A 144,179-nucleotide genomic window follows, 5' to 3' on the forward strand; every position below is an offset into this window, starting at 1 on the left:
TGCCTGAGATTCTTCAAAACATGAGATGTTGTTGTCCTTAGTTGTTCTGTTGTTATTACCAGGGCATGTGCTCATTGATCTGTCCACTGCATTTTTCCAGGAGCTTTGTTTCTTTGTTGAGAACAGTTCAATGGAGGAGAGGCACTGGAGTCTATTCTTGTTCGTTTTTGAGCTCTCATAAACCAAGGGGCGCCTTGCCCCACACCTGGGTAATATGCATGAACAGCTTCCGTAGCCCCATTACAAGGCTCCATGTTTAGGTCTTTAGAAGTCAAGTCTCGACTTTTATTACTTATCTCAATATTAATTTGAGTTAGATCTCAAAGTAATTTGTCTGCTACCGCCAGACAATTCTTCAGTTGTTTGGGGCTTACCCCTGCTCTAGTCTAAGCTCCTGAAATATAATCTAGAAATGAGTGGGCCTGTAGGCAGCTCTGAGGGTCTCCAAAGACCTCATTCAGCACTCCCTGTTGAAAAGATTCTGACTGTAAAGAAGCTTTCATTAATTCAGGCACCAGAATCTCATGGCTGTCAAATTTTAATAATGGAGTCACTAGAATTTCAGGTAAATCTACAAGTACTGCATGAATGTCATTATTCACTAATTGAGCAGTGTGAGTCAAGTTCGCCAAGGCGATAGACAGTATGCCATGCGAAGCAGCAGAAGCCAACACGGCCTCCAGCTCATACGTCTTACTTAGACCTTTGGGGGCCATTGACTCCCCGAGCGTACACCTTTCAAAACACTCTCCCAGAGCTCCCTGCTCATGACATACACTAGATGTGGTCTGCTTGCAAACCCGCAGACACCCGCCAGGCTAAGATGCTCAACTGCAGGACAAAGCAGATGCGTTGATTGTGTAAAGAATGTGTAGAGGGATCTCCACCTCCCCCACAGCCAGCGGCATAGGGCCTAGGCACTGCACATATAAATGAGTACGAGTATGAGCCTGTTGCGCCCAAGATGTCCTGGTGCTCTTCTGTTTGAAACAAAGGAGTACACATAGTTTTTTTACCAAGCCCAATGTTAGTCATTGAATTAACTGGTGTCGCGTCCCCAGACGCCTGGCTGCTTTCTGAGGGGAGAGGAAGGAAACAAGGAGAAGGGGTGAATTTGCTTACTTGAACATCCTCTCTTCGGCTATGGAGGTTCATCCTGGCCCGCACTGTAACATCAAGGTGCCTTGCCGTAACTGCTGTCTTTTTAGAGGCGGCTGTGACAGCGAGGACGTCAATAGCGAGCGTCTGAGATCCGGTTTAACACTGCAATTTTCAGGGGGGTTTCAGTTGACCGGGGGCCACCATGCGTCTCTGGCACCCACAAGTTCACCCAAGGAACAAAATCAACACTCCCCACACTCCGCGACGCTCTGCGTAGGGGAGAGGAATTTTAAGCTCTTAACTCTGCCTTCTCAATAAACTGCAAGGAGAAACTCGCTGTAGGCAACATTCTTTCACTGCGACAGCAAGTAAATCTGGCAGCAACACAACACAAGCAACACTCCCCGCACTCTGCGACACTCTGTGTAGGGGAGGGGGATTTTCTGTTCCCCACATACAGTGGTCCTGTGAGTGTTCATACATAATTGCATTGCCCTTCTTTCCTATACTGTCGATACTCCCTGTTTGCATAAATGTATTCATTGTGTTTTGAATCACGAGTATAGACATTCACCCCTCCGCAGGGAAATAGTTAGATGTTACTACCTTATTTGATTACTCCTGTAAATTGTATCTGGCCAAATATAGTAATTTATCCAGATGTACCAGTAGCTACTCAAGGCCTGTACTTATCTGCGGTTGATATTAACTATGTGGAAAAGTGTTGACCTGGCGATTATCTGATATGACCAGTACCAGAGTTGGACGTTTATCTCCATTCCACTGTATAAGTGTAACGCTCACCTGATTCCCGCAGAGGCGCCGGTCTTGACTGGGTGAATGCCGTATCTTCAAAGGTGATGTGTAACACACGGTTGGCTCTTTGGGCTGGACCTCTGTGCACTGTATGTCTGACTTGAAGAGTAAGATGTCTGCAGATAGAAAATATGGGATTAATGAACTGGGGTTATTGGGTGCCTCTCTCCTCTTCCCTTTCTCTTCTCCTGTAGAACCCCAAAGGTTAACACCCTCACCTTAGGTAAGTGAACGCCGAGCTCTCCATCTGCCTCGGGGCAGGGTGCCGTAACCAGTTTCTTCACTGGATAAGGGTGCAGGCCTCTTGACCTCAGAGGACTGCTGTCCGTCGTTAACTGCACGAACGGTAAGTTCTGGGCACTTCAAATGTCTTAAAAGTCTTTTGTAATGATATCTCTTGTTTTGCAGGGTTCTGGCGATGGCGGATGGCGGGCTGATGAGAGTTGAGGATCGAACCCGCATGAGGAATAGAAGCGCCTGGAAGCACGTAAGTAAGCGCTTGTAGCCTGCTTCACGATGCGCACTAACTGTCCCTTTTATCTTGCAGGTACAAGTTCGGAGCTTTAGAGAAGCTGAAGGGTGCTGGAATACCCACTGGATTCGGCGTGGGAAGGAGTAATGGCACGTGAGTAATAAAGCTGCCCAATGTCTTTAAACGCACCTTCTTTTGTCTTTCAGATGCGGGATGCAGCGCCGAAGGCCTCCGGAGCGTGCGAAGAGTAGGTAAGCCTTTGTCTTTCAGATGCCCGAATGCAGCGCGAGGCGTTGGTGACAGCCGATGGACCAGGTAAGAGATGCGCTGCCACTGAAGACCGTGGTGCTATCCTGTTCTATCTTTGTCTTTACAGGTGCTGCTGAAGACTGGATTCCAGGATGGTAAGCCTTTGTTCCCTTAGGCCCAGGATCAGAAGCAGAAGACACGATGAGCGTTCTGCTGCAGAGAATGCAGAATAACGCAAAGCAAGATTCATCCATCGGGTGTGGTTTAAATAGCCTCCTGTAGTGCTTAGGTGTCTCCTTCCACAGCCACGCCTAAGAAAAGAGTTCCTGCTTTCCAGAAGAGTTCCAGTGTTCTGAACCTAGGGAGTGGCTCCTGCCCCACCCAACAGGAAAAGTAGTCCCAAACAGAAGAGGATCAGGGGTTCAACTGGCAGGTAAGTAAGCAGCATGGTCTGCTGCAGGTAAGTCCACCCAAGCATTATGAGCCCGGCGCTTCCAGCGCTGGGACTGGGCATCTTTATGAGCCTGGTGCCACTGGCGCCAGGACAGGGTCCAAAAGGTCCCAATTGGGACTGGCTGGCACTCGGAACCGGGGTTATGGGTCTGCTTCCAAGGGAGTCGGGCAAGTCCTGATCTTTTGGAAGCAGCGATCATGACAGCACCCCCCCTCAAGGCCCCTCCCAAACCGGGCTTCTCCGGGGGTTTGGGCTTGTTAGGAAATGTTCGATGAAATCTTTTGATTAGACGAGGCGCGTGGACATATTCTGCAGGTTCCCAGGATCTTTCTTGGGGACCGTAGCCTTTCCAGTCAATCAGGTAAAATAGTTTAGATTTGGAGATCTTGGAATCCAGGATGCTTTTGACTTCAAACTCGAGTTCTCCATCAACTAGAATAGGTTTTGGAGATGTAGTTAGTCGGGTTTGAGGTTGCACGGGTTTTAATAGAGAGACGTGGAAGACCGGATGTATCTTCATGTGAGGGGGCAAGTCCAACTTGACCGCTACTGGATTTACTATGGTAGTGATGGAATAGGGACCAAGGTATCTTAGGTTGAAAGTGCGTGGTCCTTTTAGAGGTAGATATTTGGTGGATAACCAGACTTGATCTCCTACTTGATATTGGGGGGCTTCCTTCTGATGTTGGTGTGCTCCTTTCTTGTATTGTTCTTTAGCCCTTTGAAGGTGAGAAACGGCTTCCTTAAAGGCTTGGGTGATTGTAGAATGCAGGTGGTCTACTGCTGGTATTCCAAGATCTTGGAGTGGATCCAACTCCGAGGTTCGAGGGTGACTACCGTATAAAAGAAAAAACGGGGTCTTCCCAGTTCCCGAGTGGACAGAGTTATTGTAGGCATATTCGGCTATCCAAAGGATATCTTTCCAAGTTTTTTCAGTTTGTTGTAGTATGCAGCGCAAATACTGTTCCAGAGTTTGATTGGTCCTCTCAGTTTGTCCGTCGGTTTGAGGGTGGTGGCTGGTCGAAAGTCTCACATCAATTTGAGCCGACCGACAGCAACTTCGCCAAAAATGAGAAATAAATTGACTACCTCGATCCGAAATTAGAACTGAAGGAAAACCGTGAGGTCGGACGATGTTTTCGAGAAATTCTCGGGCCAGAGTTGCTGCTGTTGGTAAGCCTTTGAGTGGAATGAAATGCGCCATCTTGGAGAATAGGTCCACGATTACTAGGATCGTATTGTATCCGGAGCATGGAGGTAGATCGGTGATGAAGTCCATAGAAAGCGTATGCCAAGGGCGAGGCGGGATGTCAATAGGGCGTAAGAGGCCGGCTGGTTTTTCCTTTTGACTCTTGTTTTGGGCGCATACTCCACAGGACATTATAAAGTCTCTGATATCTTTTTTCCAAGACGGCCACCAGAAGTAGCGCTTGATCTTTTCCGAGGTCTTGGTCATACCGGGATGTCCTTCCATTAAAGAATCGTGATAACAAGAGATTACCTTTTTCTGTAAATCTGTGCTGGGCAGGTATAACCGTTCTTGGAAATATAATAGGTTGTCCTTCACCGTAAAGTCCTTTCCCTGCAGATGCCAATTCTGTATGTCTGCTGGAGTTACCAGTAGCCTGGCTTTATCCTTAACTTCCTCTATGGATTGTGTGGCGATTACACCTAGAATTCTTTGTTCGGGAATGATAGGTACAGGTTTAGGATTGATCAAATGTTCTTCCACTCCCATCCGAGAAAGGGCATCAGCTTTACCGCTTTTTGTACCAGGTCGATAGGTAATTATGAAGTCAAACTCGGCAAAGAATAGTGCCCAATGGAGTTGCCTAGAGGATTGAGCTTTTGCGGTTTTCAAATATTGCAGGTTTCGGTGATCTGTAATCACAGTAACGGTGTGTCGGGCCCCCAGAAGATAATGCCGCCAAGCCTTAAAGGCGGACTTGATAGCTAGAAGTTCCTTATCAGTAATAGTGTAATTGATTTCAGGAGGCGAGAATTTGCGGGACCAAAATGCCACGGATGCAACTGATTGGTTACTGGGTCCTTTTGTGATAGAACTGCCCCCATGGCAAGGCTCGAAGCATCAGTTTCAACGATGTAGGGGAGTTCTGGGCGAGGATGTTTTAAGATCGGTGCAGAGATAAATCTAGTCTTCAAATTCTGGAAAGCTTGTTCCGCCTCGGTAGACCATTCAAAACGTTTGTTTTTCTTTAACAAGGCGGTGATGGGCTGGACTATTCGAGAGAATTCGGGGATAAACCTGCGGTAAAAGTTAGCGAAGCCTAACATGCTTTGAACAACTTTTACGGAGGATGGCGATGGCCATTTGAGAATTGCATCGACCTTCTTTGAATCCATACGCACTCCGCTAGGTGATAATATGAATCCCAAGAATTCAACTTCAGTCACGTTGAAAACACATTTTTCCAACTTAGCGAAAAGTTTGTGTTGACGCAATCTCTCGAGGACCATTTTCACGTGTTTCCGATGTTCAGTTTCCGATGAAGAATAAACGAGGATGTCGTCAATGTAAACAACAACACACACATCTATGAGTTCTCTGAGGACATCGTTCATAAAATATTGAAAGGCGGCCGGGGCATTGCAAAGTCCGAAGGGCATGACCTGATATTCAAATAGCCCATACTTGGTGCGGAAGGCCGTCTTCCATTCATCGCCCTCTTTTACTCGTACCAAGTGGTAGGCTCCTCTAAGATCCAGCTTTGTATATATGCATGCTTTTCTGACTTGGTCCAGGAGTTCAGGGATCAAAGGTAACGGATATCTATTCTTAACGGTGATCTGGTTCAGGGCGCGATAATCTATACAAGTTCTAAGGTCCCCTTCTTTTTTTGGAACGAAGAACAAAGCTGAGGAAGCAGGGGACTTGGAAGGACGAATAAACCCATTCGCTAGGTATTGATCCAGGTATTGTCGGAGGTGAAGATTCTCAGGCTCGGTGAGGGCATACATTCTACTACAAGGAGGAGTAGATCCAGGTATCAGGTCTATCTGGCAGTCATAAGACCTATGAGGAGGTAGAGAGTTAGCCTGATCCTTCCGGAAAACATCTTGGAATTCTAGGTATTCAGGAGGTAACTGAGGAGCCTCCGAGGAAATTGCTGCCAGTGCAACACCAGGTCGAGGGTGACAAGTGGAGACACATTCTGGAAACTGAACCGTTCTTGCTCGCCAATCGATCTGAAGATTGTGCTTCTCTAACCAAGGAATTCCTAGAATAATCTGGAACTGGGGGGCCTTGATCACATCGAACACGATCTTCTCATGGTGTCCATCTTGACTTACTAGCGTCACTTCTTGGGTGGTATGCGTTACTGGTCCGGAGGCTATCTCCGTACCATCCACCGTAGTAATGACGTCCTTTACAGCCTTTGGACAAAGAGTCAGATTCATCCTCAAAACCATTTCATGATCCACATAATTGCCGATGGCACCGCTGTCGACGTAAGCTTCAATCGCATGTAATCGATCCGGATGTTCAGGGCTAATGAGGACCATAGGTATCACGAAATGCGAGGTCACGGAACTGGTTTTAACGCTCGGCAAGAGGACCTCTATTCTTGTCGGGCGAGGTCGTTTCCCTGCTCAGAGTTTGTGACCCTGGTAACTGCAGCTCCTACTGCCTTCTTGGCTGGTTTCACCGGACAGTCTCGAAGAAAGTGCCCCGAGTTTCCGCAATAGAGGCATAATTGCAGCTGTTTTCTCCTTTCCCGCTCCTTTTGTGTTAGTGGTCCTTTCAGGCCCCCTATTTGCATGGGTTCCCCGGAGTCTACTCCTTTGGTAGGAGTTGGTGGTTTGGAAAATACTCGAGCATCAAATTTGGCACGATCGGCCTTCCTGTTCTGCAGTCTGTGGTCAATTTGAACGACTAAGTCAATATAGTCCGAACAGTCTTGCGGGGGATTCACTACTTGGGCTAACACATCTTTGAGCTCTCCACGTAGACCTCTATAAAACAGCGTAATCCTTTTGTCCTCAGGCCATCGAGTTTCCACTATCAGTCTGTTGAAAGACGCAATATAAGCCAAAAGGTCTTGATTACCCTGTCGCAATGAAAGGAGCTCATTGTCCAAGGCCTGCCCCTGTGAATGTCTTGCAAACAGTTTTTCCATACTGAGCTGAAAAGCTCGAAAATCATGGAGAACCGGATCATCTTGATTAACTAGAGGGATCGACCAGTCTGCCGCATTGCCACTAAGGTACGAAAGCACGAAAGCTACCTTAGCTTGATCAGTTGGAAAGGCTGCTGGCCGGCATAAGAAGTGCAACCGGCACTGATTAATAAATACTGCAAACCTCTTTGGGTCACCAGAAAATCGTTTGGGCGGAGCCAGAGGTACATTCCCAGGTAGGTTGATCTGCACTGGGTTCGTAGAGGATGTTAAAGGAAGATTTGCCCCTGATGCGGGTAACGGAGTTTGTCCGGCTTGTGACTGTAGCAATTGTCTAGCGAGATCGTCTGTTCGCTCCTTGGAAATAATCAGTTCCCTTCTTAGAGCATTCGTTTCCTGACGGGCTGCATGCACTTCTGCTCTTAGTTCCCCAAGTAACTGGGCTAGCTGGTCGGTATCCGAGGTTTCCATAGCGCCTGGGTGGGAGTTTTGCGATAGGCTTTGCGTTCTGTAACGCTCACCTGATTCCGTCAGAGGCGCCGGTCTTGACTGGGTGAATGCCGTATCTTCAAAGGTGATGTGTAACACACGGTTGGCTCTTTGGGCTGGACCTCTGTGCACTGTATGTCTGACTCGAAGAGTAAGATGTCTGCAGATAGAAAATATGGGATTAATGAACTGGGGTTATTGGGTGCCTCTCTCCTCTTCCCTTTCTCTTCTCCTGTAGAACCCCAAAGGTTAACACCCTCACCTTAGGTAAGTGAACGCCGAGCTCTCCATCTGCCTCGCGGCAGGGTGCCGTAACCAGTTTCTTCACTGGATAAGGGTGCAGGCCTCTTGACCTCAGAGGACTGCTGTCCGTCGTTAACTGCACGAACGGTAAGTTCTGGGCACTTCAAATGTCTTAAAAGTCTTTTGTAATGATATCTCTTGTTTTGCAGGGTTCCGGCGATGGCGGATGGCGGGCTGATGAGAGTTGAGGATCGAACCCGCGTGAGGAATAGAAGCGCCTGGAAGCACGTAAGTAAGCGCTTGTAGCCTGCTTCACGATGCGCACTAACTGTCCCTTTTATCTTGCAGGTACAAGTTCGGAGCTTTAGAGAAGCTGAAGGGTGCTGGAATACCCACTGGATTCGGCGTGGGAAGGAGTAATGGCACGTGAGTAATAAAGTTGCCCAATGTCTTTAAAAGCACCTTCTTTTGTCTTTCAGATGCGGGATGCAGCGCCGAAGGCCTCCGGAGCGTGCAAAGAGCTGGTAAGCTTTTGTCTTTCAGATGCCGGAATGCAGTGCGAAGACCTCCGGAGCATGCGAAGAGTAGGTAAGCCTTTGTCTTTCAGATGCCGGAATGCAGCGCGAGGCGTTGGTGACAGCCGATGGACCAGGTAAGAGATGCGCTGCCACTGAAGACTGTAGTGCTAACCTGTTCTTTCTTTGTCTTTACAGGTGCTGCTGAAGACTGGATTCCAGGATGGTAAGCCTTTGTTCCCTTAGGCCCAGGATCAGAAGCAGAAGACACGATGAGCGTTCTGCTGCAGAGAATGCAGAATAACGCAAAGCAAGATTCATCCATCGGGTGTGGTTTAAATAGCCTCCTGTAGTGCTTAGGTGTCTCCTTCCACAGCCACGCCTAAGAAAAGAGTTCCTGCTTTCCAGAAGAGTTCCAGTGTTCTGAACCTAGGGAGTGGCTCCTGCCCCACCCAACAGGAAAAGTAGTCCCAAACAGAAGAGGATCAGGGGTTCAACTGGCAGGTAAGTAAGCAGCATGGTCTGCTGCAGGTAAGTCCACCCAAGCATTATGAGCCCGGCGCTTCCAGCACTGGGACTGGGCATCTTTATGAGCCTGGTGCCACTGGCGCCAGGACAGGGTCCAAAAGGTCCCAATTGGGACTGGCTGGCACTCGGAACCGGGGTTATCGGTCTGCTTCCAAGGGAGTCGGGCAAGTCCTGATCTTTTGGAAGCAGAGATCATGACAATAAGTATACTTGAACATTGTGTTTAGCCCTGTAACCATTTGCCTTAACTTCCTGATTTACTGCTAAGTACATTGGGAGGCCTTACTCCTTTGTTTGCCTGAGCTCATCCTTCCGCATAGTAACAACGCTGCTTGACACACTTTGCTTGCCTCACCACCAGAGCCAGCTTACCCATCCATTCATACTATGTATGCTCTCATGTGTCTCCCTGCAATAATGTTGCTTTTTCTAGTGGTTGTTAGCTACTCCAGTACAGTTGGAAACTCCACACACTCTGAGTCTCAGTTCACTACCATGTCCACTCCTACCCCACTACCACTTTGGATTAAGCCAACTAAATTCCTACCTCACCTTAAGTATTTCCTCCAGCCAACATCTATTATACCTACCACCTTCCTACCTAAGCTCAAACTAGTAAGTAAGCATCATCACATTGTTGCTGCCACCTCTACCTGCTCAGAAGGTACCTTATCTGCCAACCAAGGGCCTAAAAGTCTGGCCACCAGACCAGAACCTAGCATACCATCAGTAGAGTAACTTTGCTGAAAATGTTGGGGGGGACATGACATCTGAAGAAAAGGTGCCTCAGCCAAATTAATGGGGACAAAATGGTGTGCCATGAAAGTTGGGGGGGGCAAAAACACCTGTCCCCCCCTAAAAGTACGCCCATGCATACCATGTTCTATTGGAGGTAGAAATGTCAGGCTGAGCTCAAGATTTACTAAATCCTACTGTCGTCAGACCTGTCTCCTTACTAAATCTAGACCCATGCTTAATAATTCCTCCACTGTGACCAACAATACAAAAAAAACAGAACTAGTCAGAGAAACCACGTTACCATCCTTCCGAATACCGATAGCACATTTATTAAAGGTGCCCTAATTAACGCAAGATCTTTGGTAGAGGATTCCATAGACGTAGCTGACCTGATCACTTTGGATAAATTAGACTTCTTAGCCATTACAAAGACTTGGCTTCACGCAGCAGCTGGCCCTTCTCTATCACTTGCCATACCTGAGAACTATAATATCTTAAGAGTAGATAGAGAAGTTTCTAGAGGTGGGGCATTGCTTTTATTGCTAAATCGAATCTTGGGCTGAGAGTATGTATCCTCGTCATCCCATGTCCAGTCTTATGAACTGCTCTCTGTGAAACTCCCCATCTCTGAGTCACGTACTGTAACAGCGCACTTAATTTATAGACCTCCGGGTCCCATCGGCTCCTTCGAGGAAAACATTGCTACCATAATATCCACCAACACCAAACCTACCTCACAAATACTACTAGGAGGCTTCAACCTTGGTCTTAATGACCCTAATGACCAACACGCATTGGCGCTCTTGCACTCCCTTACTGAATTTGGCCTCACACAAAGAGTCAAGCAGCCTACCCATGATAAAGGCAGAACCTTAGACTGGGTGGCTTATCTCAATTGCAAGACAGTGATTACCTCCATTGAACCCCAGACGTGGACTGACCATTACCTAGTGTCCTTCACCATACAAGCACGTACACCACCCATCAAGACAAAGCTAATAGCTCCTCCACTCCTCACTAGGAACAAATAGAACATCACAGTAGACAGGTTAATGCCACATTTGCTACCGATCTTAAACCCGCTGCCGGCTACTACGAACCCAGCTACCTTAGTGGATTTATATAACTCCACTATCACACAAGCCTTAGATATTATTGCCCCACTCAAATTGCATAAGAGTAAACCTAGAGCCCACTTGAACCCATGGTTTACACCTCAACTAAAAGCCTTGAGGGTACAAAAAAGGAAAATGGAAGCCCAGTTGAATAACCTCCCTACTAAGGAGAACAAATGTAACTTGATGAAAATCTCTGCAAAATATAAAGCTGAAATGCTACTAACTAAACGAGAGAATTACAATGACAGAATCAATAAAGCTAGTTCAAATACCAAGGAACCCTTTTTGATCCTCAGAGAATTTGAAGCCCTTATTCCTCCTGTGGACACCTGCACTAAGGATCAAGTATGGTGCACCAACATCCAGAATTCACTCTCCAACAAAATGTCCCTTCTCCAAAGAAAAATATTTTAGATCAAATTCTGGAACCCTTTCAGCGCGCCAAATGTGCACAAGTCACTACCCAAGAAGTGGTAAATATCATTGCCTTGCTTAAACCATTAAGGTGTCAGGGCGATATTTGCCCAGCCCAGATTATCAAATAAGCGGCCAGAGACCTGGCTCCCTTCATTACCAAACGAACAAATACCTCTTTTCTATCATGTAACATCCCCAGCAACTTGAAGGACGCATGGGTCCGGCCACTCATTAAAAAAACCCCTTGGACCCGTCTATCCCAACAAACTACAGACCGATCACTACAGTCCAGACAAGGCAGCCTATTTCCAGATACAAGCTTATTTGGAGACTAAAAATCTCATAGGGCTTTGGCAATCTGGTTTTAGACCACAATATGGCACAGAAACGGCTCTGATAGATTAGAAGACCCAAATTGATTTAATCAAAGACAACAGGAAACTTGCACTCCTACTTTTATTAGACTTATCTGCCGCCTTTGATTTGGTGGACCACAAAGTGCTTTGCAAACACCTGTCTACAGCAGCCCATTTCTCCCAGGAAGCCACAGCATGGATCCAGTCATTTCTTAACAATAGGTCAATGAGAGTGTTCTCACCTTCAGCCTCAGCAGATCTCACACCTATAACATGTGGGGTACCTCAAGGCTCTTGCGTATCACCCAGTATGTATAATGTCTTCACCAAACCTCTGCTTGAATGATGATAAGATGGAGCTCTTAATCTTAGGAGCATTGGCCAACATCAACAAACTCAGTAGCAAATCCTCAGCCTTCAACATCGACAGCATTGACATTAAAGTGGCAAAGGAGGTAGAAACCTTAAGTTTTTACCTAGACTCAACTCTCAGCCTAGGCAAACAAGTTATGGCTTGTAAGCTGATACAGGCCTGTAAACCATTCCTCGCCACAGAAAGTTGCATCACGCTAGCGAGAGCCTAAATTCTATCAAAACTTGATTATTGTAATGTCCTCTACTTAGGGGCAAGTAAATACATTGTCGACAAACTTCAAATTCTTCAAAACAATGCCCTTAGAACTGCTCTCAGTATACCTAGGAGACAACATACCTCGGAGGCTAGACGGAATATTAACTGGCTCTCTATCAATGAAAGAATCCAGTTCAAAACTGTCTCACTCTCCTACAAATGCCTAAATAGCTCAGCCCGCTCTACCTAATGGAAAACATCATCAAAAAAGCATCTACATGCCCAACTAGGTTAGCAATTCTTTCTGCCTTATAGTCCCAAGAGACAGTCTAAAAAATGCAGGAGGTAGTAGCTTTCCTGTTATGGCCGCCCAATTGTGGAACTCTCGCCCTACCTCTTTGAGAACAGACCAGTCACTGTACAGTTTCAGGAAAAACACCAAAAGTTGGCTCCTCACTAAAGACTTATGAAGTAGTGTTAGGACACTCTAGGTTGCCTTATCACGGCTCAACTCTGCCTCTTGCTATGTAAATTATTGTTGTAAAGCAAACTATGTATGTACTATTAGGATTTATGTATATAATGTCTGTAATATTTTGTATATAATGTATGTAATACTTCCATGTGCAACTTGAAAACTTATGCCTGTATATAATGACTGTAACTGCCTATGCAACAGAAATATGGAAACTTACTTGTGATGCGGCCAGATACCTAAGGGATTGATGCGCTTTATAAATTAATAAACAAACAAAAAAACTCTGCCTTCTCAATAACCAGCAAAGAGAAACTCACTGTAGGCAACGTACTTTCACTGCGACTGCAAGTAAATCCGGCAGCACCACAACACAGGCAACACTCCCCACCCTCTCCGAAGCTCTGCATAGGAGAGGGGATTTTAAGCTTTTGACTCCGCCTTCTCAATAAACAGCAAGGAGAAACTCGCTGTAGGCAATGTTCTTTCACTGCAACAGCAAGTAAATCCGGCAGCACCACAACACAAGCAACCCTCCCCGCACTCCATTGCTATTGTTCAACAGACTTGGTGGACTATGACTGGGATTTCAGGTCCCAGATGGGTCAGGTGCCCGAAATGACCTGGGATAAAAAGGACATGGAACGATGGGTAGCTTATATGGGGTAGATAGAGGGCCAGCCAACGGAGCGGGGTAAGACTCCCCAGCGGGCTTGGCAGGGTAAGTTTGATGAGGGGAGAAGAGAAAGTTGGCAGCCCTTTCGACAGGGCAAGCAGGGCACAAGGGGCAATGAGTGGCCAAGCAGGAATGGCTCACAGGGTGCCGGCAAGGGGAACACGGGATGGGGGTGGGTGGAAGGAATGACTCCTGCAGGCTCTTTAATGGTGGTGACTGTCACTGGGGTGCAATTTGCAGGTTTGTACATGAATGTGCAAAATGTAGGGGAGCACACCCATCCTCAGCATGTCACAGGGCTCAGGGGTCACAGAGAGGAGGACGAGGTCATAACAGAGGCGTGCAACAGGGGGGGAGGCTGGTAAACGGTCCTTCACAGGTGAACAGGACTGAATTACATGGATTGTTAAACGGTTAGCCCAGGGAAAAAGAGAGGGACTTATTGAATAAGGGATTTAGGGATGGGATTCCATACAAGGGGCCTCTAGCGGTAAGATTGGCGCGGAACCTGCCATCTGCTGACAGACTACCTGACATTGTTACTGAAAAGATAAAGGAGAGAGACCTGGATAGAATTATGGACCCTTTTGCCACGCCCCTCACCCCTCCCTAACTTCATAGTGCCCCCACTAGGAGTGGTTTCCAAAACCAAACTAGGGAAGAACAGGCTGATCCACCATTTGTCTTACCCATAGGGGGAGTCAGGGAATGATTGGTTAGACCCTGACTACTGCTCAGTGACTTATGCCTCCTTTGACCAGGCAATGGCTTTTGTGATGGTGGTGGGTAAGGGAGCACTGTTAGCAAAGGTGGGCATTGAGTCAGCTTTTATACTGCTGCTGGTTCATCCAGAGCACTTTCATCTATTGGGGTTTCAATGGCAGGGTAATTTCTATTTTGACAGGCGCATGCCCATGGGTTACGCAGTCTCAAGCGCATTCTTTGAGCAATGCATCTAGTTCCTGGAGTGGGCCGTGAGCAGGAAGGAGCACAAGAGGGCCATTATGCACTACTTGCAAGAATTGATGGGAGAGTTGAGCATACCACTGGCCCGTGAAAAAAACTCAGCCCCCAGTACAGGTGATCACATTTCTGGGCATAGAGATAAACACAGTGAGGAGCACTTTCAGGTTACTGTGAGAAACCTGAGGCATTTTTCCCAGACTATTCCCGGGTACCCTTTGTTCAGGTGGCCAGGGGAGGGCCATCGCTCTTGGATCCCAACCCTGGGGGCAGACGAGTGAGGGAGGATAGCCTGGGCAGGAGGTCCTAGGGGACTCTGGGATACACGCCCTCGGGCAAGACATGGTATTCCTCCCGTACTGATACACCCATACTCGACATCCCTTCAGTTGTCATGGGATATTGTCAGCAGAGTCCCAGGATACGTCAGTACCTTTCTTTAAGAAAAAGAAGAAAACAGCCAGGGATATTAAAACCCAATAGAAAATCCATTTACCCATCACAATACATTTACCCCCTTCATCCTGACAAAAACCTACATGGTGTTTCCATGATCTCCAGGAAAACATACAACTCCCACAATCCCAACTTCCATTCTAGAAGTCCAACTACTGGGACGAAGAAGAGGAAGATGGGAGTCATGTGGATTACCCATAGGTATCCATGGGCAATTGATTCCTATGGGCATTCTCCATGTTGTCCCGATAATGAGGCCAGGCAGAGTCAGGCAGGAAGGGACAACTATAACTGTGTGTTGCTACACAGTGAGCCCAAATGCACTCTTAAGGGAACCTAAGTCCCAATGTTGATTAGTTGCCAGACATATACACTTTGGCCCTAAGGGCATGTATTCGTACGAGGGAGTTGCTTAACACTTTTCTGAATTTAAGTGGGTATTTCACACAGCTTTCAGCAGAATATTCAATGAGCATTGTATATTACAATGGACCAAATATGCAAGTCAATATTCAACTTATTTAGAGAATCACTATATATCACCACATAGGTGGGGCATGTAAGTTTTACACAAAGCACATTAAATCAAACTCAGTCTTCATGCCTCGAGGGCTCAATGAGTCCAGAAGTTCAATCCATAGGATTTCCCGTTTTGACAATTTGCGTTGCATGCCCCACCTATGGGGTGATATATAGTGATTTCACCTGTAGGTAGGGTAAATAGTGCCAGGTTTGTACGCTGTATCTCTTTTACTCTGTATTTTGCAAATTGTTTTTACGTTGCTTTATGGTTTCCTCCATTATGGTTTTCTAGATTTTTTGCTCGACTTAAGTTTCTCTCCTTAGCTGGATTAATCCTGATGCCTTGTGGCACAAAGATCGTGGAAGGTGAATATTGAGTTTGTTGGATTAACAATGCTGTACTACTGCTGCTAAACACCGAATCTTCGTATTGTTGGATTAATAATGCTATATGGAGGCATATAGGTCTTGCATTTAGAACACTGCCTGAACCTTACAGACACTGTATTACCATTGGCATTTTGGTGAATAATGCTGTATTGCTGCGGTAAAACATCGAATTTGGGTCTTGTATGATGAATAATGATGCATTTCTGCGTAAAGGTCATGTGTTTATAACATTTCCCGTACCTTACATACACTATATTATCACTGGCATCTTTTGGCCTCGAGGGGCTGATGTATAATGCTTGTCATCGCAGTGGCGGCTATTGCACGGATGACCCGCCAAAACACTATATTTACCTCTGTCTAATAATGGTGCGGGATGGGGGCACCCCGCGGATTCGTTTGAACCACGGTAGTGCCCCCATGCGCATCCTCAACTACTCCCATTAATATTCAATACACTTACACTAGACCCACTGAGCTCCTATTGCCCTAAAATCATGCAGCCCTGACGGCGCTGATAAAGATAAACTCTATATACACATCACAAGCGGTATGCTTGTTTCCACTGGGGAGCCGTTTTGGTCTCCAGGACAACAACGCTTCGGCATAGCGCCCACACATAGATGGCTACCGTCCTGGCGCCCCATGCGCATGCGCGGGGTTGCCAGGACAACTTTGAATGCTTTCCTCAGTCGTGCCGCGCTCTTTGCAGGGTTCGGTGCGAACACACAAGCTAGGTTACCAGGTTAGTGTCCTGATTCTGGCTAGCAGCGATTTGAACAGCGAGATTTGTGTAGTTACTGAATGTGAGCCTCAGTTTATGGGTAGCCACACTAGCTGAAGCGGGCTTTTACCGCACCATTAATTACTCGCTGATGACTGCCTTTTTGGTCATATGCATATACCTGAGAGCAGACCACTGCCTCGCGGTTAGTTAATATCACACAACGTGGGAATGGTTAAATTGACCCGATCTAGAGCTACTGAAGTTATCTTCTTGGGTGATTGCTGCAAACAAACTACTTAGTGCATTTATCTCTTTTAGGGTTTTGCCGACCGTGCATTGCCACTGCCCAGTCTCCAGAGATAGCTACCAGAAGACTGGGTGAGTGAATTGGTGTTACTTGAATATCGCTACTCTATACAGAGTTGCCTCTGCATAGATTAGCAGGTACTGACCGTATCTACTTTTTCCCATACTATTGTTAGGCCAATTCTTGGACCTCACCAACGTCCTGGGAGAGGTTAGTGGCTTTCCCCTTTTTCCCCCGCTATCCAGCTTTCCTTTACTAAAAGCTATGACTAAAATAAATGTTTATTTGAATTTCCCACAGGATCAGAATTAAGGAAATTACCCACAATAATATCTTACCGTGTATAGGAACATTGAAGCCCCTACCCTGAAGATGGATCCATGATCCAAAATGCGTTGGTCATTTGTAAAACACCCAAAGGGCTTCCTTGGAGGAAGTTGACCAGTTCATGAGACAGATGTCTTTAAAAGGTCATGTAAACACTAAAACAGTTTTGTACTCGATTATATGCTCACTTTGTATTGCTTATATTTTGTAAATCGGTATGAGATATTATACCTGAAGAATATATCAGTCACTTTGGAAATTATATGTGGTTTAATGTTTGAGAATTAAAGACTGATTCTCTAAATAAGTTGAATATTGACTTGCATATTTGGTCCATTGTAATATACAATGTTCATTGAATATTCTGCTGAAAGCTGTGTGAAATACCCACTTAAATTCAGAAAAGTGTTTAGCAACTCCCTCGTACGAATACATGCCCTTAGGGCCAAAGTGTATATGTCTGGCAACTAATCAACATTGGGACTAAGGTTCCATTAGGAGTGCATTTGGGCTCACTGTGTAGCAACACACAGTTCTGGTTCTGTTCAATTTTGTGTCCCAAGTGGCCTTGTGACGTCAGCCCGCCTGCACCTGAAATATTAATTACGCACACATTGAATCTAATAAGATAGATGTCCTTAAGTTAAATAACTCCGAAAGAGTGTAAACTACCTCATAAAAAAAGAGCTGTGCACCCCTACTCCCCAAATTAGGAAGGGACAACTACTCACACCTGACTCCAATCAATTCTTTCGAAGTGTATAAAAGGTCAGCCACTCCTGGCACACTCTGAGTGAGTTGGGGATGCTGAAAGAACCATGAATACCAGAAGGAGAAGTCAGCAGCTGGGAGAATCTTGGGAAGTCAGAGGGGGGGATGGACTGCCAAGACACTGAAGCCTGTGAGTACAAAGGGTAGTACGTGTGGCAGGGGAGCCGTGCCCTAAGGAACCAAAACTCCAGCTACATTTTTCTGAAAGTGTTTAAATCAGTGCTTGCTCCCTGGGTGAGTTCCAGAAATCCAGGTAGTTGAGGGCAGGTGCTGGGACGCTGACTTCAAGAGAATCCCCATTGAGGACACGCTAACGCCTCATCACTGAGGGTTAAAGATGGAGACCCTGTGACTCGAGGGAAGCTAAAGCGGGATAACCTGTTGTGTCAAGAACTTTGTGTAAATCCCAAAAGTGCCTGTAACTGGCGAACTGGGAACACAACCTTGAATGCATATTCTGGGACCTGTAGTCCTAAAGAGCAAAGATGTGAGACAGAGTGGTCCGCACCACCTGTGTGCCCAATCAAATTTCTCTGTAAGGTATCCAGCTGAGTAATGGCAGCAGTGAAAGTTAAAGAGTTGTAAAGAATTGTAAAATGAAGTGGTCCTGCGACGGGTCAAGCAAAACCCTGCCACGGTTGAAAGTCTTCGATCATAGTGTCAAAAGTTATCTGAGCCCTGAATAAGGGGATCCATGGTCCGAGCCCGGAAGAGGAGACCAAATTGTGAACATTGTGTGAAAAGGTATCTGAGCCCGGACAAGGGGGATCCATGGTCCGATTCCGGATGAGGGAGACCAAGTTGTGAATTGTGAACATTGTAGAAAAGGGGTCTGGGCCCGAATGAGGGGGACCCCTGGACTGAGCCCAAAGGAGGGAGACCTTATGTGAATGTGAGAATCTTATCAAAGGAAAGGAACTTTTGTGTTTTGTTTGTTACATCAGACTCTTTGCAGTAAGAGACTTTAAATGACAAAGATACTTTGGCACAGAAGGTCCTGATACTGAGACATTGAACTGTACGAGTAACAAAAGGAACTACAAGTACCAGCAGTCACTGGGAAAGAAGGTACTACTGTGTGTTTTGACAAGTAAAGTGACCTTCTGTTTCAAGTCGGAGGAAGCCTGTATCCTGACAAAGGAAGTCTGTGTTTGACAAGCAAAGTGAACTTTGTTTCAAGGTGAAGGAATCCTGTGTTTTGACAAGAGATGTTTCTTTTGAGACTAATTTTTTTGTTTCTTAAAGACTTTGACAGAGTGGCGTGAGACTAGCTGAACCATTCAACTGTGTCCTCGTGCCGTGGAAGCCAGAGTGGGCACGAGGCTTGAGCGTGTTGCCTTGTCCCGAGCTGAAAGTGTGGGCAAGGGAGGCCAACTGCTCAGCTGTCCTGACATATTGTTTCTTGAACACTTTTTTGCATACACTACTGTCCCACACAATTTTGTATTTAGAAGTAAGAATTGGCAATAGGTTTATTAGCATAGGCCCTTTTATTTTGACAGACTTGATTAGGACTGCGTTATTATTATTTGATGGTTGTAGCTTGCTCCCATCCTTAGATTTAGGTTTTGATAGGCGTTTAACCAACCCTTTAAAATTCAATAAACACCATTGAACTGTGGCTCATTTGTGTCGGTCTTCATTGATGATACCAAGCTTTTCTTTACATTACCCAAAGAGAAGGTGGAGGGCCTGATTGCTGACATTGACAACAACTTAGCTAAGGACAGGACAACCCTTGAGAAAGTTCAGCAACTGCTTGGCAAGCTTAACTTCACACCCAAAGCAGTTCCAGCAAGAAGGGTGTTTGCTTGGAGGTTGCAAAAGCAACAGTGGGTGTCACCTTGAAGGACAACCAGCGCATGTGGCAGTTTCCTTCAGGGGTTCAATGGTATTAGGTTGTGGCAGTTGTACTCTGATACATCAGGAAAGGAGGTTTTGGGGGTAATCTTGTGCTCAGAATGGTGCGTACAGAAGCAGCCTACACAGTGGCGTAAAAAGGGGAGATTGGATAACATCATGGCACTCAAACTCTTCCCAATTGCTGCGACCAGGTGAGTTCTGCAAGAGGGGTGTCTGCTTTTGGTCTGACAACAAGGCAGTGGTACAGGCCATTTATTTTGCCCAGTGGTCCTGGGATTGTAAAGAAAGATGGTCATGGTTTGTCTGTATCAGAATATCCAGTTTAGGGCACGCCATGTGCAAGGCATTTCTAATATCGCAGCTGACGCTCTCTCTCATTTTCAGTGGGACTAGTTCCGGAAGGTCGATTCACAGGCACCATGACAGGGGATGGAGTTCAGAGTGGAATGGTGGCAGCTGGTCTCGTGGTTTTGTGGACCCGACACTCTGGGACCTTGGGGAGCGTTCGCTCACACCAGGAGTGAGGTCAAGATACAAGCAGGGCTATGGTAAGTTCTTGAGTGTGTCTCGTGACCTGGGTTACAGATCAATGGGGTTGGAAGAACATCTAGAGAAATTTCTTGTGGGGCACACAAGGAAGGGAGAACAAGGAGCTGGGCGGCAGGGCACTTGCCAGCAATAGTCTTTTATACCAAATTGAACGGGCCGGGGACCCCACAAAGGACTTCACGGTGTGTGCCGCCCTTAAAGGTTGGGGATAGTTGGAAGGACCTAGGAAGGACTGTCGCAAGCCAATTGATTTTGAGGTACTAGTAAGACTACTGGGTGTACTGCAAAGGGTATGTTCCAATGGATTTGTAGCAGCACTTTTCAGGTCCATGTTTGCAGTTGCTTTCTTTGGGGCACTGTAAGTGAGCAAACTGGTCGCAACAGGTAAGAGGGATACGTTTGGGAGGGCCTTTAGACTTGGGAATGTAACTTTCACAAAGATGGACGTGAGAATATGATTAAGAAGGTCCAATGATGGGAAAGGAAGTTGGATAGACTTGTACCGGGCATCGTACCAGGAGAGTTGCCCTACAGGGCTGCTGGCACGTTACATGGCGGCCAGGCCAGCGGGGGGGGGGAATACCTGCTAGTGCATAAGGATGGTTCCCTATTATCTCTGTTTCAGTTGTGCAAAGTGTTGGAATCAGCATTAAATAAGGTCCTCACATGGGTGGGGTCCACCACAGCATTCCAGCAGGGAATGCCCCAAGCAGCCTTAAAGAAGGTGGAAAGATGGGAATCTGAGTAGTACAAGATAGACCAGAGGGGCAGGGTGCCAACGTACCACCGGCAAAGTAGGTGGCTGATCAGGGCAATGAAGAAAAAGGGTTAGCACCCAAGAGGTATAGGGCGGCATAGCACATAATGCTTAAGGGATGGTGGAGTATCATTTGTGTGCAGGTACCTTTGTTAAGTGTTCAGTGGTAATTGGAGATCTAATTTAAGTCTTTGACAGAAGCACGTCGCACAGTGTGGGTCATTGGCCACTCCATCACGTGAGCCGAGCGGAGAGCATGGTTGTGGCCACTGAGAGGGGTCAATTTAGGATTAAAGAACATCGAGGTGGTCTGGATGGGCACACCGGGTATGTATTGTTCCCTTGTTCCCCTGTGTGCGCAAGCAGCTGAAAAGGTTGGGAGCAGCAAAGATGTTAATTGTGCATTTCAGGTGGAACAACCTTACAGACTTGGGTAGAGGTTGGTTATTAAAGGACATGCAGGAGGGAATCAGGATCTTGGGGCGAATGCTCCCTAAGACCGAAATTGTTTGGTCAGAGGTAATGCACCAAAGAGCGTTTGGCGAGGTGCAGGGACCAATGTGGCCATGGAAAAATCTAGGAGAAGAGTAAACAAAAACATGGAGAGGTTTATGCACTGGGAAGGACTGGGTTTCACCAGACACTGATTGTTGTGCAAGAAGGACCCAGTGCATTTTTCCAAGGATGGGGTTCGCCTGTCCGATGAGGGCACAGATCTTTTTCGGATTTTGTTTTCAGAACTATGACAAAGGCAGGTTGCGCATAGATGGATATGGTGAGTGGTGAATATTGGTGTCAGCAGTCAGAAATGTAGGGGGCAGAAACAGGTGGAGGTATTGTGGGTCGGTCATGGGGGGCCAAGCACAAAGAGTGGCAGAGTTACGAGGACGGTCCTAGAGAAGGAGGTACACTGCGGTGCTGCCACGAGATATACCCTCTGGCTGCATGAGCCAGGATGGGGTGCTACAGACACTGACACCACTAGGGACATTAGGGACTCCTCAATAACTGAATGCAGTGGCCTGTGTTTCACTCCGTAGAAAGGCTTTGGGAGTGAATTAACTGGCAATTGGATACCAGAGGCGGCCCATTTTTCTCGCCAGAACGGAAACCGAAGTGAGGAAGGCTCACCGGTTTTAAAATGAAATAAGTAAACACGGGAATCACTAGGGCCACTGAGGAAAGTATTTGTTGGTCAGGCATACTTGTGGCCTGAGCAGGGCTAGCCCCTTAGGATGACTCCAATAAAGTGATCAGGTTTTTCCAATCAAAAATGGTGTGTGTCTAATTTATTTAATGGCAACAAAATGTAATAAGATGTGATGTATTTCGATGTATAGGGGCTCCAGTAGGGTTGCTGAGTTGCTAACAAAAAACTTGAAGTGCAAAGAAAAACATAAGCACATGCCCCCTACAGATGGCTGTGGTAATGCAATAACTAGCAGATTCTAGGTTACTTGGCTCGGCTGCTGGAAGCTTAATCCTGTTATCATAAGAGTCATTTACAAGAAATGAAGCTTCATCCGGAGACAGCAAAAATGTTATTTATAATGACAAACCACATTGTAATCCTGGCAATGCGCCAACCATATCCAGACATCACCACAGTCCATCCCGCCTGTCCACATGCTTCCATGCAACAGCGGCCCTGCTCATCCTCAACCAAGAGTGCTCTGGCACAGGCTTGACTTAGTCTCAGGTTGTTCATTGGGGAAAAGTCATTTTTGCTGTACAAATCAGAAGTGCCTTCAAGCGATTGTTCAAGAAGAAACAAAGTAATTACAGTTAAAATAAAACTGTGGGGTTAATGAGTCTATTGTTGATTAATATTTTATTTGCAGTAGTGAGTGCACAAGCCTTCTTTTTTAATATCTTCACTCATTAGTCTTATTGGTAGGCTGCTTGAGACAGAAACAGTTGTAGGCATCCACTCACCACTAAGACTGAAAAGGGCCACTAAAGGCCTCATTATGAGTACGGTCTGTGACAAAGGTATGTGCAGGAGGTCTGGTGGGGTGGACAGACTGTCACAGAGGACCCAGGGAAGCCACCCACCAAGCGATGTATCCCCGGTAGTTGGTATATAAGAGATGCATCCATGGGGTTTATAAAGATCATGCCTGCTTTTGCGCGGGATCACAGACAAACTGCTTACAGATTATTACACAAAGTGTACAGTGTGTAGAGCCTACAAACCATTCAAACAATTTGCAAGCCGCTGGCGAAGCAGAAGAGCCTTTCACTATGAGTGATAGAGCTCAGAAAGAATGGTGGACTCGGGGGACAGCTGCAGACATGGTGAGGGTAGCTGGAGATATCCTCCCGAACTAGGGAGAAAATGTGTTTTTGAAATGAAACAGAAGGAAACCATTCCCTGGCTGAAAAGAGATCCAGCCCACAGAGCTGCACGGCCGCCATGAGAGTTCGGCCTGATTCTAATTTGGCAGTCGGCATATTTAATCTCTAAACCTGCAAAACATGTGGTTCCCAAATCAATCAAACAATTACTGAAAATGGCAGGCAGGAAGAGCCACAACACATGAAAATAATCAGAAGAGGAAAGTAAACATATAGTGGTGAGGTGGCCCATAAATCCAACCAGTCCAAGAGCTTATTAAATTGCTTAAGACTGCTGAATCAGTATTAAATGAGTCACAAGGAGACAAGCACTGAGATAGATATGATGGCATTTTAGACAGTTGATTTCAGACAATGAGAGGAGGCAAAAGGAATCAGTCTCTAAGCCAGATAGCCCAGTCCAAGAGGGAGATCTGGCAGCAAGAGTAACTTGTTTTAGGAGTCTTCTGGGGCTATAACTCGCAGCCGGGCCAGGGTAGAGATCATTAAAGAGAAGGAGCATTGCTAGTAGCCTGCAGCGGTTAATGCACAGACCCAGGTCGAAACCAGCAGAAACTAAGAAGATGCATCACTATCTTGCTATGGGGATTAAACCCAGAGCCATGTAGAAGCCAACAAGTTAAAAGCAGATCCGAGCCTTTAGTGGGCTCAAGCCCAGAAGGCCAGAGGGAGAGAATAACTTTAGTCTGACAAGCACTGAAGCAGAGGAGGAATCCCTGCTGGTTATAGTCATGGGTATCCTTGAAGGGCCAGGAGGAATCACAGCTAGTAGGTGTGTGTGGCATCTACATCTGTGGTCAGGAGGGCCGCTCCTGACCAGAGCACAGGTACATCTGTGCCTGGTGCAACCAGAGGAGAATAAAGTAAAGAAAGAAGAGTGTTGGGGCACTTTAAACAATGTGAGACGGTCAGTGAACTGCCAGTCAGTGGCTGCCCTGGAATCTAGTGTAGGGAATTGGTATCAGACCGGGATACTAGGTCCAACTAATATCAGCCCTTGCACTTATTTTGTTGATCCTCCATTCCGACACTCGAAAGGTATCTCTTCAAAGCCTTGCTTGAATGTTGGGGACCAGTTATTATAAACATGAGTGAATGCATTTGTCAAGATGCCAGAATACTCAAATCTTGGGCAGGAACGGGGAAGGGGGCATTGTGCTATTGTTCAATAAAAGTGAAAAAAGGGACTCCACCACGTTCAGTCGAATAAAGCTCTTGGGTGTGGATGCCGAAATGCGTGCTAAATGGATTTTAACCCAACTATAAGATTGGGTAAAAGAGAGCAAGGTCACACCGTCATTGCCAGCTGGATTCCGGACAGATCGCTCAGTGGTGGAGCAAGCTTTCTTACTTTCTAGGTTGATAAGCAAGTGTGTAATGAACAAGGATGAGGGCTCTTTGCATGCTTACTATATTTGAAGTATGCATTCAGTTCAGCAAAGAAAGGTAGACTATGGTCTAAACAGAGGGAGTTGGGCCTCCCAGAGGACTTTTCCCAACTCATTCAAATTCTCTATGAGGAACCAACAAGACACAGTGAGGTATGGAGCAAAGGGCACACTGAAAGGAGTCTTGCCTATTGAAAGCGGGGTCAGGCAAAGTTGTATCCTTGCTCTTCTAATAGTCACTGAGGTAGAGCAACACTTTTCCCCTAAGGACTGCTACACTGGGGGGTTTGATTTGAACAGTGCAGAAGACTGTGTATTTGCTCCTGGAGACAGGCTCTTAGTCAAGGGGAACTTACGGATTTGAGTCCCACGGGGTACTTACAGGCAGAAAGCCCTAGGTCAGGATTCCCAAACAACCATGGTAAACAGGTTGGAGCAAGGGTGGTGGACAGAAACCACTAGTTGGATGTTATGGTTCTATTGTTTACCCACAGGACTCATCCCTACCCTGCACAGATACAAGATACAACCTCCAAGCTGATATGCAAGCTTTTATGTATCCCTGATTTGTAAGAAGAATAAAATATCACCTTCAAGGAGGGGTACGCCTGGGTTTAGATCCACTCACCTGCCCATGCCCTAAATCAATCTATGCGCTCTCTGAGAGCTTAAAGGAATCATCTGACTTTGCATCTGCTCACAGGTATGATTCCGCTCTTAGAAGTGCCTTTAAACAAGTCATTACAGAAACCAAGGGTGAAGAAGACAAGGAGCATACTTTGCTAAACCCATTGAATTTGGGGTAAGGCTTAGGAACACATCCTTCCTTAGCGTGTGATGGCACAAGACAAATGTATGTTTATATAATTCTTTTAGATTTGTGATCTTAATGCTAATATACGGTGCATTTCATTTGCAATTTTATAATGTTTTGCATTATCAATCATACATGTTGTTGTAAAACTCTCCATTGCTCCTTGTTTGCACCTATACATCCAATAGAAATGTATTTGCAGAAAGACAGGGCCTCTTGTATATGACTGAGAATTATGGAAAGAGGGTGGGAAGAATTGATCCTAGTTATTAGTGTCCATACATATCCAACAGACACACTGGAAATGCCCAATTCCCATCTCACAACCGGGCACCTGTGGGTGGCCAAATCCCAGTACCATGTATTTTCCTTATTTTTCTGGTCTGACAACTACCATCATCTGAGAGAATATTGTGCAAGTTGCCAAAAAGGCCAGAATAATTCCCATGCTGATGTTCCCAAGGGCCTGCCTTAAAAAACCCTTCATAGACATACCATTCTCCTGGATAGGGATGGATATACTAGGTCCACTGGAACCTGTGGAGGCAGGGAACCTCTACCCTGAAGCTGTTCCCCTCTGTGCCATGACCACCAAACATGTTTTTGAGCATTTGGTTCCTTATTTAAAGAAGAGATTCTTAATGACTAGTGGTCTATTTTCATGTAAACAAATGTGAGTGAAATCAACCATCTACTTTGATTTATGACTTTACAAACATCAACAGACAGGCCATAGACTGACGGCCTAGTTGAAAGATGTAATCACAACTTGGAGAACCTATAGAGGAAATTGGCAAATGTGGATGGGAAAAATTGAGATGAGTTGCTTCCATGGGCTTTATTAACAATACAAAACAACCCTGCAACTTTCCATCAACTTTACCTTCTTTGAACTTTTGTCGAATTGAGAACTCAAGGTATTTCTAGACATGATAAGGGGGGGTTGGAACAGCAAGAGGACCAACCCACAAAAACTACCAAATTCATAGAGAGACCTCGGGACTGGATGCCACTGCTTATAGATCTGGTCCAACAACACACAAAGCAGTCCCTAGACAGTAGAAGTTGTACTACGAATTGCTGTATTAAGGAGGTTTGTGGTATCAGATGATGGTTTTATTACCCACCATAGATAATAAATTATTGGCCTAGGGTCACAAGCCCTATGTCATCACAGAAATGCTGGCCCAATTCAACTGAAGGTGGCAGCAACCCAATTGTTGTAAGAAACACCAGATTTATTACATTAATTGGCTAAAGACATGGAAGCAGATTAGGAATCGAACCCTAATTGTTTCCATGAAATCGAAAAGCAGAGGTGTTCCAACGACAAACCTATCCACCACCTTAGTACCGGGAGATTGGGCACCTCACAGACACATGGCTCACAAGATGTCCTTAGCCTCTTCGCTGATGTTCTCTCTGAAATTCCTGGAATAGTCCATGGGTTTTTCCACCGCATTCATACCGGGCTGGGTAAATTGTCCCGCCTTAGACCTTGTCATTTTCCAGAAACCTGACAGTAAGTCACGCCGGAAAAAAAGAAAAAAGATGCTCATCCTGCAGCTCATAGAGAGATCTAATTGTTAATGGGTAATTCCAATTATTCTAATGAAGAAGTCAGATGAAAGTTGGTGATTCTGCATGGGCTTTAGGAAATTCAACAAACTCTCAAAATTTGATGCATACCTGACGCATATGATTGACAAAGAGATTGGGTGTTCTACTATATACTCAATCCCTGATCTCATAAAAAGGTATTGGTGGGTCTCAATAGCTGCAAAAGAGAAGTCAAATACAGTCTTTTCCATTCTTGAAGGGTTATTTCAAATTACAGTAGTGCACTTCTGGTTACATAGGGCTCCTGCTATCCTCCAAAGGCTCATTGAGTCCATCTTAAGACCGTGGGCCTCATTATGACCCTACCAGTCTGGAATTAAAGACAATTCCATTTACCGGCACGTTTCAAATCAGCCGAGTACACGTTTGCCAGTGGGGTGGCCTGATTTACCACCAGCTCTTTTCAGGCACCCCACCAGCAAAATCATCTTTATAATAGGACTGCTCACAGATAAACTGAAAGCTGATCAGCCATATTAACTAACATGGAATTGAAAGCGGCCTCTAAGGGACCCTGACGTCTATGGAAACAAGGCGAGTCACCACACACGATAGATACGCCAGACACGATGCTGTATTTCCCAAAGCTAGGGTTTATTGCAAAGCAAAAGTCTCAGTTGGCCAACTCGGTCTCACGCCCGCGACGTGTATCTCTAGACCTCGAGGGACGCAAGAGAGTGAATTATGTACATCAGTTACATATAAACAAAATGCATATCAAACAATCAGCTATGACATGTTTAACACCCCCTTTATTGGGTTTCTTTGAACTTGGTGTGATGATGGACATCTCCGACCACTATGACACCTTCAAACATCTATTCTAGTAACAATTTGCAATTTGTGAGTGCGAAGGCATCTTTCAGTTGTTGAATAGAACACAGCGCTTCTGTTCTTGGAAGCGAGCTACATACGGGGGGGAAGAGTTGCATTCCGGACCTTGCTATCTATCAGGTGCTATTCGCGTCCTGGGAGCGGACACGCTCTAGAGGGCTCAGCAAAGGGGGGCCATAAGAAAAGCATAATTCAAGCCTTTAGCGGTATTATTCTAACATATTCTACCATATAACGAGACTGGCTGGCAGCTGTGAAATGATTAAATGCCCTGCAGCTCTGCTTCAAGGCTACATTCGGGAGGGAGCCGGGCATTCTTCCTGGCGCTGCCGACGTTTGTGTTTCAGCGAACTCTTGTTATCCTCACGGCCCTGCGACCTTGTCCTTTTCACATACAGACAACAATGTTTCACAGTCGAGCAGTCTAAGCAGAAAATATACTGCGAAGCAATAGGAACAGAAAGCAATGAGCAATGGTTAGTAAATAAAATGGCTATTCTTGTTACATCAAAATGGCCGTTCATTGGCTAACTCGAAAACCTATATTCTGTCATATCGTGCATGAGACGTTTGGCCCACAGCCACCAAAATGCATTTGCGGTCTCAAAGTAGAGGTATCCATATTTCTAGACTGATAGAATTAAGTGGGAGAAGAGGATTTCCAACACTTTAAAACTGCCTTATGCAGCTTCCCACTATTTATCAGGCTGACTTTGCACAACAATTTTTGTTTTAGACTAATGCCTCAATGATAGGCCTAGGAGCAGTACTAGCCATGGAGAAACAAAGCATTGAACACATTATTTTAATATCAGTCTTAAGGTGCTCTCTTGCTAGAGGAAATATTATATCACAGTGCTGGAATGTGTTGTATTCAAATGGCCAAAAAAGCATTGAAGTACAGCTTGACAGGCAGGAGATTCTGATTCATCAAAGACCCCCTAACCACAACATGGCAAAGAAAAAAGAAATATGCATGGTTTAAATATTGGTTATTTGTCCCATGTAGTACTTTCTATGTCCCCAATGTGGTAAATAGCCCATGTGATGCTAACTCATAACTATCCCAACTCTTAATTATGTGGTATTTTAAAAGCAGTAGTGTTCAAAATAACCCATGTTTTTACCATTACCACTAGTCCAATAATTAAGCCCTATCTGGAAATCTCTAGAGCAGTACTGTGAAGGCATCATGAGTCAGACACAGACAAAAGGTTCATGTTCGTTTCACAAAGTTTTATTAACTCAAATGGCAGGATGGCGTAATGCCTTACTTGCCCTATTCTAAGGTGGGATTTCCCTACCTAAGTAAAACTGAGGATAGTCTGTTTCAGGAAGTCCAAATCAAATGTCTATAATCTGTCCAAAACCTATACTCACAACTAACTGTATAGAATGTTTAGGGATGTCAGCATCCAAATGAGTAGTGTCCAAAATAAAGTTCAAAGCCTCTTCCATCCTTTGGCTTATAATCAGCTTCCGCTTCCCCAAGTTCAAAACAGTTCACAAGGCACTGGGGTTCCCTTCCCCAAGAGTTCAAATCTTCCAGCTTTTCAAAACCAACACAGTTACTTTGGACTCTTCCCAGTTCTTTTGATATTGTTACTTTCCACTAGTTCACATAGGCAGTTACATTTCTTCAGCTCAATTTCTTGGCTTCAAATCACATTAGAGGATTTTTCAAAACACAAGCTTCTTTATGGATACTTTCAGTGGCTTTTCCATACAGGCGGCACTCGGTCTAGGTGCAATTGTCGGACCACACAGTCCACCCATTACAGGTCACACAACGGATGCCCCTTTTTGGCTGCTTCCCATCAACAATATGCCACTGCTTCAATTTGACAATGAGGCTTGATTTATTCACCAGTGTCAAACTCCCCTGACACTGTACTGTGGCTTGTTTGGCCACTATGCACTTGCCACACTTGCTGGTATTCTCATGTCTCTTGCCAATGAAGGTTTCCTCATAACATGCAGTTCCTTGAACTCTTTTGGCTTTTGCCAATGCGTATTTTCTCATATAGTGCAATTCCTTGACTTTATCAATACTTGCGCCTCATATAATACAGTTTGTGGTATGTGACAAATTCGCCAACTGTCTTTCATCCCTCTCAATATTCATGAGTGCTCACAAATCTTGCCTTCAAACTGTTTGGTATTCAAAAGTACTTGTAATGCCTTTCAGTCTGTTCGGTATTCAATCGTACTTGTACTGCTTTCACTTTGTTCATTATTCAAAACAATGTTCATTGCCTGATTCTCATATTTGTCTGCCAGCATGCTGCTTCCCCTTTATTGCACACTTACCGGTCGGAGCTTACAGCGCTGCAAGGCCCTCTGCTGCCACGGGTCCTCGCTTGCCTGTGCAGCTCCTCACTTCTTCTCCCAGCGGCTCTGTGGCATTACTCCCCCGGCGATGCTCCAGCTGCACTTCAAGACTCTGGGACTGCTTTACTCGGTCATGCCGGCCTCTCTCTCAAGGTCTGCTACTGGCCTACGGACTCCCTCAGCTTCACTTCCTGCTGCACAAACTATGCATCTTTGAACAGGTCTTGAGCATGCCATCTGCCACACCGCTAATCCGCAGTTGCTTTCCCAGCTGCTGCCACCATTTCGGGTCTGCCTTTTAAAGTTCCCGCCATCATGAATGGAACAAAAAGGACTAGACCGTTCACTGCTGAAGCAGTAATCCCGGTTTACTCCTGCTGTCCTCCTCCTCGTCTCAGTACCCAGTTGAGGTCTATTTGTTTGTGTATTATTGAAATGAGGATATGTTGCTTAAGTTGGTCTCTTCCTCGTCCCAGTAGAATATTGTTGTTTCTTGGGGAATGTTTTAGGAGAAGGACAGAGAAAGGCTGACAATAGCCTATGAAAGCTTGTGCGATGGAGGGTTCATTATGAAAAGGAAATGGGGGGATACCATTTCTCACCTAAGTATGCCCTCTCCCCACTCCCCAAGTTCCCTCCATCCAGGTGATCCTCCCTTGCATATCCATCCCGAGGGTCAAGATCCAAAAGTGATGGCCTTTTGGATTGTCTACATTGAGAGTTTGCATTTCCAATTCTTCTTCCACTTGTGAGGCAGTAGCTATGACTGCCATCTCAACTTCAATATCAGGGGGATCCTTTGAACGATCTTCATCTTGAGTAAAGACTCTTCTTGTTTTGCTTTTAGTAAAGACCGGAGGGTGGTGTCTGTACTTCTGCTCTCTATATGGTAGAGGAGAGGCACAGAGGACCCCAGCCAAGATTCTCTTTTATTGGTATGTGGTCGAGCAATCAAGGCCTAGCTTCTCAGGAGGTGATGCGGGCTGGTTCTTAAGTACAGTGTAGTCCCCAAGCACCCACAAAGGAATGTCCGCACACTGTATCGGTTAAAACACAGTCTTTATATAATTAATATTCAAGGTTATGTACAATATCACGATAACTCACTTTGTACTCGGTTATCTATAGTGGCAAATATACAGTTCTACGTGGTACTACAATTACTATTAGATCTCTTTAAAGTGCATCAACGGTACGGTTAAAAGGCACACAAATCAGTTTGTAACGGAAACCAACAATAGACGCAAGAGGAAAGCAGTTGGTGACAACAATTGGCAGAATACTGGCCCTGCTACCGAGACACAGTTCTGTGTGGAGATCCCCCCACCTGGGCAACCTGTAGAATAAAGATATAGCACAAGCCCAGTCCATATATTGTTCACAAGAGACTTCCCAATAGTTCTGCAACCCCAAAGTACCTGGCGTTGTAGCGTTCCTCGTCGGGGAATCGACAGCCCTTCTTGAGTGTCCTCCCTTTAAGGCAGGAGTCACGGGTCGTCAAACGTCCGATGGAGAACACAGTGAGCTACGACAGTGAAGTGGCAGCTTCGTTCCTAGCGGTGCTCCTTGACGGGGAAGCGTAATCGTCCTGCAAGGAAGAGGCGCCCAGGGCACCTCGTGTCGATAGTTCTGGACCGCAAAGAGTGTGAAGAACTGTGGCCCAGCAAGGGCGTCGAGTCATCGGCGTCTCTTTGGTCTTTGGGTGGTGGGAAACCCACTGGTGGATGCTCCTCGGCGCGTCAACGGTCAGGCCTTTTCCAGCGGGATAAGACGGGGGACGATGCAGACGAGAGTGTCCTTGGATCAAATGAAGTTCTTAAGCAAATGGGAGCACGGCGGCTCTGGTCGGTGACGGCGGTCGTCGATAGTGGCGGACAACAGTCCAGACGCTTTTCCTTGGGATTCCGCGGCAGTCCCCGTCTCGGGTCGGCAGCCTGTCGAAGGTCTGTCTACCAGGGAGCTTTGGCAAAGATCAGCTGGTGCACGATGGTCCCTAATAGCTCGGGAAGAGGGTGCCTTACCAGGTCCTCTCTGGGTCAGTGCTTGGAGGCACAGCCGCTTTCAGATTGTGAAGGAGAGCAGCAGCAATTCTTCTCTTCCAGCAGGGCTTCAAGGTCAAGCTTCAGTTTCACTCCAGTTACTCTTCAGCTTCTGAACACACTCTAGCAGTGAGTGGTAACCAGATATACCAGTTGGTCTCCCATTCATTCTACTGGTTCACACTCAGGCAACCAATCGGTCAGAAGGGCATTCATGCAGGCAGGCAGCCAATCAGGTGCATAGTGCATTCAGGCCATTCACTTCTCTCGAGACATTCACAACAGGTTATGTGTATTGGGACAAGTACCCAGCCATTCAACACTCCACACTGAATTCATACCAGTTTCGGGCAGGGCTGTCTCAGTCATTGTGTCAAACACCAGATACTAGACATCCACAACACAGAATGCGTATTCGTCACGCACTCCATTCACCCAGGTCCCACTCACAGGCGTACCCACAACATACGGGGGTTGGGAAGGCTCCAGCCAGTCTGGTCAGCACTTCCCCACATTACCATATGTGGAACTTCCACCCAACAGCCAGTCAGGGCGAAGGGACAGAGACAGGGCTTCCCAGGACTTCGGGAAGATCAAGGTAACAGGCGATGGAAGGCAAGAGGCCACAGGGTCCATCTTGTCTCCATCAGGAATCTATAGATTCCAAAAACAGGGCCTGGGCTTCCCAAAATGGAGGACGCTCAGGGCACCAGTCAATTCAGCACAGAGCTGCCACCAACCCGTACCCTGCTCTGTGGGCCACACACAGGTGCCCAAAAATATACACCAGGGGTACAGGGTTGTACCCCTACCCATGGGTGCCATAAGGGTATCCCATGGGTCCGTTCACCAAAACCAAAAGAGAGAGCTGCACTGCAGGAGTCCCACATGAACTCCTATGCGGAAAACACGACAGAACACACAATAAAAAGCAGTAAAGGACAAGGATTCGGAGGCCCTGTCCCTCCGATGCATTTCCAGCATCACACTTTTCCCTTTTTCTTCTGAATTTACTATACTGTGACACAGACACTTTCTTTCTATTTGCCATGAGGCACACAAGCTGGAAAAAAATAAACCCAATGGATTACTCATGCTTCCAGGTGTTGGCGGCAGCATTATTGGTGCAGCACCTTCTACTCCATCACATACTTGTGCATGAGGTCTTTGTGGCAGCTATTTACCAATTTTATAAATAAGTTAAGTTACCTTACTACGTTTTCTGGGAAGGCTATTGAAATCCCCCCCTAGTTTTATCCTGAGGGTTGTTGGAGAATAGGCTTTTGGGAACGGGATTGAATAATCATCTACAGAACCTGCTAGAAATGCAACTAACATAGGAAAGTTGGACATAAGATAGATCAGTGGGTTGAGCACTCACTGCTGCGATCTGTGTGTGATCTGCAGGTGCATGTTGGAATACCGGCATGGCTAACTCAGCCTTTCATCGCTCCGAGGACGATAAATGGCTACTAGCTTTGGTTGGGTGATAATTGTATCTAAATATGTTCCAGATTTATGCAATCACAGACCCCCCCAGAACCAGATAGAGACAGCACTTAGTTTTTAGTTCAATAACTGCAAACCGGGATTCCTCTTATATTTGTACTACTCTAGGAAATGTCATGAGACTCCGAGATTGGACCAAAATCCCTGAGATTCAAAGCCAATTCCTGGGGTGTACTAGGCGATGTCATAGGCAGACATGATTGAAGCAGTAATGTTGGCCCAAACATTTCCCAGAGCAATTGCAGATTAATTTGCAGTTGTTCACCAAACTTTGTGTGATGGTAATTAGGCCACAGAAGGGAGCATCTGACAATCAGTGGACCCTCACACCTTTGAAAAGCTCGGAGGGAGTGCTTAAAAGTTCCAAATATACTTTTTCAGAGAGACATGAGCAGTCCTGTGCCTTATTGTTGAGGCGCGGATGGGACCCTGGAATTGGCTCTACAAGAAATTGATTACTATGGAATCCGCCTTGGTTTGCACCTGATCCCATAGGAATCCTTTAGGAAACGCTGCCTGCACAGGAGGAGAGGAAAATGAAAGAGTAAAAGCAAGTTCACCTCCTTTTGCCCTCTGCCTCGTGAACTATCAGAATTGTGTGAGGTTGTTGGGAGGGTGTTCATCTGCCATGCCGGAATAGCACAGTCAGTATTCGTATTGGGTGTTCGAATATTTGGGCATATTAATATGCACGAAATTAATAAGATAAACCTAAATAAATGTATAGTTAACTGTGCATAAAAGTGTGCTCATCCCAAAAGTTGTCACATCAATGTTTTGACAAACAATCTTGCCACTGAGAAAAAACATCACACCACCAAATGTACGCCACCAGAATGTGCAGTTTCCTGAACGGCACACTAACCCATCACAAGTGCACCAACCAGAGACGTTTTTATGGGAGGGCAAAAGGGGCATGTGCCACGGGCCTCCACCCTGAGGGAGCCCCCACCTGGCTGCCTGATTGAAATCAGTCAGAGCCCATTTGTTTTACAAAACTAAAATAACCCATACCATGTATGGTGCGCTGCTCAGGTGCCAGACGTGCAGCCAGGCTGTTGCTGACCAGTACATTTGGTCCTATCAATTAATCCTATAATGCTTTTTGTGTTCACTGTAGTACACAGTTTGTCCATTCATTATAGCACACCTCCTGTAGTAGTCTCACCCTTCTGTGGCTTATATATTTAGTTAATGTGCCATACTGACAGATGAAATGCATATTGATATATTTGAGTGCCATGATTGCTCAGATGATAGCTCAGTTTGTTAGGTACTGGTTACAGACATTTGTGTTCATAAGCCAAATCACAGTACTAAATTCCAGCAAGGCTGACTCAGCCTTTCCTATGTCTGAGGTTGATAAACATACATGTATATATGCTTTTGTGATAGTAACACATAAGTGTGCTACACAGCAATCTAATTGCACCAGTTAGTGCCAGCTATAGAAAGTGACATAGCATCCATCTGGTGCAGGTTTAGAGCTTTGTTCCTCCAAATGAGGGTTGTTAAAACTGGCAACCACTTCCCAACATGGAACATGAAGTGTTAGTAGGACGAGGTGATTAGGTTGTTAAATTTGAGACACTGAAACCAAAGTGTTGAGGCTCATATCCTGGCTTTTCCAGCGGAAGATACATTGATCCTGGACAAATCATCTTATACCACATTATTGTGCTGTGCTGTCTCCTGTGAAAAGGTTTGCCTTCTCACTTACGGGGGGCATTGTTTAGCCTAGTGCTTGATTATTCTTTTCATGTAGGTCATTTGAGTGCAAGCGGTTCTAGACAGAAGAAAACCAACTAAATGTCAAACGACCTCTGGCAAACATATTTTCTATTCTGCTCATTTGGCAAAAAACAGTCTGCTTTCCTATATAATTTGAAACGTACTTCTGCACACACTAAATAACAGTCTTCAATTCTGTCTTTCGGGTGCATGCAAAGCTTTACAATACAATTGAAAATCCCAGATGAAGCCGTTAAAGCTGACATCAATTAATATTATGGTGCTAATAAACTTGCCTTGGTGATAGTGAAAATGAAGCTAGAATCATTGTCCTTTTGACTTAAATACTTCATAGTGTATTATTATGTGAATTGCATACTTTCCAAGTCAGTTCTTAAAACAATAAGGCATTATTTTAGTTCATGAAAGTGAAACACAAATAATTTCTCCTTGCTCTATGATAAGAATTGGGAAACAATGTGGTCAGGTACAGAAATTGCAGATTCAGCTCAAATCTCAGCTTCACCTCTTGACCAACAATCGTGATCCTGGGCAACTCACTTAATCTTGCTTTGCCTAACTTGTCCACATTTCCAGTCTGTAAACTGCTGAAAATGCCCAGGGCTCGATTCTGTTCAAGGCACAGTGAGAGTGGTAAACACCATGCTACATTGCGCCTTATTTCCTGTCTGTAAACGGCTGAAAATGCTCAGGGCTCGATTCTGTTCAAGGCGCAGTGAGCGTGGTAAACACCATGCTTCATTGCGCCTTTTCATGATGCCCAGGTACTGACCTCATTCTTAGGGGGTCTTGGGCGTCGGCACAGAGGACGATACGGATGTGTCAAAAATGTTCCGCATTTCGCCTGTTTTTTTAATTAATGGGTGGGTTGCACGTTTTCGGCAGCAGTTTTGTATAATTGCACAACATTCGCAATTCAACAAAAGCACTGCCTAAAACACCCCTTTATGCTTTCCGTTTATTTTTAAGTTTTCAGTAGCTCTGTGGAACAATCCTCACCAACCCATCCCTCCAACACCTCAAAAAAACAATAATCCAGTCATTTTAGGAAAATTACAGAGTTATTTTCAAGTATGTGAAAAATATCTACTTAAACCAGCACAATTAGGATCAGGCGTACTTGTGAGAGTTTTTGTTGAGAAGCACTTAATCTGTTGATTTACCCCCGTGCCAAGGCACATGTCTAGTTAGATGTGTAAGGTAGGTTGTGACTGGGAGGGGGGTGGGTGACCTTACCTCTTTTCTCTGGTCACACTCCTCCGCAATAGCGAAAGTGCAATAAGCGGACCACCACCAAAGGAGGTAGTGTATGTGTCTGACATTTTTAGATGGCACTTGTGTTCTTTGTTTATTGGATAGAAGAGGTTACATTTGTTATGAAACCTTGGGTATGTTTGGCTTTTTTTAAATAAAACTTTTGGACCTAGCTATGTGATTTGCTGGGATAGAGGAAGTTATTTTCCCTTTTGCACTTACAAACTTAATGGGAGGAAGCAGTTTGATAAAGTGTGTTAGACAATGTAATTAGAAAAGTTAAAATATCCTTCTAATTTATAACAAAATCTCCTATGGAGGGCAGAGTATTAATTACACAACACTATCTTTAATTTTTAAAAATAGTGTTTGGAATGAGAAGAAAAGTAATTTTCAAGCAATAACCTTGAATCGACGGGCTATGATGGATGAGCTCAAATAAACTAATGCTACCATGACCATTGTGAATTATTACAAATAAGCCCCCAGTTCTAGCGCGGAACCCCCAGCAAGGTTAGTCTAAACTCACCATGACCAATCTGCATTCAGAACTCCTTTGGGTTCAAGCCTTTTTATTTAAACTCACAGAAATCATTCTTATGTGTCTTCCTGCAGATCAATTTCGAACTAAGGTCTGACTTTCAAGAAGTGCATGGAATTCATTTCTTATTTAAATGTACTTTTTCGTCCTGATGAAGGCCCTCAAAAAATGATCTGAGAGACACAAGGGAAAAGTGTACTCCAATCTGCGGGCCCAAAATACTGAGTGTCGACACATGTTAAATGGACTTTTTTTTGTTTGATGTCCACCCGTTTGTTATGTTTTGTGGGATTTGAGTCCCACAAGGGGGGAATATCGGTTGTAGCACTAGCGATTGAAAAGTGTTCCCGCTTAGATAGGTACAGAATAGCCACAGGTAGTGGTTTGTGATGTGTTCAGTTTTGACCGCTTGAAAATAGATAACATTGTTTCTGGTCTTTCATTCAGGAACCAGGTACCCAGCGTTTGACCGCTACATATCAAATATAATATATTCGTATTTTGTCTATTCACGTTGATGTACCTGCACTTTATTGCGTCTAATGTATTACTGTTTGCACTTTATTGTACTTTTGCACAAGAGACCTGTGGTTTTATATGTATTGTTGAAGAGATGTGATGGATATATATGTATACAATTCAATAATAAAATACCAATTGTTATTTAATAACTTCAGATCTGCCAGTAGATTTCTGTAATATATATGTAATAATTATTGAAAGCAGCAGAGTGTGTCATTGTGCGGTCATTGGGGTATTGAAGAAATGAATAGACTTGCGGGTCGTTTTAAACAATAGGAGTGCAGGGCAACCTACTCTTTGTGTTTGTTTTGCATCTACTGTTTCCCTGTATTGTGAGAAAGTGTCCTTTCTTGTATAAAGTAACAGGGGTGACCCATTTATAGATTTTATGGCTTCTTATTGACACTGTACCTTTCATCACCTACTGCCTGCAGGGAAAGAGACTCTGCAGGCCTGCGTGTGGGGCAGTGCCCCACATGAGGTGATGGAGGGCCTCTGGGTGTACAGGACTAGGCAAATTCTCCAGCATGAGCAGGGCTCTTCAGGAATGCTATACATGACAGAAAAAGATGACAGTATGTGCATAATAAGGTAGGCCATGTCTCAACCATCATTATGAAGTAGTCTCCCTTGCTACCACTGTGGTCTCACTTAATACTCCTAAAACAAAAAAAAAATGAAAAAAATAACCTTTTCGCCCAGGATTTATTTGCTCGTTAATTTTAGGATCTGATGCATAATCTATGCTTAACAGGGAGCCAATGTAACAAGTGTCTGGCGGCTGTTACATGTTTGTGCTTACAGAGCCCATGAATGGCTCGAACGCACCTATTTTGGATGACCTGCATTTTATTTATGTTGTCCTTGGAGGTCTCAGACAGAAGGCTATTGCAGTAGTCTTGCAGTAGAGCTTGATCTTAGGGTGTGGTGTGGGAGGTAAGGTTTTAGCTTGTCTAGTAGGTATAGAGGGCCGGTCTTGTGCACTGCACGCTGAGTGATGCACAGGGTCTTGAAAGTGGCCCTTAGTCCAACTGGGAGCCAGTGGAGGGTTCTGAGAGCTGGAGAGATGTGGTCTCTTGGACCCAGGGCTAGTAGCATTTTGGCAGCAGCGTTTTGCACTCTTTGCAGTTTATTAAGGTGATATGCCGGGACTCCAAGGTAAAGGGAGTTAGCATAGTCCAGTCTCGACATTACAATGGATAAAACAGCGGCAAGTCTGTTCAGGAAGGAGAGGTAGGGAAAAATGCACCTAAGAATTTTGAGATGGTAATTGCAAGATTTAAATACGTTGTTGATTTATTTGTATATATGTCCTGAGTTTCTGGAAGCAGGTGTGGTCATCGCTAAACCACATTTTCAAAATTCAATCAATGTTTTCCTTGACTGTTCTGTTCCATGGAAGCAAAAGTATTCAACCAGCTATAAATAAGAATAATTGTTACTTATTTGATCTCCTTTTGGTTATTGCAATTCAGACTATTACCTCCAATTGGAAGGCTCTCAAAAATGTTCATTTTAAAGTATGGTGGAATTCAGTTTGCAATATTCATAGAATGGAAAATGTAATGCTTCGTCTCCACAACTACTGCATATACATGAATTGAAATGGCAACCTTTTTTAGATTTTTTAAGTAATGTTTAGTAATCGGCATTTTGGAAAGATTATAACACCTGTTTCTTATATCTACTATTGCTCCCTCCCCTTTCCCTCCTTGTGTTCATTTTTGTCTTGTGTGTTTTACCATATGTATTCTAGTTCTTAATTTTAAGTACCTGATATAACTACTAGTTTATGCTAATTTGCAACCTACTGCATTTGTGCTTATTTCATCATTTTTCATTATACAGGGTTTGTGTAGTTGCTCTAATCATACTATTTATGGGCATGTTGCTGTAATAATTTACTTGCTTTGCATATGCGCACCATACTATGATGCTCTAAGTATTGTTGTTTAAATCTCGTATTCTTAATGTTCTTAATAAAAAAAAAATTAAACAAAAAAAAAATCCAAGCTGTCTCGAATGCGTAGACAATTCGTATGGCGGAAAGCAAGGGGGCGATGGAATCGTAACTTACGATCCTCCCCACCTCTCTGCCATACAAATGCATGAAAATGACCTGCTTCGTTAATTGAATGCATCACGGTCCTAAGCAGGAATTTTACGCATTGAATTAATGGAACGGCTCATCGAGTATGAACTCCTATGTCAGACAGACGAGAAACAACACCCCGTACTTTCCAATTGTGGGTTTTCAAATCGTTAATTTCAAGTTTTTCAAAAATAACATGAATACATTTTGAATTTACCAGGACCCAGCGCAAGATTACTTGTGCCTACTTATTTACCATATCACATGCAAGAGCTCTGTGTGTATAATGTCTGTGTACTTAAAATGGAATGCCTAGCACTGTGGGAATTGTGCTTCCTTTCCAGTGAATAACATTGTTTATTTACCCTGGTAGCACATGTATGCTTGTGCAGATGAAATGGCCTTCTGAGACCAGCATTGCCATTATTGCCATTATTGTCCCTATGGCTCGGCCATGTGTTTTTAACCATACGTTGATCGATCGTACAAACATTTCCTATGCACCTTACCGTAGTTATCGTCTTTTGTACACAATCGGAATCAGGCAGCAGGGCGCGGCCATCTTGTGATAATCTTATCAGTTACTGCATCGCCCTGGGTGGACTGCCTTTGCGGCACTAAATCATATGCCCCGCTCCTGAGCCGGACTTCACCAAACCTAGTGATATTCTCCGCCTTTCTCCCAGACGTTACTGGGCAGCGTAGCCTAACGCGACCGGTCGTCACCTACGCGACTTGACGCAGAACCCGGAAAACAACACACATCTCACAACACAGCGCGTCACAATTCGGAATATGAAACAGTACTTTAAAAGGAAACAGCAAGACTGTACAATTGGTAAAGTACATTTACTTTCACATTAAAAGCTTCGAGAACATTCAGTGATTGACATATTCAATCAAAATGGAACTTTTTTTCTTTGCTCTCGATCCGCAAATGTTTATCGTGAGTTATGCGCTGATTCTTTTGGGTAGACAGGGTGTTCGTTTTGGGTAAAAGAAGCACTTTGGTCGCACAGTGAATTGCAAGGCTTGTGCATCAACTTGGCACTAGACCACCGTAAAGGTTGTTATGTTGCTCCTAATCGCTGATACAACGTAAGGGCATTTCGGCCCTTGGCGATCGTCCCAAAAAAGAGTCAAATAAATCTAGTGATTGACATGTAGCTGCAGCTGGCGGTTGAAGAAGCCATCAGTTGGGGTCTGGAATAGATGACAATCGCAGAATGGCAGGATGTACCTGTTTGCCAAACATAAAAATAGAACTGTGTCTCAGTAGCCGATCTTTATTACAATTATTCATTTTACTTATTAGCACAGACGTGACACAATGTGAACAGAGAGAACACAATGTGGAAAGTACTCCACTATTTGCTTCCGAGGATAGTGCAATGGAGTATGTTCAGCTCTAAGCGTAATGCGTAAGCTGAGGCAACAATTCGAGGTGCACAATGTAATGATTTATTAGCATTGAACCAGGGGGAAACAAGTGGTGGTCTACATGCGTGTCGATGCTGGACTGCCCATGTGCCCGTTAGAAAGACCAGCACAAAAAGGTTGAACTTGCGTTTCATTGCAATATGCCACACAGAACGAACGAGTACAATGTAACCCAGCAATAACGGTCCGCTATTGATATTTGGACTAGTTCTGGTATAAAATCATATAAAGTGAAACTTACATTATATTCGGCATTTCCATTCTCTTGGCGTAATGCAGACCGTAACGTAGACTCCGTTTGTGTCAACAATTTTTCAAAAACTGAACTTACATGTAACTAAGTCCAGATTTGGAATGGACAACCTTATCATATCTTACGTTATTATACCGCTCCTTCAATTCAATCCCTTTTGGAAAGGTCCCTGGCTCTCAAGGTCAAAAAACAATAGAACCTTATACTGTGTGTGCGACGCGTGGGTTTCCTCGGCTCGCAAGCAAAAATTCAAAGCTAGTGACCTTCAGTCACAATTAACATACATTCTTAGTTTGCAACATCTCGTGTCAACGCATCCATGAGAACTGGAATTGTGAAGCACGGGCCCTGGAGGAAAATGTGGGGGCTGTCACTGCTTGCTGCTCATGGCGCTGCTGAGGGGCAGGGGAAACTTGCCAATGACAGAATGCGCCCTACTCCAAAATTGTAGTCGAGGAAACACAAAAACTGAAGTGTGTCTAGCAATAGCCCACCTCTGCTTATCTCACGGCCTCCTCCCCATGGCATGTTTTCACAGTCAGTAATTCTTGCGTGCCTAGTATCTTATGTAGCCTTGGTCTCATCCCTTTTGTGCGACAAGCAGTTATTCAGCGGTGTGGGAAACTGTATGGTAGGGCTACTGCCAAAACCCAAAGATTCTTACACACTGTTATCCATCTGGCCCTACCACGATAAATGAAGGTCCCACAGTAGCTCGACGAAACTGTGAAATGTGAAAGCACAGTGTTACATTGTATGGCATTCGTAAAAATTGTACTATTTTTACATAAAAGGACAAACAGGATAGATTTCAAAAGAGAAATTGCATACTTTATTTGAACACTTCATAAAAACATTTTTGGCAAAAATAAAAACAGATGGTAATCTTTTGTACCGGGATTTGAACTGTTCAACGAGCTCTGCTTTGGGTGGACATGGCACGCTGGCAATGTTTTGTGGCAATGTATGTGTGCTCTGAACAAAATCGCGTGCAATTCCATGAGTATGCATCTCTACGACATTAATAATAAGATATTTAACAAAATCGAATTCCATTTCCTCATATACTGGCTTGACCACCCATTTTTTGCTTCTTTTCGTAAAGGCCATAGTGTAGCGAAGCATCCCTAAGTTTTCTGCAATCCTAGATTATTCACAGCCTACATTCTCGTTATGCGCTAATATCGCTAATAATGTCCTATATTTCATCCCTCTGATGCCAAAATGCAATCTCTTGGGCATGTACTTTAGGCACATATTGTGGAACACCTCCAAATCTCCTGTGTGACAGTATTCTGTGAGTTCCTTCAGATCTCTTGATAGAGTTTTAGCAAACACAATCTTCTCAAGGGCTTTGTGTGGAGGTGAAGATGGAATCAACCACTTCTTCGTCCATGCCTGCTCCGGGGACAAAGGGCCATTCTCACATTGGTGGAAATGTTGGTTTATTATCCAGTGGTGACTGTTGGAACAGTGGTGCATTAGTGACCGCCATTTTTCCAGTAGAATGTCCACAGACCCATCACATGTTTTGGAGCTCCACCAAAGATGGTTGCTGAAAGACTGGGACCACTGTGAAATACTTTCCAAACCTTTTATTTTCCCTGCAGCCGAGATTTTTTCATTGATTGATTTGGCAACATGCCATACATCAAATTGATGTTTAATATTTGGAAACTGCTCTCTCATTTTCTTGGCTATTGAAACGTGTCTGTCCGTGACTATGAGGTCAATTTGCATTCCCCTCGATTGTAGATCTTCCAGTGATTTTATAAAACCAAGTTTCTCCGTGGCCACTAAGGATTTACATTTGGACACCTGCACGACCACCGAACTCACAATTTTTTTACTTTCCATGTCCTGAAAATGGTATGTGCAGTACTTAGCAGACAATCCGGGGCTGTCATACTGTCCATCGCCGGCTAGCCTGAACCGTTTGTCGGAGAATGTACTTTGAATAGACAATTGTTCAATTTTCCAAGCTTCACTAATGGCAGGGAATAGATAATCACGTTGATATTTGTAATACTGCGTTTTAGAAATGAAATGGAGTCCCACAAACTGACAGAAACTGGATAACTTCCTGAAACTAGAGCCACTGAAAAGTAAAGCTGCTGCACACAGTAAATTGCCAGCTGGCAGTTTCCCCAGCATCGGTTCAGCGCAGTGTTCCCTCTAAGCTGTGCGCCTGTGTGCTTGCCTAGCTTTCTTCTGGGTGCCGCTCAGAAGATTTTTAGCAGCGCACACAGACAATTCTCACCTCTTCAAAAATATTTAATAAGGCACAAACCGCAGCAATTAATTGAAATTAGCTTTCTCTTAAAATAAGCAACTAGTCTTGATATTCTGATCATTTGCATTACACTACTATGCAAGGGTGACCGTAAACACCTAAAATTCCTAACACCAAAATTCACACATAAGAGGTTAAAAACGAATATGAAAAACTGGCTCCATGAACAGAAGAATCTAACCAAGATATCCCTGCACACATTAACCAAATTATGTTCTCTCTCCACCATGACTCCTAAGCTTGATTCTACCACACTTTCACCTTATGACTCTAACTTCTGCTGCCCTAGAACACATTAAGATAGTACCGGACAACCTTGACTCTTCCTCACTTGGCTCTGCGAAAGGTTAACAGACGTGTACCTACAGCCACTTGTTTTATGTTTGTTGTAATATGAAGAATACAAATAATATGAATAACATTCACACGCCAGAATTTCTGTTACTCATTGTGCCTTACCAAAAGCGTCACTTAGACGATGCAATCGAACTACCAGCTAAAATATCGGATACTGACTGTAAGTAAGCAGGCTACCTGGTTGTGTAACCTTATCCCATACTTCCTCTTCTTTGCACATATGTCACGCAAGTGCTTTGAAGCGGCCCCCTTGCAAGTTAACGCATTATAAAACTCAAATATTAATTTTCCCTGTAAGGATTTTGAGAATACAAATGTGATGCTCAGTATCTCCTACTTTACCATTGCTAACATTACCCTATAAATGTATACAACATTGCAATATCATTTACTTTGCCTACAAGGGATAATGGGTATGGACTAAGCCTGGGATTACTCGTCCATAGCATCAGGGCACTGGATATTCAGACAGGAGAATGCTTTTCACACAATCTGCCTCATTTCCAAGTGTTCAGAGGACCTTTGGGCATAGACCATCACACATTATATGGTAGCTTGCTGCAATGCAAAAACGGTTTCACTGAGCACTGTGTAATCCTATGATATAAGGGTGGGGTCTGTTGTAAACAATCTTGTATGCACTGCAAAATAATTGCGTACATGCAGAGTCATGACATTCTTAAAATGCACATATGTTGAGATATTAAATATGCCATGTAAATATCCCAGTCAGTGTTTACTGCTACAAAACCCTCACTTTTTACAGTGCTCTATTAACTAGTATTGGAAGCTAGCAAAGGGGAGACCGGGAATCGTATGGGTGGACGAGTACAGGTCATCACTCCTTGCGGGTGATGAACAAAGCAGCTCATTTCAAAAACCAAGTCAGACGTTTCGGCAGTACACTGAAGGAAATGTGTTGCTTGTTTTCTAACGGATAGGACATTCTAGTACCTGTCTAGACAACAGCACCTTTTTTCTTTCTATGCTCAGCTGCTGAGGGCTTTTCAATATAACCATGTGTTCTGTGTGTATCATCTCTAGCATTCCCCTGCATCTAATTTAACTGATAACAAAGAATTACAGAAGAGGGATTCATAGTTTCAGAAGGAGGCACTCAATCAGTTGTATCGTTGATGAATTGATGCTATTAAATTAAAAGGCATATATATGTGATTTTCTTCAGCCGGGCTCCATAATAAACCTCAGTAAGGCTCTTATGTCATGCAGAAGGGTGGGCAAAACTATAGACTTTATTATGTGCCCTGTCATTTAATTTACTATGTCAGTAATCAGATTTGGCTCCCTACTTGGAGTCAAATGATTTTTCTGGGAGTAAAAAAGTAATTAGCTTTGCCAATAGGGATACTTTCTGCTTATTAAAAGATGTTATTCCCCTTACAATTCCTGTTGAGATCAGGCATTAATATCATTAGAGTTCCTTCCTATGCCACTGCTCGACTGGTCACTAATTTGAAAAAATATCAGTGGAGCTTTTTGTCTTGAAGCAACAAAGTGTTCATTGGTTCTCTTTTTTGTTGGTGTTGGGCACATTTTCAGATTTTAGGGAGTAAAAATGGATGGTGTATATGTCTCTTAGCTGTAAGGCTGGTGTTATCACTACCCAAAGGACAACGTAATGTGGATAGTAAGAGGCACAGGAATATTTGATCATCATATTCTGGGGTGCAGTTATTCTGATGTATTTATCATCTTTACACAAATTATTAGAAGCATGTTCTCCTGGCCCTTGAAATGCTTCGTTAAAGTGGCACTTGAACTCCTATCAGCATGTTTTTGACACATTGCTTTTAATTGCCATTAATCCATCGACAAATGTCGTATTCTGTCTGAATTTCTTGACAGCCAGATCAGTTTATGACAAGAGATATTCCTGTTTTGTAGTACACATGAGTGATTTTCCAGTGGCATAAAACGTTTGCAAGGTACTGTGGCAGATGTTGAAGTCTTGGACTGGTTGACAAGTTTTCTCTGTAATCACCTGACATATTCTATTTTAGCCTATGTGTTTTGAAAAAGTGTTATAAGATTTGTCAAGAATTGCTGTGGCTGGGAAGAGAAAATTCCTTTCCAAACTCTCTTCTGCGATGGTAGTTCACTAAATACGCATGCTCACAAAGTGGCTTACCTCATTAGTCAGTTGCGCACATGGAAAATAATATGCGCCCAATAGCAAACCAGTTCCGCACATAGAGAAAAATAATTAGAGGGAACATTGCCTGGCGCCCCCTGTTGCCCTCAGTTAGACCTTGAACGTGTCTACCCAAAGGTCCCATGGAATTGGGGGCTCACCAGGGCTGGGGGTGGGCGGGCGTTGTTCTGCTGCATTCTGGGCATCCCCCCCTAAAGTGGGGAAGAGTGTGTGAGAAAGTCCCCCTTTATTTTTATTTTATTTTTTTGAACTGTCGAAATTTATGTAGTGCTTGAAGTGCAGGGGAGGGGAGGGCTGTGTTGATTTTCTCTTACTTCCTTCACTTGCTATTTGCTTTGCCCTTATCCACACCAGGCCTGGCTGTCTGCACCACCTTGTGTACAAAAACGAGTGGGCGTGAGTGTCTTTGCCTTTTCGTGGGGCCGTCAGGCAATGCATTGTGCTCCGCTCCCAAACACACGACATGGAGCGTGGAGGACCGTTGCTAGGTGATGCCTCCCTTAGTTGCGATCGGCTTCGCACTGGACCACTCCATGCCACTCCATGCCTCTCCCAGGGAAAGTCTCTGTGGGGCAGCAATTGCTCAGTCCAGGCCCCTCCCAGTGTATGTCTCTATTGGGCAGTACTTGCTCCCTATGGCGGGGGTCGTCGTCCACAGCCCTTCTTACCTTCTTCCTTTTTCCTCCCCGCCGGACAGGTCTCGATGTGGCCGCGGCTCACAGCTCAACCACCACAGGCGCTAGGGTGGGATGCGGGCGGGCCTCCGTGTTGCGGGGCTGTCACTCTTTCACCCGGCACCCAGGCAACGGACTCCGTTGCAAGCTTCTACCTCTGCTGCTGATTACTCTGCTCCACTGCTGGGCTAACACACAGGGAACTGCACGCTTGGCTGCACACGGGGTCTGCCGCCCAAATCCTTGTCGCCAATGTAATAAGGCGAAGGAGGCACCCTGGGGTTTGGACACGTAGTGTATTGGCAGCAAACCCCGGACCCAACAGCAGCTTCAGCAGGTAGGTCTCCAACTGCCGAAACCTCGAACTTGGAACCCTGGACGCAGGTTAACAGCCTGAGGCTACGTCCAGGGTTCCAATGTAGCATCACAACAAGTTGTGACAGCAAGAGCCTTTAACATTTCTCATCTGGGAGAGGGGATTTACACTTAAACAATCTGTAATGTGGCAGCAGCAGCAACAAACGTAACAAGGCAGAGTATAAAAGCCTGCCCAAGCCATTTCAATCGACCCCCTATGATGAAGCCAATGGCTTACCTGTTGGGCTCCGCTTTTAGATGGGTCTCGTTTCCAATGATTAGCATTGCTCTCAGAATTGGGGTGAAAGATGCATTTAAGGGCCCAAATGAAGGCAAAATGGCTATTCAGGACCGTGGACTCAGAGTAAGGGGAAGGGAAAGGGGTAGACATCCCAACTTTCAAAACTGTCGTCTAGGCCCCACAAAATGTTGAGGCTGGATCCACCCCTATTGGAATGTAGAATACTTTGCCAGATGTCCCAGCCCACGCAGGGGGCGCTAGAGGGGCAGCCAGCATAACAGGCCGCTCTTCTGGCCCCCTACGCCTGGCCACCAAGGAAAACAGGGAACCCCATGCATTTCCGAAAAGAGGACACCCCTGGGGATCCGCAGAGGTATGATTTGCGCACATCGCCCCAGAAGTTATTACCCAGACAGCCCCGCAAAGTCCGAGATGTGGGGAAAAAAACGCTTTTTCCGCACATTTCGCTCGGCGCACCCATCGAAACACACCCCCAACAACACATGGCCTACCGTCCCGCGTTCCCACAGGTGTCCCGATGAAAACGGTACCTCACATGTGTGGGTGGACCTACCTGGCTGCCAAGGGGAAAGCCTAAAACACAAGTAACCCCAAGTCTGTTCTCAGAGCGGAATCTCAAGACATTCTGCCGACCGGCACAACATAGAGATATGGGCCTCGGATGTCCAAGCCACCAAGGAAAACAGGGAAACCCATGCATTTCCGAAAAGAGGACACCGGTGGGAATCCACAGAGGTATGATTTGCGCACATCGCCCCAGAATTTAATACCCAGACAGCCCCGCAAAGTCCGAAATGTGGGGAAAAAAATGCTTTTTTTCCGCACATTTCGCTCGTTGCACCCATCTAAATACACCCCCAACAACAGATGGCCTACGATCCCGCGTTCCCACAGGTGTCCTGATGAAAACGGTACCTCACATGTGTTGGGTGCACCTACCTGGCTGCCTAGCGGAAAGCCTAAACCACAAGTAACCCCAAGTCTGTTTTCAGAGCGGAATCTAAGACATTCTGACGACCGGCACAACATACAGATATGGGCCTCGGGTGTCCAAGCCACCAAGGAAAACAGGGAACCCCATGCATTTCTGAAAAGAGGTCACCCGTGAGAATCCGCAGAGGTATGATTTGCGCACATCGCCCCAGAGGTTATTACCCAGACAGCCCCGCAAAATCCGAAATGACGGGGAAAAAAACACTTTTCCCGCACATTTCGCTAGGCGCACCCATTGAAACACGCCCTCAACAACACATGGCCTACCGTCCCGCGTTCCCACAGGTGTCCCGATGAAAACGGTACCTCACATGTGTGGGTGCACCTACCTGGCTGCCAGGGGGAAAGCCTAAAACACAAGTAACCCCGAGTCTGTTTTCAGAGCGGAATCTCAGACATTCTGCCGACAGGCACAACATACAGATATGGGCCTCGGGTGTCCAAGTCACCAAGGAAAACAGGGAACCCCATGCATTTCCGAAAAGAGGACACCCGTGGGAATCCGCAGAGGTATGATTTGCGCACATCGCCCCAGAATTTATTACCCAGACAGCCCTGCAAAGTCGGAAATGTGGGGAAAAAAATGCTTTTTCCGCACATTTCGCTCGGCGAACCCATTGAAACACGCCCACAACAACACATGGCCTACCGTCCCGCGTTCCCACTTGTGTCCCGATGAAAACGGTACCTCACATGTGTGGGTGCACCTACCTGGCCGCCAAGGGGAAAGCCTAAAACACAAGTAACCCCATGTCTGTTTTCAGAGCGGAATCTCAGACATTCTGCAGACTGGCACAACATACAGATATGGGCCTCGGGTGTCCAAGCCACCAAGGAAAACAGGGAACCCCATGCATTTCCGAAAAGAGGACACCCGTGGGAATCCGCAGAGGTATGATTTGCGCACATCGCCCCAGAATTTATTACCCAGACAGCCCCGCAAAGTCCGAAATGTGGGGGAAGAAATGCATTTTCCGCACATTTCGCTCGGCGCACCCATCGAAACACGCCCCCAACAACACATGACCTACCGTCCCGCGTTCCCACAGGTGTACCGATCAAAACGGTACCTCACATGTGTGGGTGCACCTACCTGGCCGCCAAGGGGAAAGCCTAAAACACAACTAACCCCAAGTATGTTTTCAGAGCGGAATCTTAGACATTCTGCCGACCAGCCCAACATACAGATATGGGCCTCGGGTGTCCAAGCCACCAAGGAAAACAGGGAACCCCATGCATTTCCGAAAAGAGGACACCCCTGGGGATCCGCAGAGATATGATTTGCGCACATCGCCCCAGAATTTATTACCCAGACACCGCCGCAAAGTCCGAAATGTGGGAAAAAAACGCATTTTCCGCACATGTCGCTTGGCGCACCCATCGAAACACGCCCCCAACAACACATGGCCTACCGTCCCACGTTCCCACAGGTGTCTCGATGAAAGCGGTACCTCATATGTGGGGGTGAACATACCTGGGCACGTAGGAATAAGGCCAAACCACTGCTATCCCCCCCAAAGGGTTTGGGGAGGATACCTACAGATTTAAGCCTGAGGTGTTGCAGCCACCAAGAAAAACAGGGAACCCCTTGCATTTCCGAAAAGAGGACACTCGTGGGAATCAGCAGAGGTATGATATGCCCAAATCGCCCCAGAATGTATTACCCAGACACCCCCGCAAAGTCAGAAATGTGGGGGAAAAAAACACATTTTCCACACATTTCGCTCGGCTCACCCATCGAAACACTCCCCCAACAGCACATGGCCCATCGTCCCGCTTTCCCACAGGTGTCCCGATGAAAACGGTACCTCACATGTGTAGGTGCACCTACCTGGCCGCCAAGGGGAAAGCCTAAAACACAAGTAACTCCAAGTCTGTTTTCTTACCGGAATTTGAGACGCTCTGCCGACCGGCACAACACACAGATATGGGCCTCGGGTGTCAAAGCCACCGGGGAAAACAGGGAACCCCATGCATTTCCGAAAAGAGGACACCCGTGGGAATCCGCAGAGGTATGATATGGCCAAATCTCCCCAGAATGTATTACCCAGACACCCCCGCAAAGTCCAAAATGTGGGGGAAAAAATGCATTTTCCTCACATTTCGCTCGGCTCACCCATCGAAGCACGCCTCCAACAAAACATGGCCTACCGTCTCACGTTCCCACAGGTGTCCCGATGAAAACGGTACCTCACATGTGTGGGTGCACCTACCTGGCCGTCAAGGGGAATGCCTAAATCACAAGTAACCCCAAGTCTGTTTTCAGAGCGGAATCTCAGACATTCTGCCGACCGGCACAACATACAGATATGGGCCTCGGGTGTCCAAGCCACCGGGGAAAACAGGGAACCCCATGCATTTCCGAAAAGACGACACCCATGGTAGTCCGCAGTGGTATGATTTGCGCACATCGCCCCAGAATTTATTACCCAGACACCCCCGCAAAGTCTGAAATGTGGAGGATAAAAACGCATTTTCCTCACATTTCGCTCGGCTCACCCATCGAAGCACGCCTCCAACAAAACATGGCCTACCGTCTCACGTTCCCACAGGTGTCCCGATGAAAACGGTACCTCACATGTGTGGGTGCACCTACCTGGCCGTCAAGGGGAATGCCTAAATCACAAGTAACCCCAAGTCTGTTTTCAGAGCGGAATCTCAGACATTCTGCCGACCGGCACAACATACAGATATGGGCCTCGGGTGTCCAAGCCACCGGGGAAAACAGGGAACCCCATGCATTTCCGAAAAGACGACACCCATGGTAGTCCGCAGTGGTATGATTTGCGCACATCGCCCCAGAATTTATTACCCAGACACCCCCGCAAAGTCTGAAATGTGGAGGATAAAAACGCATTTTCCGCACATTTCGCTCGGCTCACCCATCGAAACACACCCCCAACAGCACATGGCCTACCGTCTCGTGTTCCCACAGGTGTCCCGATGAAAACGGTACCTCACATGTGTGGGTGGACCTACCTGGCTGCCAAGGGAAAAGCCTAAAACACAAGTAACCCCAAGTCTGTTTTCAGAGCGGAATCTCAGACATTCTGCCGACCGGCACAACAGTTATGGGCCTCGGATGTCCAAGCCACCAACGAAAACAGGAAACGCCATGCATTTCCGAAAAGAGGACACCCGTGGGAATCCGCAGAGGTATGATTTGCGCACATCGCCCCAGAAGTTTTTACCCAGACACCCCCGCAAAGTCTGAAATGTGGGGGATAAAAACGCATTTTCCGCACATTTCGCTCGGCTCACCCATCGAAACACACCCCCAACAGCACATGGCCTACCGTCTCGTGTTCCCACAGGTGTCCCGATGAAAACGGTACCTCACATGTGTGGGTGGACCTACCTGGCTGCCAAGGGAAAAGCCTAAAACACAAGTAACCCCAAGTCTGTTTTCAGAGCAGAATCTCAGACATTCTGCCGACCGGCACAACATACAGATATGGGCCTCGGGTGTCCAAGCCACCAACGAAAACAGGAAACGCCATGCATTTCCGAAAAGAGGACACCCGTGGGAATCCGCAGAGGTATGATTTGCGCACATCGCCCCAGAAGTTTTTACCCAGACACCCCCGCAAAGTCTGAAATGTGGGGGATAAAAACGCATTTTCCGCACATTTCGCTCGGCTCACCCATTGAAACACGCCCCCAACAGCACATGGCTTACCGTCCCGCGTTCCCACAGGTGTCCCGATGAAAACGGTACCTCACACGTGTGGGTGGACCTACCTGGCTGCCAAGGGAAAAACCTAAAACACAAGTAACCCCAAGTCTGTTTTCAGAGCGGAATCTCAGACATTCTGCCGACCGGCACAACATACAGATATGGGCCTCGCATGTCCAAGCCACCAAGGAAAACAGGGAACCCCATGCATTTCCGAAAAGAGGACACCGGTGGGAATCCGCAGAGGTATGATTTGCACACATCGCCCCAGAATTTATTACCCAGACAGCCCGCAAAGTCCGAAATGTGGGGAAAAAAACGCTTTTTCCGCCCATTTCGCTCGGCGCACCCATCGAAACACGCCCCCAACAACACATGGCCTACCGTCCCGCGTTCCCACAGGTGTCCCGATGAAAACGGTACCTCACATGTGTTGGGTGCACCTACCTGGCTGCGAAGCGGAAAGCCTAAAACACAAGTAACCCCAAGTCTGTTTTCAGAGCGGAATCTCAGACATTCTGCCGACCGGCACAACATACAGATATGGGCCTCCAGTATCCAAGCCACCAAGGAAAACAGGGAACCCCATGCATTTCCGAAAAGAGGACACCTGTGGGAATCCGCAGAGGTATGATTTGCGCACATCGCCCCAGAAGTTTTTACCCAGACAGCCCCGCAAAGTCTGAGATGTGGGGAAAAAAACGCTTTTTCCGCACATTTCGCTCGGCACACCCATCAAAACACACCCCCAACAACACATGGCCTACTGTCCCGTGTTCCCACAGGTATCCCGATGAAAACGGTACCACACATGTGTGGCTGCACCTACCTGGCCGCCAAGGGGAAAGCCTAATACACAAGTAACCCCAAGTCTGTTTTCAGTGCGGAATCTCAGACATTCTGCCGACCGGCACAACATACAGATATGGGCCTCGGGTGTCCAAGCCACCAAGGAAATAAGGGAACCCCATGCATTTCCAAAAAGAGGACACCCATGGGAATCCGCAGAGGTATGATTTGCGCACATCGCCCCAGAATTTATTACCCAGACAGCCCTGCAAAGTCCGAAATGTGGGGGAAAAAACGCATTTTCCGCACATTTCGCTCGGCGCACCCATCGAAACACGCACCCAACAACACATGGCCTACCGTCCCACGTTCCCACAGGTGTCCCAATGAAAACAGTACCTCACATGTGTGGGTGCACCTACCTGGCCGCCAAGGGGAAAGCCTAAAACACAAGGAACCCCAAGTCTGTTTTCAGAGCGGAATCTCAGACATTCTGCCGACCGGCACAACATACAGATATGGGCCTCGGGTGTCCAAGCCACCAAGGAAAACACGGAACCCCATGCATTCCCGAAAAGAGGACACCCGTGGGAATCCGCAGAGGTATGATTTGCGCACATCGCCCCAGAATTTATTACCCAGACAGCCCCGCAAAGTCTGAAATGTGGGGAAAAAATGCTTTTTCCGCACATTTTGCTCGGCGTACCCATTCAAACACGCCCCCAACAACACATGGCCTACCGTCCCGCGTTCCCACAGGTGTCCCGATGAAAACGGTACCTCACATGTGTGGGTGCACCTACCTGGCCACCAAGGGGAAAGCCTAAAACACAAGTAACCACAAGTCTGTTTTCAGAGCGGAATCTCAGACATTCTGCCGACCAGCACAACATACAGATATGGGCCTCGGGTGTCCAAGCTACCAAGGAAAACAGGGAACTCCATGCATTTCCGAAAAGAGGACACCCGTGGGAATCTGCAGAGGTATGATATGCCCAAATCGCCCCAGAATTTATTACCCAGACACCCCCACAAAATCCAAAATGTGGGGAAAAAAATGCATTTTCCTCACATTTCCCTCGGCTCACCCATCGTAACACGCCTCCAACAACACATGGCCTACCGTCCCAGGTTCCCACAGATGTCCCGATGAAAACGGTACCTCACATGTGTCAGTGCACCTACCTGGCCGCCAAGGGGAAAGCCTAAAACACAAGTAACCCCAAGTCTGTTTTCAGAGCGGAATCTCAGACATTCTGCCGACCGGCACAACATACAGATATGGGCCTCGGGTGTCCAAGCCACCAAGGAATACAGGGAACCCCATGCATTTCCGAAAAGAGGACACTTGTGGGAATCCGCAGAGGTATGATTTGCACACATCGCCCCAGAATTTATTACCCAGACAGCCCCGCAAATGCCGAATTGTGGGGAAAAAAACGCTTTTTCCGCACATTTCGCTCGGCGTACCCATCGAAATACACCCCTAACAACACATGGCCTACCGTCCCGCTTTCCCACAGGTGTCCCGATGAAAACGGTACCTCATATGTGGGGGTGCACCTACCTGGCCGCCAAGGGGAAAGCCTAAAACACAAGTAACCCCATGTCTGTTTTCAGAGCGGAATCTCAGACATTCTGCCTACTGGCACAACATACAGATATGGGCCTCGGGTGTCCAAGCCACCAAGGAAAACAGGGAACCCCATGCATTTCCCAAAAGAGGAAACCCTTGGGAATCCGCAGAGGTATGATTTGTGCACATCGCCCCAGAATTTTTTACCCAGACAGCCCCGCAAAGTCTGAAATGTGGGGGAAAAAACCCATTTTCCGCACATTTCGCTCGGCTCACCCATCGAAACACGCCCCCAACAGCACATGGCCCACTGTACCGCACTCCCACAGGTGTCCCGATGAAAACGGTACCTCACATGTGTGGGTGCACCTACCTGGCCACCAAGGGGAAAGCCTAAAACACAAGTAACCACAAGTCTGTTTTCAGAGAGGAATCTCAGACATTCTGCCGACCGGCACAACATACAGATATGGGCCTCGGGTGTCCAAGCCACCGGGGAAAACAGGGAACCCCATGCATTTCCGAAAAGAGGACACCCGTGGGAATCCGCAGAGGTATGATATGCCCAAATCGCCCCAGAATTTATTACCCAGACACCCCCGCAAAGTCAGAAATGTGGGGAAAAAAATGCATTTTCCACACATTTCGCTCGGCTCACCCATCGAAACACGCCCCCAACAGCACATGGCCCACCGTCCCGCATTCCCACAGGTGTCCCGATGAAAACGGTACCTCACATGTGTGGGTGCACCTACCTGGCCGCGAAGGGGAAAGCCTAAAACACAAGTAACTCCAAGTCTGTTTTCTGACCGGAATTTGAGACGCTCTGCCGACCGGCACAACATACAGATATGGGCCTCGGGTGTCCAAACCACCAGGGAAAACAGGAAACCCCATGCATTTCCGAAAAGAGGACACCCGTGGGAATCTGCAGAGGTATGATATGCCCAAATCGCCCCAGAATATATTACCCAGACACCCCCGCAAAGTCCAAAATCTGGGGAAAAAAATGCATTTTCCTCACATTTCGCTCGGCTCACCCATCGAAACACGCCTCCAACAACACATGGCCTACCGTCTTGTGTTCCCACAGGTGTCCCGATGAAAACGGTACCTCACATGTGTGGGTGCACCTACCTGGCCGCCAAGGGGAAAGCCTAAAACACAAGTAACCCCATGTCTGTTTTCAGAGCGGAATCTCAGACATTCTGCAGACTGGCACAACATACAGATATGGGCCTCGGGTGTCCACCCACCAAGGAAAACAGGGAACCCCATGCATTTCCGAAAAGAGGACACCCGTGGGAATCCGCAGAGGTATGATTTGCGCACATCGCCCCAAAATTTATTACCCAGACACCCCCGCAAAGTCTGAAATGTGGGAAAAAAATGCATTTTCCGCACATGTCGCTCGGCGCACCCATTGAAACACGCCCCTAACAACACATGGCCTACCGCCCCGCGTTCCCACAGGTGTCTCAATGAAAACGGTACCTCACATGTGGGGGTTAACATACCTGGGCGCGAAGGAATAAGGCTAAACCACTGCTATCCACCCCAAAGGGTTTGGGGAGGCAACCTACAGATTTAGGCCTGGGGTGTTGCAGCCACCAAGAAAAACAGGGACCCGCATGCATTTCCAAAAAGAAGACACCCGTGGGAATCCGCAGAGGTATGATTTGCGCAAATCGCCCCAGAATTTATTACTCATACACCCCTGCAAAGTCCGAAATGTGGGAAAATGAACACATTTTTCGCACATTTTGCTCGGCTCACCCATCGAAATACACCCCCAACAGCACATGGCCTACTGTCCCGCATTCCCAAAGGTGTCCCGATGAAAACGGTACCTCACATGTGTGGGTGCACCTACCTGGCCGCCAAGGGGAAAGCCTAAAACACATGTAACCCCAAGTCTGTTTTCTGACCGGAATTTGAGAGGCTCTGCCGACCGGCACAACATACAAATATGGGCCTCGGGTGTCCAAGCCACCGGGGAAAACAGGGAACCCCATGCATTTCCGAAAAGAGGACACTGGTGGGAATCCGCAGAGGTATGATATGCCCAAATCCCCCCAGACTTTATTGCCCAGACACCCCTGCAAAGTCAGAAATGTGGGGGAAAAAAACACATTTTCAACACATTTCAATCGGCTCACCCATCGAAACACGCCCCCAACAGCTCATGGCCCACCGTCCCGCATTCCCACAGGTGTCCCGATGAAAACGGTACCTCACATGTGTAGGTGCACCCACCTGGCCGCCAAGGGGAAAGCCTAAAACACAAGTAACTCCAAGTCTGTTTTCTGACCGGAATTTGAGACGCTCTGCCGACCGGCACAACATACAGATATGGGCCTTGGGTGTCCAAGACACCGGGGAAAACAGGGAACCCCATGCATTTCCGAAAAGACGACACCCGTGGGAATCCGCAGAGGTATGAATTGCGCACATCGCCCCAGAATTTATTACCCAGACAGCCCGCAAAGTCCGAGATGTGGGGAAAAAAACGCTTTTTCTGCACATTTCGCTCGGCGCACCCATCGAAACACACCCCCAACAACACATGGCCTACCGTCCCGCGTTCCCACAGGTGTCCCGATGAAAACGGTACCTCACGTGTGTGGGTGCACCTACCCGGCCGCCAAGGGGAAAGCCTAATACACAAGTAACCCCAAGTCTGTTTTCAGAGCGGAATCTCAGACATTCTGCCGACCGGCACAACATACAGATATGGGCCTCGGGTGTCCAAGCCACCAAGGAAATAAGGGAACCCCATGCATTTCCAAAAAGAGGACACCCATGGGAATCCGCAGAGGTATGATTTGCGCACATCGCCCCAGAATTTATTACCCAGACAGCCGCGCAAAGTCCGCAATGTGGGGGAAAAACGCATTTTCCGTACATTTCGCTCGGCGCACCCATCGAAACACGCCCCCAACAACACATGGCCTACCGTCCCGCGTTCCCACAGGTGTCCCAATGAAAACGGTACCTCACATGTGTGGGTGCACCTACCTGGCCGCCAAGGGGAAAGCCTAAAACACAAGGAACCCCAAGTCTGTTTTCAGAGCGGAATCTCAGACATTCTGCCGACCGGCACAACATACAGATATGGGCCTCGGGTGTCCAAGCCACCAAGGAAAACAGGGAACCCCATGCATTCCCGAAAAGAGGACACCCGTTGGAATCCGCAGAGGTATGATTTGCGCACATCGCCCCAGAATTTATTACCCAGACAGCCCCGCAAAGTCTGAAATGTGGGGAAAAAAATGCTTTTTCCGCACATTTTGCTCGGCGCACCCATCCAAACACGCCCCCAACAATACATGGCATACGGTCGCGTATTCCCACAGGTGTCCCGATGAAAACGGTACCTCACATGTGTGGGTGCACCTACCTGGCCACCAAGGGGAAAGCCTAAAACACAAGTAACCCCAAGTCTGTTTTCAGAGCGGAATCTCAGACATTCCGCCGACCGGCACAACATACAGATATGGGCCTCGGGTGTCCAAGCTACCAAGGAAAACAGGGAACCCCATGCATTTCTGAAAAGAGGACACCCGTGGGAATCCGCAGAGGTATGATTTGCGCACATCGCCCCAGAATGTATTACCCAGACAGCCCCGCAAAGTCCGAAATGTGGGGAAAAAAACGCTTTTTCCGCACATTTCGCTCAGCGCACCCATCGAAACATGACCCCAACAACACATGGCCTACCGTCTCGCGTTCCCACAGGTGTCCCGATGAAAACGGTACCTCACATGTGTGGGTGGACCTACCTGGCTGCCAAGGGGAAAGCCTAAAACACAAGTAACCCCAAGTCTGTTTTCAGAGCGGAATCTCAGACATTCTGCCGACCGGCACAACATACAGATATGGGCCTCGGATGTCCAAGCCACCAAGGAAAACAGGGAACCCCATGCATTTCCGAAAAGAGGACACAGGTGGGAATCCGCAGAGGTATGATTTGCGCACATCGCCCCAGAATGTCTTACCCAGACAGCCCCGCAAAGTCCGAAATGTGGGGAAAAAAACGCTTTTTCTGCACATTTCGCTCGGCGCACCCATCGAAACACACCCCCAACAACACATGGCCTACCGTCCCGCGTTCCCACAGGTGTCCCGATGAAAACGGTACCTCACGTGTGTGGGTGCACCTACCCGGCCGCCAAGGGGAAAGCCTAATACACAAGTAACCCCAAGTCTGTTTTCAGAGCGGAATCTCAGACATTCTGCCGACCGGCACAACATACAGATATGGGCCTCGGGTGTCCAAGCCACCAAGGAAAACAGGGAACCCCATGCATTCCCGAAAAGAGGACACCCGTTGGAATCCGCAGAGGTATGATTTGCGCACATCGCCCCAGAATTTATTACCCAGACAGCCCCGCAAAGTCTGAAATGTGGGGAAAAAAATGCTTTTTCCGCACATTTTGCTCGGCGCACCCATCCAAACACGCCCGCAACAATACATGGCATACGGTCCCGCGTTCCCACAGGTGTCCCGATGAAAACGGTACCTCACATGTGTGGGTGCACCTACCTGGCCACCAAGGGGAAAGCCTAAAACACAAGTAACCCCAAGTCTGTTTTCAGAGCGGAATCTCAGACATTCCGCCGACCGGCACAACATACAGATATGGGCCTCGGGTGTCCAAGCTACCAAGGAAAACAGGGAACCCCATGCATTTCTGAAAAGAGGACACCCGTGGGAATCCGCAGAGGTATGATTTGTGCACATCGCCCCAGAATGTATTACCCAGACAGCCCCGCAAAGTCCGAAATGTGGGGAAAAAAATGCTTTTTCCGCACATTTCGCTCAGCGCACCCATCGAAACATGACCCCAACAACACATGGCCTACCGTCTCGCGTTCCCACAGGTGTCCCGATGAAAACGGTACCTCACATGTGTGGGTGGACCTACCTGGCTGCCAAGGGGAAAGCCTAAAACACAAGTAACCCCAAGTCTGTTTTCAGAGCGGAATCTCAGACATTCTGCCGACCGGCACAACATACAGATATGGGCCTCGGATGTCCAAGCCACCAAGGAAAACAGGGAACCCCATGCATTTCCGAAAAGAGGACACAGGTGGGAATCCGCAGAGGTATGATTTGCGCACATCGCCCCAGAATGTCTTACCCAGACAGCCCCGCAAAGTCCGAAATGTGGGGAAAAAAACGCTTTTTCCGCACATTTCGCTCGGCGCACCCATCGAAACACGCCCCCAACAACACATGGCCTACTGTACCGCGTTCCCACAGGTGACCCGATGAAAACGGTACCTCACATGTGTTGGGTGCAGCTACCTGGCTGCCAAGCAGAAAGCCTAAATCACAAGTAACCCCAAGTCTGTTTTCAGAGCGGAATCTCAGACATTCTGCCGACCGGCACAACATACAGATATGGGCCTCGGGTGTCCAAGCCACCAAGGAAAACAGGGAACCCCTTGCATTTCCGAAAAGAGGACACCCGTGGGAATCCGCAGAGGTATGATTTGCGCACATCGCCCCAGAAGTTATTACCCAGACAGCCCCGCAAAATCAGAAATGTGGGGAAAAAAACGCTTTTTCCGCACATTTCGCTCGGCGCACCCATCGAAACACGCCCACAACAACACATGGCCTACCGTCTCGTGTTCCCACATGTGTCCCGATGAAAACGGTACCTCACATGTGTGGGTGCACCTACCTGGCCACCAAGGGGAAAGCCTAAAACACAAGTAACCCCAAGTCTGTTTTCAGAGCGGAATCTCAGACATTCTGCTGACCGGCACAACATACAGATATGGGCCTCGGTTGTCCAAGCCACCAAGAAAAACAGGGACCCCCATGCATTTTCAAAAAGAAGACACCCGTGGGAATCCGCAGAGGTATGACTTGCGCAAATCGCCCCAGAATGTATTATCCATACACCCCTGCAAAGTCTGAAATGTGGGAAAATGAACGCATTTTCCGCACATTTTGCTCGGCTCACCCATCGAAACACGCCCCCAACAGCACATGGCCTACTGTCCCGCATTCCCACAGGTGTCCCAATGAAAATGGGACCTCACATGTGTGGGTGCACCTACCTGGCCGCCAAGGGGAAAGCCTAAAACACATGTAACCCCAAGTCTGTTTTCTGACCGGAATTTGAGACGCTCTGCCGACCGGCACAACATACAGATATGGGCCTCGGGTGTCCAAGCCACCGGGGAAAACAGGGAACCCCATGCATTTCCGAAAAGAGGACACTCGTGGGAATCCGCAGAGGTATGATATGCCCAAATCGCCACAGAATGTATTACCCAGACACCCCCGCAAAGTCAGAAATGTGAGGAAATAAAATGCATTTTCTTCACATTTCGCTCGGCTCACCCATCGAAACACGCCTCCAACAACACATGGCCTACCGTCCCACGTTCCCACAGATGTCCCGATGAAAACGGAACCTCACATGTGTCGGTGCACCTACATGGCCGCCAAGGGGAAAGCCTAAAACAAAAGTAACCCCAAGTCTTTTTTCAGAGCGGAATCTCAGACATTCTGCCGACCGGCACAACATACAGATATGGGCCATGGGTGTCCAAGCCACCGGGGAAAAAAAGGGGACCCCAAGCATTTCCGAAAAAAAGGACACTCGTAGGAATCTGCAGAGGTATGATTTGCGCACATCGCCCCAGAATTTATTACCCAGACACCCCTGCAAAGTCGGAAATGTGGGGAAAAAATGCATTTTCCGCACATTTTGCTCGGCTCACCCAATCGAAACACATCCCCAACAACACATGGCCTACCGTCCCGTGTTCCCACAGGTGTCACAATGAAAACAGTACCTCACATGTGTTGGGTGCACCTACCTGGCCGCCAAGGGGAAAGCCTAAAACACAAGGTAACCCCAAGTCTGTTTTCAGAGCGGAATCTCAGACATTCTACCGACCGGCACAACATACAGATATGGGGCTTGGGTGTCCAAGCCACCAAGGAAAACAGGGAACCCCATGCATTTCCAAAAAGAGGACCCCCATGGAAATCTGCAGAGGTATGATTTGCGCACATCGCCCCAGAATTTTTTACCCAGACAGCCCCTCAAAGTCCGAAATGTGGGGGGAAAAACGCATTTTCCGCACATTTCGTTCGGCGCACCCATCGAAACACGCCCCCAACAACACATGGCCTACTGTCCTGCGTTCCCACAGGTGTCCCGATGAAAACGGTACCTCACATGTGTGGGTGCACCTTCCTGGCCGCCAAGGGGAAAGCCTGAAACACAAGTAACCCCAAGTCTGTTTTCAGAGCGGAATCTCAGACATTCTGCTGACCGGCACAACATACAGATATGGGCCTCGGGTGTCCAAGCCACCAAGAAAAACAGGGACCCCCATGCATTTCTAAAAAGAAGACACCCGTGGGAATCCGCAGAGGTATGACTTGCGCAAATCGCCCCAGAATGTATTAATCATACACCCCTGCAAAGTCTGAAATGTGGGAAAATGAACGCATTTTCCGCACATTTTGCTCGGCTCACCCATCGAAACACGCCCCCAACAGCACATTGCCTACTGTCCCGCATTCCCACAGGTGTCCCAATGAAAATGGGACCTCACATGTGTGGGTGCACCTACCTGGCCGCCAAGGGGAAAGCCTAAAACACATGTAACCCCAAGTCTGTTTTCTGACCGGAATTTGAGACGCTCTGCCGACCGGCACAACATACAGATATGGGCCTCGGGTGTCCAAGCCACCGGGGAAAACAGGGAACCCCATGCATTTCCGAAAAGAGGACACTCGTGGGAATCCGCAGAGGTATGATATGCCCAAATTGCCCCAGAATGCATTACCCAGACACCCCCGCAAAGTCAGAAATGTGAGGAAGAAAATGCATTTTCCTCACATTTCGCTCGGCTCACCCATCGAAACACGCCTCCAACAACACATGGCCTACCGTCCCACGTTCCCACAGATGTCCCGATGAAAACGGAACCTCACATGTGTCGGTGCACCTACCTGGCCGCCAAGGGGAAAGCCTAAAACAAAAGTAACCCCAAGTCTTTTTTCAGAGCGGAATCTCAGACATTCTGCCGACCGGCACAACATACAGATATGGTCCATGGGTGTCCAAGCCACCAGGGAAAACAGGGGACCCCAAGCATTTCCGAAAAGAGGACACTCGTAGGAATCCGCAGAGGTATGATTTGCGCACATCGCCCCAGAATTTATTACCCAGACACCCCCGCAAAGTCGGAAATGTGGGGAAAAAATGCATTTTCCCCACATTTCGCTCGGCTCACCCAATCGAAACACACCCCCAACAACACATGGCCTACCGTCCCGTGTTCCCACAGGTGTCCCGATGAAAACAGTACCTCACATGTGTTGGGTGCACCTACCTGGCCGCCAAGGGGAAAGCCTGAAACACAAGTAACCCCAAGTCTGTTTTCAGAGCGGAATCTCAGACATTCTGCCGACCGGCACAACATACAGATATGGGCCTCGGGTGTCCAAGCCACCAAGGAAAACAGGGAACCCCATGCATTTCCGAAAAGAGGACACCCGTGGGAATCCGCAGAGGTATGATATGCCGAAATCTCCCCAGAATGTATTACCCAGACACCCCCGCAAAGTCCAAAATGTGGGGAAAAAAATGCATTTTCCGCACATTTCGCTCGGCGCACCCATCAAAACACGCCCCCAACAACACATGGCCTACCGTCCCGCATTCCCACAGGTGTCCCGATGAAAACGGAACCTCACATGTGTCGGTGCACCTACCTGGCCGCCAAGGGGAAAGCCTAAAACAAAAGTAACCCCAAGTCTTTTTTCAGAGCGGAATCTCAGACATTCTGCCGACCGGCACAACATACAGATATGGTCCATGGGTGTCCAAGCCACCGGGGAAAACAAGCATTTCCGAAAAGAGGACACTCGTAGGAATCCGCAGAGGTATGATTTGCGCACATCGCCCCAGAATTTATTACCCAGACACCCCCGCAAAGTCGGAAATGTGGGGAAAAAATGCATTTTCCGCACATTTCGCTCGGCTCACCCAATCGAAACACACCCCCAACAACATATGGCCTACCGTCCCGTGTTCCCACAGGTGTCCCGATGAAAACAGTACCTCACATGTGTTGGGTGCACCTACCTGGCCGCCAAGGGGAAAGCCTGAAACACAAGTAACCCCAAGTCTGTTTTCAGAGCGGAATCTCAGACATTCTGCCGACCGGCACAACATACAGATATGGGCCTCGGGTGTCCAAGCCACCATGGAAAACAGGGAACCCCATGCATTTCCGAAAAGAGGACACCCGTGGGAATCCGCAGAGGTATGATATGCCGAAATCTCCCCAGAATGTATTACCCAGACACCCCCGCAAAGTCCAAAATGTGGGGAAAAAAATGCATTTTCCGCACATTTCGCTCGGCGCACCCATCAAAACACGCCTCCAACAACACATGGCCTACCGTCCCACGTTCCCACAGATGTCCCGATGAAAACGGTACCTCACATGTGTCGGTGCACCTACCTGGCCGCCAAGGGGAAAGCCTAAAACACAAGTAACCCCAAGTCTGTTTTCAGAGCGGAATCTCAGACATTCTGCCGACCGGCACAACATACAGATATGTGCCTCGGGTGTCCAAGCCACCGGGGAAAACAGGGGACCCCAAGCATATCCGAAAAGAGGACACCCGTGGGAATCCGCAGAGGTATGATTTGCACACATCGCCCCAGAATTTATTACCCAGACAGCCCCGCAAATGCCGAAATGTGGGGAAAAAAACGCTTTTCCCGCACATTTTGCTCGGCGCACCCACCGAAACACACCCCCAACAACACATGGCCTACCGTCCCGCTTTCCCACAGGTGTCCCGATGAAAACAGTACCTCACATGTGTGGGTGCACCTACCTGGCCGCCAAGGGGAAAGCCTAAAACACAAGGAAACCCCAAGTCTGTTTTCAGAGCGGAATCTCAGACATTCTGCCGACCGGCACAACATACAGATATGGGGCTTGGGTGTCCAAGCCACCAAGGAAAACAGGGAACCCCATGCATTTCCAAAAAGAGGACACCCATGGGAATCTGCAGAGGTATGATTTGCGCACATCGCCCCAGAATTGTTTACCCAGACAGCCCCGCAAAGTCCGAAATGTGGGGGGAAAACGCATTTTCCGCACATTTCGCTCGGCGCACCCATCGAAACATGCCCCCAACAACACATGGCCTACCGTCCCGCATTCCCACAGGTGTCCCGATGAAAACTGTACCTCACATGTGTGGGTGCACCTACCTGGCCACAAAGGGGAAAGCCTAAAACACAAGTAACTCCAAGTCTGTTTTCTGACCGGAATTTGAGACGCTCTGCCGACCGGCACAACATACAGATATGGGCCTCGGGTGTCCAAACCACCAGGGAAAACAGGGAACCCCATGCATTTCCGAAAAGAGGACACCTGTGGGAATCTGCAGAGGTATGATATGCCCAAATCGCCCCAGAATATATTACCAAGACACCCCCGCAAAGTCCAAAATGTGGGGAAAAAAATGCATTTTCCTCACATTTCGCTCGGCTCACCCATCGAAACACGCCTCCAACAACACATGACCTACCATCCCAGGTTCCCACAGATGTCCCGATGAAAACGGTACCTCACATGTGTCAGTGCACCTACCTGGCCGCCAAGGGGAAAGTCTAAAAAACAAGTAACCCCAAGTCTGTTTTCAGAGCAGAATCTCAGACATTCTGCCGACTGGCACAACATACAGATATGGGCCATGGGTGTCCAAGCCACCGGGGAAAACAGGGGACCCCAAACATTTCTGAAAAGAGGACACCCATGGGAATCCGCAGAGGTATGATTTGAGCACATCGCCCCAGAATTTATTACCCAGACACCCCCGCAAAGTCGGAAATGTGGGGAAAAAACGCATTTTCCGCACATTTCGCTCGGCTCACCCATCGAAACACACCCCCAACAACACATGGCCTACCGTCCCGCGTTCCCACAGGTGTCCCCATGAAAACGGTACCTCACATGTGTTGGGTGCACCTACCTGGCTGCCAAGCGGAAAGCCTAAAACACAAGTAACCCCAAGTCTGTTTTCAGAGCGGAATCTCAGACATTCTGCCGACCGGCACAACATACAGATATGGGCCTCCGGTATCCAAGCCACCAAGGAAAACAGGGAACCCCATGCATTTCCGAAAAGAGGACACCTGTGGGAATCCGCAGAGGTATGATTTGCGCACATCGCCCCAGAAGTTTTTACCCAGACAGCCCCGCAAAGTCCGAGATGTGGGGAAAAAAACGCTTTTTCTGCACATTTCGCTCGGCGCACCCATCGAAACACACCCCCAACAACACATGGCCTACCGTCCCGCGTTCCCACAGGTATCCCGATGAAAACGGTACCTCACATGTGTGGGTGCACCTACCTGGCCGCCAAGGGGAAAGCCTAATACACAAGTAACCCCAAGTCTGTTTTCAGAGCGGAATCTCAGACATTCTGCCGACCGGCACAACATACAGATATGGGCCTCGGGTGTCCAAGCCACCAAGGAAATAAGGGAACCCCATGCAATTCCAAAAAGAGGACACCCATGGGAATCCGCAGAGGTATGATTTGCGCACATCGCCCCAGAATTTATTACCCAGACAGCCCTGCAAAGTCCGAAATGTGGGGGAAAAAACGCATTTTACGCACATTTCGCTCGGCGCACCCATCGAAACACGCACCCAACAACACATGGCCTACCGTCCCACGTTCCCACAGGTGTCCCAATGAAAACAGTACCTCACATGTGTGGGTGCACCTACCTGGCCGCCAAGGGGAAAGCCTAAAACACAAGAAACCCCAAGTCTGTTTTCAGAGCGGAATCTCAGACATTCTGCCGACCGGCACAACATACAGATATGGGCCTCGGGTGTCCAAGCTACCAAGGAAAACAGGGAACCCCATGCATTTCCGAAAAGAGGACACCCGTGGGAATCTGCAGAGGTATGATATGCCCAAATCGCCCCAGAATTTATTACCCAGACACCCCCACAAAATCCAAAATGTGGGGAAAAAAATGCATTTTCCTCACATTTCCCTCGGCTCACCCATCGTAACACGCCTCCAACAACACATGGCCTACCGTCCCAGGTTCCCACAGATGTCCCGATGAAAACGGTACCTCACATGTGTCAGTGCACCTACCTGGCCGCCAAGGGGAAAGCCTAAAACACAAGTAACCCCAAGTCTGTTTTCAGAGCGGAATCTCAGACATTCTGCCGACCGGCACAACATACAGATATGGGCCTCGGGTGTCCAAGCCACCAAGGAAAACAGGGAACCCCATGCATTTCCGAAAAGAGGACACCTGTGGGAATCCGCAGAGGTATGATTTGCGCACATCGCCCCAGAATTTATTACCCAGACAGCCCCGCAAAGTCTGAAATGTGGGGAAAAAATGCTTTTTCCGCACATTTTGCTCGGCGCACCCATCCAAACACGCCCCCAACAACACATGGCCTACCGTCCCGCGTTCCCACAGGTGTCCCGATGAAAACGGTACCTCACATGTGTGGGTGCACCTACCTGGCCACCAAGGGGAAAGCCTAAAACACAAGTAACCACAAGTCTGTTTTCAGAGCGGAATCTCAGACATTCTGCCGACCGGCACAACATACAGATATGGGCCTCGGGTGTCCAAGCTACCAAGGAAAACAGGGAACCCCATGCATTTCCGAAAAGAGGACACCCGTGGGAATCTGCAGAGGTATGATATGCCCAAATCGCCCCAGAATTTATTACCCAGACACCCCCACAAAATCCAAAATGTGGGGAAAAAAATGCATTTTCCTCACATTTCCCTCGGCTCACCCATCGTAACACGCCTCCAACAACACATGGCCTACCGTCCCAGGTTCCCACAGATGTCCCGATGAAAACGGTACCTCACATGTGTCAGTGCACATACCTGGCCGCCAAGGGGAAAGCCTAAAACACAAGTAACCCCAAGTCTGTTTTCAGAGCGGAATCTCAGACATTCTGCCAACCGGCACAACATACAGATATGGGCCATGGGTGCCCAAGCCACCGGGGAAAACAGGGGACCCCAAACATTTCCGAAAAGAGGACACCCGTGGGAATCCGCAGAGGTATGATTTGCGCACATCGCCCCAGAATTTATTACCCAGACACCCCCGCAAAGTCGGAAATGTGGGGAAAAAAACGCATTTTCCGCACATTTCGCTCGGCTCACCCATCGAAACACAACCCCAACAACACATGGCCTACCGTCTCGTGTTCCCACAGGTGTCCCGATGAAAACGGTACCTCACATGTGTGGGTGCACCTACCTGGCCTCCAAGGGGAAAGCCTAAAACACAAGGAACCCCAAGTCTGTTTTCAGAGCGGAATCTCAGACATTCTGCCAACCGGCACAACATACAGATATGGGCCTCGGGTGTCCAAGCCACCAAAAAATACAGGGAACCCCATGCATTTCCGAAAAGAGGACACTTGTGGGAATCCGCAGAGGTATGATTTGCACACATCGCCCCAGAATTTATTACCCAGACAGCCCCTCAAAGTCAGAAATGTGGGGAGAAAAACGCATTTTCCGCACATTTCGCTCGGCGCACCCATCGAAACACGCCCCCAACAACACATGGCCTACTGTCCTGCGTTCCCACAGGTGTCCCGATGAAAACGGTACCTCACATGTGTGGGTGCACCTACCTGGCCGCCAAGGGGAAATCCTGAAACACAAGTAACCCCAAGTCTGTTTTCAGAGCGGAATCTCAGACATTCTGCCGACCGGCACAACATACAGATATGGGCCTCGGGTGTCCAAGCCACCAAGGAAAACAGGGAACCCCATGCATTTCCCAAAAGAGGACACCCGTGGGAATCCGCAGAGGTATGATTTGTGCACATCGCCCCAGAATTTTTTACCCAGACAGCCCCGCAAAGTCTGAAATGTGGGGGAAAAAACTCATTTTCCACACATTTCGCTCGGCGTACCCATCGAAATACACCCATAACAACACATGGCCTACCGTCCCATTTTTTCCACAGGTGTCCCGATAAAAACGGTACCTCACATGTGGGGGTGCACCTACCTGGCCGCCAAGGGGAAAGCCTAAAACACAAGTAACCCCATGTCTGTTTTCAGAGCGGAATCTCAGACATTCTGCCTACTGGCACAACATACAGATATGGGCCTTGGGTGTCCAAGCCACCAAGGAAAACAGGGAACCCCATGCATTTCCCAAAAGAGGACACCCGTGGGAATCCGCAGAGGTATGATTTGTGCACATCGCCCCAGAATTTTTTACCCAGACAGCCCCGCAAAGTCTGAAATGTGGGGGAAAAAACCCATTTTCCGCACATTTCGCTCGGCGCACCCAACGAAACACGCCCCCAACAACACATGGCCTACTGTCCTGCGTTCCCACAGGTGTCCCGATGAAAACGGTACCTCACATGTGTGGGTGCACCTACCTGGCCACCAAGGGGAAAGCCTAAAACACAAGTAACCACAAGTCTGTTTTCAGAGCGGAATCTCAGACATTCTGCCGACCGGCACAACATACAGATATGGGCCTCGGGTGTCCAAGCCACCGGGGAAAACAGGGAACCCCATGCATTTCCGAAAAGAGGACACCCGTGGGAATCCGCAGAGGTATGATATGCCCAAATCGCCCCAGAATTTATTACCCAGACACCCCCGCAAAGTCAGAAATGTGGGGAAAAAAATGCATTTTCCACATATTTCGCTCGGCTCACCCATCGAAACACGCCCCCAACAGCACATGGCCCACCGTCCCGCATTCCCACAGGTGTCCCGATGAAAACGGTACCTCACATGTGTGGGTGCACCTACCTGGCCGCGAAGGGGAAAGCCTAAAACACAAGTAACTCCAAGTCTGTTTTCTGACCGGAATTTGAGACGCTCTGCCGACCGGCACAACATACAGATATGGGCCTCGGGTGTCCAAACCACCAGGGAAAACAGGGAACCCCATGCATTTCCGAAAAGAGGACACCCGTGGGAATCTGCAGAGGTATGATATGCCCAAATTGCCCCAGAATATATTACCCAGACACCCCCGCAAAGTCCAAAATGTGGGGAAAAAAATGCATTTTCCTCACATTTCGCTCGGCTCACCCATCGAAACACGCCTCCAACAACACATGGCCTACCGTCCCAGGTTCCCACAGATGTCCCGATGAAAACGGTACCTCACATGTGTCAGTGCACCTACCTGGCCGCCAAGGGGAAAGCCTAAAACACAAGTAACCCAAGTCTGTTTTCAGAGCAGAATCTCAGACATTCTGCCGACTGGCACAACATACAGATATGGGCCATGGGTGTCCAAGCCACCGGGGAAAACAGGGGACCCCAAACATATCTGAAAAGAGGACACCCGTGGGAATCCGCAGAGGTATAATTTGAGCACATCGCCCCAGAATTTATTACCCAGACACCCCCGCAAAGTCGGAAATGTGGGGAAAAAACGCATTTTCCGCACATTTCGCTCGGCTCACCCATCGAAACACACCCCCAACAACACATGGCCTACCGTCCCGCGTTCCCACAGGTGTCCCCATGAAAACGGTACCTCACATGTGTTGGGTGCACCTACCTGGCTGCCAAGCGGAAAGCCTAAAACACAAGTAACCCCAAGTCTGTTTTCAGAGCGGAATCTCAGACATTCTGCCGACCGGCACAACATACAGATATGGGCCTCCGGTATCCAAGCCACCAAGGAAAACAGGGAACCCCATGCATTTCCGAAAAGAGGACACCTGTGGGAATCCGCAGAGGTATAATTTGCGCACATCGCCCCAGAAGTTTTTACCCAGACAGCCCCGCAAAGTCCGAGATGTGGGGAAAAAAACGCTTTTTCTGCACATTTCACTCTGCGCACCCATCGAAACACACCCCCAACAACACATGGCCTACCGTCCCGCGTTCCCACAGGTATCCCGATGAAAACGGTACCTCACATGTGTGGGTGCACCTACCTGGCCGCCACGGGGAAAGCCTAATACACAAGTAACACCAAGTCTGTTTTCAGAGCGGAATCTCAGACATTCTGCCGACCGGCACAACATACAGATATGGGCCTCGGGTGTCCAAGCCACCAAGGAAATAAGGGAACCCCATGCATTTCCAAAAAGAGGACACCCATGGGAATCCGCAGAGGTATGATTTGCGCACATCGCCCCAGAATTTATTACCCAGACAGCCCTGCAAAGTCCGAAATGTGGGGGAAAAAACGCATTTTCCGCACATTTCGCTCGGCGCACCCATCGAAACACGCACCCAACAACACATGGCCTACCGTCCCACGTTCCCACAGGTGTCCCAATGAAAACAGTACCTCACATGTGTGGGTGCACCTACCTGGCCGCCAAGGGGAAAGCCTAAAACACAAGAAACCCCAAGTCTGTTTTCAGAGCGGAATCTCAGACATTCTGCCGACCGGCACAACATACAGATATGGGCCTCGGGTGTCCAAGCTACCAAGGAAAACAGGGAACCCCATGCATTTCCGAAAAGAGGACACCCGTGGGAATCTGCAGAGGTATGATATGCCCAAATCGCCCCAGAATTTATTACCCAGACACCCCCACAAAATCCAAAATGTGGGGAAAAAAATGCATTTTCCTCACATTTCCCTCGGCTCACCCATCGTAACACGCCTCCAACAACACATGGCCTACCGTCCCAGGTTCCCACAGATGTCCCGATGAAAACGGTACCTCACATGTGTCAGTGCACATACCTGGCCGCCAAGGGGAAAGCCTAAAACACAAGTAACACCAAGTCTGTTTTCAGAGCGGAATCTCAGACATTCTGCCGACCGGCACAACATACAGATATGGGCCTCGGGTGTCCAAGCCACCAAGGAAATAAGGGAACCCCATGCATTTCCAAAAAGAGGACACCCATGGGAATCCGCAGAGGTATGATTTGCGCACATCGCCCCAGAATTTATTACCCAGACAGCCCTGCAAAGTCCGAAATGTGGGGGAAAAAACGCATTTTCCGCACATTTCGCTCGGCGCACCCATCGAAACACGCACCCAACAACACATGGCCTACCGTCCCACGTTCCCACAGGTGTCCCAATGAAAACAGTACCTCACATGTGTGGGTGCACCTACCTGGCCGCCAAGGGGAAAGCCTAAAACACAAGAAACCCCAAGTCTGTTTTCAGAGCGGAATCTCAGACATTCTGCCGACCGGCACAACATACAGATATGGGCCTCGGGTGTCCAAGCTACCAAGGAAAACAGGGAACCCCATGCATTTCCGAAAAGAGGACACCCGTGGGAATCTGCAGAGGTATGATATGCCCAAATCGCCCCAGAATTTATTACCCAGACACCCCCACAAAATCCAAAATGTGGGGAAAAAAATGCATTTTCCTCACATTTCCCTCGGCTCACCCATCGTAACACGCCTCCAACAACACATGGCCTACCGTCCCAGGTTCCCACAGATGTCCCGATGAAAACGGTACCTCACATGTGTCAGTGCACATACCTGGCCGCCACGGGGAAAGCCTAATACACAAGTAACACCAAGTCTGTTTTCAGAGCGGAATCTCAGACATTCTGCCGACCGGCACAACATACAGATATGGGCCTCGGGTGTCCAAGCCACCAAGGAAATAAGGGAACCCCATGCATTTCCAAAAAGAGGACACCCATGGGAATCCGCAGAGGTATGATTTGCGCACATCGCCCCAGAATTTATTACCCAGACAGCCCTGCAAAGTCCGAAATGTGGGGGAAAAAACGCATTTTCCGCACATTTCGCTCGGCGCACCCATCGAAACACGCACCCAACAACACATGGCCTACCGTCCCACGTTCCCACAGGTGTCCCAATGAAAACAGTACCTCACATGTGTGGGTGCACCTACCTGGCCGCCAAGGGGAAAGCCTAAAACACAAGAAACCCCAAGTCTGTTTTCAGAGCGGAATCTCAGACATTCTGCCGACCGGCACAACATACAGATATGGGCCTCGGGTGTCCAAGCTACCAAGGAAAACAGGGAACCCCATGCATTTCCGAAAAGAGGACACCCGTGGGAATCTGCAGAGGTATGATATGCCCAAATCGCCCCAGAATTTATTACCCAGACACCCCCACAAAATCCAAAATGTGGGGAAAAAAATGCATTTTCCTCACATTTCCCTCGGCTCACCCATCGTAACACGCCTCCAACAACACATGGCCTACCGTCCCAGGTTCCCACAGATGTCCCGATGAAAACGGTACCTCACATGTGTCAGTGCACATACCTGGCCGCCAAGGGGAAAGCCTAAAACACAAGTAACCCCAAGTCTGTTTTCAGAGCGGAATCTCAGACATTCTGCCGACCGGCACAACATACAGATATGGGCCTCGGGTGTCCAAGCCACCAAGGAATACAGGGAACCCCATGCATTTCCGAAAAGAGGACACTTGTGGGAATCCACAGAGGTATGATTTGCACACATCGCCCCAGAATTTATTACCCAGACAGCCCCGCAAATGCCGAAATTGTGGGGAAAAAAACGCTTTTTCTGCACATTTCGCTCGGCGTACCCATCGAAATACACCCATAACAACACATGGCCTACCGTCCCGTTTTTTCCACAGGTGTCCCGATAAAAACGGTACCTCACATGTGGGGGTGCACCTACCTGGCCGCCAAGGGGAAAGCCTAAAACACAAGTAACCCCATGTCTGTTTTCAGAGCGGAATCTCAGACATTCTGCCTACTGGCACAACATACAGATATGGGCCTCGGGTGTCCAAGCCACCAAGGAAAACAGGGAACCCCATGCATTTCCCAAAAGAGGACACCCGTGGGAATCCGCAGAGGTATGATTTGTGCACATCGCCCCAGAATTCTTTACCCAGACAGCCCCGCAAAGTCTGAAATGTGGGGGAAAAAACCCATTTTCCGCACATTTCGCTCGGCGCACCCAACGAAACACGCCCCCAACAACACATGGCCTACTGTCCTGCGTTCCCACAGGTGTCCCGATGAAAATGGTACCTCACATGTGTGGGTGCACCTACCTGGCCACCAAGGGGAAAGCCTAAAACACAAGTAACAACAAGTCTGTTTTCAGAGCGGAATCTCAGACATTCTGCCTACTGGCACAACATACAGATATGGGCCTCGGGTGTCCAAGCCACCGGGGAAAACAGGGAACCCCATGCATTTCCGAAAAGAGGACACCGGTGGGAATCCGCAGAGGTATGATATGCCCAAATCGCCCCAGAATTTATTACCCAGACACCCCCGCAAAGTCAGAAATGTGGGGAAAAAAATGCATTTTCCACACATTTCGCTCGGCTCACCCCTCGAAACACGCCCCCAACAGCACATGGCCCACCGTCCCGCATTCCCACAGGTGTCCCGATGAAAACGGTACCTCACATGTGTGGGTGCACCTACCTGTCCGCGAAGGGGAAAGCCTAAAACACAAGTAACTCCAAGTCTGTTTTCTGACCGGAATTTGAGACGCTCTGCCGACCGGCACAACATACAGATATGGGCCTCGGGTGTCCAAACCACCAGGGAAAACAGGGAACCCCATGCATTTCCGAAAAGAGGACACCCGTGGGAATCTGCAGAGGTATGATATGCCCAAATCGCCCCAGAATATATTACCCAGACACCCCCGCAAAGTCCAAAATGTGGGGAAAAAAATGCATTTTCCTCACATTTCGCTCGGCTCACCCATCGAAAAACGCCTCCAACAACACATGGCCTACCGTCCCAGGTTCCCACAGATGTCCCGATGAAAACGGTACCTCACATGTGTCAGTGCACCTACCTGGCCGCCAAGGGGAAAGCCTAAAACACAAGTAACCCCAAGTCTGTTTTCAGAGCGGAATCTTAGACATTCTGCTGACCGGCACAACATACAGATATGGGCCATGGGTGTCCAAGCCACCGGGGAAAACAGGGGACCCCAAACATTTCCGAAAAGAGGACACCCGTGGGAATCCGCAGAGGTATGATTTGCGCACATCGCCCCAGAATTTATTACCCAGACACCCCCGCAAAGTCGGAAATGTGGTGAAAAAAACACATTTTCCGCACATTTCGCTCGGCTCACCCATCGAAACACAACCCCAACAACACATGGCCTACCGTCTCGTGTTCCCACAGGTGTCCCGATGAAAACGGTACCTCACATGTGTGGGTGCACCTACCTGGCCTCCAAGGGGAAAGCCTAAAACACAAGGAACCCCAAGTCTGTTTTCAGAGCGGAATCTCAGACATTCTGTCAACCGGCACAACATACAGATATGGGCCTCGGGTGTCCAAGCCACCAAAAAATACAGGGAACCCCATGCATTTCCGAAAAGAGGACACTTGTGGGAATCCGCAGAGGTATGATTTGCACACATCGCCCCAGAATTTATTACCCAGACAGCCCCTCAAAGTCAGAAATGTGGGGAGAAAAACGCATTTTCCGCACATTTCGCTCGGCGCACCCATCGAAACACGCCCCCAACAACACATGGCCTACTGTCCTGCGTTCCCACAGGTGTCCCGATGAAAACGGTACCTCACATGTGTGGGTGCACCTACCTGGCCGCCAAGGGGAAAGCCTGAAACACAAGTAACCCCAAGTCTGTTTTCAGAGCGGAATCTCAGACATTCTGCCGACCGGCACAACATACAGATATGGGCCTCGGGTGTCCAAGCCACCAAGGAAAACAGGGAACCCCATGCATTTCCCAAAAGAGGACACCTGTGGGAATCCGCAGAGGTATGATTTGTGCACATCGCCCCAGAATTTTTTACCCAGACAGCCCCGCAAAGTCTGAAATGTGGGGGAAAAAACTCATTTTCCGCACATTTCGCTCGGCGCACCCAACGAAACACGCCCCCAACAACACATGGCCTACTGTCCTGCGTTCCCACAGGTGTCCCGATGAAAACGGTACCTCACATGTGTGGGTGCACCTACCTGGCCACCAAGGGGAAAGCCTAAAACACAAGTAACCACAAGTCTGTTTTCAGAGCGGAATCTCAGACATTCTGCCGACCGGCACAACATACAGATATGGGCCTCGGGTGTCCAAGCCACCGGGGAAAACAGGGAACCCCATGCATTTCCGAAAAGAGGACACCCGTGGGAATCCGCAGAGGTATGATATGCCCAAATCGCCCCAGAATTTATTACCCAGACACCCCCGCAAAGTCAGAAATGTGGGGAAAAAATGCATTTTCCACACATTTCGCTCGGCTCACCCATCGAAACACGCCCCCAACAGCACATGGCCCACCGTCCCGCATTCCCACAGGTGTCCCGATGAAAACGGTACCTCACATGTGTGGGTGCACCTACCTGGCCGCGAAGGGGAAAGCCTAAAACACAAGTAACTCCAAGTCTGTTTTCTGACCGGAATTTGAGACGCTCTGCCGACCGGCACAACATACAGATATGGGCCTCGGGTGTCCAAACCACCAGGGAAAACAGGGAACCCCATGCATTTCCGAAAAGAGGACACCCGTGGGAATCTGCAGAGGTATGATATGCCCAAATTGCCCCAGAATATATTACCCAGACACCCCCGCAAAGTCCAAAATGTGGGGAAAAAAATGCATTTTCCTCACATTTCGCTCGGCTCACCCATCGAAACACGCCTCCAACAACACATGGCCTACCGTCCCAGGTTCCCACAGATGTCCCGATGAAAACGGTACCTCACATGTGTCAGTGCACCTACCTGGCCGCCAAGGGGAAAGCCTAAAACACAAGTAACCCCAAGTCTGTTTTCAGAGCGGAATCTCAGACATTCTGCCGACCGGCACAACATACAGATATGGGCCATGGGTGTCCAAGCCACCGGGGAAAACAGGGGACCCCAAACATTTCCGAAAAGAGGACAACCGTGGGAATCCGCAGAGGTATGATTTGCGCACATCGCCCCAGAATTTATTACCCAGACACCCCCGCAAAGTCGGAAATGTGGGGAAAAAAACGCATTTTCCGCACATTTCGCTCAGCTCACCCATCGAAACACACCCCCAACAACACATGGCCTACCGTCTCGTGTTCCCACAGGTGTCCCGATGAAAACGGTACCTCACATGTGTGGGTGCACCTACCGGGCCGCCAAGGGGTAAGCCTAAAACACAAGTAACCCCATGTCTGTTTTCAGAGCGGAATCTCAGACATTCTGCAGACTGGCACAACATACAGATATGGGCCTCGGGTGTCCACCCACCAAGGAAAACAGGGAACCCCATGCATTTCCGAAAAGAGGACACCCGTGGGAATCCGCAGAGGTATGATTTGCGCACATCACCCCAAAATTTATTACCCAGACACCCCCGCAAAGTCTGAAATGTGGGAAAAAAATGCTTTTTCCGCACATGTCGCTCGGCGCACCCATTGAAACACGCCCCCAACAACACATGGCCTACCGCCCCGCGTTCCCACAGGTGTCTCAATGAAAACGGTACCTCACATGTGGGGGTTAACATACCTGGGCGCGAAGGAATAAGGCTAAACCACTGCTATCCACCCCAAAGGGTTTGGGGAGGCAACCTACAGATTTAGGCCTGGGGTGTTGCAGCCACCAAGAAAAACAGGGACCCGCATGCATTTCCAAAAAGAAGACACCCGTGGGAATCCGCAGAGGTATGATTTGCGCAAATCGCCCCAGAATTTATTACTCATACACCCCTGCAAAGTCCGAAATGTGGGAAAATGAACACATTTTTCGCACATTTTGCTCGGCTCACCCATCGAAATACACCCCCAACAGCACATGGCCTACTGTCCCGCATTCCCACAGGTGTCCCGATGAAAACGGTACCTCACATGTGTGGGTGCACCTACCTGGCCGCCAAGGGGAAAGCCTAAAACACATGTAACCCCAAGTCTGTTTTCTGACCGGAATTTGAGAGGCTCTGCCGACCGGCACAACATACAAATATGGGCCTCGGGTGTCCAAGCCACCGGGGAAAACAGGGAACCCCATGCATTTCCGAAAAGAGGACACTTGTGGGAATCTGCAGAGGTATGATATGCCCAAATCGCCCCAGACTTTATTACCCAGACACCCCCGCAAAGTCACAAATGTGGGGGAAAAAAACGCATTTTCCACACATTTCAATCGGCTCACCCATCGGAACACGCCCCCAACAGCTCATGGCCCACCGTCCCGCGTTCCCACAGGTGTCCCGATGAAAACGGTACCTCACATGTGTAGGTGCACCTACCTGGCCGCCAAGGGGAAAGCCTAAAACACAAGTAACTCCAAGTCTGTTTTCTGACCGGAATTTGAGACGCTCTGCCGACCGGCACAACATACAGATATGGGCCTCGGGTGTCCAAGCCACCGGGGAAAACAGGGAACCCCATGCATTTCCGAAAAGACGACACCCGTGGGAATCCGCAGAGGTATGAATTGCGCACATCGCCCCAGAATTTATTACCCAGACAGCCCCGCAAAGTCCGAGATGTGGGGAAAAAAACGCTTTTTCTGCACATTTCGCTCGGCGCACCCATCGAAACACACCCCCAACAACACATGGCCTACCGTCCCGCGTTCCCACAGGTGTCCCGATGAAAACGGTACCTCACGTGTGTGGGTGCACCTACCCGGCCGCCAAGGGGAAAGCCTAATACACAAGTAACCCCAAGTCTGTTTTCAGAGCGGAATCTCAGACATTCTGCCGACCGGCACAACATACAGATATGGGCCTCGGGTGTCCAAGCCACCAAGGAAATAAGGGAACCCCATGCATTTCCAAAAAGAGGACACCCATGGGAATCCGCAGAGGTATGATTTGCGCACATCGCCCCAGAATTTATTACCCAGACAGCCCCGCAAAGTCTGAAATGTGGGGAAAAAAATGCCTTTTCCGCACATTTTGCTCGGCGCACCCATCCAAACACGCCCCCAACAATACATGGCATACGGTCCCGCGTTCCCACAGGTGTCCCAATGAAAACGGTACCTCACATGTGTGGGTGCACCTACCTGGCCGCCAAGGGGAAAGCCTAAAACACAAGGAACCCCAAGTCTGTTTTCAGAGCGGAATCTCAGACATTCTGCCGACCGGCACAACATACAGATATGGGCCTCGGGTGTCCAAGCCACCAAGGAAAACAGGGAACCCCATGCATTCCCGAAAAGAGGACACCCGTTGGAATCCGCAGAGGTATGATTTGCGCACATCGCCCAAGAATTTATTACCCAGACAGCCCCGCAAAGTCTGAAATGTGGGGAAAAAAATGCTTTTTCCGCACATTTTGCTCGGCGCACCCATCCAAACACGCCCCCAACAATACATGGCATACGGTCCCCCGTTCCCACAGGTGTCCCGATGAAAACGGTACCTCACATGTGTGGGTGCACCTACCTGGCCACCAAGGGGAAAGCCTAAAACACAAGTAACCCCAAGTCTGTTTTCAGAGCGGAATCTCAGACATTCTGCCGACCGGCACAACATACAGATATGGGCCTCGGGTGTCCAAGCTACCAAGGAAAACAGGGAACCCCATGCATTTCTGAAAAGAGGACACCCGTGGGAATCCGCAGAGGTATGATTTGCGCACATCGCCCCAGAATGTATTAACCAGACAGCCCCGCAAAGTCCGAAATGCGGGGAAAAAAACGCTTTTTCCGCACATTTCGCTCAGCGCACCCATCGAAACATGACCCCAACAACACATGGCCTACCGTCTCGCGTTCCCACAGGTGTCCCGATGAAAACGGTACCTCACATGTGTGGGTGGACCTACCTGGCTGCCAAGGGGAAAGCCTAAAACACAAGTAACTCCAAGTCTGTTTTCAGAGCGGAATCTCAGACATTCTGCCGACCGGCACAACATACAGATATGGGCCTCGGATGTCCAAGCCACCAAGGAAAACAGGGAACCCCATGCATTTCCAAAAAGAGGACACAGGTGGGAATCCGCAGAGGTATGATTTGCGCACATCGCCCCAGAATGTCTTACCCAGACAGCCCCGCAAAGTCTGAAATGTGGGGAAAAAAACGCCTTTTCCGCACATTTCGCTCGGCGCACCCATCGAAACACGCCCCCAACAACACATGGCCTACTGTCCCGCGTTCCCACAGGTGACCCGATGAAAATGGTACCTCACATGTGTTGGGTGCACCTACCTGGCTGCCAAGCAGAAAGCCTAAATCACAAGTAGCCCCAAGTCTGTTTTCAGAGCGGAATCTCAGACATTCTGCCGACCGGCACAACATACAGATATGGGCCTCGGGTGTCCAAGCCACCAAGGAAAACAGGGAACTCCTTGCATTTCCGAAAAGAGGACACCCGTGGGAATCCGCAGAGGTATGATTTGCGCAAATCGCCCCAGAATGTATTATCCATACACCCCTGCAAAGTCTGAAATGTGGGAAAATGAACGCATTTTCCGCACATTTTGCTCGGCTCACCCATCGAAACACGCCCCCAACAGCACATGGCCTACTGTCCCGCATTCCCACAGGTGTCCCAATGAAAATGGGACCTCAGATGTGTGGGTGCACCTACCTGGCCGCCAAGGGGAAAGCCTAAAACACATGTAACCCCAACTCTGTTTTCTGACCGGAATTTGAGACGCTCTGCCGACCGGCACAACATACAGATATGGGCCTCGGGTGCCCAAGCCACCGGGGAAAACAGGGAACCCCATGCATTTCCGAAAAGAGGACACTCGTGGGAATCCGCAGAGGTATGATATGCCCAAATCGCCACAGAATGTATTACCCAGACACCCCCGCAAAGTCAGAAATGTGAGGAAATAAAATGCATTTTCCTCACATTTCGCTCGGCTCACCCATCGAAACACGCCTCCAACAACACATGGCCTACCGTCCCACGTTCCCACAGATGTCCCGATGAAAACGGAACCTCACATGTGTCGGTGCACCTACATGGCCGCCAAGGGGAAAGCCTAAAACAAAAGTAACCCCAAGTCTTTTTTCAGAGCGGAATCTCAGACATTCTGCCGACCGGCACAACATACAGATATGGGCCATGGGTGTCCAAGCCACCGGAGAAAACAGGGGACCCCAAGCATTTCCGAAAAGAGGACACTCGTAGGAATCTGCAGAGGTATGATTTGCGCACATCGCCCCAGAATTTATTACCCAGCCACCCCCGCAAAGTCGGAAATGTGGGGAAAAAATGCTTTTTCCGCACATTTTGCTCGGCGCACCCATCCAAACACGCCCCCAACAATACATGGCATACGGTCCCGCGTTCCCACAGGTGTCCCGATGAAAACGGTACCTCACATGTGTGGGTGCACCTACCTGGCCACCAAGGGGAAAGCCTAAAACACAAGTAACCCCAAGTCTGTTTTCAGAGCGGAATCTCAGACATTCTGCCGACCGGCACAACATACAGATATGGGCCTCGGGTGTCCAAGCTACCAAGGAAAACAGGGAACCCCATGCATTTCTGAAAAGAGGACACCCGTGGGAATCCGCAGAGGTATGATTTGCGCACATCGCCCCAGAATGTATTACCCAGACAGCCCCGCAAAGTCCGAAATGCGGGGAAAAAAACGCTTTTTCCGCACATTTCGCTCAGCGCACCCATCGAAACATGACCCCAACAACACATGGCCTACCGTCTCGCGTTCCCACAGGTGTCCCGATGAAAACGGTACCTCACATGTGTGGGTGGACCTACCTGGCTGCCAAGGGGAAAGCCTAAAACACAAGTAACCCCAAGTCTGTTTTCAGAGCGGAATCTCAGACATTCTGCCGACCGGCACAACATACAGATATGGGCCTCGGATGTCCAAGCCACCAAGGAAAACAGGGAACCCCATGCATTTCCGAAAAGAGGACACAGGTGGGAATCCGCAGAGGTATGATTTGCGCACATCGCCCCAGAATGTCTTACCCAGACAGCCCCGCAAAGTCTGAAATGTGGGGAAAAAAACGCCTTTTCCGCACATTTCGCTCGGCGCACCCATCGAAACACGCCCCCAACAACACATGGCCTACTGTCCCGCGTTCCCACAGGTGACCCGATGAAAATGGTACCTCACATGTGTTGGGTGCACCTACCTGGCTGCCAAGCAGAAAGCCTAAATCACAAGTAGCCCCAAGTCTGTTTTCAGAGCGGAATCTCAGACATTCTGCCGACCGGCACAACATACAGATATGGGCCTCGGGTGTCCAAGCCACCAAGGAAAACAGGGAACTCCTTGCATTTCCGAAAAGAGGACACCCGTGGGAATCCGCAGAGGTATGATTTGCGCAAATCGCCCCAGAATGTATTATCCATACACCCCTGCAAAGTCTGAAATGTGGGAAAATGAACGCATTTTCCGCACATTTTGCTCGGCTCACCCATCGAAACACGCCCCCAACAGCACATGGCCTACTGTCCCGCATTCCCACAGGTGTCCCAATGAAAATGGGACCTCAGATGTGTGGGTGCACCTACCTGGCCGCCAAGGGGAAAGCCTAAAACACATGTAACCCCAAGTCTGTTTTCTGACCGGAATTTGAGACGCTCTGCCGACCGGCACAACATACAGATATGGGCCTCGGGTGCCCAAGCCACCGGGGAAAACAGGGAACCCCATGCATTTCCGAAAAGAGGACACTCGTGGGAATCCGCAGAGGTATGATATGCCCAAATCGCCACAGAATGTATTACCCAGACACCCCCGCAAAGTCAGAAATGTGAGGAAATAAAATGCATTTTCCTCACATTTCGCTCGGCTCACCCATCGAAACACGCCTCCAACAACACATGGCCTACCGTCCCACGTTCCCACAGATGTCCCGATGAAAACGGAACCTCACATGTGTCGGTGCACCTACATGGCCGCCAAGGGGAAAGCCTAAAACAAAAGTAACCCCAAGTCTTTTTTCAGAGCGGAATCTCAGACATTCTGCCGACCGGCACAACATACAGATATGGGCCATGGGTGTCCAAGCCACCGGGGAAAACAGGGGACCCCAAGCATTTCCGAAAAGAGGACACTCGTAGGAATCTGCAGAGGTATGATTTGCGCACATCGCCCCAGAATTTATTACCCAGCCACCCCCGCAAAGTCGGAAATGTGGGGAAAAAATGCATTTTCCGCACATTTTGCTCGGCTCACCCAATCGAAACACATCCCCAACAACACATGGCCTACCGTCCCGTGTTCCCACAGGTGTCGCGATGAAAACAGTACCTCACATGTGTTGGGTGCACCTACCTGGCCGCCAAGGGGAAAGCCTAAAACACAAGGTAACCCTAAGTCTGTTTTCAGAGCGGAATCTCAGACATTCTGCCGACCGGCACAACATACAGATATGGGGCTTGGGTGTCCAAGCCACCAAGGAAAACAGGGAACCCCATGCATTTCCAAAAAGAGGACACCCATGGAAATCTGCAGAGGTATGATTTGCGCACATCGCCCCAGAATTTTTTACCCAGACAGCCCCTCAAAGTCCGAAATGTGGGGGGAAAAACGCATTTTCCGCACATTTCGTTCGGCGCACCCATCGAAACACGCCCCCAACAACACATGGCCTACTGTCCTGCGTTCCCACAGGTGTCCCGATGAAAACGGTACCTCACATGTGTGGGTGCACCTACCTGGCCGCCAAGGGGAAAGCCTGAAACACAAGTAACCCCAAGTCTGTTTTCAGAGCGGAATCTCAGACATTCTGCTGACCGGCACAACATACAGATATGGGCCTCGGGTGTCCAAGCCACCAAGAAAAACAGGGACCCCCATGCATTTCCAAAAAGAAGACACCCGTGGGAATCCGCAGAGGTATGACTTGCCCAAATTGCCCCAGAATGTATTGCCCAGACACCCCTGCAAAGTCAGAAATGTGGGGAAAAAAAATGCACTTTCCTCACATTTCGCTCGGCTCACCCATCGAAACACGCCTCCAACAACACATGGCCTACCGTCCCACGTTCCCACAGATGTCCCGATGAAAACGGAACCTCACATGTGTCGGTGCACTTACCTGGCCGCCAAGGGGAAAGCCTAAAACAAAAGTAACCCCAAGTCTTTTTTCAGAGCGGAATCTCAGACATTCTGCCGACCGGCACAACATACAGATATGGGCCATGGGTGTCCAAGCCACCGGGGAAAACAGGGGACACCAAGCATTTCCGAAAAGAGGACACTCGTAGGAATCCGCAGAGGTATGATTTGCGCACATCGCCCCAGAATTTTTTACCCAGACAGCCCCTCAAAGTCAGAAATGTGGGGAGAAAAACGCATTTTCCGCACATTTCGCTCGGCGCACCCATCGAAACACGCCCCAACAACACATGGCCTACTGTCCTGCGTTCCCACAGGTGTCTCGATGAAAACGGTACCTCACATGTGTGGGTGCACCTACCTGGCCGCCAAGGGGAAAGCCTGAAACACAAGTAACCCCAAGTCTGTTTTCAGAGCGGAATCTCAGACATTCTGCCGACCGGCACAACATACAGATATGGGCCTCGGGTGTCCAAGCCACCAAGGAAAACAGGGAACCCCATGCATTTCCAAAAAGAGGACACCCATGGGAATCTGCAGAGGTATGATTTGCGCACATCGCCCCAGAATTGTTTACCCAGACAGCCTGGCAAAGTCCGAAATGTGGGGGGAAAACGCATTTTCCGCACATTTCGCTCGGCGCACCCATCGAAACACGCCCCAAACAACACATGGCCTACCGTCCCGCATTCCCACAGGTGTCCCGATGAAAACGGTACCTCACATGTGTGGGTGCACCTACCTGGCCGCCAAGGGGAAAGCCTAAAACACAAATAACTCCAAGTCTGTTTTCTGACCGGAATTTGAGACGCTCTGCCGACCGGCACAACATACAGATATGGGCCTCGGGTGTCCAAACCACCAGGGAAAACAGGGAACCCCATGCATTTCCGAAAAGAGGACACCCGTGGGAATCCACAGAGGTATGATATGCCCAAATCTCCCCAGAATGTATTACCCAGACACCCCCGCAAAGTCCAAAATGTGGGGAAAAAAATGCATTTTCCGCACATTTCGCTCGGCGCACCCATCGAAACACGCCCCCAACAACACATGGCCTACCGTCCCGCATTCCCCCAGGTGTCCCGATGAAAACGGTACCTCACATGTGTGGGTGCACCTACCTGGCCGCCAAGGGGAATGCCTAAATCACAAGTAACCCCAAGTCTGTTTTCAGAGCGGAATCTCAGATATTCTGCCGACCGGCACAACATACAGATATGGGCCTCGGGTGTCCAAGCCACCGGGGAAAACAGGGGACCCCAAGCATTTCCAAAAAGAGGACACCCGTGGGAATCCGCAGAGGTATGATTTGCACACATCGCCCCAGAATTTATTACCCAGACAGCCCCGCAAATGCCGAAACGTGGGGAAAAAAACGCTTTTCCCGCACATTTTGCTCGGCGCACACACCGAAACACACCCCCAACAACACATGGCCTACCGTCCCGCTTTCCCACAGGTGTCCCGATGAAAACAGTACCTCACATGTGTGGGTGCACCTACCTGGCCGCCAAGGGGAAAGCCTAAAACACAAGTAACCCCATGTCTGTTTTCAGAGCGGAATCTCAGACATTCTGCCGACTGGCACAACATACAGATATGGGCCTCAGGTGTCCAAGCCACCAAGAAAAACAGGGACCCCCATGCATTTCCAAAAAGAAGACACCCGTGGGAATCCGCATAGGTATGACTTGCGCAAATCGCCCCAGAATGTATTATCCATACACCCCTGCAAAGTCTGAAATGTGGGAAAATGAACGCATTTTCCGCACATTTTGCTCGGCTCACCCATCGAAACACGCCCCCAACAGCACATGGCCTACCGTCCCACGTTCCCACAGATCTCCCGATGAAAACGGAACCTCACATGTGTCGGTGCACCTACATGGCCGCCAAGGGGAAAGCCTAAAACAAAAGTAACCCCAAGTCTTTTTTCAGAGCGGAATCTCAGACATTCTGCCGACCGGCACAACATACAGATATGGGCCTCGGGTGTCCAAGCCACCAAGGAAAACAGGGAACCCCATGCATTTCCCAAAAGAGGACACCCGTGGGAATCCGCAGAGGTATGATTTGTGCACATCGCCCCAGAATTTTTTACCCAGACAGCCCCGCAAAGTCTGAAATGTGGGGGAAAAAACTCATTTTCCGCACATTTCGCTCGGCGCACCCAACGAAACACGCCCCCAACAACACATGGCCTACTGTCCTGCGTTCCCACAGGTGTCCCGATGAAAACGGTACCTCACATGTGTGGGTGCACCTACCTGGCCACCAAGGGGAAAGCCTAAAACACAAGTAACCACAAGTCTGTTTTCAGAGCGGAATCTCAGACATTCTGCCGACCGGCACAACATACAGATATGGGCCTCGGGTGTCCAAACCACCAGGCAAAACAGGGAACCCCATGCATTTCCGAAAAGAGGACACCCGTGGGAATCTGCAGAGGTATGATATGCCCAAATTGCCCCAGGATATATTACCCAGACACCCCCGCAAAGTCCAAAATGTGGGGAAAAAAATGCATTTTCCTCACATTTCGCTCGGCTCACCCATCGAAACACGCCTCCAACAACACATGGCCTACCGTCCCAGGTTCCCACAGATGTCCCGATGAAAACGGTACCTCACATGTGTCAGTGCACCTACCTGGCCGCCAAGGGGAAAGCCTAAAACACAAGTAACCCCAAGTCTGTTTTCAGAGCGGAATCTCAGACATTCTGCCGACCGGCACAACATACAGATATGGGCCATGGGTGTCCGAGCCACCGGGGAAAACAGGGGACCCCAAACATTTCCGAAAAGAGGACAACCGTGGGAATCCGCAGAGGTATGATTTGCGCACATCGCCCCAGAATTTATTACCCAGACACCCCCGCAAAGTCGGAAATGTGGGGAAAAAAAAGCATTTTCCGCACATTTCGCTCAGCTCACCCATCGAAACACACCCCCAACAACACATGGCCTACCGTCTCGTGTTCCCACAGGTGTCCCGATGAAAACGGTACCTCACATGTGTGGGTGCACCTACCGGGCCGCCAAGGGGTAAGCCTAAAACACAAGTAACCCCATGTCTGTTTTCAGAGCGGAATCTCAGACATTCTGCAGACTGGCACAACATACAGATATGGGCCTCGGGTGTCCACCCACCAAGGAAAACAGGGAACCCCATGCATTTCCGAAAAGAGGACACCCGTGGGAATCCGCAGAGGTATGATTTGCGCACATCGCCCCAAAATTTATTACCCAGACACCCCCGCAAATTCTGAAATGTGGGAAAAAAATGCTTTTTCCGCACATGTCGCTCGGCGCACCCATTGAAACACGCCCCCAACAACACATGGCCTACCGCCCCGCGTTCCCACAGGTGTCTCAATGAAAACGGTACCTCACATGTGGGGGTTAACATACCTGGGCGCGAAGGAATAAGGCTAAACCACTGCTATCCACCCCAAAGGGTTTGGGGAGGTAACCTACAGATTTAGGCCTGGGGTGTTGCAGCCACCAAGAAAAACAGGGACCCGCATGCATTTCCAAAAAGAAGACACCCGTGGGAATCCGCAGAGGTATGATTTGCGCAAATCGCCCCAGAATTTATTACTCATACACCCCTGCAAAGTCCGAAATGTGGGAAAATGAACACATTTTTCGCACATTTTGCTCGGCTCACCCATCGAAATACACCCCCAACAGCACATGGCCTACTGTCCCGCATTCCCACAGGTGTCCCGATGAAAACGGTACCTCACATGTGTGGGTGCACCTACCTGGCCGCCAAGGGGAAAGCCTAAAACACATGTAACCCCAAGTCTGTTTTCTGACCGGAATTTGAGAGGCTCTGCCGACCGGCACAACATACAAATATGGGCCTCGGGTGTCCAAGCCACCGGGGAAAACAGGGAACCCCATGCATTTCCGAAAAGAGGACACTCGTGGGAATCCGCAGAGGTATGATATGCCCAAATCGCCCCAGACTTTATTACCCAGACACCCCCGCAAAGTCAGAAATGTGGGGGAAAAAAACACATTTTCCACACATTTCAATCGGCTCACCCATCGGAACACGCCCCCAACAGCTCATGGCCCACCGTCCCGCGTTCCCACAGGTGTCCCGATGAAAACGGTACCTCACATGTGTAGGTGCACCTACCTGGCCGCCAAGGGGAAAGCCTAAAACACAAGTAACTCCAAGTCTGTTTTCTGACCGGAATTTGAGACGCTCTGCCGACCGGCACAACATACAGATATGGGCCTCGGGTGTCCAAGCCACCGGGGAAAACAGGGAACCCCATGCATTTCCGAAAAGACGACACCCGTGGGAATTCGCAGAGGTATGAATTGCGCACATCGCCCCAGAATTTATTACCCAGACAGCCCCGCAAAGTCCGAGATGTGGGGAAAAAAACGCTTTTTCTGCACATTTCGCTCGGCGCACCCATCGAAACACACCCCCAACAACACATGGCCTACCGTCCCGCGTTCCCACAGGTGTCCCGATGAAAACGGTACCTCACGTGTGTGGGTGCACCTACCCGGCCACCAAGGGGAAAGCCTAATACACAAGTAACCCCAAGTCTGTTTTCAGAGCGGAATCTCAGACATTCTGCCGACCGGCACAACATACAGATATGGGCCTCGGGTGTCCAAGCCACCAAGGAAATAAGGGAACCCCATGCATTTCCAAAAAGAGGACACCCATGCGAATCCACAGAGGTATGATTTGCGCACATCGCCCCAGAATTTATTACCCAGACAGCCCCGCAAAGTCTGAAATGTGGGGAAAAAAATGCCTTTTCCGCACATTTTGCTCGGCGCACCCATCCAAACACGCCCCCAACAATACATGGCATACGGTCCCGCGTTCCCACAGGTGTCCCAATGAAAACGGTACCTCACATGTGTGGGTGCACCTACCTGGCCGCCAAGGGGAAAGCCTAAAACACAAGGAACCCCAAGTCTGTTTTCAGAGCGGAATCTCAGACATTCTGCCGACCGGCACAACATACAGATATGGGCCTCGGGTGTCCAAGCCACCAAGGAAAACAGGGAACCCCATGCATTCCCGAAAAGAGGACACCCGTTGGAATCCGCAGAGGTATGATTTGCGCACATCGCCCAAGAATTTATTACCCAGACAGCCCCGCAAAGTCTGAAATGTGGGGAAAAAAATGCTTTTTCCGCACATTTTGCTCGGCGCACCCATCCAAACACGCCCCCAACAATACATGGCATACGGTCCCGCGTTCCCACAGGTGTCCCGATGAAAACGGTACCTCACATGTGTGGGTGCACCTACCTGGCCACCAAGGGGAAAGCCTAAAACACAAGTAACCCCAAGTCTGTTTTCAGAGCGGAATCTCAGACATTCTGCCGACCGGCACAACATACAGATATGGGCCTCGGGTGTCCAAGCTACCAAGGAAAACAGGGAACCCCATGCATTTCTGAAAAGAGGACACCCGTGGGAATCCGCAGAGGTATGATTTGCGCACATCGCCCCAGAATGTATTACCCAGACAGCCCCGCAAAGTCCGAAATGCGGGGAAGAAAACGCTTTTCCCGCACATTTCGCTCAGCGCACCCATCGAAACATGACCCCAACAACACATGGCCTACCGTCTCGCGTTTCCACAGGTGTCCCGATGAAAACGGTACCTCACATGTGTGGGTGGACCTACCTGGCTGCCAAGGGGAAAGCCTAAAACACAAGTAACCCCAAGTCTGTTTTCAGAGCGGAATCTCAGACATTCTGCCGACCGGCACAACATACAGATATGGGCCTCGGATGTCCAAGCCACCAAGGAAAACAGGGAACCCCATGCATTTCCGAAAAGAGGACACAGGTGGGAATCCGCAGAGGTATGATTTGCGCACATCGCCCCAGAATGTCTTACCCAGACAGCCCCGCAAAGTCTGAAATGTGGGGAAAAAAACGCTTTTTCCGCACATTTCGCTCGGCGCACCCATCGAAACACGCCCCCAACAACACATGGCCTACTGTCCCGCATTCCCACAGGTGTCCCAATGAAAATGGGACCTCAGATGTGTGGGTGCACCTACCTGGCCGCCAAGGGGAAAGCCTAAAACACATGTAACCCCAAGTCTGTTTTCTGACCGGAATTTGAGACGCTCTGCCGACCGGCACAACATACAGATATGGGCCTCGGGTGCCCAAGCCACCGGGGAAAACAGGGAACCCCATGCATTTCCGAAAAGAGGACACTCGTGGGAATCCGCAGAGGTATGATATGCCCAAATCGCCACAGAATGTATTACCCAGACACCCCCGCAAAGTCAGAAATGTGAGGAAATAAAATGCATTTTCCTCACATTTCGCTCGGCTCACCCATCGAAACACGCCTCCAACAACACATGGCCTACCGTCCCACGTTCCCACAGATGTCCCGATGAAAACGGAACCTCACATGTGTCGGTGCACCTACATGGCCGCCAAGGGGAAAGCCTAAAACAAAAGTAACCCCAAGTCTTTTTTCAGAGCGGAATCTCAGACATTCTGCCGACCGGCACAACATACAGATATGGGCCATGGGTGTCCAAGCCACCGGGGAAAACAGGGGACCCCAAGCATTTCCGAAAAGAGGACACTCGTAGGAATCTGCAGAGGTATGATTTGCGCACATCGCCCCAGAATTTATTACCCAGACACCCCCGCAAAGTCGGAAATGTGGGGAAAAAATGCATTTTCCGCACATTTTGCTCGGCTCACCCAATCGAAACACATCCCCAACAACACATGGCCTACCGTCCCGTGTTCCCACAGGTGTCGCGATGAAAACAGTACCTCACATGTGTTGGGTGCACCTACCTGGCCGCCAAGGGGAAAGCCTAAAACACAAGGTAACCCCAAGTCTGTTTTCAGAGCGGAATCTCAGACATTCTGCCGACCGGCACAACATACAGATATGGGGCTTGGGTGTCCAAGCCACCAAGGAAAACAGGGAACCCCATGCATTTCCAAAAAGAGGACACCCATGGAAATCTGCAGAGGTATGATTTGCGCACATCGCCCCAGAATTTTTTACCCAGACAGCCCCTCAAAGTCCGAAATGTGGGGGGAAAAACGCATTTTCCGCACATTTCGTTCGGCGCACCCATCGAAACACGCCCCCAACAACACATGGCCTACTGTCCTGCGTTCCCACAGGTGTCCCGATGAAAACGGTACCTCACATGTGTGGGTGCACCTACCTGGCCGCCAAGGGGAAAGCCTGAAACACAAGTAACCCCAAGTCTGTTTTCAGAGCGGAATCTCAGACATTCTGCTGACCGGCACAACATACAGATATGGGCCTCGGGTGTCCAAGGAACCAAGAAAAACAGCGACCCCCATGCATTTCCAAAAAGAAGACACCCGTGGGAATCCGCAGAGGTATGACTTGCGCAAATCGCCCCAGAATGTATTATCCATACACCCCTGCAAAGTCTGAAATCTGGGAAAATGAACGCATTTTCCGCACATTTTGCTCGGCTCACCCATCGAAACACGCCCCCAACAGCACATGGCCTACTGTCCCGCATTCCCACAGGTGTCCCAATGAAAATGGGACCTCACATGTGTGGGTGCACCTACCTGGCCGCCAAGGGGAAAGCCTAAAACACATGTAACCCCAAGTCTGTTTTCTGACCGGAATTTGAGACGCTCTGCCGACCGGCACAACATACAGATATGGGCCTCAGGTGTCCAAGCCACCGGGGAAAACAGGGAACCCCATGCATTTCCGAAAAGAGGACACTCGTGGGAATCCGCAGAGGTATGATTTGCGCACATCGCCCCAGAATTTTTTACCCAGATAGCCCCTCAAAGTCAGAAATGTGGGGAGAAAAACGCATTTTCCGCACATTTCGCTCGGCGCACCCATCGAAACACGCCCCCAACAACACATGGCCTACTGTCCTGCGTTCCCACAGGTGTCCCGATGAAAACGGTACCTCACATGTGTGGGTGCACCTACCTGGCCGCCAAGGGGAAAGCCTGAAACACAATTAACCCCAAGTCTGTTTTCAGAGCGGAATCTCAGACATTCTGCCGACCGGCACAACATACAGATATGGGGCTTGGGTGTCCAAGCCACCAAGGAAAACAGGGAACCCCATGCATTTCCAAAAAGAGGACACGCATGGGAATCTGCAGAGGTATGATTTGCGCACATCGCCCCAGAATTTTTTACCCAGACAGCCCCTCAAAGTCAGAAATGTGGGGAGAAAAACGCATTTTCCGCACATTTCGCTCAGCGCACCCATCGAAACACGCCCCCAACAACACATGGCCTACTGTCCTGCGTTCCCACAGGTGTCCCGATGATAACGGTACCTCACATGTGTGGGTGCACCTACCTGGCCGCCAAGGGGAAAGCCTGAAACACAATTAACCCCAAGTCTGTTTTCAGAGCGGAATCTCAGACATTCTGCCGACCGGCACAACATACATATATGGGCCTCGGGTGTCCAAGCCACCAAGGAAAACAGGGAACCCCGTGCATTTCCAAAAAGAGGACACCCATGGGAATCTGCAGAGGTATGATTTGCGCACATCGCCCCAGAATTGTTTACCCAGACAGCCCGGCAAAGTCCGAAATGTGGGGGGAACACGCATTTTCCGCACATTTCGCTCGGCGCACCCATCGAAACACGCCCCCAACAACACATGGCCTACCGTCCCGCATTCCCACAGGTGTCCCGATGAAAACGGTACCTCACATGTGTGGGTGCACCTACCTGGCCGCCAAGGGGAAAGCCTAAAACACAAATAACTCCAAGTCTGTTTTCTGACCGGAATTTGAGACGCTCTGCCGACCGGCACAACATACAGATATGGGCCTCGGGTGTCCAAACCACCAGGGAAAACAGGGAACCCCATGCATTTCCGAAAAGAGGACACCCGTGGGAATCCGCAGAGGTATGATATGCCCAAATCTCCCCAGAATGTATTACCCAGACACCCCCGCAAATTTCCAAAATGTGGGGAAAAAATGCATTTTCCGCACATTTCGCTCGGCGCACCCATCGAAACACGCCCCCAACAACACATGGCCTACCGTCCCGCATTCCCACAGGTGTCCCGATGAAAACGGTACCTCACATGTGTGGGTGCACCTACCTGGCCGCCAAGGGGAATGCCTAAATCACAAGTAACCCCAAGTCTGTTTTCAGAGCGGAATCTCAGACATTCTGCCGACCGGCACAACATACAGATATGGGCCTCGGGTGTCCAAGAAACCGGGGAAAACAGGGGACCCCAAGCATTTCCAAAAAGAGGACACCCGTGGGAATCCGCAGAGGTATGATTTGCACACATCGCCCCAGAATTTATTACCCAGACAGACCCGCAAATGCCGAAATGTGGGGAAAAAAATGCTTTTCCCGCACATTTTGCTCGGCGCACCCACCGAAACACACCCCCAACAACACATGGCCTACCGTCCCGCTTTCCCACAGGTGTCCCGATGAAAACAGTAACTCACATGTGTGGGTGCACCTACCTGGCCGCCAAGGGGAAAGCCTAAAACACAAGTAACCCCATGTCTGTTTTCAGAGCGGAATCTCAGACATTCTGCCGACTGGCACAACATACAGATATGGGCCTCGGGTGTCCAAGCCACCGGGGAGAACAGGGAACCCCATGCATTTCCGAAAAGAGGACACCCGTGGGAATCCGCAGAGGTATGATTTGCACACATCGCCCCAGAATGTATTATCCATACACCCCTGCAAAGTCTGAAATGTGGGAAAATGAACGCATTTTCCGCACATTTTGCTCGGCTCACCCATCGAAACACGCCCCCAACAGCACATGGCCTACTGTCCCGCATTCCCACAGGTGTCCCAATGAAAATGGGACCTCACATGTGTGGATGCACCTACCTGGCCGCCAAGGGGAAAGCCTAAAACACATGTAACCTCAAGTCTGTTTTCTGACCGGAATTTGAGACGCTCTGCCGACCGGCACAACATACAGATATGGGCCTCGGGTGTCCAAGCCACCGGGGAAAACAGGGAACCCCATGCATTTCCGAAAAGAGGACACTCGTGGGAATCCGCAGAGGTATGATATGCCCAAATCGCCCCAGAATGTATTACCCAGACACCCCCGCAAAGTCAGAAATGTGAGGAAATAAAATGCATTTTCCTCACATTTCGCTCGGCTCACCCATCGAAACACGCCTCCAACACCACATGGCGTACCGTCCCATGTTCCCACAGATGTCCCGATGAAAACGGAACCTCACATGTGTCGGTGCACCTACATGGCCGCCAAGGGGAAAGCCTAAAACAAAAGTAACCCCAAGTCTTTTTTCAGAGCGGAATCTCAGACATTCTGCCGACCGGCACAACATACAGATATGGGGCTCGGGTGTCCAAGCCACCAAGGAAAACAGGGAACCCCATGCATTCCCAAAAAGAGGACACCCATGGGAATCTGCAGAGGTATGATTTGCGCACATCGCCCCAGAATTGTTTACCCAGACAGCCCGGCAAAGTCCGAAATGTGGGGGGAAAACGCATTTTCCGCACATTTCGCTCGGCGCACCCATCGAAACACGCCCCCAACAACACATGGCCTACCGTCCCGCATTCCCACAGGTGTCCCGATGAAAACGGTACCTCACATGTGTGGGTGCACCTACCTGGCCGCCAAGGGGAAAGCCTAAAACACAAATAACTCCAAGTCTGTTTTCTGACCGGAATTTGAGACGCTCTGCCGACCGGCACAACATACAGATATGGGCCTCGGGTGTCCAAACCACCAGGGAAAACAGGGAACCCCATGCATTTCAGAAAAGAGGACACCCGTGGGAATCCGCAGAGGTATGATATGCCCAAATCTCCCCAGAATGTATTACCCAGACACCCCCGCAAATGCTGAAATGTGGGGAAAAAAACGCTTTTCCCGCACATTTTGCTCGGCGTACCCACCGAAACACGCCCCCAACAACATATGGCCTACCGTCCCGCGTTCCCATAGGTGTCACGATGAAAACAGTACCTCACATGTGTTGGGTGCACCTACCTGGCCACCAAGGGGAAAGCCTAAAACACAGGGAAACCCCAAGTCTGTTTTCAGAGCGGAATCTCAGACATTCTGCCGACCGGCACAACATACAGATATGGGGCTTGGGTGTCCAAGCCACCAAGGAAAACAGGGAACCCCATGCATTTCCAAAAAGAGGACACCCATGGGAGTCTGCAGAGGTATGATTTGCGCACATCGCCCCAGAATTGTTTACCCAGACAGACGGCAAAGTCCGAAATGTGGGGGGAAAACGCATTTTCCGCACATTTCGCTTGGCGCACCCATCGAAACACGCCCCCAACAACACATGGCCTACCGTCCCGCATTCCCACAGGTGTCCCGATGAAAACGGTACCTCACATGTGTGGGTGCACCTACCTGGCCGCCAAGGGGAAAGCCTAAAACACAAATAACTCCAAGTCTGTTTTCTGACCGGAATTTGAGACGCTCTGCCGACCGGCACAACATACAGATATGGGCCTCGGGTGTCCAAACCACCAGGGAAAACAGGGAACCCCATGCATTTCCGAAAAGAGGACACCCGTGGGAATCCGCAGAGGTATGATATGCCCAAATGTCCCCAGAATGTATTACCCAGACACCCCCGCAAAGTCCAAAATGTGGGGAAAAAAATGCATTTTCCTCACATTTCGCTCGGCTCACCCATCGAAACACGCCTTCAACAACACATGGCCTACCGTCCCACGTTCCCACAGATGTCCCGATGAAAACGGTACCTCACATGTGTCGGTGCACCTACCTGGCCGCCAAGGGGAAAGCCTAAAACACAAGTAACCCCAAGTCTGTTTTCAGAGCGGAATCTCAGACATTCTGCCGACCGGCACAACATACAGATATGGGCCTCGGGTGTCCAAGCCACCGGGGAAAACAGGGGACCCCAAGCATTTCCGAAAAGAGGACACCCGTGGGAATCCGCAGAGGTATGATTTGCACACATCGCCCCAGAATTTATTACCCAGACAGCCCCGCAAATGCCGAAATGTGGGGAAAAAAACGCTTTTCCCGCACATTTTGCTCGGCGCACCCACCGAAACACACCCCCAACAACACATGGCCTACCGTCCCGCTTTCCCACAGGTGTCCTGATGAAAACAGTACCTCACATGTGTGGGTGCACCTACCTGGCCGCCAAGGGGAAAGCCTAAAACACAAGTAACCCCATGTCTGTTTTCAGAGCGGAATCTCAGACATTCTGCCGACTGGCACAACATACAGATATGGGCCTCGGGTGTCCAAGCCACCGGGGAGAACAGGGAACCCCATGCATTTCCGAAAAGAGGACACCCGTGGGAATCCGCAGAGGTATGATTTTGCACACATCGCCCCAGAATTAATTACCCAGACAGCCCCGCAAATGCTGAAATGTGGGGAAAAAAACGCTTTTCCCGCACATTTTGCTCGGTGTACCCACCGAAACATGCCCCCAACAACATATGGCCTACCGTCCTGCGTTCCCACAGGTGTCACGATGAAATCAGTACCTCACATGTGTTGGGTGCACCTACCTGGCCACCAAGGGGAAAGCCTAAAACACAAGGAAACCCCAAGTCTGTTTTCAGAGCGGAATCTCAGACATTCTGCCGACCGGCACAACATGCAGATATGGGCCTCGGATGTCCAAGCCACCAAGGAAAACAGGGAACCCCATGCATTTCCAAAAAGAGGACACCCATGGGAATCTGCAAAGGTATGATTTGCGCACATCGCCCCAGAATTGTTTACCCAGACAGCCCCGCAAAGTCCGAAATGTGGGGGGAAAACGCATTTTCCGCACATTTCGCTCGGCGCACCCATCGAAACACGCCCCCAACAACACATGGCCTACCGTCCCGCATTCCCACAGGTGTCCCGATGAAAACTGTACCTCACATGTGTGGGTGCACCTACCTGGCCGCGAAGGGGAAAGCCTAAAACACAAGTAACTCCAAGTCTGTTTTCTGACCGGAATTTGAGACGCTCTGCCGACCGGCACAACATACAGATATGGGCCTCGGGTGTCCAAACCACCAGGGAAAACAGGGAACCCCATGCATTTCCGAAAAGAGGACACCCGTGGGAATCTGCAGAGGTATGATATGCCCAAATCGCCCCAGAATATATTACCAAGACACCCCCGCAAAGTCAGAAATGTGGGGAAAAAAATGCATTTTCCTCACATTTCGCTCGGCTCACCCATCGAAACACGCCTCCAACAACACATGGCCTACCGTCCCAGGTTCCCACAGATGTCCCGATGAAAACGGTACCTCACATGTGTCAATGCACCTACCTGGCCGCCAAGGGGAAAGCCTAATACACAAGTAACCCCAAGTCTGTTTTCAGAGCAGAATCTCAGACATTCTGCCGACTGGCACAATATACAGATATGGGCCATGGGTGTCCAAGCCACTGGGGAAAACAGGGGACCCCAAACATTTCCGAAAAGAGGACACCCGTGGGAATCCGCAGAGGTATGATTTGCGCACATCGCCCCAGAATTTATTACCCAGACACCCCCGCAAAGTCGGAAATGTGGGGAAAAAAACGCATTTTCCGCACATTTCGCTCGGCTCACCCATCGAAACACACCCCCAACAACACATGGCCTACCGTCTCGTGTTCCCACAGGTGTCCCGATGAAAACGGTACCTCACATGTGTGGGTGCACCTACCTGGCCGCCAAGGGGAAAGCCTAAAACACAAGTAACCCCATGTCTGTTTTCAGAGCGGAATCTCAGACATTCTGCAGACTGGCACAACATACAGATATGGGCCTCGGGTGTCCACCCACCAAGGAAAACGGGGAACCCCATGCATTTCCGAAAAGAGGACACCCGTGGGAATCCGCAGAGGCATGATTTGCGCACATCGCCCCAGAATTTATTACCCAGACACCCCCGCAAAGTCCGAAATGTGGGAAAAAAATGCATTTTCCGCACATGTCGCTCGGCGCACCCATTGAAACACGCCCCCAACAACACATGGCCTACCGTCCCGCGTTCCCACAGGTGTCTCGATGAAAACGGTACCTCACATGTGGTGGTTAACATACCTGGGCGCGAAGGAATAAGGCTAAACCACTGCTATCCACCCCAAAGGGTTTGGGGAGGCAACCTACAGATTTAGGCCTGGGGTGTTGCAGCCACCAAGAAAAACAGGGACCCGCATGCATTTCCAAAAAGAAGACACCCGTGGAAATCCGCAGAGGTATGATTTGCGCAAATCGCCCCAGAATTTATTACTCATACACCCCTGCAAAGTCCGAAATGCGGGAAAATGAACACATTTTTCGCACATTTTTCGCACATTTTGCTCGCTCACCCATCGAAATACACCCCCAACAGCACATGGCTTACTGTCCCGCATTCCCACAGGTGTCCCGATGAAAACGGTACCTCACATGTGTGGGTGCACCTACCTGGCCGCCAAGGGGAAAGCCTAAAACACATGTAACCCCAAGTCTGTTTTCTGACCGGAATTTGAGAGGCTCTGCCGACCGGCACAACATACAAATATGGGCCTCGGGTGTCCAAGCCACCGGGGAAAACAGGGAACCCCATGCATTTCCGAAAAGAGGACACTCGTGGGAATCCGCAGAGGTATGATATGCCCAAATCGCCCCAGACTTTATTACCCAGACACCCCTGCAAAGTCAGAAATGTGGGGGGAAAAAACGCATTTTCCACACATTTCACTCGGCTCACCCATCGAAACACGCCCCCAACAGCTCATGGCCCACCGTCCCGCGTTCCCACAGGTGTCCCGATGAAAACGGTACCTCACATGTGTAGGTGCACCTACCTGGCCGCCAAGGGCAAAGCCTAAAACACAAGTAACTCCAAGTCTGTTTTCTGACCGGAATTTGAGACGCTCTGCCGACCGGCACAACATACAGATATGGGCCTCGGGTGTCCAAGCCACCGGGGAAAACAGGGAACCCCATGCATTTCCGAAAAGACGACACCCGTGGGAATCCGCAGAGGTATGAATTGCGCACATCGCCCCAGAATTTATTACCCAGACAGCCCCGCAAAGTCCGAGATGTGGGGAAAAAAACGCTTTTTCCGCACATTTCGCTCGGCGCACCCATCGAAACACACCCCCAACAACACATGGCCTAACGTCCCGCGTTCCCACAGGTGTCCCGATGAAAACGGAACCTCACATGTGTGGGTGCACCTACCTGGCCGCCAAGGGGAAAGCCTAATACACAAGTAACCCCAAGTCTGTTTTCAGAGCGGAATCTCAGACATTCTGCCGACCGGCACAACATACAGATATGGGCCTCGGGTGTCCAAGCCACCAAGTAAATAAGGGAACCCCATGCATTTCCAAAAAGAGGACACCCATGGGAATCCGCAGAGGTATGATTTGCGCATATCGCCCCAGAATTTATTACCCAGACAGCCCCGCAAAGTCCGCAATGTGGGGGAAAAAACGCATTTTCCGTACATTTCGCTCGGCGCACCCATCGAAACACGCCCCCAACAACACATGGCCTACCGTCCCGCGTTCCCACAGGTGTCTGAATGAAAACGGTACCTCACATGTGTGGGTGCACCTACCTGGCCGCCAAGGGGAAAGCCTAAAACACAAGGAACCCTAAGTCTGTTTTCAGAGCGGAATCTCAGACATTCTGCCGACCGGCACAACATACAAATATGGGCCTCGGGTGTCCAAGCCACCAAGGAAAACAGGGAACCCCATGCATTCCCGAAAAGAGGACACCCGTGGGAATCCGCAGAGGTATGATTTGCGCACATCGCCCCAGAATGTATTACCCAGACAGCCCCGCAAAGTCTGAAATGTGGGGAAAAAAATGCTTTTTCCGCACATTTTGCTCGGCGCACCCATCGAAACACGCCCCCAACAACACATGGCCTACCGTCCCGCGTTCCCACAGGTGTCCCGATGAAAACGGTACCTCACATGTGTGGGTGCACCTACCTGGCCACCAAGGGGAAAGCCTAAAACACAAGTAACCCCAAGTCTGTTTTCAGAGCGGAATCTCAGACATTCTGCCGACCGCCACAACATACAGATATGGGCCTCGGGTGTCCAAGCTACCAAGGAAAACAGGGAACCCCATGCATTTCTGAAAAGAGGACACCCGTGGGAATCCGCAGAGGTATGATTTGCGCACATCGCCCCAGAATGTATTACCCAGACAACCCCGCAAAGTCCGAAATGTGGGGAAAAAACGCTTTTTCCGCACATTTCGCTCAGCGCACCCATCGAAACATGACCCCAACAACACATGGCCTACCGTCTCGCGTTCCCACAGGTGTCCCGATGAAAACGGTACCTCACATGTGTGGGTGGACCTATCTGGCTGCCAAGGGGAAAGCCTAAAACACAAGTAACCCCAAGTCTGTTTTCAGAGCGGAATCTCAGACATTCTGCCGACCGGCACAACATACAGATATGGGCCTCGGATGTCCAAGCCACCAAGGAAAACAGGGAACCCCATGCATTTCCGAAAAGAGGACACAGGTGGGAATCCGCAGAGGTATGATTTGCGCACATCGCCCCAGAATGTATTACCCAGACAGCCCCGCAAAGTCCGAAATGTGGGGAAAAAAACGCTTTTTCCGCACATTTCGCTCGGCGCACCCATCGAAACACGCCCCCAACAACACATGGCCTACCGTCCAGCGTTCCCACAGGTGTCCAGATGAAAACGGTACCTCACATGTGTTGGGTGCACCTACCTGGCTGCCAAGCAGAAAGCCTAAATCACAAGTAACCCCAAGTCTGTTTTCAGAGCGGAATCTCAGACATTCTGCCGACCGGCACAACATACAGATATGGGCCTCGGGTGTCCAAGCCACCAAGGAAAACAGGGAACCCCTTGCATTTCCCAAAAGAGGACACCCGTGGGAATCCGCAGAGGTATGATTTGCGCACATCGCCCCAGAAGTTATTACCCAGGCAGCCCCGCAAAATCAGAAATGTGGGGAAAAAAACGCTTTTTCCGCACATTTCGCTCGGCGCACCCATCGAAACACGCCCACAACAACACATGGCCTACCGTCCCACGTTCCCACATGTGTCCCGATGAAAACGGTACCTCACATGTGTGGGTGCACCTACCTGGCCGCCAAGGGGAAAGCCTAAAACACGAGTAACCCCAAGTCTGTTTTCAGAGCGGAATCTCAGACATTCTGCTGACCGGCACAACATACAGATATGGGCCCCGGGTGTCCAAGCCACCAAGAAAAACAGGGACCCCCATGCATTTCCAAAAAGAAGACACCCGTGGGAATCCGCAGAGGTATGACTTGCGCAAATCGCCCCAGAATGTATTATCCATACACCCCTGCAAAGTCAGAAATGTGGGGAAAAAAAATGCATTTTCCTCACATTTCGCTCGGCTCACCCATCGAAACACGCCTCCAACAACACATGGCCTACCGTCCCACGTTCCCACAGATGTCCCGATGAAAACAGAACCTCACATGTGTAGGTGCGCCTACCTGGCCGCCAAGGGGAAAGCCTAAAACAAAAGTAACCCCAAGTCTTTTTTCAGAGCGGAATCTCAGACATTCTGCCGACCGGCACAACATACAGATATGGGCAATGGGTGTCCAAGCCACCGGGGAAAACAGGGGACCCCAAGCATTTCCGAAAAGAGGACACCCGTAGGAATCCGCAGAGGTATGATTTGCGCACATCGCCCCAGAATTTATTACCCAGACACCCCCGCAAAGTCGGAAATGTGGGGAAAAAATGCATTTTCCGCACATTTCGCTCGGCTCACCCAATCGAAACACACCCCCAACAACACATGGCCTACCGTCCCGTGTTCCCACAAGTGACCCGATGAAAACAGTACCTCACATGTGTTGGGTGCACCTACCTGGCCACCAAGGGGAAAGCCTAAAACACAAGGAAACCCCAAGTCTCTTTTCAGAGCGGAATCTCAGACATTCTGCCGACCGGCACAACATACAGATATGGGGCTTGGGTGTCCAAGCCACCAAGGAAAACAGGGAACCCCATGCATTTCCAAAAAGAGGACACCCATGGGAATCTGCAGACGTATGATTTGCGCACATCGCCCCAGAATTTTTAACCCAGACAGCCCCTCAAAGTCCGAAATGTGGGGGGAAAAACGCATTTTCTGCACATTTCGCTCGGCGCACCCATCGAAACACGCCCCCAACAACACATGGCCTACTGTCCTGCGTTCCCACAGGTGTCTCGATGAAAACGGTACCTCACATGTGGTGGTTAACATACCTGGGCGCGAAGGAATAAGGCTAAACCACTGCTATCCACCCCAAAGGGTTTGGGGAGGCAACCTACAGATTTAGGCCTGGGGTGTTGCAGCCACCAAGAAAAACAGGGACCCGCATGCATTTCCAAAAAGAAGACACCCGTGGAAATCCGCAGAGGTATGATTTGCGCAAATCGCCCCAGAATTTATTACTCATACACCCCTGCAAAGTCCGAAATGCGGGAAAATGAACACATTTTTCGCACATTTTTCGCACATTTTGCTTGCTCACCCATCGAAATACACCCCCAACAGCACATGGCTTACTGTCCCGCATTCCCACAGGTGTCCCGATGAAAACGGTACCTCACCTACCTGGCCGCCAAGGGGAAAGCCTAAAACACATGTAACCCCAAGTCTGTTTTCTGACCGGAATTTGAGAGGCTCTGCCGACCGGCACAACATACAAATATGGGCCTCGGGTGTCCAAGCCACCCGGGAAAACAGGGAACCCCATGCATTTCCGAAAAGAGGACACTCGTGGGAATCCGCAGAGGTATGATATGCCCAAATCGCCCCAGACTTTATTACCCAGACACCCCCGCAAAGTCAGAAATGTGGGGGGAAAAAACGCATTTTCCACACATTTCACTCGGCTCACCCATCGAAACACGCCCCCAACAGCTCATGGCCCACCGTCCCGCGTTCCCACAGGTGTCCCGATGAAAACGGTACCTCACATGTGTAGGTGCACCTACCTGGCCGCCAAGGGCAAAGCCTAAAACACAAGTAACTCCAAGTCTGTTTTCTGACCGGAATTTGAGACGCTCTGCCGACCGGCACAACATACAGATATGGGCCTCGGGTGTCCAAGCCACCGGGGAAAACAGGGAACCCCATGCATTTCCGAAAAGACGACACCCGTGGGAATCCGCAGAGGTATGAATTGCGCACATCGCCCCAGAATTTATTACCCAGACAGCCCCGCAAAGTCCGAGATGTGGGGAAAAAAACGCTTTTTCCGCACATTTCGCTCGGCGCACCCATCGAAACACACCCCCAACAACACATGGCCTAACGTCCCGCGTTCCCACAGGTGTCCCGATGAAAACGGAACCTCACATGTGTGGGTGCACCTACCTGGCCGCCAAGGGGAAAGCCTAATACACAAGTAACCCCAAGTCTGTTTTCAGAGCGGAATCTCAGACATTCTGCCGACCGGCACAACATACAGATATGGGCCTCGGGTGTCCAAGCCACCAAGTAAATAAGGGAACCCCATGCATTTCCAAAAAGAGGACACCCATGGGAATCCGCAGAGGTATGATTTGCGCATATCGCCCCAGAATTTATTACCCAGACAGCCCCGCAAAGTCCGCAATGTGGGGGAAAAAACGCATTTTCCGTACATTTCGCTCGGCGCACCCATCGAAACACGCCCCCAACAACACATGGCCTACCGTCCCGCGTTCCCACAGGTGTCTGAATGAAAACGGTACCTCACATGTGTGGGTGCACCTACCTGGCCGCCAAGGGGAAAGCCTAAAACACAAGGAACCCCAAGTCTGTTTTCAGAGCGGAATCTCAGACATTCTGCCGACCGGCACAACATACAAATATGGGCCTCGGGTGTCCAAGCCACCAAGGAAAACAGGGAACCCCATGCATTCCCGAAAAGAGGACACCCGTGGGAATCCGCAGAGGTATGATTTGCGCACATCGCCCCAGAATGTATTACCCAGACAGCCCCGCAAAGTCTGAAATGTGGGGAAAAAAATGCTTTTTCCGCACATTTTGCTCGGCGCACCCATCGAAACACGCCCCCAACAACACATGGCCTACCGTCCCGCGTTCCCACAGGTGTCCCGATGAAAACGGTACCTCACATGTGTGGGTGCACCTACCTGGCCACCAAGGGGAAAGCCTAAAACACAAGTAACCCCAAGTCTGTTTTCAGAGCGGAATCTCAGACATTCTGCCGACCGCCACAACATACAGATATGGGCCTCGGGTGTCCAAGCTACCAAGGAAAACAGGGAACCCCATGCATTTCTGAAAAGAGGACACCCGTGGGAATCCGCAGAGGTATGATTTGCGCACATCGCCCCAGAATGTATTACCCAGACAGCCCCGCAAAGTCCGAAATGTGGGGAAAAAACGCTTTTTCCGCACATTTCGCTCAGCGCACCCATCGAAACATGACCCCAACAACACATGGCCTACCGTCTCGCGTTCCCACAGGTGTCCCGATGAAAACGGTACCTCACATGTGTGGGTGGACCTATCTGGCTGCCAAGGGGAAAGCCTAAAACACAAGTAACCCCAAGTCTGTTTTCAGAGCGGAATCTCAGACATTCTGCCGACCGGCACAACATACAGATATGGGCCTCGGATGTCCAAGCCACCAAGGAAAACAGGGAACCCCATGCATTTCCGAAAAGAGGACACAGGTGGGAATCCGCAGAGGTATGATTTGCGCACATCGCCCCAGAATGTATTACCCAGACAGCCCCGCAAAGTCCGAAATGTGGGGAAAAAAACGCTTTTTCCGCACATTTCGCTCGGCGCACCCATCGAAACACGCCCCCAACAACACATGGCCTACCGTCCAGCGTTCCCACAGGTGTCCAGATGAAAACGGTACCTCACATGTGTTGGGTGCACCTACCTGGCTGCCAAGCAGAAAGCCTAAATCACAAGTAACCCCAAGTCTGTTTTCAGAGCGGAATCTCAGACATTCTGCCGACCGGCACAACATACAGATATGGGCCTCGGGTGTCCAAGCCACCAAGGAAAACAGGGAACCCCTTGCATTTCCCAAAAGAGGACACCCGTGGGAATCCGCAGAGGTATGATTTGCGCACATCGCCCCAGAATGTATTACCCAGGCAGCCCCGCAAAATCAGAAATGTGGGGGAAAAAACGCTTTTTCCGCACATTTCGCTCGGCGCACCCATCGAAACACGCCCACAACAACACATGGCCTACCGTCCCACGTTCCCACATGTGTCCCGATGAAAACGGTACCTCACATGTGTGGGTGCACCTACCTGGCCGCCAAGGGGAAAGCCTAAAACACGAGTAACCCCAAGTCTGTTTTCAGAGCGGAATCTCAGACATTCTGCTGACCGGCACAACATACAGATATGGGCCCCGGGTGTCCAAGCCACCAAGAAAAACAGGGACCCCCATGCATTTCCAAAAAGAAGACACCCGTGGGAATCCGCAGAGGTATGACTTGCGCAAATCGCCCCAGAATGTATTATCCATACACCCCTGCAAAGTCAGAAATGTGGGGAAAAAAAAATGCATTTTCCTCACATTTCGCTCGGCTCACCCATCGAAACACGCCTCCAACAACACATGGCCTACCGTCCCACGTTCCCACAGATGTCCCGATGAAAACAGAACCTCACATGTGTAGGTGCGCCTACCTGGCCGCCAAGGGGAAAGCCTAAAACAAAAGTAACCCCAAGTCTTTTTTCAGAGCGGAATCTCAGACATTCTGCCGACCGGCACAACATACAGATATGGGCAATGGGTGTCCAAGCCACCGGGGAAAACAGGGGACCCCAAGCATTTCCGAAAAGAGGACACCCGTAGGAATCCGCAGAGGTATGATTTGCGCACATCGCCCCAGAATTTATTACCCAGACACCCCCGCAAAGTCGGAAATGTGGGGAAAAAATGCATTTTCCGCACATTTCGCTCGGCTCACCCAATCGAAACACACCCCCAACAACACATGGCCTACCGTCCCGTGTTCCCACAAGTGACCCGATGAAAACAGTACCTCACATGTGTTGGGTGCACCTACCTGGCCACCAAGGGGAAAGCCTAAAACACAAGGAAACCCCAAGTCTCTTTTCAGAGCGGAATCTCAGACATTCTGCCGACCGGCACAACATACAGATATGGGGCTTGGGTGTCCAAGCCACCAAGGAAAACAGGGAACCCCATGCATTTCCAAAAAGAGGACACCCATGGGAATCTGCAGACGTATGATTTGCGCACATCGCCCCAGAATTTTTAACCCAGACAGCCCCTCAAAGTCCGAAATGTGGGGGGAAAAACGCATTTTCTGCACATTTCGCTCGGCGCACCCATCGAAACACGCCCCCAACAACACATGGCCTACTGTCCTGCGTTCCCACAGGTGTCCCGATGAAAACGTTACCTCACATGTGTGGGTGCACCTACCTGGCCGCCAAGGGGAAAGCCTGAAACACAAGGAACCCCAAGTCTGTTTTCAGAGCGGAATCTCAGACATTCTGCCGACCAGCACAATATACAGATATGGGCCTCGGGTGTCCAAGCCACCAAGAAAAACAGGGACCCCCATGCATTTCCAAAAAGAAGACACCCGTGGGAATCCGCAGAGGTATGACTTGCGCAAATCGACCCAGAATGTATTATCCATACACCCCTGCAAAGTCTGAAATGTGGGAAAATGAACGCATTTTCCGCACATTTTGCTCGGCTCACCCATCGAAACACGCCCCCAACAGCACATGGCCTACTGTCCCGCATTCCCACAGGTGTCCCAATGAAAATGGGACCTCACATGTGTGGGTGCACCTACCTGGCCGCCAAGGGGAAAGCCTAAAACACATGTAACCCCAAGTCTGTTTTCTGACCGGAATTTGAGACGCTCTGCCGACCGGCACAAGATACAGATATGGGCCTCGGGTGTCCAAGCCACCGGGGAAAACAGGGAACCCCATGCATTTCCGAAAAGAGGACGCTTGTGGGAATCCGCAGAGGTATGATATTCCCAAATCGCCCCAGAATGTATTACCCAGACACCCCCGCAAAGTCAGAAATGGGGGAAAAAAAATGCATTTTCCTCTCATTTCCCTCGGCCCACCCATCGAAACACGCCTCCAACAACACATGGTCTACCGTCCCACGTTCCCACAGATGTCCCGATGAAAACGGTACCTCACATGTGTGGGTGCACCTACCTGGCCGCCAAGGGGACAGCCTAAAACAAAAGTAACCCCAAGTCTGTTTTCAGAGCGGAATCTCAGACATTCTGCCGACCGGCACAACATACAGATATGGGCCATGGGTGTCCAAGCCACCGGGGAAAACAGAGGACCCCAAGCGTTTCCGAAAAGAGGACACCCGTGGGAATCCACAGAGGTATGATTTGCGCACATCGCCCCAGAATTTATTACCCAGACACCCCTGCAAAGTCGGAAATGTGGGGAAAAAAATGCATTTTCCGCACATTTCGCTCGGCTCACCCATCGAAACACACCCCCAACAACACATGGCCTACAGTCCCGTGTTCCCATAGGTGTCCCGATGAAAACGGTACCTCACATGTGTGGGTGCACCTACCTGGCCGCCAAGGGGAAGCCTAAAACACAAGTAACCCCATGTCTGTTTTCAGAGTGGAATCTCAGACATTCTGCAGACTGGCACAACACAGAGATATGGGCCTCGGGTGTCCAAGCCACCAAGGAAAACAGGGAACCCCATGCATTTCCAAAAAGAGGACACCCGTGGGAATCCGCAGAGGTATGATTTGCGCACATCGCCCCAGAATTTATTACCCAGACAACCCCGCAAATTCCGAAATGTGGGAAAAAAAACGCATTTTCTGCACATGTCACTCGGCGCACCCATCGAAACACGCCCCCAACAACACATGGCCTACCGTCCTGTGTTCCCACAGGTGTCTCGATGAAAACGGTACCTCACATGTGGGGGTGAACATACCTGGGCGCGAAGGAATAAGGCTAAACCACTGCTATACCCCCCAAAGGGTTTGGGGAGGCAATCTACAGATTTAGGCCTGGGGTGTTGCAGCCACCAAGAAAAACAGGGACCCGCATGAATTTCCAAAAAGAAGACACCCGTGGGAATCCGCAGAGGTAGGATTTGCGCAAATCGTCCCAGAATTTATTACTCATACACCCCTGCAAAGTCCGAAATGTGGGAAAATGAACACATTTTTCGCACATTTTGATCAGCTCACCCATCGAAATACGCCCCCAACAGGACATGGCCTACTGTCCCGCATTCCCACAGGTGTCCCGATGAAAACGGTACCTCACATGTGTGGGTGCACCTACCTGGCCACCAAGGGGAAAGCCTAAAACACAAGTAACCCTAAGTCTGTTTTCAGAGCGGAATCTCAGAAATTCTGCCGACCGGCACAACATACAGATATGGGCCTGAGGTGTCCAAGCTACAAAGGAAAACAGGGAACCCCATGCATTTCCGAAAAGAGGACACCTGTGGGAATCCGCAGAGGTATGATTTGCGCACATCGACCCAGAATGTATTACCCAGACAGCCCTGCAAATTCTGAAATGTGGGGAAAAAAATGCTTTTTCCGCAGATTTTGCTCGGCGCACCCATCCAAACACGCCCCCAACAACACATGGTCTACCGTCCCGCGTTCCCACAGGTGTCCCGATGAAAACGGTACCTCATATGTGTGGGTGCACCTACCTGGCCACCAAGGGGAAAGCCTAAAACACAAGTAACCCTAAGACTGTTTTCAGAGCGGAATCTCAGACATTCTGCCGACCGGCACAACATACAGATATGGGCCTCGGGTGTCCAAGCTACCAAGGAAAACAGGGAACCCCATGCATTTCCGAAAAGAGGACACCCGTGGGAATCCGCAGAGGTATGATTTGCGCACATCGACCCAGAATGTATTACCCAGACAGCCCTGCAAAGTCTGAAATGTGGGGAAAAAAATGCTTTTTCCGCAGATTTTGCTCGGCGCACCCATCCAAACACGCCCCCAACAACACATGGCCTACCGTCCCGCGTTCCCACAGGTGTCCCGATGAAAACGGTACCTCATATGTGTGGGTGCACCTACCTGGCCACCAAGGGGAAAGCCTAAAACACAAGTAACCCTAAGACTGTTTTCAGAGCGGAATCTCAGACATTCTGCCGACCGGCACAACATACAGATATGGGCCTCGGGTGTCCAAGCTACCAAGGAAAACAGGGAACCCCATGCATTTCCGAAAAGAGGACACCCGTGGGAATCCGCAGAGGTATGATTTGCGCACATCGACCCAGAATGTATTACCCAGACAGCCCCGCAAAGTCCGAAATGTGGGGAAAAAAACGCTTTTTCCGCACATTTTGCTCAGCGCACCCATCGAAACATGACCCCAACAACACATGGCCTACCGTCTCGCGTTCCCACAGGTGTCCCGATGAAAACGGTACCTCACATGTGTGGGTGGACCTACCTGGCTGCCAAGGGGAAAGCCTAAAACACAAGTAACCCCAAGTCTGTTTTCAGAGCGGAATCTCAGACATTCTGCCGACCGGCACAACATGCAGATATGGGCCTCGGATGTCCAAGCCACCAAGGAAAACAGGGAACCCCATGCATTTCCGAAAAGAGGACACAGGTGGGAATCCGCAGAGGTATGATTTGCGCACATCGCCCCAGAAGTTATTACCCAGGCAGCCCCGCAAAATCCGGAATTTAGGGAAAAAAAACGCTTTTTCCGCACATTCCGCTCGGCGCACCCATTCAAACACGCCCACAACAACACATGGCCTACCGTCCCGCGTTCCCACAGGTATCCCGATGAAAACGGTACCTCACATGTGTGGGTGCACCTACCTGGCCACCAAGGGGAAAGCCTAAAACACAAGTAACCCCAAGTCTGTTTTCAGAGCGGAATCTCAGACATTCTGCCGACCGGCACAACATACAGATATGGGCCTCGGGTGTCCAAGCTACCAAGGAAAACAGGGAACCCCATGCATTTCCGAAAAGAGGACACCCGTGGGAATCCACAGAGGTATGATTTGCGCACATCGCCCCAGAATGTATTACCCAGACAGGCCCGCAAAGTCCGAAATGTGGGGGAAAAAACGCTTTTTCTGCACATTTCGCTGAGCGCACCCATCGAAACCTGACCCCAACAACACATGGCCTACCGTCTCGCGTTCCCACAGGTGTCCTGATGAAAACGGTACCTCACATGTGTGGGTGGACCTACCTGGCTGCCAAGGGGAAAGCCTAAAACATAAGTAACTCCAAGTCTGTTTTCAGAGCGCAGTCTCAGACATTCTGCCGACCGGCACAACATACAGATATGGGCCTCGGGTGTCCCAGCCACCAAGAAAAACAGGGACCCCCATGCATTTCCAAAAAGAAGACACCCGTGGGAATCCGCAGAGGTATGACTTGCGCAAATCGCCCCAGAATGTATTATCCATACACCCCTGCAAAGTCTGAGATGTGGGAAAATGAACGCATTTTCCGCACATTTTGCTCGGCTCACCCATCGAAACACGCCCCCAACAGCACATGGCCTACTGTCCCGCATTCCCACAGGTGTCCCAATGAAAATGGGACCTCACATGTGTGGGTGCACCTACCTGGCCGCCAAGGGGAAAGCCTAAAACACATGTAACCCCAAGTCTGTTTTCTGACCGGAATTTGAGATGCTCTGCCGACCGGCACAACATGCAGATATGGGCCTCGGGTGTCCAAGCCACCGGGGAAAACAGGGAACCCCATGCATTTCCGAAAAGAGGACACTCGTGGGAATCCGCAGAGGTATGATATTCCCAAATCGCCCCAGAATGTATTACCCAGACACCCCCGCAAAGTCAGAAATGTGGGGAAAAAAAATGCATTTTCCTCACATTTCGCTCGGCCCACCCATCAAAACACGCCTCCAACAACACATGGCCTACCGTCCCACGTTCCCACAGATGTCCCGATGAAAACGGTACCTCACATGTGTGGGTGCACCTACCTGGCCGCCAAGGGGAAGCCTAAAACACAAGTAACCCCATGTCTGCTTTCAGAGCGGAATCTCAGACATTCTGCCGACCGGCACAACATGCAGATATGGGCCTCGGGTGTCCAAGCCACCGGGGAAAACAGGGAACCCCATGCATTTCCGAAAAGAGGACACTCGTGGGAATCCGCAGAGGTATGATATTCCCAAATCGCCCCAGAATGTATTACCCAGACACCCCCGCAAAGTCAGAAATGTGGGGAAAAAAAATGCATTTTCCTCACATTTCGCTCGGCCCACCCATCGAAACACGCCTCCAACAACACATGGCCTACCGTCCCACGTTCCCACAGATGTCCCGATGAAAACGGTACCTCACATGTGTCGGTGCACCTACCTGGCCGCCAAGGGGACAGCCTAAAACAAAAGTAACCCCAAGTCTGTTTTCAGAGCGGAATCTCAGACATTCTGCCGACCGGCACAACATACAGATATGGGCCATGGGTGTCCAAGCCACCAGGGAAAACAGAGGACCCCAAGCATTTCCGAAAAGAGGACACCCGTGGGAATCCACAGAGGTATGATGTGCGCATATCGCCCCAGAATTTATTACCCAGACACCCCTGCAAAGTCGGAAATGTGGGGAAAAAAACGCATTTTCCGCACATTTCGCTCAGCTCACCCATCGAAACACACCCCCAACAACACATGGCCTACCGTCCCTTGTTCCCATAGGTGTCCCGATGAAAACGGTACCTCACATGTGTGGGTGCACCTACCTGGCTGCCAAGGGGAAGCCTAAAACACAAGTAACCCCATGTCTGTTTTCAGAGCGGAATCTCAGACATTCTGCAGACTGGCACAACATAGAGATATGGGCCTCGGGTGTCCAAGCCACCAAGGAAAACAGGGAACCCCATGCATTTCCAAAAAGAGGAGAACCCGTGGGAATCCGCAGAGGTATGATTTGCGCACATCGCCCCAGAATTTATTACCCAGACAACCCCGCAAAGTCCGAAATGTGGGAAAAAAACGCATTTTCTGCACATGTCACTCGGCGCACCCATCGAAACACGCCCCCTACAACACATGGCCTACCGTCCTGTGTTCCCACAGGTGTCTCGATGAAAACGGTACCTCACATGTGGGGGTGAACATACCTGGGCGCGAAGGAATAAGGCTAAACCACTGCTATACCCCCCAAAGGGTTTGGGGTGGCAATCTACAGATTTAGGCCTGGGGTGTTGCAGCCACCAAGAAAAAAAGGGACCCGCATGAATTTCCAAAAAGAAGACACCCGTGGGATTCCGCAGAGGTATGATTTGCGCAAATCGTCCCAGAATTTATTACTCATACACCCCTGCAAAGTCCGAAATGTGGGAAAATTAACACATTTTTCGCACATTTTGCTCGGCTCACCCATCGAAATACACCCCCAACAGGACATGGCCTACTGTCCCGCATTCCCACAGGTGTCCCGATGAAAACGGTACCTCACATGTGTGGGTGCACCTACCTGGCCACCAAGGGGAAAGCCTAAAACACAAGTAACCCTAAGTCTGTTTTCAGAGCGGAATCTCAGACATTCTGCCGACCGGCACAACATACAGATATGGGCCTCAGGTGTCCAAGCTACAAAGGAAAACAGGGAACCCCATGCATTTCCGAAAAGAGGACACCCGTGGGAATCCGCAGAGGTATGATTTGCGCAAATCGTCCCAGAATTTATTACTCATACACCCCTGCAAAGTCCGAAATGTGGGAAAATTAACACATTTTTCGCACATTTTGTTCGGCTCACCCATCGAAACACGCCCCCAACAGCACATGGCCTACTGTCCCGCATTCCCACAGGTGTCCCAATGAAAATGGGACCTCACATGTGTGGGTGCACCTACCTGGCCGCCAAGGGGAAAGCCTAAAACACATGTAACCCCAAGTCTGTTTTCTGACCGGAATTTGAGACGCTCTGCCGACCGGCACAAGATACAGATATGGGCCTCGGGTGTCCAAGCCACCGGGGAAAACAGGGAACCCCATGCATTTCCGAAAAGAGGACACTTGTGGGAATCCGCAGAGGTATTATATTCCCAAATCGCCCCAGAATGTATTACCCAGACACCCCCGCAAAATCAGAAATGTGGGGAAAAAAAATGCACTTTCCTCACATTTCCCTCAGCCCACCCATCGAAACACGCCTCCAACAACACATGGACTACCGTCCTACGTTCCCACAGATGTCCCGATGAAAACGGTACCTCACATGTGTCGGTGCACCTACCTGGCCGCCAAGGGGACAGCCTAAAACAAAAGTAACCCCAAGTCTGTATTCAGAGCGGAATCTCAGACATTCTGCCGACCGGCACAACATACAGATATGGGCCATGGGTGTCCAAGCCACCAGGGAAAACAGAGGACCCCAAGCATTTCCGAAAAGAGGACACCCGTGGGAATCCACAGAGGTATGATGTGCGCATATCGCCCCAGAATTTATTACCCAGACACCCCTGCAAAGTCGGAAATGTGGGGAAAAAAACACATTTTCCGCACATTTCGCTCAGCTCACCCATCGAAACACACCCCCAACAACACATGGCCTACCGTCCCTTGTTCCCATAGGTGTCCCGATGAAAACGGTACCTCACATGTGTGGGTGCACCTACCTGGCCGCCAAGGGGAAGCCTAAAACTCAAGTAACCCCATGTCTGTTTTCAGAGCGGAATCTCAGACATTCTGCAGACTGGCACAACATAGAGATATGGGCCTCGGGTGTCCAAGCCACCAAGGAAAACAGGGAACCCCATGCATTTCCAAAAAGAGGAGAACCCGTGGGAATCCGCAGAGGTATGATTTGCGCACATCGCCCCAGAATTTATTACCCAGACAACCCCGCAAAGTCCGAAATGTGGGAAAAAAACGCATTTTCTGCACATGTCACTCGGCGCACCCATCGAAACACGCCCCCAACAACACATGGCCTACCGTCCTGTGTTCCCACAGGTGTCTCGATGAAAACGGTACCTCACATGTGGGGGTGAACATACCTGGGCGCGAAGGAATAAGGCTAAACCACTGCTATACCCCCCAAAGGGTTTGGGGAGGCAATCTACAGATTTAGGCCTGGGGTGTTGCAGCCACCAAGAAAAAAAGGGACCCGCAGGAATTTCCAAAAAGAAGACACCCGTGGGAATCCGCAGAGGTATGATTTGCGCAAATCGTCCCAGAATTTATTACTCATACACCCCTGCAAAGTCCGAAATGTGGGAAAATTAACACATTTTTCGCACATTTTGCTCGGCTCACCCATCGAAACACGCCCCCAACAGCACATGGCCTACTGTCCTGCATTCCCACAGGTGTCCCAATGAAAATGGGACCTCACATGTGTGGGTGCACCTACCTGGCCGCCAAGGGGAAAGCCTAAAACACATGTAACCCCAAGTCTGTTTTCTGACCGGAATTTGAGACGCTCTGCCGACCGGCACAAGATACAGATATGGGCCTCGGGTGTCCAAGCCACCGGGGAAAACAGGGAACCCCATGCATTTCCGAAAAGAGGACACTTGTGGGAATCCGCAGAGGTATGATATTCCCAAATCGCCCCAGAATGTATTACCCAGACACCCCCGCAAAATCAGAAATGTGGGGAAAAAAATGCACTTTCCTCACATTTCCCTCGGCGCACCCATCGAAACACACCCCCAACAACACATGGCCTAACGTCCCGCGTTCCCACAGGTGTCCCGATGAAAACGGAACCTCACATGTGTGGGTGCACCTACCTGGCCGCCAAGGGGAAAGCCTAATACACAAGTAACCCCAAGTCTGTTTTCAGAGCGGAATCTCAGACATTCTGCCGACCGGCACAACATACAGATATGGGCCTCGGGTGTCCAAGCCACCAAGTAAATAAGGGAACCCCATGCATTTCCAAAAAGAGGACACCCATGGGAATCCGCAGAGGTATGATTTGCGCATATCGCCCCAGAATTTATTACCCAGACAGCCCCGCAAAGTCCGCAATGTGGGGGAAAAAACGCATTTTCCGTACATTTCGCTCGGCGCACCCATCGAAACACGCCCCCAACAACACATGGCCTACCGTCCCGCGTTCCCACAGGTGTCTGAATGAAAACGGTACCTCACATGTGTGGGTGCACCTACCTGGCCGCCAAGGGGAAAGCCTAAAACACAAGGAACCCCAAGTCTGTTTTCAGAGCGGAATCTCAGACATTCTGCCGACCGGCACAACATACAAATATGGGCCTCGGGTGTCCAAGCCACCAAGGAAAACAGGGAACCCCATGCATTCCCGAAAAGAGGACACCCGTGGGAATCCGCAGAGGTATGATTTGCGCACATCGCCCCAGAATGTATTACCCAGACAGCCCCGCAAAGTCTGAAATGTGGGGAAAAAAATGCTTTTTCCGCACATTTTGCTCGGCGCACCCATCCAAACACGCCCCCAACAATACATGGCCTACCGTCCCGCGTTCCCACAGGTGTCCCGATGAAAACGGTACCTCACATGTGTGGGTGCACCTACCTGGCCACCAAGGGGAAAGCCTAAAACACAAGTAACCCCAAGTCTGTTTTCAGAGCGGAATCTCAGACATTCTGCCGACCGCCACAACATACAGATATGGGCCTCGGGTGTCCAAGCTACCAAGGAAAACAGGGAACCCCATGCATTTCTGAAAAGAGGACACCCGTGGGAATCCGCAGAGGTATGATTTGCGCACATCGCCCCAGAATGTATTACCCAGACAGCCCCGCAAAGTCCGAAATGTGGGGAAAAAACGCTTTTTCCGCACATTTCGCTCAGCGCACCCATCGAAACATGACCCCAACAACACATGGCCTACCGTCTCGCGTTCCCACAGGTGTCCCGATGAAAACGGTACCTCACATGTGTGGGTGGACCTATCTGGCTGCCAAGGGGAAAGCCTAAAACACAAGTAACCCCAAGTCTGTTTTCAGAGCGGAATCTCAGACATTCTGCCGACCGGCACAACATACAGATATGGGCCTCGGATGTCCAAGCCACCAAGGAAAACAGGGAACCCCATGCATTTCCGAAAAGAGGACACAGGTGGGAATCCGCAGAGGTATGATTTGCGCACATCGCCCCAGAATGTATTACCCAGACAGCCCCGCAAAGTCCGAAATGTGGGGAAAAAAACGCTTTTTCCGCACATTTCGCTCGGCGCACCCATCGAAACACGCCCCCAACAACACATGGCCTACCGTCCAGCGTTCCCACAGGTGTCCCGATGAAAACGGTACCTCACATGTGTTGGGTGCACCTACCTGGCTGCCAAGCAGAAAGCCTAAATCACAAGTAACCCCAAGTCTGTTTTCAGAGCGGAATCTCAGACATTCTGCCGACCGGCACAACATACAGATATGGGCCTCGGGTGTCCAAGCCACCAAGGAAAACAGGGAACCCCTTGCATTTCCCAAAAGAGGACACCCGTGGGAATCCGCAGAGGTATGATTTGCGCACATCGCCCCAGAAGTTATTACCCAGACAGCCCCGCAAAATCAGAAATGTGGGGAAAAAAACGCTTTTTCCGCACATTTCGCTCGGCGCACCCATCGAAACACGCCCACAACAACACATGGCCTACCGTCCCACGTTCCCACATGTGTCCCGATGAAAACGGTACCTCACATGTGTGGGTGCACCTACCTGGCCGCCAAGGGGAAAGCCTAAAACACGAGTAACCCCAAGTCTGTTTTCAGAGCGGAATCTCAGACATTCTGCTGACCGGCACAACATACAGATATGGGCCCCGGGTGTCCAAGCCACCAAGAAAAACAGGGACCCCCATGCATTTCCAAAAAGAAGACACCCGTGGGAATCCGCAGAGGTATGACTTGCGCAAATCGCCCCAGAATGTATTATCCATACACCCCTGCAAAGTCAGAAATGTGGGGAAAAAAAAATGCATTTTCCTCACATTTCGCTCGGCTCACCCATCGAAACACGCCTCCAACAACACATGGCCTACCGTCCCACGTTCCCACAGATGTCCCGATGAAAACAGAACCTCACATGTGTAGGTGCGCCTACCTGGCCGCCAAGGGGAAAGCCTAAAACAAAAGTAACCCCAAGTCTTTTTTCAGAGCGGAATCTCAGACATTCTGCCGACCGGCACAACATACAGATATGGGCAATGGGTGTCCAAGCCACCGGGGAAAACAGGGGACCCCAAGCATTTCCGAAAAGAGGACACCCGTAGGAATCCGCAGAGGTATGATTTGCGCACATCGCCCCAGAATTTATTACCCAGACACCCCCGCAAAGTCGGAAATGTGGGGAAAAAATGCATTTTCCGCACATTTCGCTCGGCTCACCCAATCGAAACACACGCCCAACAACACATGGCCTACCGTCCCGTGTTCCCACAAGTGACCCGATGAAAACAGTACCTCACATGTGTTGGGTGCACCTACCTGGCCACCAAGGGGAAAGCCTAAAACACAAGGAAACCCCAAGTCTCTTTTCAGAGCGGAATCTCAGACATTCTGCCGACCGGCACAACATACAGATATGGGGCTTGGGTGTCCAAGCCACCAAGGAAAACAGGGAACCCCATGCATTTCCAAAAAGAGGACACCCATGGGAATCTGCAGACGTATGATTTGCACACATCGCCCCAGAATTTTTAACCCAGACAGCCCCTCAAAGTCCGAAATGTGGGGGGAAAAACGCATTTTCTGCACATTTCGCTCGGCGCACCCATCGAAACACGCCCCCAACAACACATGGCCTACTGTCCTGCGTTCCCACAGGTGTCTCGATGAAAACGGTACCTCACATGTGGTGGTTAACATACCTGGGCGCGAAGGAATAAGGCTAAACCACTGCTATCCACCCCAAAGGGTTTGGGGAGGCAACCTACAGATTTAGGCCTGGGGTGTTGCAGCCACCAAGAAAAACAGGGACCCGCATGCATTTCCAAAAAGAAGACACCCGTGGAAATCCGCAGAGGTATGATTTGCGCAAATCGCCCCAGAATTTATTACTCATACACCCCTGCAAAGTCCGAAATGCGGGAAAATGAACACATTTTTCGCACATTTTTCGCACATTTTGCTCGCTCACCCATCGAAATACACCCCCAACAGCACATGGCTTACTGTCCCGCATTCCCACAGGTGTCCCGATGAAAACGGTACCTCACATGTGTGGGTGCACCTACCTGGCCGCCAAGGGGAAAGCCTAAAACACATGTAACCCCAAGTCTGTTTTCTGACCGGAATTTGAGAGGCTCTGCCGACCGGCACAACATACAAATATGGGCCTCGGGTGTCCAAGCCACCGGGGAAAACAGGGAACCCCATGCATTTCCGAAAAGAGGACACTCGTGGGAATCCGCAGAGGTATGATATGCCCAAATCGCCCCAGACTTTATTACCCAGACACCCCCGCAAAGTCAGAAATGTGGGGGGAAAAAACGCATTTTCCACACATTTCACTCGGCTCACCCATCGAAACACGCCCCCAACAGCTCATGGCCCACCGTCCCGCGTTCCCACAGGTGTCCCGATGAAAACGGTACCTCACATGTGTGGGTGGACCTATCTGGCTGCCAAGGGGAAAGCCTAAAACACAAGTAACCCCAAGTCTGTTTTCAGAGCGGAATCTCAGACATTCTGCCGACCGGCACAACATACAGATATGGGCCTCGGATGTCCAAGCCACCAAGGAAAACAGGGAACCCCATGCATTTCCGAAAAGAGGACACAGGTGGGAATCCGCAGAGGTATGATTTGCGCACATCGCCCCAGAATGTATTACCCAGACAGCCCCGCAAAGTCCGAAATGTGGGGAAAAAAACGCTTTTTCCGCACATTTCGCTCGGCGCACCCATCGAAACACGCCCCCAACAACACATGGCCTACCGTCCAGCGTTCCCACAGGTGTCCAGATGAAAACGGTACCTCACATGTGTTGGGTGCACCTACCTGGCTGCCAAGCAGAAAGCCTAAATCACAAGTAACCCCAAGTCTGTTTTCAGAGCGGAATCTCAGACATTCTGCCGACCGGCACAACATACAGATATGGGCCTCGGGTGTCCAAGCCACCAAGGAAAACAGGGAACCCCTTGCATTTCCCAAAAGAGGACACCCGTGGGAATCCGCAGAGGTATGATTTGCGCACATCGCCCCAGAAGTTATTACCCAGGCAGCCCCGCAAAATCAGAAATGTGGGGGAAAAAACGCTTTTTCCGCACATTTCGCTCGGCGCACCCATCGAAACACGCCCACAACAACACATGGCCTACCGTCCCACGTTCCCACATGTGTCCCGATGAAAACGGTACCTCACATGTGTGGGTGCACCTACCTGGCCGCCAAGGGGAAAGCCTAAAACACGAGTAACCCCAAGTCTGTTTTCAGAGCGGAATCTCAGACATTCTGCTGACCGGCACAACATACAGATATGGGCCCCGGGTGTCCAAGCCACCAAGAAAAACAGGGACCCCCATGCATTTCCAAAAAGAAGACACCCGTGGGAATCCGCAGAGGTATGACTTGCGCAAATCGCCCCAGAATGTATTATCCATACACCCCTGCAAAGTCAGAAATGTGGGGAAAAAAAAATGCATTTTCCTCACATTTCGCTCGGCTCACCCATCGAAACACGCCTCCAACAACACATGGCCTACCGTCCCACGTTCCCACAGATGTCCCGATGAAAACAGAACCTCACATGTGTAGGTGCGCCTACCTGGCCGCCAAGGGGAAAGCCTAAAACAAAAGTAACCCCAAGTCTTTTTTCAGAGCGGAATCTCAGACATTCTGCCGACCGGCACAACATACAGATATGGGCAATGGGTGTCCAAGCCACCGGGGAAAACAGGGGACCCCAAGCATTTCCGAAAAGAGGACACCCGTAGGAATCCGCAGAGGTATGATTTGCGCACATCGCCCCAGAATTTATTACCCAGACACCCCCGCAAAGTCGGAAATGTGGGGAAAAAATGCATTTTCCGCACATTTCGCTCGGCTCACCCAATCGAAACACACCCCCAACAACACATGGCCTACCGTCCCGTGTTCCCACAAGTGACCCGATGAAAACAGTACCTCACATGTGTTGGGTGCACCTACCTGGCCACCAAGGGGAAAGCCTAAAACACAAGGAAACCCCAAGTCTCTTTTCAGAGCGGAATCTCAGACATTCTGCCGACCGGCACAACATACAGATATGGGGCTTGGGTGTCCAAGCCACCAAGGAAAACAGGGAACCCCATGCATTTCCAAAAAGAGGACACCCATGGGAATCTGCAGACGTATGATTTGCGCACATCGCCCCAGAATTTTTAACCCAGACAGCCCCTCAAAGTCCGAAATGTGGGGGGAAAAACGCATTTTCTGCACATTTCGCTCGGCGCACCCATCGAAACACGCCCCCAACAACACATGGCCTACTGTCCTGCGTTCCCACAGGTGTCCCGATGAAAACGTTACCTCACATGTGTGGGTGCACCTACCTGGCCGCCAAGGGGAAAGCCTGAAACACAAGGAACCCCAAGTCTGTTTTCAGAGCGGAATCTCAGACATTCTGCCGACCAGCACAATATACAGATATGGGCCTCGGGTGTCCAAGCCACCAAGAAAAACAGGGACCCCCATGCATTTCCAAAAAGAAGACACCCGTGGGAATCCGCAGAGGTATGACTTGCGCAAATCGACCCAGAATGTATTATCCATACACCCCTGCAAAGTCTGAAATGTGGGAAAATGAACGCATTTTCCGCACATTTTGCTCGGCTCACCCATCGAAACACGCCCCCAACAGCACATGGCCTACTGTCCCGCATTCCCACAGGTGTCCCAATGAAAATGGGACCTCACATGTGTGGGTGCACCTACCTGGCCGCCAAGGGGAAAGCCTAAAACACATGTAACCCCAAGTCTGTTTTCTGACCGGAATTTGAGACGCTCTGCCGACCGGCACAAGATACAGATATGGGCCTCGGGTGTCCAAGCCACCGGGGAAAACAGGGAACCCCATGCATTTCCGAAAAGAGGACGCTTGTGGGAATCCGCAGAGGTATGATATTCCCAAATCGCCCCAGAATGTATTACCCAGACACCCCCGCAAAGTCAGAAATGGGGGAAAAAAAATGCATTTTCCTCTCATTTCCCTCGGCCCACCCATCGAAACACGCCTCCAACAACACATGGTCTACCGTCCCACGTTCCCACAGATGTCCCGATGAAAACGGTACCTCACATGTGTGGGTGCACCTACCTGGCCGCCAAGGGGACAGCCTAAAACAAAAGTAACCCCAAGTCTGTTTTCAGAGCGGAATCTCAGACATTCTGCCGACCGGCACAACATACAGATATGGGCCATGGGTGTCCAAGCCACCGGGGAAAACAGAGGACCCCAAGCGTTTCCGAAAAGAGGACACCCGTGGGAATCCACAGAGGTATGATTTGCGCACATCGCCCCAGAATTTATTACCCAGACACCCCTGCAAAGTCGGAAATGTGGGGAAAAAAATGCATTTTCCGCACATTTCGCTCGGCTCACCCATCGAAACACACCCCCAACAACACATGGCCTACAGTCCCGTGTTCCCATAGGTGTCCCGATGAAAACGGTACCTCACATGTGTGGGTGCACCTACCTGGCCGCCAAGGGGAAGCCTAAAACACAAGTAACCCCATGTCTGTTTTCAGAGTGGAATCTCAGACATTCTGCAGACTGGCACAACACAGAGATATGGGCCTCGGGTGTCCAAGCCACCAAGGAAAACAGGGAACCCCATGCATTTCCAAAAAGAGGACACCCGTGGGAATCCGCAGAGGTATGATTTGCGCACATCGCCCCAGAATTTATTACCCAGACAACCCCGCAAATTCCGAAATGTGGGAAAAAAAACGCATTTTCTGCACATGTCACTCGGCGCACCCATCGAAACACGCCCCCAACAACACATGGCCTACCGTCCTGTGTTCCCACAGGTGTCTCGATGAAAACGGTACCTCACATGTGGGGGTGAACATACCTGGGCGCGAAGGAATAAGGCTAAACCACTGTTATACCCCCCAAAGGGTTTGGGGAGGCAATCTACAGATTTAGGCCTGGGGTGTTGCAGCCACCAAGAAAAACAGGGACCCGCATGAATTTCCAAAAAGAAGACACCCGTGGGAATCCGCAGAGGTAGGATTTGCGCAAATCGTCCCAGAATTTATTACTCATACACCCCTGCAAAGTCCGAAATTTGGGAAAATGAACACATTTTTCGCACATTTTGATCGGCTCACCCATCGAAATACGCCCCCAACAGGACATGGCCTACTGTCCCGCATTCCCACAGGTGTCCCGATGAAAACGGTACCTCACATGTGTGGGTGCACCTACCTGGCCACCAAGGGGAAAGCCTAAAACACAAGTAACCCTAAGTCTGTTTTCAGAGCGGAATCTCAGAAATTCTGCCGACCGGCACAACATACAGATATGGGCCTGAGGTGTCCAAGCTACAAAGGAAAACAGGGAACCCCATGCATTTCCGAAAAGAGGACACCTGTGGGAATCCGCAGAGGTATGATTTGCGCACATCGACCCAGAATGTATTACCCAGACAGCCCTGCAAATTCTGAAATGTGGGGAAAAAAATGCTTTTTCCGCAGATTTTGCTCGGCGCACCCATCCAAACACGCCCCCAACAACACATGGTCTACCGTCCCGCGTTCCCACAGGTGTCCCGATGAAAACGGTACCTCATATGTGTGGGTGCACCTACCTGGCCACCAAGGGGAAAGCCTAAAACACAAGTAACCCTAAGACTGTTTTCAGAGCGGAATCTCAGACATTCTGCCGACCGGCACAACATACAGATATGGGCCTCGGGTGTCCAAGCTACCAAGGAAAACAGGGAACCCCATGCATTTCCGAAAAGAGGACACCCGTGGGAATCCGCAGAGGTATGATTTGCGCACATCGACCCAGAATGTATTACCCAGACAGCCCTGCAAAGTCTGAAATGTGGGGAAAAAAATGCTTTTTCCGCAGATTTTGCTCGGCGCACCCATCCAAACACGCCCCCAACAACACATGGCCTACCGTCCCGCGTTCCCACAGGTGTCCCGATGAAAACGGTACCTCATATGTGTGGGTGCACCTACCTGGCCACCAAGGGGAAAGCCTAAAACACAAGTAACCCTAAGACTGTTTTCAGAGCGGAATCTCAGACATTCTGCCGACCGGCACAACATACAGATATGGGCCTCGGGTGTCCAAGCTACCAAGGAAAACAGGGAACCCCATGCATTTCCGAAAAGAGGACACCCGTGGGAATCCGCAGAGGTATGATTTGCGCACATCGACCCAGAATGTATTACCCAGACAGCCCCGCAAAGTCCGAAATGTGGGGAAAAAAACGCTTTTTCCGCACATTTTGCTCAGCGCACCCATCGAAACATGACCCCAACAACACATGGCCTACCGTCTCGCGTTCCCACAGGTGTCCCGATGAAAACGGTACCTCACATGTGTGGGTGGACCTACCTGGCTGCCAAGGGGAAAGCCTAAAACACAAGTAACCCCAAGTCTGTTTTCAGAGCGGAATCTCAGACATTCTGCCGACCGGCACAACATGCAGATATGGGCCTCGGATGTCCAAGCCACCAAGGAAAACAGGGAACCCCATGCATTTCCGAAAAGAGGACACAGGTGGGAATCCGCAGAGGTATGATTTGCGCACATCGCCCCAGAAGTTATTACCCAGGCAGCCCCGCAAAATCCGGAATTTAGGGAAAAAAAACGCTTTTTCCGCACATTCCGCTCGGCGCACCCATTCAAACACGCCCACAACAACACATGGCCTACCGTCCCGCGTTCCCACAGGTATCCCGATGAAAACGGTACCTCACATGTGTGGGTGCACCTACCTGGCCACCAAGGGGAAAGCCTAAAACACAAGTAACCCCAAGTCTGTTTTCAGAGCGGAATCTCAGACATTCTGCCGACCGGCACAACATACAGATATGGGCCTCGGGTGTCCAAGCTACCAAGGAAAACAGGGAACCCCATGCATTTCCGAAAAGAGGACACCCGTGGGAATCCACAGAGGTATGATTTGCGCACATCGCCCCAGAATGTATTACCCAGACAGGCCCGCAAAGTCCGAAATGTGGGGGAAAAAACGCTTTTTCTGCACATTTCGCTGAGCGCACCCATCGAAACCTGACCCCAACAACACATGGCCTACCGTCTCGCGTTCCCACAGGTGTCCTGATGAAAACGGTACCTCACATGTGTGGGTGGACCTACCTGGCTGCCAAGGGGAAAGCCTAAAACATAAGTAACTCCAAGTCTGTTTTCAGAGCGCAGTCTCAGACATTCTGCCGACCGGCACAACATACAGATATGGGCCTCGGGTGTCCCAGCCACCAAGAAAAACAGGGACCCCCATGCATTTCCAAAAAGAAGACACCCGTGGGAATCCGCAGAGGTATGACTTGCGCAAATCGCCCCAGAATGTATTATCCATACACCCCTGCAAAGTCTGAGATGTGGGAAAATGAACGCATTTTCCGCACATTTTGCTCGGCTCACCCATCGAAACACGCCCCCAACAGCACATGGCCTACTGTCCCGCATTCCCACAGGTGTCCCAATGAAAATGGGACCTCACATGTGTGGGTGCACCTACCTGGCCGCCAAGGGGAAAGCCTAAAACACATGTAACCCCAAGTCTGTTTTCTGACCGGAATTTGAGATGCTCTGCCGACCGGCACAACATGCAGATATGGGCCTCGGGTGTCCAAGCCACCGGGGAAAACAGGGAACCCCATGCATTTCCGAAAAGAGGACACTCGTGGGAATCCGCAGAGGTATGATATTCCCAAATCGCCCCAGAATGTATTACCCAGACACCCCCGCAAAGTCAGAAATGTGGGGAAAAAAAATGCATTTTCCTCACATTTCGCTCGGCCCACCCATCAAAACACGCCTCCAACAACACATGGCCTACCGTCCCACGTTCCCACAGATGTCCCGATGAAAACGGTACCTCACATGTGTGGGTGCACCTACCTGGCCGCCAAGGGGAAGCCTAAAACACAAGTAACCCCATGTCTGCTTTCAGAGCGGAATCTCAGACATTCTGCCGACCGGCACAACATGCAGATATGGGCCTCGGGTGTCCAAGCCACCGGGGAAAACAGGGAACCCCATGCATTTCCGAAAAGAGGACACTCGTGGGAATCCGCAGAGGTATGATATTCCCAAATCGCCCCAGAATGTATTTCCCAGACACCCCCGCAAAGTCAGAAATGTGGGGAAAAAAAATGCATTTTCCTCACATTTCGCTCGGCCCACCCATCGAAACACGCCTCCAACAACACATGGCCTACCGTCCCACGTTCCCACAGATGTCCCGATGAAAACGGTACCTCACATGTGTCGGTGCACCTACCTGGCCGCCAAGGGGACAGCCTAAAACAAAAGTAACCCCAAGTCTGTTTTCAGAGCGGAATCTCAGACATTCTGCCGACCGGCACAACATACAGATATGGGCCATGGGTGTCCAAGCCACCAGGGAAAACAGAGGACCCCAAGCATTTCCGAAAAGAGGACACCCGTGGGAATCCACAGAGGTATGATGTGCGCATATCGCCCCAGAATTTATTACCCAGACACCCCTGCAAAGTCGGAAATGTGGGGAAAAAAACGCATTTTCCGCACATTTCGCTCAGCTCACCCATCGAAACACACCCCCAACAACACATGGCCTACCGTCCCTTGTTCCCATAGGTGTCCCGATGAAAACGGTACCTCACATGTGTGGGTGCACCTACCTGGCTGCCAAGGGGAAGCCTAAAACACAAGTAACCCCATGTCTGTTTTCAGAGCGGAATCTCAGACATTCTGCAGACTGGCACAACATAGAGATATGGGCCTCGGGTGTCCAAGCCACCAAGGAAAACAGGGAACCCCATGCATTTCCAAAAAGAGGAGAACCCGTGGGAATCCGCAGAGGTATGATTTGCGCACATCGCCCCAGAATTTATTACCCAGACAACCCCGCAAAGTCCGAAATGTGGGAAAAAAACGCATTTTCTGCACATGTCACTCGGCGCACCCATCGAAACACGCCCCCTACAACACATGGCCTACCGTCCTGTGTTCCCACAGGTGTCTCGATGAAAACGGTACCTCACATGTGGGGGTGAACATACCTGGGCGCGAAGGAATAAGGCTAAACCACTGCTATACCCCCCAAAGGGTTTGGGGTGGCAATCTACAGATTTAGGCCTGGGGTGTTGCAGCCACCAAGAAAAAAAGGGACCCGCATGAATTTCCAAAAAGAAGACACCCGTGGGATTCCGCAGAGGTATGATTTGCGCAAATCGTCCCAGAATTTATTACTCATACACCCCTGCAAAGTCCGAAATGTGGGAAAATTAACACATTTTTCGCACATTTTGCTCGGCTCACCCATCGAAATACACCCCCAACAGGACATGGCCTACTGTCCCGCATTCCCACAGGTGTCCCGATGAAAACGGTACCTCACATGTGTGGGTGCACCTACCTGGCCACCAAGGGGAAAGCCTAAAACACAAGTAACCCTAAGTCTGTTTTCAGAGCGGAATCTCAGACATTCTGCCGACCGGCACAACATACAGATATGGGCCTCAGGTGTCCAAGCTACAAAGGAAAACAGGGAACCCCATGCATTTCCGAAAAGAGGACACCCGTGGGAATCCGCAGAGGTATGATTTGCGCAAATCGTCCCAGAATTTATTACTCATACACCCCTGCAAAGTCCGAAATGTGGGAAAATTAACACATTTTTCGCACATTTTGTTCGGCTCACCCATCGAAACACGCCCCCAACAGCACATGGCCTACTGTCCCGCATTCCCACAGGTGTCCCAATGAAAATGGGACCTCACATGTGTGGGTGCACCTACCTGGCCGCCAAGGGGAAAGCCTAAAACACATGTAACCCCAAGTCTGTTTTCTGACCGGAATTTGAGACGCTCTGCCGACCGGCACAAGATACAGATATGGGCCTCGGGTGTCCAAGCCACCGGGGAAAACAGGGAACCCCATGCATTTCCGAAAAGAGGACACTTGTGGGAATCCGCAGAGGTATTATATTCCCAAATCGCCCCAGAATGTATTACCCAGACACCCCCGCAAAATCAGAAATGTGGGGAAAAAAAATGCACTTTCCTCACATTTCCCTCAGCCCACCCATCGAAACACGCCTCCAACAACACATGGACTACCGTCCCACGTTCCCACAGATGTCCCGATGAAAACGGTACCTCACATGTGTCGGTGCACCTACCTGGCCGCCAAGGGGACAGCCTAAAACAAAAGTAACCCCAAGTCTGTATTCAGAGCGGAATCTCAGACATTCTGCCGACCGGCACAACATACAGATATGGGCCATGGGTGTCCAAGCCACCAGGGAAAACAGAGGACCCCAAGCATTTCCGAAAAGAGGACACCCGTGGGAATCCACAGAGGTATGATGTGCGCATATCGCCCCAGAATTTATTACCCAGACACCCCTGCAAAGTCGGAAATGTGGGGAAAAAAACACATTTTCCGCACATTTCGCTCAGCTCACCCATCGAAACACACCCCCAACAACACATGGCCTACCGTCCCTTGTTCCCATAGGTGTCCCGATGAAAACGGTACCTCACATGTGTGGGTGCACCTACCTGGCCGCCAAGGGGAAGCCTAAAACTCAAGTAACCCCATGTCTGTTTTCAGAGCGGAATCTCAGACATTCTGCAGACTGGCACAACATAGAGATATGGGCCTCGGGTGTCCAAGCCACCAAGGAAAACAGGGAACCCCATGCATTTCCAAAAAGAGGAGAACCCGTGGGAATCCGCAGAGGTATGATTTGCGCACATCGCCCCAGAATTTATTACCCAGACAACCCCGCAAAGTCCGAAATGTGGGAAAAAAACGCATTTTCTGCACATGTCACTCGGCGCACCCATCGAAACACGCCCCCAACAACACATGGCCTACCGTCCTGTGTTCCCACAGGTGTCTCGATGAAAACGGTACCTCACATGTGGGGGTGAACATACCTGGGCGCGAAGGAATAAGGCTAAACCACTGCTATACCCCCCAAAGGGTTTGGGGAGGCAATCTACAGATTTAGGCCTGGGGTGTTGCAGCCACCAAGAAAAAAAGGGACCCGCAGGAATTTCCAAAAAGAAGACACCCGTGGGAATCCGCAGAGGTATGATTTGCGCAAATCGTCCCAGAATTTATTACTCATACACCCCTGCAAAGTCCGAAATGTGGGAAAATTAACACATTTTTCGCACATTTTGCTCGGCTCACCCATCGAAACACGCCCCCAACAGCACATGGCCTACTGTCCTGCATTCCCACAGGTGTCCCAATGAAAATCGACCTCACATGTGTGGGTGCACCTACCTGGCCGCCAAGGGGAAAGCCTAAAACACATGTAACCCCAAGTCTGTTTTCTGACCGGAATTTGAGACGCTCTGCCGACCGGCACAAGATACAGATATGGGCCTCGGGTGTCCAAGCCACCGGGGAAAACAGGGAACCCCATGCATTTCCGAAAAGAGGACACTTGTGGGAATCCGCAGAGGTATGATATTCCCAAATCGCCCCAGAATGTATTACCCAGACACCCCCGCAAAATCAGAAATGTGGGGAAAAAAATGCACTTTCCTCACATTTCCCTCGGCGCACCCATCGAAACACACCCCCAACAACACATGGCCTAACGTCCCGCGTTCCCACAGGTGTCCCGATGAAAACGGAACCTCACATGTGTGGGTGCACCTACCTGGCCGCCAAGGGGAAAGCCTAATACACAAGTAACCCCAAGTCTGTTTTCAGAGCGGAATCTCAGACATTCTGCCGACCGGCACAACATACAGATATGGGCCTCGGGTGTCCAAGCCACCAAGTAAATAAGGGAACCCCATGCATTTCCAAAAAGAGGACACCCATGGGAATCCGCAGAGGTATGATTTGCGCATATCGCCCCAGAATTTATTACCCAGACAGCCCCGCAAAGTCCGCAATGTGGGGGAAAAAACGCATTTTCCGCACATTTTGCTCGGCGCACCCATCCAAACACGCCCCCAACAATACATGGCCTACCGTCCCGCGTTCCCACAGGTGTCCCGATGAAAACGGTACCTCACATGTGTGGGTGCACCTACCTGGCCACCAAGGGGAAAGCCTAAAACACAAGTAACCCCAAGTCTGTTTTCAGAGCGGAATCTCAGACATTCTGCCGACCGCCACAACATACAGATATGGGCCTCGGGTGTCCAAGCTACCAAGGAAAACAGGGAACCCCATGCATTTCTGAAAAGAGGACACCCGTGGGAATCCGCAGAGGTATGATTTGCGCACATCGCCCCAGAATGTATTACCCAGACAGCCCCGCAAAGTCCGAAATGTGGGGAAAAAACGCTTTTTCCGCACATTTCGCTCAGCGCACCCATCGAAACATGACCCCAACAACACATGGCCTACCGTCTCGCGTTCCCACAGGTGTCCCGATGAAAACGGTACCTCACATGTGTGGGTGGACCTATCTGGCTGCCAAGGGGAAAGCCTAAAACACAAGTAACCCCAAGTCTGTTTTCAGAGCGGAATCTCAGACATTCTGCCGACCGGCACAACATACAGATATGGGCCTCGGATGTCCAAGCCACCAAGGAAAACAGGGAACCCCATGCATTTCCGAAAAGAGGACACAGGTGGGAATCCGCAGAGGTATGATTTGCGCACATCGCCCCAGAATGTATTACCCAGACAGCCCCGCAAAGTCCGAAATGTGGGGAAAAAAACGCTTTTTCCGCACATTTCGCTCGGCGCACCCATCGAAACACGCCCCCAACAACACATGGCCTACCGTCCAGCGTTCCCACAGGTGTCCCGATGAAAACGGTACCTCACATGTGTTGGGTGCACCTACCTGGCTGCCAAGCAGAAAGCCTAAATCACAAGTAACCCCAAGTCTGTTTTCAGAGCGGAATCTCAGACATTCTGCCGACCGGCACAACATACAGATATGGGCCTCGGGTGTCCAAGCCACCAAGGAAAACAGGGAACCCCTTGCATTTCCCAAAAGAGGACACCCGTGGGAATCCGCAGAGGTATGATTTGCGCACATCGCCCCAGAAGTTATTACCCAGACAGCCCCGCAAAATCAGAAATGTGGGGAAAAAAACGCTTTTTCCGCACATTTCGCTCGGCGCACCCATCGAAACACGCCCACAACAACACATGGCCTACCGTCCCACGTTCCCACATGTGTCCCGATGAAAACGGTACCTCACATGTGTGGGTGCACCTACCTGGCCGCCAAGGGGAAAGCCTAAAACACGAGTAACCCCAAGTCTGTTTTCAGAGCGGAATCTCAGACATTCTGCTGACCGGCACAACATACAGATATGGGCCCCGGGTGTCCAAGCCACCAAGAAAAACAGGGACCCCCATGCATTTCCAAAAAGAAGACACCCGTGGGAATCCGCAGAGGTATGACTTGCGCAAATCGCCCCAGAATGTATTATCCATACACCCCTGCAAAGTCAGAAATGTGGGGAAAAAAAAATGCATTTTCCTCACATTTCGCTCGGCTCACCCATCGAAACACGCCTCCAACAACACATGGCCTACCGTCCCACGTTCCCACAGATGTCCCGATGAAAACAGAACCTCACATGTGTAGGTGCGCCTACCTGGCCGCCAAGGGGAAAGCCTAAAACAAAAGTAACCCCAAGTCTTTTTTCAGAGCGGAATCTCAGACATTCTGCCGACCGGCACAACATACAGATATGGGCAATGGGTGTCCAAGCCACCGGGGAAAACAGGGGACCCCAAGCATTTCCGAAAAGAGGACACCCGTAGGAATCCGCAGAGGTATGATTTGCGCACATCGCCCCAGAATTTATTACCCAGACACCCCCGCAAAGTCGGAAATGTGGGGAAAAAATGCATTTTCCGCACATTTCGCTCGGCTCACCCAATCGAAACACACGCCCAACAACACATGGCCTACCGTCCCGTGTTCCCACAAGTGACCCGATGAAAACAGTACCTCACATGTGTTGGGTGCACCTACCTGGCCACCAAGGGGAAAGCCTAAAACACAAGGAAACCCCAAGTCTCTTTTCAGAGCGGAATCTCAGACATTCTGCCGACCGGCACAACATACAGATATGGGGCTTGGGTGTCCAAGCCACCAAGGAAAACAGGGAACCCCATGCATTTCCAAAAAGAGGACACCCATGGGAATCTGCAGACGTATGATTTGCGCACATCGCCCCAGAATTTTTAACCCAGACAGCCCCTCAAAGTCCGAAATGTGGGGGGAAAAACGCATTTTCTGCACATTTCGCTCGGCGCACCCATCGAAACACGCCCCCAACAACACATGGCCTACTGTCCTGCGTTCCCACAGGTGTCCCGATGAAAACGTTACCTCACATGTGTGGGTGCACCTACCTGGCCGCCAAGGGGAAAGCCTGAAACACAAGGAACCCCAAGTCTGTTTTCAGAGCGGAATCTCAGACATTCTGCCGACCAGCACAATATACAGATATGGGCCTCGGGTGTCCAAGCCACCAAGAAAAACAGGGACCCCGATGCATTTCCAAAAAGAAGACACCCGTGGGTATCCGCAGAGGTATGACTTGCGCAAATCGACCCAGAATGTATTATCCATACAACCCTGCAAAGTCTGAAATGTGGGAAAATGAACGCATTTTCCGCACATTTTGCTCGGCTCACCCATCGAAACACGCCCCCAACAGCACATGGCCTACTGTCCCGCATTCCCACAGGTGTCCCAATGAAAATGGGACCTCACATGTGTGGGTGCACCTACCTGGCCGCCAAGGGGAAAGCCTAAAACACATGTAACCCCAAGTCTGTTTTCTGACCGGAATTTGAGACGCTCTGCCGACCGGCACAAGATACAGATATGGGCCTCGGGTGTCCAAGCCACCGGGGAAAACAGGGAACCCCATGCATTTCCGAAAAGAGGACACTTGTGGGAATCCGCAGAGGTATGATATTCCCAAATCGCCCCAGAATGTATTACCCAGACACCCCCGCAAAGTCAGAAATGTGGGGAAAAAAAATGCATTTTCCTCTCATTTCCCTCGGCCCACCCATCGAAACACGCCTCCAACAACACATGGTCTACCGTCCCACGTTCCCACAGATGTCCCGATGAAAACGGTACCTCACATGTGTCGGTGCACCTACCTGGCCGCCAAGGGGACAGCCTAAAACAAAAGTAACCCCAAGTCTGTTTTCAGAGCGGAATCTCAGACATTCTGCCGACCGGCACAACATACAGATATGGGCCATGGGTGTCCAAGCCACCGGGGAAAACAGAGGACCCCAAGCGTTTCCGAAAAGAGGACACCCGTGGGAATCCACAGAGGTATGATTTGCGCACATCGTCCCAGAATTTATTACCCAGACACCCCTGCAAAGTTGGAAATGTGGGGAAAAAAATGCATTTTCCGCACATTTCGCTCGGCTCACCCATCGAAACACACCCCCAACAACACATGGCCTACAGTCCCGTGTTCCCATAGGTGTCCCGATGAAAACGGTACCTCACATGTGTGGGTGCACCTACCTGGCCGCCAAGGGGAAGCCTAAAACACAAGTAACCCCATGTCTGTTTTCAGAGTGGAATCTCAGACATTCTGCAGACTGGCACAACACAGAGATATGGGCCTCGGGTGTCCAAGCCACCAAGGAAAACAGGGAACCCCATGCATTTCCAAAAAGAGGACACCCGTGGGAATCCGCAGAGGTATGATTTGCGCACATCGCCCCAGAATTTATTACCCAGACAACCCCGCAAATTCCGAAATGTGGGAAAAAAAACGCATTTTCTGCACATGTCACTCGGCGCACCCATCGAAACACGCCCCCAACAACACATGGCCTACCGTCCTGTGTTCCCACAGGTGTCTCGATGAAAACGGTACCTCACATGTGGGGGTGAACATACCTGGGCGCGAAGGAATAAGGCTAAACCACTGCTATACCCCCCAAAGGGTTTGGGGAGGCAATCTACAGATTTAGGCCTGGAGTGTTGCAGCCACCAAGAAAAACAGGGACCCGCATGAATTTCCAAAAAGAAGACACCCGTGGGAATCCGCAGAGGTAGGATTTGCGCAAATCGTCCCAGAATTTATTACTCATACACCCCTGCAAAGTCCGAAATGTGGGAAAATGAACACATTTTTCGCACATTTTGATCGGCTCACCCATCGAAATACGCCCCCAACAGGACATGGTCTACTGTCCCGCATTCCCACAGGTGTCCCGATGAAAACGGTACCTCACATGTGTGGGTGCACCTACCTGGCCACCAAGGGGAAAGCCTAAAACACAAGTAACCCTAAGTCTGTTTTCAGAGCGGAATCTCAGAAATTCTGCCGACCGGCACAACATACAGATATGGGCCTGAGGTGTCCAAGCTACAAAGGAAAACAGGGAACCCCATGCATTTCCGAAAAGAGGACACCTGTGGGAATCCGCAGAGGTATGATTTGCGCACATCGACCCAGAATGTATTACCCAGACAGCCCTGCAAATTCTGAAATGTGGGGAAAAAAATGCTTTTTCCGCAGATTTTGCTCGGCGCACCCATCCAAACACGCCCCCAACAACACATGGTCTACCGTCCCGCGTTCCCACAGGTGTCCCGATGAAAACGGTACCTCATATGTGTGGGTGCACCTACCTGGCCACCAAGGGGAAAGCCTAAAACACAAGTAACCCTAAGACTGTTTTCAGAGCGGAATCTCAGACATTCTGCCGACCGGCACAACATACAGATATGGGCCTCGGGTGTCCAAGCTACCAAGGAAAACAGGGAACCCCATGCATTTCCGAAAAGAGGACACCCGTGGGAATCCGCAGAGGTATGATTTGCGCACATCGACCCAGAATGTATTACCCAGACAGCCCTGCAAAGTCTGAAATGTGGGGAAAAAAATGCTTTTTCCGCAGATTTTGCTCGGCGCACCCATCCAAACACGCCCCCAACAACACATGGCCTACCGTCCCGCGTTCCCACAGGTGTCCCGATGAAAACGGTACCTCATATGTGTGGGTGCACCTACCTGGCCACCAAGGGGAAAGCCTAAAACACAAGTAACCCTAAGACTGTTTTCAGAGCGGAATCTCAGACATTCTGCCGACCGGCACAACATACAGATATGGGCCTCGGGTGTCCAAGCTACCAAGGAAAACAGGGAACCCCATGCATTTCCGAAAAGAGGACACCCGTGGGAATCCGCAGAGGTATGATTTGCGCACATCGACCCAGAATGTATTACCCAGACAGCCCCGCAAAGTCCGAAATGTGGGGAAAAAAACGCTTTTTCCGCACATTTTGCTCAGCGCACCCATCGAAACATGACCCCAACAACACATGGCCTACCGTCTCGCGTTCCCACAGGTGTCCCGATGAAAACGGTACCTCACATGTGTGGGTGGACCTACCTGGCTGCCAAGGGGAAAGCCTAAAACACAAGTAACCCCAAGTCTGTTTTCAGAGCGGAATCTCAGACATTCTGCCGACCGGCACAACATGCAGATATGGGCCTCGGATGTCCAAGCCACCAAGGAAAACAGGGAACCCCATGCATTTCCGAAAAGAGGACACAGGTGGGAATCCGCAGAGGTATGATTTGCGCACATCGCCCCAGAAGTTATTACCCAGGCAGCCCCGCAAAATCCGGAATTTAGGGAAAAAAAACGCTTTTTCCGCACATTCCGCTCGGCGCACCCATTCAAACACGCCCACAACAACACATGGCCTACCGTCCCGCGTTCCCACATGTGTCCTGATGAAAACGGTACCTCACATGTGTGGGTGCACCTACCTGGCCGCCAAGGGGAAAGCCTAAAACACAAATAACTCCAAGTCTGTTTTCTGACCGGAATTTGAGACGCTCTGCCGACCGGCACAACATACAGATATGGGCCTTGGGTGTCCAAACCACCAGGGAAAACAGGGAACCCCATGCATTTTCCGAAAAGAGGACACCCGTGGGAATCCGCAGAGGTATGATATGCCCAAATCGCCCCAGAATGTATTACCCAGACACCCCCACAAAGTCCAAAATGTGGGGAAAAAAATGCATTTTCCTCACATTTCGCTCGGCTCACCCATCGAAACACGCCTCCAACAACACATGGCCTACCGTCCCACGTTCCCACAGATGTCCCGATGAAAACGGTACCTCACATGTGTCGGTGCACCTACCTGGCCGCCAAGGGGAAAGCCTAAAACACAAGTAACCCCAAGTCTGTTTTCAGAGCGGAATCTCAGACATTCTGCCGACCGGCACATCATACAGATATGGGCCTCGGGTGTCCAAGCCACCGGGGAAAACAGGGGACCCCAAGCATTTCCGAAAAGAGGACACCCGTGGGAATCCGGAGAGGTATGATTTGCACACATCGCCCCAGAATTTATTACCCAGACAGCCCCGCAAATGCCGAAATGTGGGGAAAAAAACGCTTTTCCCGCACATTTTGCTCGGCGTACCCACCGAAACACACCCCCAACAACACATGGCCTACCGTCCCGCTTTCCCATAGGTGTCCCAATGAAAACAGTGCCTCACATGTGTGGGTGCACCTACCTGGCCGCCAAGGGGAAAGCCTAAAACACAAGTAACCCCATGTCTGTTTTCAGAGCGGAATCTCAGACATTCTGCCGACTGGCACAACATACAGATATGGGCCTCGGGTGTCCAAGCCACCAAGGAAAACAGGGAACCCCATGCATTCCCGAAAAGAGGACACCCGTGGGAATCCGCAGTGGTATGATTTGCGCACATCGCCCCAGAATTTATTACCCAGACAGCCCCGCAAACTCTGAAATGTGGGGAAAAAAATGCTTTTTACGCATATTTTGCTCGGCGCACCCATCCAAGCGCACCCCCAACAACACATGGCCTACCTTCCCGCGTTCCCACAGGTATCCCGATGAAAACGGTACCTCACATGTGTGGGTGCACCTACCTGGCCACCAAGGGGAAAGCCTAAAACACAAGTAACCCCAAGTCTGTTTTCAGAGCGGAATCTCAGACATTCTGCCGACCGGCACAACATACAGATATGGGCCTCGGGTGTCCAAGCTACCAAGGAAAACAGGGAACCCCATGCATTTCCGAAAAGAGGACACCCGTGGGAATCCACAGAGGTATGATTTGCGCACATCGCCCCAGAATGTATTACCCAGACAGGCCCGCAAAGTCCGAAATGTGGGGAAAAAAACGCTTTTTCTGCACATTTCGCTGAGCGCACCCATCGAAACCTGACCCCAACAACACATGGCCTACCGTCTCGCGTTCCCACAGGTGTCCTGATGAAAACGGTACCTCACATGTGTGGGTGGACCTACCTGGCTGCCAAGGGGAAAGCCTAAAACACAAGTAACTCCAAGTCTGTTTTCAGAGCGCAGTCTCAGACATTCTGCCGACCGGCACAACATACAGATATGGGCCTCGGGTGTCCCAGCCACCAAGAAAAACAGGGACCCCCATGCATTTCCAAAAAGAAGACACCCGTGGGAATCCGCAGAGGTATGACTTGCGCAAATCGCCCCAGAATGTATTATCCATACACCCCTGCAAAGTCTGAAATGTGGGAAAATGAACGCATTTTCCGCACATTTTGCTCGGCTCACCCATCGAAACACGCCCCCAACAGCACATGGCCTACTGTCCCGCATTCCCACAGGTGTCCCAATGAAAATGGGACCTCACATGTGTGGGTGCACCTACCTGGCCGCCAAGGGGAAAGCCTAAAACACATGTAACCCCAAGTCTGTTTTCTGACCGGAATTTGAGATGCTCTGCCGACCGGCACAACATGCAGATATGGGCCTCGGGTGTCCAAGCCACCGCGGAAAACAGGGAACCCCATGCATTTCCGAAAAGAGGACACTCGTGGGAATCCGCAGAGGTATGATATTCCCAAATCGCCCCAGAATGTATTACCCAGACACCCCCGCAAAGTCAGAAATGTGGGGAAAAAAAATGCATTTTCCTCACATTTCGCTCGGCCCACCCATCGAAACACGCCTCCAACAACACATGGCCTACCGTCCCACGTTCCCACAGATGTCCCGATGAAAACGGTACCTCACATGTGTGGGTGCACCTACCTGGCCGCCAAGGGGAAGCCTAAAACACAAGTAACCCCATGTCTGTTTTCAGAGCGGAATCTCAGACATTCTGCCGACCGGCACAACATGCAGATATGGGCCTCGGGTGTCCAAGCCACCGGGGAAAACAGGGAACCCCATGCATTTCCGAAAAGAGGACACTCGTGGGAATCCGCAGAGGTATGATATTCCCAAATCGCCCCAGAATGTATTACCCAGACACCCCCGCAAAGTCAGAAATGTGGGGAAAAAAAATGCATTTTCCTCACATTTCGCTCGGCCCACCCATCGAAACACGCCTCCAACAACACATGGCCTACCGTCCCACGTTCCCACAGATGTCCCGATGAAAACGGTACCTCACATGTGTCGGTGCACCTACCTGGCCGCCAAGGGGACAGCCTAAAACAAAAGTAACCCCAAGTCTGTTTTCAGAGCGGAATCTCAGACATTCTGCCGACCGGCACAACATACAGATATGGGCCATGGGTGTCCAAGCCACCAGGGAAAACAGAGGACCCCAAGCATTTCCGAAAAGAGGACACCCGTGGGAATCCACAGAGGTATGATGTGCGCATATCGCCCCAGAATTTATTACCCAGACACCCCTGCAAAGTCGGAAATGTGGGGAAAAAAACGCATTTTCCGCACATTTCGCTCAGCTCACCCATCGAAACACACCCCCAACAACACATGGCCTACCGTCCCTTGTTCCCATAGGTGTCCCGATGAAAACGGTACCTCACATGTGTGGGTGCACCTACCTGGCTGCCAAGGGGAAGCCTAAAACACAAGTAACCCCATGTCTGTTTTCAGAGCGGAATCTCAGACATTCTGCAGACTGGCACAACATAGAGATATGGGCCTCGGGTGTCCAAGCCACCAAGGAAAACAGGGAACCCCATGCATTTCCAAAAAGAGGAGAACCCGTGGGAATCCGCAGAGGTATGATTTGCGCACATCGCCCCAGAATTTATTACCCAGACAACCCCGCAAAGTCCGAAATGTGGGAAAAAAACGCATTTTCTGCACATGTCACTCGGCGCACCCATCGAAACACGCCCCCTACAACACATGGCCTACCGTCCTGTGTTCCCACAGGTGTCTCGATGAAAACGGTACCTCACATGTGGGGGTGAACATACCTGGGCGCGAAGGAATAAGGCTAAACCACTGCTATACCCCCCAAAGGGTTTGGGGTGGCAATCTACAGATTTAGGCCTGGGGTGTTGCAGCCACCAAGAAAAAAAGGGACCCGCATGAATTTCCAAAAAGAAGACACCCGTGGGAATCCGCAGAGGTATGATTTGCGCATATCGTCCCAGAATTTATTACTTATACACCCCTGCAAAGTCCGAAATGTGGGAAAATTAACACATTTTTCGCACATTTTGCTCGGCTCACCCATCGAAATACACCCCCAACAGGACATGGCCTACTGTCCCGCATTCCCACAGGTGTCCCGATGAAAACGGTACCTCACATGTGTGGGTGCACCTACCTGGCCACCAAGGGGAAAGCCTAAAACACAAGTAACCCTAAGTCTGTTTTCAGAGCGGAATCTCAGACATTCTGCCGACCGGCACAACATACAGATATGGGCCTCAGGTGTCCAAGCTACAAAGGAAAACAGGGAACCCCATGCATTTCCGAAAAGAGGACACCCGTGGGAATCCGCAGAGGTATGATTTGCGCAAATCGTCCCAGAATTTATTACTCATACACCCCTGCAAAGTCCGAAATGTGGGAAAATTAACACATTTTTCGCACATTTTGTTCGGCTCACCCATCGAAACACGCCCCCAACAGCACATGGCCTACTGTCCCGCATTCCCACAGGTGTCCCAATGAAAATGGGACCTCACATGTGTGGGTGCACCTACCTGGCCGCCAAGGGGAAAGCCTAAAACACATGTAACCCCAAGTCTGTTTTCTGACCGGAATTTGAGACGCTCTGCCGACCGGCACAAGATACAGATATGGGCCTCGGGTGTCCAAGCCACCGGGGAAAACAGGGAACCCCATGCATTTCCGAAAAGAGGACACTTGTGGGAATCCGCAGAGGTATTATATTCCCAAATCGCCCCAGAATGTATTACCCAGACACCCCCGCAAAATCAGAAATGTGGGGAAAAAAAATGCACTTTCCTCACATTTCCCTCAGCCCACCCATCGAAACACGCCTCCAACAACACATGGACTACCGTCCCACGTTCCCACAGATGTCCCGATGAAAACGGTACCTCACATGTGTCGGTGCACCTACCTGGCCGCCAAGGGGACAGCCTAAAACAAAAGTAACCCCAAGTCTGTATTCAGAGCGGAATCTCAGACATTCTGCCGACCGGCACAACATACAAATATGGGCCATGGGTGTCCAAGCCACCAGGGAAAACAGAGGACCCCAAGCATTTCCGAAAAGAGGACACCCGTGGGAATCCACAGAGGTATGATGTGCGCATATCGCCCCAGAATTTATTATCCAGACACCCCTGCAAAGTCGGAAATGTGGGGAAAAAAACACATTTTCCGCACATTTCGCTCAGCTCACCCATCGAAACACACCCCCAACAACACATGGCCTACCGTCCCTTGTTCCCATAGGTGTCCCGATGAAAACGGTACCTCACATGTGTGGGTGCACCTACCTGGCCGCCAAGGGGAAGCCTAAAACACAAGTAACCCCATGTCTGTTTTCAGAGCGGAATCTCAGACATTCTGCAGACTGGCACAACATAGAGATATGGGCCTCAGGTGTCCAAGCCACCAAGGAAAACAGGGAACCCCATGCATTTCCAAAAAGAGGAGAACCCGTGGGAATCCGCAGAGGTATGATTTGCGCACATCGCCCCAGAATTTTTTACCCAGACAACCCCGCAAAGTCCGAAATGTGGGAAAAAAACGCATTTTCTGCACATGTCACTCGGCGTACCCATCGAAACACGTCCCCAACAACACATGGCCTACCGTCCTGTGTTCCCACAGGTGTCTCGATGAAAACGGTACCTCACATGTGGGGGTGAACATACCTGGGCGCAAAGGAATAAGGCTAAACCACTGCTATACCCCCCAAAGGGTTTGGGGAGGCAATCTACAGATTTAGGCCTGGGGTGTTGCAGCCACCAAGAAAAAAAGGGACCCGCAGGAATTTCCAAAAAGAAGACACCCGTGGGAATCCGCAGAGGTATGATTTGCGCAAATCGTCCCAGAATTTATTACTCATACACCCCTGCAAAGTCCGAAATGTGGGAAAATTAACACATTTTTCGCACATTTTGCTCGGCTCACCCATCGAAACACGCCCCCAACAGCACATGGCCTACTGTCCTGCATTCCCACAGGTGTCCCAATGAAAATGGGACCTCACATGTGTGGGTGCACCTACCTGGCCGCCAAGGGGAAAGCCTAAAACACATGTAACCCCAAGTCTGTTTTCTGACCGGAATTTGAGACGCTCTGCCGACCGGCACAAGATACAGATATGGGCCTCGGGTGTCCAAGCCACCGGGGAAAACAGGGAACCCCATGCATTTCCGAAAAGAGGACACTTGTGGGAATCCGCAGAGGTATGATATTCCCAAATCGCCCCAGAATGTATTACCCAGACACCCCCGCAAAATCAGAAATGTGGGGAAAAAAAATGCACTTTCCTCACATTTCCCTCGGCCCACCCATCGAAACACGCCTCCAACAACACATGGCCTACCGTCCCACGTTCCCACAGATGTCTCGATGAAAACGGTACCTCACATGTGTCGGTGCACCTACCTGGCCGCCAAGGGGACAGCCTAAAACAAAAGTAACCCCAAGTCTGTTTTCAGAGCGGAATCTCAGACATTCTGCCGACCGGCACAACATACAGATATGGGCCATGGGTGTCCAAGCCACCGGGGAAAACAGAGGACCCCAAGCGTTTCCGAAAAGAGGACACCCGTGGGAATCCACAGAGGTATGATTTGCGCACATCGACCCAGAATGTATTACCCAGACAGCCCTGCAAAGTCTGAAATGTGGGGGAAAAAATGCTTTTTCCGCAGATTTTGCTCGGCGCACCCATCCAAACACGCCCCCAACAACACATGGCCTACCGTCCCGCGTTCCCACAGGTGTCCCGATGAAAACGGTACCTCATATGTGTGGGTGCACCTACCTGGCCACCAAGGGGAAAGCCTAAAACACAAGTAACCCTAAGACTGTTTTCAGAGCGGAATCTCAGACATTCTGCCGACCGGCACAACATACAGATATGGGCCTCGGGTGTCCAAGCTACCAAGGAAAACCGGGAACCCCATGCATTTCCGAAAAGAGGACACCCGTGGGAATCCGCAGAGGTATGATTTGCGCACATCGACCCAGAATGTATTACCCAGACAGCCCCGCAAAGTCCGAAATGTGGGGGAAAAAACGCTTTTTCCGCACATTTTGCTCAGCGCACCCATCGAAAAATGACCCCAACAACACATGGCCTACCGTTTCGCGTTCCCACAGGTGTCCCGATGAAAACGGTACCTCACATGTGTGGGTGGACCTACCTGGCTGCCAAGGGGAAAGCCTAAAACACAAGTAACCCCAAGTCTGTTTTCAGAGCGGAATCTCAGACATTCTGCCGACCGGCACAACATGCAGATATGGGCCTCGGATGTCCAAGCCACCAAGGAAAACAGGGAACCCCATGCCTTTCCGAAAAGAGGACACAGGTGGGAATCCGCAGAGGTATGATTTGCGCACATCGCCCCAGAAGTTATTACCCAGGCAGCCCCGCAAAATCCGGAATTTGGGGAAAAAAAACGCTTTTTCCGCACATTCCGCTCGGCGCAACCATTCAAACACGCCCACAACAACACATGGCCTACCGTCCCGCGTTCCCACATGTGTCCTGATGAAAACGGTACCTCACATGTGTGGGTGCACCTACCTGGCCGCCAAGGGGAAAGCCTAAAACACAAATAACTCCAAGTCTGTTTTCTGACCGGAATTTGAGACGCTCTGCCGACCGGCACAACATACAGATATGGGCCTCGGGTGTCCAAACCACCAGGGAAAACAGGGAACCCCATGCATTTTCCGAAAAGAGGACACCCGTGGGAATCCGCAGAGGTATGATATGCCCAAATCGCCCCAGAATGTATTACCCAGACACCCCCGCAAAGTCCAAAATGTGGGGAAAAAAATGCATTTTCCTCACATTTCGCTCGGCTCACCCATCGAAACACACCTCCAACAACACATGGCCTACCGTCCCACGTTCCCACAGATGTCCCGATGAAAACGGTACCTCACATGTGTCGGTGCACCTACCTGGCTGCCAAGGGGAAAGCCTAAAACACAAGTAACCCCAATTCTGTTTTCAGAGCGGAATCTCAGACATTCTGCCGACCGGCACATCATACAGATATGGGCCTCGGGTGTCCAAGCCACCGGGGAAAACAGGGGACCCCAAGCATTTCCGAAAAGAGGACACCCGTGGGAATCCGCAGAGGTATGATTTGCACACATCGCCCCAGAATGTATTACCCAGACAGCCCCGCAAATGCCGAAATGTGGGGAAAAAAACGCTTTTCCCGCACATTTTGCTCGGCGTACCCACCGAAACACACCCCCAACAACACATGGCCTACCGTCCCGCTTTCCCATAGGTGTCCCAATGAAAACAGTGCCTCACATGTGTGGGTGCACCTACCTGGCCGCCAAGGGGAAAGCCTAAAACACAAGTAACCCCATGTCTGTTTTCAGAGCGGAATCTCAGACATTCTGCCGACTGGCACAACATACAGATATGAGCCTCGGGTGTCCAAGCCACCAAGGAAAACAGGGAACCCCATGCATTCCCGAAAAGAGGACACCCGTGGGAATCCGCAGTGGTATGATTTGCGCACATCGCCCCAGAATTTATTACCCAGACAGCCCCGCAAAGTCTGAAATGTGGGGAAAAAAATGCTTTTTACGCATATTTTGCTCGGCGCACCCATCCAAACGCACCCCCAACAACACATGGCCTACCTTCCCGCGTTCCCACAGGTATCCCGATGAAAACGGTACCTCACATGTGTGGGTGCACCTACCTGGCCACCAAGGGGAAAGCCTAAAACACAAGTAACTCCAAGTCTGTTTTCAGAGCGGAGTCTCAGACATTCTGCCGACCGGCACAACATACAGATATGGGCCTCGGGTGTCCAAGCCACCAAGAAAAACAGGGACCCCCATGCATTTCCAAAAAGAAGACACCCGTGGGAATCCGCAGAGGTATGACTTGCGCAAATCGCCCCAGAATGTATTATCCATACACCCCTGCAAAGTCTGAAATGTGGGAAAATGAACGCATTTTCCGCACATTTTGCTCGGCTCACCCATCGAAACACGCCCCCAACAGCACATGGCCTACTGTCCCGCATTCCCACAGGTGTCCCAATGAAAATGGGACCTCACATGTGTGGGTGCACCTACCTGGCCGCCAAGGGGAAAGCCTAAAACACATGTAACCCCAAGTCTTTTTTCTGACCGGAATTTGAGATGCTCTGCCGACCGGCACAACATGCAGATATGGGCCTCGGGTGTCCAAGTCACCGGGGAAAACAGGGAACCCCATGCATTTCCGAAAAGAGGACACTCGTGGGAATCCGCAGAGGTATGCTATTCCCAAATCGCCCCAGAATGTATTACCCAGACACCCCCGCAAAGTCAGAAATGTGGGGAAAAAAAATGCATTTTCCTCACATTTCGCTCGGCCCACCCATCGAAACACGCCTCCAACAACACATGGCCTACCGTCCCACGTTCCCACAGATGTCCCGATGAAAACGGTACCTCACATGTGTCGGTGCACCTACCTGGCCGCCAAGGGGACAGCCTAAAACAAAAGTAACCCCAAGTCTGTTTTCAGAGCGGAATCTCAGACATTCTGCCGACCGGCACAACATACAGATATGGGCCATGGGTGTCCAAGCCACCAGGGAAAACAGAGGACCCCAAGCATTTCCGAAAAGAGGACACCCGTGGGAATCCACAGAGGTATGATTTGCGCACATCGCCCCAGGATTTTTTACCCAGACACCGCTGCAAAGTCGGAAATGTGGGGAAAAAAACGCATT

This window comes from Ambystoma mexicanum, chromosome 7q (assembly GCF_040938575.1).
Source record: "Ambystoma mexicanum isolate Mex_15411 chromosome 7q, UKY_AmexF1_1, whole genome shotgun sequence".
Lineage (NCBI taxonomy): Eukaryota > Metazoa > Chordata > Amphibia > Caudata > Ambystomatidae > Ambystoma > Ambystoma mexicanum.